The sequence below is a fragment of the Mytilus edulis genome, chromosome 14, assembly GCF_963676685.1.
Source record: "Mytilus edulis chromosome 14, xbMytEdul2.2, whole genome shotgun sequence".
Taxonomy (NCBI): domain Eukaryota; kingdom Metazoa; phylum Mollusca; class Bivalvia; order Mytilida; family Mytilidae; genus Mytilus; species Mytilus edulis.
The window spans coordinates 34,336,927-34,481,105 of NC_092357.1; the positions used below are offsets into that span (position 1 = coordinate 34,336,927).

The following is a 144,179-nucleotide window of genomic DNA, read 5'->3' on the forward strand; positions in this document are numbered from 1 at the left end:
ACTGAAGCAGATTGACCCAAATCCTCTGCTGGAACAAAGATATAAAATTAACAAGTAAAATGCTGTAAGTAAAATGCAAGAGTTAAATTGTTAAGACATCTGTTTCGGTTCGGGAATATTTTTTCGTTGGTTTTTTGTTTTGTTTAATAATATATATTTTTTTTTAAATAGATAATGTCAATATTAATATTTGAATGTATTTTTTTTTGTGTTGACATGATACCAGTAAAGAGCATCGGTTGTCATGTGGTCTAAAGATATCATCGTGTACATATACATTGAATTAAAACTGCACACATGGCATGTTCCAATTCTAGAATTCAGTCGTTGTATGTAAGTTTCTGTGAAAGTGTTTTTGAGAAGAAAAATTGATAACTAAAATAAAGAATAGCCCGTTATATTGAAAATTTAAGAAGATTTGTAAGTGTCTCGCCTACTTTATAATTCTCATAAATGTTTTAAAAACTTTGACTGCAGACTGTATGTTATTTTTACTGGAAGCAAAACTAAGTCAATATATTAGTAATATACAAACAAAAAGGTAATTTCTTTTACAATATCTCTTTCAGATACTAGCTTTTGATCATAAACAAGGTTCTGTCTTTTTGGTAGAAATTTATGATATTTTAAATCCGTGATATAATTACCTATATTTCTGTTATCAATCTTCATCTGGTAAAGGTTATTGTCATGCGAAGATGACGCTATGTGGTTTCCCAATTCACGTCCTTGTCGTCTTGCATTTGGATTCTGAAATTCAGCTGACTGGTACAAACGGTTCTCTATTGACTCTCCTATAAGTTAGACATCATAGCTGTTTATACATTGTAACTTTAATGTTTAATTGATACTCATTTCAAATCTTCTTTTTTTATACAGAATGTATACTTCTTCGTTTATTGATTTAAACGCTATGCTTCCTTTTTATTTCACATAACATTTATCATGCCAAAACAAAGCATTATGACAAAAGAGATGATTTCAGCTTTCCAATTGTAAACTTTAAATACATAGATGGCAACATTGCAGCAGCGCATACATACAGTGTGTATGTCTCCCAATTGATACAATATTATCGGGCCTGTATTTCCTATGATTTCCTTGATAGAGGCTTGCTACTCACAAGGAAGCCATCAAACAAAGAGTTTCTAATGGTGAAGTTGAAATCATTCCTTTGTAAATTTTAACGAACGCCATCACGAATTGGTTGACCTTTTGGAAAACTATCCGTTTCGCAGATAATGTGATACACAGAATTAGACTATTAACCGGGTTTGTAATAACAAATAACATGGGCAACACGACGGGTGCCACATTTGGAGCAGGATCTACTTAACCTTACGGAGCACATGCGATCATCCCCAGTGTTTGGCCGTGTTCGTATTGCTTATATAAATGCCACAACGGCTTTGTACCCTGTTACAGATATATATCCAAAGGACAACTCGAATTGGTAGTGTTTAAAACCCGTTCATATAATTATTGATATGGTTTTGGAACTGGTTTGATTAGAGCACCTGTAATTTGTCATAGAAAAACGCAATTATTATGTACTAATTTATAATCCGGGTATTTTCGATCAGAATATGCAAAACAAACTATGGACATATCCTCTCTTTATCAAATCATTGAATTAGCTATATATGTTTTAACAATATGAATATCGCTTGTTATAGATATCTATTTAGAATGAAATCATAGCATGATTTTCAATTCAGCAAGTAAAGTTTTAGTATTCGTAAGCAATCGTCAACTGTTACAGTAGGTACAAATATACAAGATAATTCGGTTTACGTTTTTGACTGAGAGAGTACCAAATTTATAAAACAATCTCAACTCTAATTTTAATTGACTAGATTTGCTAGTTTAATATCAATGGTCGGTGGTTCTCACCAAATAGTCCGGCTTCCTCAACCAATAAATCTGATCATCGTGAAATAATACATAACGAAAATAGTGCTGAAAGTGGCTACAGGTGGAAATCTCAAGAAAAAAAGTAACAGAATATTACAAAAGTGTACAGTTTTAAACGTATTCATTATTTTATAATATTGTTTCAATTGTATAAATCAGTACCTTGAGTATCCGATGCAAATTCATCTTCAGTGCCACTGAAATAACAATTAAAATCAACTACTAGTATATCATAGTTTTTCATGACAGAAACATAATGTTTATATTGAGATTCATTTTTTGTTAAAAAAAATATGTAGACATTTATTTTACAGAAGACTTTCGATACAACAACTGTGACGTTATGTTAATGAACTGACATGAACATTTTGAAACCCTTGAAGTGAACCTTTAATGCATAGCAAGAATACGCACCAGGGCTTTTTTTTTTTAGGTCGATACATTTTCTCATGTTTTGTTTCACGATTATTCATATATTCTTGATAATATAAGTGATTAATGAGATTCAAATATTGGTTAACAACTGTAGCCTCTTAATAGCAGGAGACGTGAATCATGTCGAAACACCTGCTTTCACCTCTTTTGAAGATCATACATTATGCAACAGACGCCATGTTTAATATAAACGAAACGTATAAAACCTATCGTTTTCCTAAAAAAAAAAATTCTGAACCAGCATGATTTTGTTCAATTTCTAGATATACAAAATGATCTGAAGTGATATAAAAATGAATTATCGCAAAACAAATTGCTCTCCGGACACAACATACCTTGAATTTGTTCCAAATGATCCTTTTGCTGTAAAAAGAATAACCAAATGAAATTGCATTTAACAGATGAGAAGGGAGAATTCCCAAAAGATTGTTTATTCTATTATTATGTTTCCTTAATTCAAAATCACATGAAAATTAGTATTTCGCATTGGAAGATCATATCACAGACAAGAACGTCAATTATATTTTATGGAGACAAATGAACATAATGTGACGTGCAGTTTTGTTGAATCAGGTTGTAGACGATCAAAATTCATTAAACGGAGAAAAACTAACTGAGTTTGGTTTTTTTTAGTATGGAAGGGAAGACAGTTGGTTGAAAATGTATTTACGAAACAGACGTCATGTAAAAGAATATCATTATGTGTTCTTTAAATGTAAATTACATAATCTTATCTGATGGTGTTCACAAGTGAAATATATATTCTTACCGGCATATCTTCTTATGACCACAAAGATATAAAGGATGCTATTTAAGCAATGAAGTTATAAACAAACCAAACTCCTCTGGTTTATTATTTAAAAAAGCTTAAAACTATCCACAATTGATATAATGCAATAAAACAAAGGAATAATTAACGTTATAAGATATTGTGTTTCATTCGTGTTTGAAAGATCTCTTTTAGTTTCATACTGTTTTAATTTATATATGAACCGTTTTTAGTATTTATCGAGTGATACTGTCGCCTGTAACAGATAATGATAATGATATATTCGTAATATAGCACATCACAATTCAATAGGAGCACTTAATTATTTCAAACTTCATCAATATTTTTGCAGATAACAAATGAACAGCCGACAAAAACACGTGTTTGAAGTAAGAAATATTGAACATGTGGAAATAAACTAAAACTAAACCTGAGCATATGTTCCTGTCCAAAACATGTGGAATATAAATTAAAAATAAACATGAGCATATGTTCCTGTCCAAAACTCGCGGTTGCGTATCTGCCTTCAACGTAATGGCTGTCGAGATAGAAATTAAAGAGAATTGAAGCTATTTGCATGTATCAGTTTCTACTTGGTTTGTTGTTATTTCATTTAGACTCATTTCCGATTCCATCTATAAGGATACATTCTTATTAATGAAACAATTTTATCAATGGAAATGTAGTAATTTTTTTCCTGGCATTAAATATGCCTTTTGTGTCATAAAGTTTAAGTATTTGCAACTTTGAAGCCATGCCATTTAATGTATTGGCATACATTGTTTATTCATTCATCATTCATGTTTTACTATAGTGTGTATCTGTCATAAATGCTCATTAATGTTGTGAATCACATATGATAAGTTGATAAACTATTTATCAATAAACGGTAAGAATTTCATAACCAAGTCTTAATTTGGCATATAAGTTAATCCGAACTAAACTATTTATAAGGTGTTCTAAGAATTTACACGATCTACATTCAAACATATAAATGTCTAAAAATCATTGGATTTTAGTATCATTGGTTTATAATACAATATTTTGAAAAATTAACATACACATTGAATATAACGATGTCCGTTGCAAAAACATATTATATCTACCTTTATGTTTAAAATGCAAAACAATTCCAATAGAAATACCCAAAACAACTGTGATACCAACTGAAAGTGCTATGATATATCGGTTTAAAGTCGTTTTCTCTGGTGGTATATCTGATCGAATAAAACAGATAATAATTGTAAGTAATATATGAAAGACAGCAAGTATCTTTGGTGAGGTTTTTTTCTTTAAACTAGATATACACTGATTATAAGTAAAAGGAACAATAGCTGCCAAATGAATTATTACCTGATTGATTTAATCTCGTAATTTATTCAAAATGTACCAAATATTTATCAGAGTTATAAATTTGTTACCAAAAACTTTTCGAGAATTTTATAAAACTCTATATTATTTATATTAAAAAACATTATAGTGTATGAGTTCATATCTTATATTGAGTAAGTGAATGAATGATAATGTTACATGTGTATGTATAAGATTGAATTTGTGGCACCGAATCAGTCAACAAAAATATTCTTCCTGATTTGATCATTTTTTAATTCATCCATGTTGACAGTCTTATCCTTTACATAACAGAACAGACAGAGCATATGCTTAAACCATCTCCAATAAAGATAAAAATTGAAGATTGTTTGTATACGGACCCAAATAACGCCGAATTGTTGTCATGAATGGCAATCTATTAACAGCTATGTTTTTGTCTCATTTTAAGGAAATTGATTCAAACTTGCGCTTCTCATGTAAATAGCTATTTTTCCCAATTTTCCGCTCTTATAAATGGTTGAAACATCAAAAGTCACATGTGTACTATCTATGTTGTCTTATTGTAGATTATCTCATTTTGATAAATAATGGTCCGTTTGAAATACTCAACAAAACGAAGGCCGATTAAAAGAAACGAAACATCAGCATCTGCATATAATATTCAAAAAGCAGTTTGATATTTCAAGTTAATTTTATATTGACGTAATTTCGGTCCGTCTTGATTTGTCTCGCTTTACCAGGTTTTGTATGTCTTGATATTTTAACCTCGATCATTTTATACTTCTAAATATTTTGGCATCAAACATCACTAAAAAACATTGATTGTTTAAAAACGCATACGGTGAATCGAAAGTATACAAAATTTGACGAACTTACTTAGAGTCCTGAATGCCATATATTTCATTTTTTGACTTTCTCCTATCTTATTTCTAGAAAATAAGCGAATGTAATATGCAGTATTTGGAGACAGCTCGTCTATAGTGTAGTTCATTTCCTTCTTATTAGTATCATGTACAGGTCCAATAACTCTTGGTTTAAATCTCAAGTCTATCGTATACTCTAGAAAAAAATCTTGATCATAACCTCCATTGAAACTGGAGCACCATAGCACAGTAATTGTCTGTATTTTTGCTATAACTGATATATTCGTTGGCGGTTCAGGTCGATCTGATTGAATAAAACAGGTTGCATATAAGAGGTCTATTAACATGATTAACGTCATTAACTGAAATACACTTAATCTAGTCTTCATCAAAATTGATTTTAAAAATGTATTGCAAGATATTCAGATAAAAATCCATTACAGTTTTGCGATATAAATAATCCAATCTCATGCATACATCGATTTAGAAGAAAGCCATATAATATGAGCAGATGCTTTACATAGTAGTTTTAACACGTAGTTTAAACATTCTATTAAAAATCAAGATATGAAATTTTAACTGCAGGTTGTTTTCCCTAGTAATAATATGAGTAAAATATAAATGTATTCATTAAAGATGTGCATACACGTGTTTTCTATTATGTAAACAATCACACGTGAGTGTGAATCCGCGTAGTGGTCATCTATTTGGTGTTTATATTAGATAAACAGGTTTGTGTTTTAAATATATGATATTTCGGATTTGTCGCATTGCTAAAATATATTGAGTATGGTATTTGATATTTATCCTGCTTTAGAATAATTTCTCACAATTTGATTGGTTGATATTGTCCTAATAAATTTCAGTACAATTTTTAATCACGTCAATTGGAATTATCTCCCTTTTTTATTACGTCAATTGGAATTATCTCCCTTATACCATTAACCTAATAAAAATAATAAAATTGTAGTTGCTTTATAGTCCTAATATTTTTAATTTTTCAAAGTTTCAGATTAAATATCTATAATATATTTGGTTGATATTGTCCTAAAATTGAATTTGAATATAATAATACGTAATATAACAAAATCGGGATAAACTCGTTACACAGTGTTCAATTGTCCTAATACGGAATTTATCGGGTCAATTTAATTCATATCGGGTTTGGCTTCGCCTCACCCGATATGAATTTAATTGACCCGATAAATTCTCGTATTATGACAATTACACACTGTGTAACTAATAGTAAACAGCACGGGATTTTTAAAACGCGACTAGTTTTCTTGTTAATGTAAGTTGAGATATATTGTCATTCGACGCTCGTATTCCGAAATGTAATGTAATGAAAAGCATGTGTGATTACTACACCATCTCTATTTAACTTACATGCAGATTGTACTTGTACATCAAAGTAGTTACATCCTATATTATTGCATGCTTCCACAGTGTAGTGTCTAAAATCATTTTCTGACATCAAAGGTAGCGGAAACGTATATTGGTGTCCCCGAACTGTTATGTTCATCCCATGAAATGTAGCATAGGTTAATACTTTCTTCATTTCGGCTTTAATCTTAAGAGTTGTATCGTTCATTTTAATTAAAACTTGGCGATTATATAGATTATCATAAACGGTAATCTTTAATCTTAATTTCGTTCCATATTGTCCATTTTGTACTGGCTCGTTATTTGCAACAAATACTGGTGGTGCTGTAAAAAAAACTTACAGATTAAAAGACATGCATTCATCCATATAAACTGCAGTAATTTCAATTTAAAGGGACAACAGCTGTCAAATTCATGTTCACCGACCTGATACAAATTCTCTTATCCAATTGATAGTATACTAAAACGTACATCAACATTATAAGAAGTATAACATAAATGATTAACAATGCATTGACTCGATATTACATATCAAAATTGTCTGATACTTTTTCTAGACGGTATCTGATTATCGACCGAGATGAATTCAAAGACTTCCGACGGTCATATAGCCCGATATGAAAATAGATATAAATAACGATAGCGTACAAGTGCAAGTTCATTTTTCTAGGTCTGTTTGATATTAAACGGTAAAAAAACATCGTTTTTACATGTATATGTCTCAACTTGTACGATTCGCTCGTGTATGTAACAATGTTTTAGATTTTAACGAGAGAAATTTATGTATTACTGAAAAATTATTACACCAGGGTTTTCGATATCACAAACTAGTCAAAACATTTACTAAATTTTATCATCGGTATAAAGACATCATTCGTAAATATAGCTCTACATGCAGACTTCTAATACGTTCAGGTATTTCACATCCAATTTTTTATGAAAATATTCTGTATAAAGCACAAAGGTGTCAGTATTCACCTCAGAAACTTACAAAACCTTTGAATAGACTTATTAAGAAGGGATATAGAATCATATTCAAAACAGTGTAGCTGTGGCCATTGATTGACGACCTTAATTTATCCCATTGACTGGGGCAGATTAGGTGAACGTTTGTCTGTAACGACCGCTGCTCACTATGTACTTGTTAAAGAACTTAAACTGTGGGGTCACAAAAGGTTCTCAACACCTAAATAAAGTAATTAGAAAAACTAATCAGGAATAACACGATGTTTTGATTTGTATCAATAATATAAATCAAAACATAAAGTTACTAGCGGAAATTTTTTTCGAATTATTTTATTATAAAGGCGTTAAGAACCTTTGGTGACCCACAGCTTAAATTCTATAATAAGTAAGTAGTGAGCAGTGGTCGTTACAGAAAAACGTTCACATAATCTGCCCCAGTCAATGGGATAATTTAAGGTTGTCAATCAATGGCCACAGCTACACTGTTTTGAATATGATTCTAATTACGATACTGTTGTCAAGGCATTAAAGATAGCATATTTTGGCGTTAATATTGAGTCACTGATAAGGTTTTTGCATCGGAACTAAACACATTTATTCTAAAAACAGTTGTTGGCATGACACGGGTTATGTTCTTCTCATATATGTTATGAAGGTATGATACTAAACCCCTAACGGGAAGGATTGTGCCTAATGTTCATATGATGAAATCATAATCTTTCAGTCAGTTTAATTAAAGTCTGGAGCTGGCATGTCAGTTAACTGCTAGTAGTCTGTTGTTATTTATGTATTATTGTCATTTTGTTTAATTTCTTTGGTTACATCTTCTGACATCAGACTCGGACTTCTCTTGAACTAAATTTTAATGTGCGTATTGTTATGCGTTTACTTTTCTACATTGGTTAGAGGTATAGGTGGAGGGTTGAAATCTCACAAACATGTTTAACCCCGCCGCATTTTTGCGCCTGTCCCAAGTCAGGAGCCTCTGGCCTTTGTTAGTCTTGTATTATTTTAATTTTAGTTTCTTGTGTACAATTTGGAAATTAGTATGGCGTTCATTATCACTGGACTAGTATATATTTGTTTAGGGGCCAGCTGAAGGACGCCTCCGGGTGCGGGAATTTCTCGCTACATTGAAGACCTGTTGGTTACCCTCTGCTGTTGTTTTTTATTTGGTCGGGTTGTTGTCTCTTTGACACATTCCCCATTTCCATTCTCAATTTTATAAGAATGATTTTTCTGTAGATAAAATAGGTCATCCAAATTGTAAAACCTTGTTTCACTTTCAATGTCGACATTCGTCATCTTTTTTATAGATGAATATAATATTACCCCATAAAAGATTTGATTAGAAAATATGGCTCTGTCTCTACTTTTAAATCCGAGACAGAATATCTTAATTTTTACGCTGATTCTGTTTAATAGCCGGTCAATGTAGATACAATCGATGTACGTTAATTGATCGAATACATTTGTCATTAGAGGTTTCTCAACGTCTTACGAACGAACGAAAATTAACCCAACTTGACGTAACTTACCGTAACGAGAAAAGAGGGAGCACTCATTTATTCTATAATTTTGGACTTTTGGAAATGATCTTCCATAAAAAAAATTATATACATTTTGGAATTTGTAAGACCATTTTGAATAGTAGACATATTATATTGATTTGATATTTATAATATATGATATACAATTTACGGTTTAATAAAAAAAAAGTTGAAAATCTAATTGATCAATAAATTATGGCGTAGAATATAAAATATTTAGACCCAGGACAGCAATCGTTCAAAAGATGTTGATAAACATGACAATATCATTCCGATTTGTTTAGTACATATATGAAAAAGGGTAAAAATAGAACTTTGGAATGGAAGAGGTTAGGAATCTTGTTGAATTTTATCGATGATCAGATCAATGAAAAATGTCTTTCGCAAACATGAGGTAAAACTAATTTAGGAGTAAACGCCTCTAATTTTCAATTTAGAAAAAAACTTCCTCGGATCAGAGGTAAATTCGTTGCCCCATCTCTAAAATCTAAATGATCACTTCTTGACCTTAACTTATTATAACTGATTTATAATCTAGCTAAACCGATAAACAAGAAGATAACTAATGGGAAACATTGAAATAAATATTTGAAAAAAAAAAGAAAAAAAAAGTTAACACTTTCAAAAGATGATCTGTAATGAATTTAGACATTTTTTTGGTTTGTTTTGTTTTCATCGCAGTATTTATTTCCTTTGTTTGTAAATATATATGATTACTACTTTTTTGTGGAGTTTTAATGGAATGCTGTACATGCTTTCTTTGGTTTTTACTTTGTCATTTTTTTTACTTTGGAAATGGAATTTAATGAAAGTGCACTTTTAAAAACTATCAGTTTTGTTGGTGCTGTAGCACTCATACTTTCAACAAGAATACACAAAACTATATAACTTTACGATTGATCGAGTGCACTTTTAGATTTCTGAACCTTAATCCCCAAAAAACATTAACAGTAAGTCGGACCAATTGAGCTAGCGCACATTGAGACTGTCCTGTTGGGTGTTTTATTCTAGGAGATAGAAATTAACCTATTTCACCCTCCTTTTATTCGTTCCATATTTATAAAGGATGTGTGGATACAGTGGCGGATTATTCTTTTCGTTTCAGTAGTATCCTTCGTGTCATGTTCGCAATCTATCTGAAATAAACTAAAATAAACTTAGTACTATGTCGGGTTGTTTTCTTTTTGTCTTTTAAAATGTTTTGTAAAAATTATCTTTCATATTAGTACAAATTTCAGAAATAATTAGTACCCTAAATATATGTTTGAACACAGTACATTGTGTATTATGTTTCTAAGCTCTTACCATAGGACATAATGACACGTTGACCCTTCTGCTTAGTCTTTCCTTTAAGATTAGAGATACCATTAGATACAGCGCAAATGTAAATTCCATCGTTTTCATTTTCTTTACCCTTCTGTGATTTATCGATAACCAATTTACCTTTCGGTGTGCCACGGATACGACGAATGTGTTCCTTGAATTCTGACAATTGTTCCCAATCATAAAATGTATAATTATCTGGTTTTCCGTCAGCACAGCAATGAAGCGTTATGCTTTGCTTTGAAATGGTTGAAGTTACTATGACATCTGGTGGATCTTTAATATGAGAAAAAAATTTAGCGATCAACTAATAGAAGGTTATTTTTGTAAGAATTCTTTTGCACATAGTTTTAGAATAACCTTTCCGGGAAAACTAACGTCGCTATATAAACTCCGGCTGTTTTCAATTGGTTGGTATTAAGTAAACTCATCAAAGATACCAGGACTAAATTAGTATACACGCCAGACGCGCGTTTCGTCTACAAAAGACTCATCAGTGACTCTCGAATCCAAAAAAGTTGAAAAAAGCCAAATAAAGTACGAAGTTGACAAGCATTAAGATCCAAATGAGATTAAATGGTTTTTCAGTGTTTGATGTTTCTATGTGCATATGACTTTTTGTTCGAGAGTATTCCAATCTCTTTATTATGAACAAGGTAACGTGTTTAACGCCGCCACATGCTATATGTAGTTGCCTGTCAGTTCAGTGATTGTCGTTTGTTGCTGTTTAAATATATTTTTTGTTATATTTTGTACAACATTCTTTTCATAGAAAATGTGTCGCCAGAGACTAAGAAAATGTGCATGATAGATGGTTAATAAAAATGTCCAATAGTCAGGTAAGAGTAAATTATCTATTCACCAGCTAGCAACGTTATTTACAGGAATAACACGACTGCTGCAACACGTGGAGCATAATCAGTTCACTCTTCTGGGGCATTGCAAATCACAAGGGTTTTTTGTGGGGTTTGTGTTGGTCAGTCTTTTGTTTTTATGATGTGTCTTTTGGTTATTTTTCGGAGTTTTTTGTCAAGGCTACTGTCACTTTTTCTTTAACTTAAACTATCCTTTGGAAATTGTAAATGACTACTTACATAAAACATTGATGGATAGTGAGGAATTTGATTTAGCAATGATATTCTCCGCCACACACGTATAATTTCCAGAAGTGTTCCTGTATACTGTATATATCGGAAAGCAGAAATCTTTATTCATTCCATCAAAATTTGGTGTATTGTTTTGTCTCCAAGAATAAATTTCCTGATAGTTTTTATACCATGATATGTAATATACGGCAGGATTACTATTCGAATTGCAACAAAGTTCTATCGATTGACCTTCTATAATTAATCTATCTGTCTGTTGTGTAGTTGTCAAGTAAGGTCTATCTATAATGTGTATACAATAATTGATACTTAAATTTGTCTCTTAAAACATTGGTTTTTTTTCGTAAATGCAACATTATGAACGAGTCAGTATTTATACATTCAGTCAAATGTGTGGGATAATTTATGAAAGTTCTTCAATCTCGATGTCTCGAAAAGTCTTGTTTTTGTTATAAGTATTTCTATTTGTAACCATTTGATGAGTTAAGCCTTGTTCAACTGCTTTTTATAGTTCGTTCTTATGTTGTATAGCTGACTATGCGATATGGGCTTTGCTCATTGTTGAAGACTGTACTATGACCTATTACTATAATTATAATATTAATAATATCGTTGTATGGCATTGAAAAATGAAGAATAAAATGTTCGAGTACTATAAACCTTTTCGTCAAATGTCTACTGCAAAATTAAAGAAGCTAAACACACATGACAGTTTTCCCAAATACGGTATACTATTTTTTGTACTTACATTGTATAAATAAGTATGTTGTTTGGGACAATGGAGATGTCAACAAATCGCTATCGGCGTAACATGTGATATTTTGCATATGCTCGAATCTAGTAGGGGTAAGTTGATACAGCAGATTTCCATTGCCTCCGCTTGCCACAGTCATACCGTTTCTCTTCCAAATTAAAGTTGCTGCTGGTATACCATTTTTAACAGTGCATGTTAAGTTCATTTGAACTCCCTCTCTCCCATATGTTATTTTTCTCTCAGCAGCATTCATTATTTTTAAATCAGTCGGTGGTCCTGTGTAATATCAATATTCAATACAATTGTTGAATAGTGGTTACCCTTCTATCGATAAGTGTCATGCCAGCTAATGACTTACATATCCCCGTCATTCCAGAAACAATATTGTCAGGTCAACGTTTTATGGACGCACGTTGTTCTTAAATTTGATTTTAATACCAATCGGAAAACTAACAGTTTTATCTATTCCGTCACATAAAACAAACCTGGATGCGGTATTCAGTACGTAAGTAAAATGAACATTATTTATCTAAACGCACGCAAGAACACCGTTATTGTTTTAGAAGAAACCATAATTTAAAAAGTTTCATTTATCATTTATCAATACCTTAAAAAGCACCCTCATCTATTAAATATTTAACAGGTCAACCTTTAGAAGTGGCAAATAAGCAGCCTGGGGAATTTCATTCAAAGTTTGAACGATCATGAAAATTAATTAAAAAAATTACAGTTGTCTATCCTCTCTGTCTGAATGATTATATCAGGAGAATTATTAATATTTTAAGAACAGATTTTTTTAACATTTTGGATACTAATACTGTTCGTACAAACCGTTCTTATGGGCGTAGAATTAATCGAAATCAGAGAGATTTTCGATTGTACCAACAATACAAATATTTCGAACCTAATTACTATTTCAAAAAACAACGGCAGAAATGAATAAAATGAAGAAAAAAATTATATATATATTTAGTTATTTCAGTATAACCCCAGAAACTCAACACCATAATTTATGAAAAAGAAAAGTTTTCTTTCTTTATTTTTAAATTTCACTTTTTAGACGTTGGTGGTCCTTTTGGTGTTCTTATATCACAACTCGTTCGCTATACTCGTGTCTGTAGTAGCATTTTGCATTTTAATGAGCGTTATCTCTGAGGGTATCAACAGCCCATTAGTCAGCACTTTGGTGTTGACATGAATATCAATTCAATATGGTCATTATTTAAAAATTTCCTGTTTACAAAATTTTGAATTTTTCGAAATACTAAGGATTTTTTATCCCACACACATAGATAACCTTAGCCGTATTTGGTATGACTTTTTTTATTTAGGGTCCTCAATGCTCTTCAAATTTGTTTTTGTTTGGCTTTTTAACTATTATAATCTGAGCGTCACTGATGAGTCTTGTCTAGACGAAACGTGCGTCTAGCGTATTAAATTATAAGCCTGGTACCTTTGACAACTTTTATTAAGTCAGGAAATTCGGAACCTGCAATTACTTGAAACCTTTACTAATTAATTTAATAGATAGATACAAAGATTTGGTCTACATGTTTGGCTGTACCTGCAGAAAACTTATTTCAAACGGAACAGCACATTCAAAATTTTACGGTGATGTTGTAAACCGACCCCAGAAAGGAAAATAGGATCCGGGTAAACTTATCAATCCTTTAAATGTTACCTATTCAACACTAAAGTTAATTTCTTTGAAACTTGTTTTTATTAGTATAAATATTGATTTTGTTACAGTAAATTAAAACCATACTAATTATTGCACATATGTACTTTCCTGGTACTACACAGATCTGTCGATACCTATAGTTTAGCATAGCGCCAGGTCATGGTTTTCTCTTACTATTAATGACGTTTTTAAACTAAGTTGGATGAGTACCGATTGTTATTTTAGTCTTAGATACATGATTTTTTTTTCATGAGTTGATATTGGCTTACAACATGAACCAGATTTCAGTAACTATAATTTCTCTCAGCTCTGTACTTGATTTGTTTTTGTTATGCTTTTTTGTACATACTAGTACCCGTCCACGTCGACCTTGTGTTTATTGTTAGATGTATTCCTATTTGTATCCATCTGATGAGTTGAGCCTTTTCCATACAATCTAAGATTCTTCCATCTTGCAATTTTATTAAAACATTTGACTTTTTTACCGTTAACACAAGTATTCCCATTCCAACTTAAAGATAAATTTAAAGATTTGTTTCTGCTTTCTGTCGTTTCATGAAAAAGAATGGCCAGCATGGGAAACAATTTTTTTTTAACAAACAATCGGCATTCCTATTGGGCACAATTAAGTGTGTTCCTCCTGCCGACTTGTTTCTTAGTTCATATAAATCTTAATTCTTACTGGAGGTTCTTAGGAAGAAAAGAAAAGAAACAAGCATTTACCTTTAACTTCACTTTACTCTATAAAAGGTTGGTAGATATGATGAACGCATTAAACTCATCAAACTTAAAATCAAGGATATAACAGATACAGTTAAATCTGCCTCATATCTTGGCTTGCGTCTAGGAGTTGATAAAAGAGACATCAACTTCCAAATTGTGAACTTTCAATTTCTATGTAGCAAAATTCCAACAGCGCCTGCATATTTAGTATATATCTTACAACAAAGGAAAGCACATGAAATCATAAAAAGCGATACCAGGTACGTTGGCGTATCCTGATATAAAATTGAGAATAGAAATGGGGAATGTGTCAAAGAGACAACAACCTGACCATAGAATAGACAAAGCAGAAGGTCACCAATAGGTCTGCAATGCAGCAAGAAACTCCCGCACCCGGAGTCGTCCATCCGCTGGCCCCTAAACAATTATATATACTAGTTCAGTGATAATGGACGCATGCATTACCCGCCATTTTAATCCAAACTTAGTCAAAATGTTGCAATTGGGAATACGACACAATCAGTAAAATTACAAGCAAGATACATATACAGGTGTCTAAAGAACTAGTTCAGCAAGATCACGAAGGAAGCAAATTCAGACACCACCACATCATATCTGTCACACCCCTGTTAACGAAGTCCGTGTAGTGTGAATATACACGAGCGTAACGTATAAACTGCTTTTTGTAAACGATATACGTATTGTAGAAGTGAGAAGTTGTACATTGCAAAATTGAAATCATCGTGTTTGTCATAGATACATTTCGTAAGTTCTTTTTAAAATAGAATGAGCCAAAGTGATATTTCAAGACCAGTATTCTGAAAATAATCATATCTGCCAACTTTCAACTCCCTAGGACAAAGGTTACATTTAATGATACATGTGTTCTTTTGGTTTTTATGTTCTCAAACGGCTCATATATGTCGTTCCCAAACTTTCTGTTTACCTGATGAAACTCATTTATGAATCACGCATTGTTTACGCTAAAACAGTTTCAAATTATTATCTTCCACTTACTTTTACTATATATGTTGTATTTTCGAATATGTAAGTTACTCTCGAGGAAATAACTGCACTCGTAAAAGCCATCATTGGCTTTCGAAAAGTTGTCTATCTTCAGATGACACATTCCTACAGTGACATTACCATAAACATCGATATTAGTTATATTTAAATTAGGATTGATTTGTAGACCATGTGAGTACACCATTTGTTCAGTTTCATTTGACATCGTTTCTGACACACCTGGTCCACTCCATGAACTTTCATTTGCATAAAAACATGTGCAATTTAAGACAACTGTATCACCGTTGTCAACATAGAGTGTAGTTTTCTCTACATCGCACTTAGTTCCTGTTAATAAATATTTTAAACAGATTAGAGGTTAAAGCAATCTTGTGTAGAAACAGGAAGCCTTTCATCAAAATTTGAAGTTTGATCATACGACTCGCTGTTACTTGTTGAGTTAACACTATGTTTGCACTCTTTTAATATTATTACCAAATCAAATAGTTTATTACAATTAAGAAAGACTTATAAGAGGAAGACAAAACAAATATTAAAGCAAATCAATTTTTTATAGAAACAGTATTTTTTTGGCATAAAAACCTGTCTCACTTACAGAACTTCAGACTGCTGAAAGGTATATTTTTACGAAAATAAAATACAAGATACGTACATACGTACAGCAAAAACATTCATTCACCATGCACAACTTTAATACTGGTTTTAATAATGAAATCAGTACAACTATACATGATTGGATACCTATATCCTTTCTTTTCTATCGATTTTGCCTCAGTCTAACTTTTATGTATCTTATGTATGTATTTCTGTGTATATGCACCATGTAATATATCATTTATTACGTGTTTTCATTGTAATTTTGAGATAATTGTCATCTTAATTGCATTTATTAACCACAAACAAAACGCAACTTGAAATATTTCACGTGTCTTAGGATACGTCAAAACCGCCGTTAGCCCTGGTATGCAGACAACTGGGGTTGATACATCTATAGGATAACGTTTTCGAGATATATGTTGCAAATTCCGTTATAAAGGAGTTCAATACTAAAAAAGGATCTAAATGATTCATTTGAGGTGCTTCTCTCGTTTTTTAAGAAAATAAATCTAACATTAACAGGCGAGCTTTGAGCTTGCACATGGTCTTCACTAATTGAGTTGCATTACTTAGTTTCCAAGATAAGCATAAGCTCACATTAACAGTTTACCTTTATAATCCACTAACCCTAGAAATTCAGTGTATGAGATGATATTTATGTTACCATGTACATATTGTTATAAATGTATAGGCAAAAACATTATTTTTCCATCAGACACCATTAGCAGCACCAACTATTTCAATAACTCAAAGATACAACAATGTATACAATACCTAAAATCTGAAAGACGAGCAGTGTCTGAATCTTTAAAATAAATGTATCCATATCTGAAAAAGATAACCAAGTATGATTAACTTCACGTTTTTTAATACATAGGAATAAGTATTACCTTTAATAATACTTGCCCATCATTTGCGTCTGTTTTTTATGGATATATGTCACATTTACATTACTCTGAACGTTCTCTCCAATAACTTGAATTCAAAACATTTATTTAAATCAGTTTTTTTCGTATTGTTTTAAAGATCACTATCAAGTATTTGTATTAAAAATTTGAAGCTACTAATTTGAGCTGATGACTAAATAGAATTTGAATGGTTGCACTATGTTATCGTTTATGTTTTACGGTAGAACTTCCAAGTCTTTGAAAAAAGTGCCAAACGGAACATTTACCTGGACAGCCTGTTCTTTCCAAAGAATAAATCTGTGTAAATATTATAGAGCTGCATTAAATTTTCCTTATATATTTCCTCATATAAATGTGTGTGATAATATATTTAGATTTCATTGATGAAATTTATGTGAACATATATAGGAAATAATACTCGAATACATCAATCACTTATTGTTTTGTTTACAAAGAGTAGGAAATGATTAGTTAAAAATAGTTCTGACGTCAAATGTCTACATATGAACATGATTATAAACTGAGAAAATGTAAAGTCAAAGAGGATCATTTGATTTGAGTGAGTTCAAAGCTTTGGCTTTTATTCTTGGTGAATGGTATGATCGAGTTAAACCACCGAAAAACAAATAAAACATTGGTAATAATGTGTTTGCAGCGCCTACAATACTTAATCTGAAATAACTTTTGTTGGTTGAGGGCGTGTCCGGTGTACAAAACCTTAGGCCTGGTACTTGAGATGAGTTAATTTGCAACCACTGGGTCAATACCACTACTGGCAATTTACTGAAATCCCTTTCTTCTATTGGTCATTTGAAATTTGCAAAATGGTCGACAGCGTTTTCTTAATAAGTTGTTTTTGTATGTGAAACTATGTAGTGGTATACACAGCTAAAATTGGAGTTTATTAATATTAATAAAAAATCATTATTTGCTCAGAACTACACTCAGTCTGATACAAATAACAAATCGAAGTAGACATAAGGGAAATAGTATAATTTGGCAACATATTTGTGAACTTTATAATTTGTTAATAGTTGGTGTTAAAATGGAAACTTCGTGTCAGTGTGGACATATGCATGTGCGAACAATCCAGATTAAAAGCATTAGTATGCTAGGATTTTAATTGCTTCCATAAACAAACAAAAACAGACAGGCGAAAGTTACTGAAAAGTGACAATTAAAGTCAAACATGATACCATGGCAAAAAAACAAAAATCTGGGGGGGATTTCATTTACTTCAAAAGAGTAATTTAGCATATCCTGCTCCACATGTGGCACTCCTTGTGATCTCCATATTAATAAATATCCGAGATAATTTTAATTCGGTAAGTGGTGTTAGAGAACAAGAGGCATAATTTTGTCATGATCGTTGGAACTTATCCTTCGTCATTTGTGGAACTAATATTTTAAAACTCGTGTTGGTTCCGTAAAATTTCATAAGGGACGATCTTATCTTTACTTTTGGAACCCTCTTTCAAGTTCAGTATCATAGGAAATTCAAGCTATTGAATATGGTGTCAAATGGGAGATATGTACTCTATAGTATACTCGCTGCTAAAATGTTGTTAAATCAAAATGGAAATCTCAAAAGTGGTAAGCTGGAATCATCTTGATTGTTTTAAAGTTATGTTCTCAACTGACTATTATTGGCAATTAAAATATGAAACTTAAGGTGTGAGTCAGCTATTATAGTGTGTCTTTTTATGTTGTAATATCATATTACTGTATCATGATAAGGAGGAGGTTGACGTCTGTTAAAACGTTAAATTTGATTGAACCTGTCCCAAGTCAAAACAATAACACTTAAAACCAAAAGACATTTACATCAATAGTTATAAATAAGAAATACGAAACCACACGAACTCCACTAAAAACTGGGAGTGAAACCGGGTGCTCCGGAAGGGTAAGCATTTCATGCACCGTATACGGCTCCCGTTGTGTAATTTCTTTGTTCAGTTAGTAAATGATGGAAGGTTTTTATAACTGAGGAAGAATACCAGATATGATTTCTAACACACTTTTGTCATAATGGCCAATCAGCTCATGATGGCGACCGTAAAATTTCTTGAGTGATGACCTTAATTTAATTGATTCATAGCCCCGTCTTAGCAACTTTTGAGAAAGCCGTTCAAAAACATCAACGTACTTTGAGCTAGCTCTAGAGTAACGTATCAATTGAGACAAATATACTCCATATGCTAGTGTCGCTTGGATGTTGCTACACAGAAACGGAAAGTTGACTACAGGAAAATTAAAATCATCGCGTTTTTCATAAATTTTGGTATTTAACTTACCATCAGTAGTCATTTCGAGAAAAGGGTCTAAATATGAAGCAGATTCATCTGTGTCGGTAATATTTTGAATTTCAAGTTCACTTGGATATATTAAATGTAAGTGATCACTGAATCTATTATTAATAAGAGACATCATCAATATACCGAAAGGTGAAATTAAAAGACTGGGCTATTTTCTTTTCTCCTTTCTGTACAAGCCCTTGGATAAATTCTGCTTCATAGGAATATAAAAACAAATCTGCAAGTAGAGGAGTGCAATTGGTAGCCATTGGGATTCCAATAGTCTGTTGGAAGTCCAAACCTCAAAATTCTACAAATATGTTGTCAATTAAAAAGTCCAGCATGAACGTAATATCATCTTCTGTGTATTTTTTGCTTGACTCTTTATGTTTATTCACATCGTAAGCTGAATTCCTGCCATAAACTAGATATTCAAAACGTCTAGCTCCCTTTTTGTTGAAACAACAACATAAGCTGACGAGTTCTTTCAGTCGAGCCTTATGTTTGGTATGTGAAATAGTGGTATAAAGAGTTGAAAAATCAAAGGTTTTAATGTTGGTACAATGTTTTAATGATTGAGATTATAAATTCACCAAAAACTCTTTTGAATTTTTCAGTATCCACATCTGATTAACACCACTTCTTGAATATGCCGTTTCGGCATACTTCTGAAGTCCTTCTTTAGCTGCAGTGAGTATGGAAGCAAGAACTTTAGAAAGGGGTTTAGTGGAACACTTTGAAGAACCTGCACTATACCTTTCCTTATAAGGATAGAAATCCAATGTAAGGATGAAAGATCCTGGTCCTCATTCTTTTGATTAATACCAAACAAGATTAGAACCGATTTGTGGTTTACCAGGATCTCCTGCCTCATAATCGTACTTAGTTTATATGTAGGATTTCCAAGTGTGTTATTTATCCCGAGTTCCTGAATCAGGCAGTCAATGTAGTGTTTCTTGCAAACAAAAACAATATTGTTTAGTCTTTGTTAGCTGGAACGACAACATATTTGTCATGGAGGCAAGACAACTCCTCTATGAGCTGAGGGTCTTTAAAGATGGAAGGAGCTTTGGTGCTCAAGAACCTGGGCTTTGTTGATGTTGTTCATGTTAAGTGTTTTTCGTTTATCGATTTTTAGATATAGATAAGATCGTTGGTTTTCCTGTTTGAATTGATTACACTAGTCATTTTTTTTTACCCTTTATAGCTTGCTGTGCGTTGTGAGCCAAGGCGCAGTGTTAAAGTCCGTATTGTGACCTATAATGAATTACTTCTCACAAATTGTGACTTGAATGGAAAGTTGTTTCATTGGCTCTCATATCATATCTTCTTATATATATTAACTGTATCTACTTTCAATTGTAAAAGATTGAATTTGGCCTTGTTTTCAACTTGGAAGAATACCTTTTATGTCGAAGTACTTGGCCGACATTTTCTTTTAGATGGTTTTTTATAATACTAGTTTTGTTTAAACCTTTAAAATATACAACATGTATGATATGATCTGAAAAATGTCAGATCTACAAATGTCTAAGAAATGTGTGTTTCATAAGAATCCGTACGTATGATAGGCCGAAAACAATGGCCAAGCATTCCAAAATTATAAGACTGGATTTTCTAATAAAATGCAAAGTACATGACAGCAAATGTTTCCATTTGGGAACGTCACAACAATGTAGACGAAATCAAACGTAAATAGTTTTGTTACATGGTTATAGCATAAATATATAATAAACCGAAAAGAATATCTCTTATTGTTATTTAATAGGGTTGTACAAGTATTCATCGTGTGCACGTTTTTTTGTATGAGGTTCATGTTCATGTGCATGCTTCCGCGCTTCATACAACTGTTACGATTTAGAAGAAGAAAAAATATTAGATCTGATAATGTGTCACTATAAGTTAATCTGAACTTTTGTCGACACCTCAAAGTTCATAGATTCATTATGCAAAGCTCGTATATCGTGTTCCTTGTTCGGCTTTGGTTCTACTTTAGGAACTGTTTGGTTTTTATCTGCTCTTAAACATTTCTAATTAACTGTTTATGGATTTTCAAATATTTTGGCCTCGAACATCACTACTTCTGCCTGTATTTATCTTTTATGCAATACTATGTAACAAGATTCTAGGGAGATAATCAAAACCCATTTCAAATTAAAAGAGTAATAAAAAAAACTCCAAGATTAAGACGGTACAAATTAGCAACAAAACCACAAAAGTCCACATATATCCACACATATGATTAAAGATTGATCAATACTTATCCCGCCAAAAACAGAGGTGAACTTTGATAAATCGAAATGGTAAGTAGTTCCTACTACACAAATGGCACCAATTTTATTGTTCATTGCAAATAAAAGGCTGAAAGTCGCATTTGGTGATTTCATACATGTTGAAAACACTGACAGTGGATGGGATTACGGTTTCGACGGTCGTCAAGTTATTTTTTGCTTATTCATTAAATAGTTTTTATTCGTTATGTATTCCTTATTCGATACTTTTTCGATTTTTTTTTTTATAACTTTTTGTAAAAATATCTGCTTTGATCACTATTTTCGTAATTTTAACGATTGTTTTAGAACAACTAACCAACTTGACGACCCTGATATTCAAACAGAATTCAAACTCTGGTTTAAGTAGCTTTAGTGTAAATAACAATCACAGGCAAGCATATCTTACAAACTTGGAATTGTTTTCATCGTTCGGCAAATATAGAAAGTTCACACATAAAAATTGAAATCATGTCTTTTGTAGTAATGTCACAAGTTAGGTTTTCAACATACCTTCACTTTTACAAATTTTTGATTTAGAATGTCTGTACTACGTCAGGCATATGACATTTGTTTTCCATTCCATCCTGTCCGTTAGTCGATAAAGTCGTATGTATGGAAATTCTACTTTTAAATTTACCTTAAAAGATCCACACCTGCGGTCTAAGGCAGAAAATTGAAGAAAACTTTATCAAGGCGTGAGAATAAAGAACAAAATGCCTGCTGTTAATAAAAGAGAGACGAAAGATACAAAAGGGACAGTCAAACTCATAAATCGAAAATAAAACTGACAACGCCATGGCTAAAAATGAAAAGACAAACAGACAAACAATAGTACTTATGACACAACATAGAAAACTAAAGAATAAACAAGACGAATCCCACCAAAAGCTAGGGTTGATCTCAGGTGCTCCGGAAGGGTAAGCAGATCCTGCTCCACATGTGACACCCGTCGTGTTGCGTATGTGTTAACAAATCCGGTAAATTGTCTAATTCGGTAGGTCACATTCATGAAAGGGAAGGAGAATATAGTTACGACGTAAGGAACATATCCGATATCAATTGTGAAACGTTTATTCCATAACGGTCAACCAACTCGTGATGGCGTCCGTAAAATTTACGAAGGGATGATTTCAACTTCACCATCTGGAACTCTTGGTTTAATAGCTTCCTTGTGAGCAGCAACTCTCTATCAAGAAAATCATGGAAATGCAAGCACGGGAATATCGTATCAATTGGGAGATATATACCCCGTGTGCAGGTGCTGCTGGAATGTTGCTACTTAGAAATGGAAAGTTCACCATTGAAAAGTCGAAATCATCTCTTTTGTCGTAAAGTTTTGTTTTCAACCGACCCTCATTGTAAATTTCTAGATGTTAGTCAAGATATGAGGCCGACTTAACTGTATCTATAGTAATAAGATACGTCACTTGTTTGGGAGGGTTTAGACTTCCCAATCACCTCAAAAAAACTTCTACGGCCTTCAACAAAGAGACAAATCAATACCGTATAGTCGACTATAAAAGGTCCTGATATGAAAAATATGAACCGATTCAAATGAGAAAACTAACGGCCTAAATTATAAGAAAACAATTAACAAAAAAAATATGACAGGCATGAACTAACAACAACAACTGAAAACAGGTTCCTGGCTTGGGACAGGCACATGAAGTATGTCTTTCCGGAGACTCAGACTTCCTCCACCAATTAAAACTGACCGCCACAAAATAGCAAAATATAGTGTTGATGGTGGCGTTAAACACCAATCAACCAATCAATCAATAAATGTCTTTGTCGGGCAGTGTGTGTCCTTTGTACAAAGTTATGATTTATCCTCTACAAAATTACTGCTTTTCAAAATGATTGACTTATAACAATTTTCTTTTTTACATAATGATGGCCTTCTGTGATGCCTCCAGTCTCATCACTATTCTTTAGATAGACCTAATATTTTCTAATCTAAGAGTTTTTCATGTTTCAGTGTTAAAAACAGTGCATAGCATTGGAAAGAGATGGCAATTGCCTCTTATTCTAGACTTTCATTTATATTTCTTCAGGAGACAAATGATCTTGTACTAACTAAGTCTTTAAAGAGGGTTTTTTTCATTATTAAGTCTATTGGCAATAGGCAAAAAGTACGAGCAATGTGAATCATAAAGTCAATGTTACTTGTATGAAATTAAGGAGATGTGTTATGACTGATAGAGGGACAGCTGTCAACCAGAGTTCTAACTGATATAAGTAACTTAAAGTTATCGTAGATTTATTAACTTTAAATATCGATATAAAATTCAGAAAGGAAATAGGGAATGTGTCAAAGCGACAACAATCCGACCATAGAGCAGACATATGTCTTTTTAGAATGAAACATTTTGCTGCGTTCTTTGCATTAGTAATTGAAGTTTTTCTCAATGGATGTACCTATTTAGCAGATGGACGAACAACCACGCGCTTGTCGATCACCTGCCTGTAAAATCAATTACTTTTTTCCCTAATGAGAAAATAGGAAAGAGAAAATGGGATAAGTACTATTTTTAAATGAATTTATTTACGTTGATGGAGGAGATACACACAAGGTACGCACTAGTTAAATCATGCACAGAAGTATTAAATACAATGGGAGAATCATCATCTGACTATGACAAAGAAGATGAAGGACAGCAATGGAAGAACTCTGTGTAATTTTCATTAAGCGTATTACGATTTTGTATCACGAATGTAAAGACCATATACCTTCTTTTTATGATGTTACATTGTTTACATCCCTTTCTGTTCTTTTTACGAAGAAATCCATTAAATACTGGCGTTTTTTATAAAGTTACCATCGTCTAAACGAGACCGATTCCCGTCCTCGGTCTAACAATTTGTAAAGACACCAAAATGTCAGTACCGATTGAATGTGTTGACATTTGCCGAGAAGTATACCAAACTCTCGTTTAGTACAAAGGCCTGTATCTTATAGAGAGACCCTCGTGACTCTTCCGGTTGCTTTTTTAACCAAACCATCCGTGCAACAAGCACATTTTTGAATTACAATCATGTGCTAAACCCAAGGAAAGAACCTCGTGATTTTTGTTGTTGTTATTTGGAGAATGTTATTGATGTTAGGGCTTTGGTATGGTCTGTTCTTTTTTTCAACACTTTAGACGCTGGAAGATTTAGCGCTTGAAATCCTAAACATGTCTGTTGTTGAAGATTTCTCTTGTCTTTTCGATTGTTTTTTGTGTCGTTTTAGTTGTATCATTGGCGATATACCCGCCCATATTTAATTTTCATTTGATATTGAGGATAATAACTTTAGTTGTTATCACTCGTTAAAGATTCATGAGAAGGTTGGAGATACGAATTATTATCCAGAATTTTTTTTGTCTTATTTTTAGTTTGTGTAATCAGTTACTCATCCATTTTCTTTTTATGGCAACCACCTAATCTTTAATATTATAGAGATGATTGTTGGAAAATTTATAGGTAGAAAGGAGGGGCAGAGGAATATTACTCCGAATAATTAATACGATATTCTGTTATTCATAATTGCGATTATTATCTGAAAAAGGTACTTCGTATATAGAAAATTGCTAAAACTGAAGAGCTTTAAAGAAATGATGAAATTGCATCACGCATATTTTATTCTCTGATCGTTCTGTTTTTATATGGTCCATCGTCTTTTCTTGTAATAATCAAGCTGACATCGGTATGATTACATTTAACAATTGTGGTGGCTTTTTTTGCGTTTCTGTCCGAATTTGTGATCAACCAAAAAGTGTTCTTGACAGTTTAAAGCTAGGTGCAATTCAGATCTTTTCTTGTGATAAAAGATTTACTATGAAATGCAGCTTAATGTTTATCACTTTTTCAAATACAACTGAACATTCTGTATATTATTAGTGACAAACCCAAGTGTTAATATCAACATTTGTTTCATCGCAAGATAAGGTAAATTTATTTAATTGTTGATTTTTCTACAATTTGTTATTCCGGATTCGATTACACTTGGAAAATCTTTTGAATAATTACGCACATTACAATCGCGTGTAGTCTTTCCTTGATGTTGACTTCCATGCAATCAAAATACATTTAGTATGTAATGGTTTTATTCTACTGAATTTTTATGTTTGGTACTCTTTTTTCTTTTCGTGTACTATAAGCGAAATTGCTACCATGTTTGGTGTATGTAATTATTGTAAGGTCTGTCTGACATATTTAATCTGACATCAGCCTCATCTTCATGGCTATTGATTAATCTGATGTTTCCATGGTTTTGTCTGTTTATCAGATAATATAAGTAATGCTAATTCTATTTGGTGTTCGAAATAATGCATGGTGTACCTGTTGTCTGGCTTGATTTATCAGACCTTTACATTCATTTAATGGTTCATTAGTTTTAAGTTCCAGTTTCGTAATTAGAACCTTTTTTCTCAGATAAAATAAAGGAACTATATCAAATGTGTTTTATGATTGTAATGTGTGCATGTCTACATCACAGAGTTCGTATGTAAACTTTACCTCATTTTTTCATCGATCATCGGTAATGGTAAGTTTATGTGATACTTGCCATAAAACCGTTATTTTAGACTTTCAACATGAATCGGATCATGATATATTATAACCAGGCGAGGCATTTGAGCACGAGTACGTACTCATATCTGACCACTATTGTATATGAAATCGCGTCAATATAAGTAACGTTTAAGTCCATGCATTTACACATGTTTTCTTGTATATGACAAGCCATGGAACTTTTTTTTTCATCATTTGGAATGAAAGAACTTAGATTTCTAGATCTTATCTGCTGTGGAAAAATTATTGTATTTTGGTATAAATATGACCCGACAGTACTGTATGGATGAATTTCAATATCAGCAAGATCAATCGACTAGTAGGGATTTTCATATCCGTCCCCATTCAGCAGTGATGTTGACAGACTTTGTACGGCGTTGTCTAAAGATTCATTATGTTCCAAAGACGTCGAATGAGGGTAGGTTTCTTCAAAAGCTGGTCCATCAACACTTGTTTCCGCTATTTGTACACTGTTTGGCAAAGCTTGAATACTTGCACGGTTATCATTAATGATTACAATAACATCGTATTGCCCTTCAAGTGGAATATCTGGTACCATTCTTGAAAGTCTTTTACGTTTCAGCAAGCAATAACTTCCAGCCATAATTGCAATACTTCTGAGACTTATTGTTGAAATCTAAAATAAAACAATGATAAAAAAAACTTAATTTGGTCCATCCTTGAAAATATCTTATCGTTCAAAATACAAAAAATGAACATTATGATTTAAGCAATGAAAAAACATTCATATTGTCTGAATCATTTATCATGTATCATTCAAATATTATGCAACTGATTTTCTTCATATGTTTTAGCTTTTTAAAAAGGGCATAAGCTTTTAAAATCCGAAATGATGTATATCATCATATTTGATTTAAAACAGGAAGTAAGTAGTAGGGAGGTAAATAGTACATTCCTAGGTAAAATTATAATATAGGGTTATTGCATAAATATTGGGGAATATTGATCCGAGTAGAATTTTATATTGCACGAGCTTGCGAGTGGCAATATATGTTCTACGAGGGACAATATTCCCCAATATTCATGCAATATCCCTTTTATTGTATAGCAATATAATATTTGAAAGTAAAAATTGGTTTAAACTAAGATTTTGTCGTTGATGACGTCATGAATTTGGAAGATTTATTGCACTAGTGCAATACTGGAATTTATTTCACGCTAACTTTTGGTTACTTTCTGTATGAAATATCATATTGCTATACAATAATATACATTATCATACACACACAAAAATCAAATAACATTTTTACCTAACCAAGGATTGCTCGATATTTGCAAAACCAAAGTTTTGTTGTACTGCAGATTTCTTTAAAGCTGCATTTTACACTTTCTCATTTTTTTAAGTATTAAGTATAAAGCGGGTGCAACATTTGCAATAAAGAGGAAGTTTTTATTGCGAAACCTAAAATACAAATACAATTAATATTAAACGTAACATGTTTTGCTTTATCTGAATTTCTCATTTAATAAAATTAACGGTATCAATTTTCTTGCACCAGATGCGCATTTCGACATTACATGTCTCTTCAGTGATGCTCGTGGCCAAAATATTTGAAATCCAAAGCTTATATAAAAGATGAAGAGCTATAATCCAAAAGGTCCAAAAAGTATAGCCAAATCCGTGAAAGGAATCAGAGCTTTGCATGAGGGAGATACATTCCTTAATTTATAATAATTTCTATCATTTTGTAACAGCAAATTTTAATAACACAAAAAAAATCCGTATTTTCATGCCAGTACCGAAGTACTGGCTACTGGGCTGGTGATACCCTCGGGGACTAATAGTCCACCAGCAGAGGCATCGACCCAGTGATAGTAATAAAATTAACGGTATCAATTTTCTTGCACCAGATGCGCATTTCTAACGTTGATTTCTATCAAATATATCATTATAGAGAAAATAGTATATTAGTATACTAACCTCATGTCCTAAAAGCAACGGTATTTGTCGAGAAAATAAACAGATGGAATATGCAGTATTATGGAGACAAATTATCTATTCTGCAGTTCATTATTTCCTCTATGGTGTCTTAAACAGGTCCTAATTGTGTAAATGTTAACCTCAATTCCTCTCGCAATTCTATAAAAATCTCTTGTTCTGATCCCTTATCAAATACGGGATTTGTCTAGGTGTTTTTATTGAAAACAAAGTTGATGGACCTATTTTAATGCAAAGAGAAGCTCGTTGCAAAACTATTAAAGTTCTTCAAATGAAATGCAAGTATCTTCTAAAAGCAACTTCGATTTAAATAATGAACTGCTAACTGAGGTTGTTTTAATGGAGAGGGGGACTGGCAAACGTGTCATAAGACATTGTGACGTGAAGATATTTGCACTTTGACGTAAAAATTAAGAACCTTAGAATTTAGCATCAAGTACGAAGCGTTAACCATTCAAGAAAAAAAATCATTTTTGATGAAAAGAGAACTAAATTGCTTCAATGACTCTTTAACACAACTTATAACACGACAAACAAACACAGAAAACAACAAAATTGTTCTATCTAAGGCCCGTAGCCAGGAATTTCCAGGGGCTAGATACAACTTTAACAATTCAAACAGAACGTCGACTATAAACTAAAAGACTTCAATTCCAATTGAATACTATTTGATACATGCAACACAGTTGTCTCTTTGTGTCTATGTATGCGTTAACTTTCTAATCAGTGAACAACACACAACTTAGGGTTATTTGTTAAAAAGCCTCTATTCGATACAATTTTTTTTCAAATTCATAAACAGATTGAAGGTTTATACTTCAAATTATATGACTGGTAAGAGGGAGTAAAACCAATCATATTGATTCTTATTGTGTCGGAAGGATTGTTTCTCCTCTGCTTGGCAAACATCTAACCATATTGAATAAGTGTCATATACATGTACGTTTGTTGGCATTTTAGATATATTCTAAATATATGTTTTGTGAAAATTGTAAACATTTAAAGTGACAATTTCAACCTGTTAACTTTTTTTGAGTAGTTGTTGGGTCAATAGTGTTAGAGACATCGTCGTAATAAAAGCACGTCTAAATTTTTGAAATTTTCCAGGCCAACGACATTCGACAAGCTCGTTACATGAATATTGCGGGATTAAAACATTTTTTTTGTCGATGAAATTGGCAACTAGGTATAGTTTTTTTTCTTTTTGGTATATTCTTTTCCCATTCATGTTAATAGTTCTTTCCATTGATGTTTCAAAATCCAACACTACTGGCAAGTTTTTTGTTTATATCTCGGCGTTACTTAAGTAATGAGGATTCATTTATTTTCGTGGGTTCGAATTTTCGTAGTTCGAGAAAAACTTGCATATTCGTGGATATCAAGTTTCGTGGTTTTGGCAAAGTCTTCACACATTTTTTTAGAAAATTTGCAATTCGTTGTGTAGTTAAATTCGTGATTCCTCTATACCCATTAATCCACGAAAATTGGTATCCAAGGAATATTCATGAATCCACAGTATATCCTCTTCTCACTATAGTTCATTGTATCATTTTCTTATAGTTGAATAAATAACGTATTATTCCTTTATTTTCTTACACATTGTTATAAGCTACTTTCTAAATTTCCAGAGCGGTTATAATCTAACACTTTATATACATAAAATTGAGAATGGAAATGGGGAATGTGTCATACAGACCACAACCCGACCAAACAGCGACAAACAGCTGTATTTATTTTGTTTATTCTGATGTTGCTTTGTAAGAATGTCAGACTCATTATAACAGGTTACAATTTGACATGCGTCTTTTTTATGATTACTACCAACTTTTTTTTATTCAAATGTTATATATTTTTTTTACCTCTCTGATAGTATTGACGAAGCTGGTAAAGGCTCAGTTTTAGGATGTTGGCTACTTGTTTTCAAAATAACAAGCTTTTTTAAAGACTACTATAAATCAAAAGTATATAAATAATGGAACCAAAAAAACAGTAAAATATGAAGGGTCCGTTTGCATGATTTAAATAATTCTCTCTAGACTTTTCATACATTTACCATTGACACCTGTTTCCTTTCAAAAAAATATGAAAAAAATTTTATAGCATTTTTTCAAATATTGCTTTTTAAACTTTGTGTTAAAAAAATTATGACAAGAAATTAGGGGGTAAGCGGGAAATTTTGTTATTGCCATTACATGGATAAAACCAAATGATTCCAAATATCTGGCCAAAAGTCAAAAACAAAAGGGGCGAACATCCTTAAGTGTTCAAAATCGTATTCTGTATAATCAAAATAAACAAAACTGTCTAATTAAAACTATTTTGGTGTGGATTTATGTTTTACAATGCAACTTCAAATCATTATACGAATTACATGTAGAATAAGAACTTCAATTTACATTTTTTTTATTCATACCGTTTGACTTCTTTAACTTTATCTTTGGAAGAACTTGTATAATTTGTTTGATGAAACGAGGGTACAAGAATCAGTCTCTACATATCACGATATTCTTCTTTCATATTCTGATTTAAGTCTATGAGAATAGCTCTTTGCAACTGAATATTTGAAAAATGTTTTTGTTTTCCTTTTTTATCCATGATACAAAAACTATATTAATACACGTGTATGCTTTACTTGCACTAGAATGAATTGTATTCTAAGTTACAAACTCCTTTGAGATCTTACCATGAGATTTTATCAAAGTTTGACCTTCTCGGTTAAAATTTCCTTCTAGATTAGATACACCATTAGATACCTCACACACGTAAATACCATCGACTTCATTTGTTTTCCTGCTCTGATGTGTTTGTATGATAAGTTGACCTTCTGGTGTTCCATGAATATAACGAATGTGTTCATTGAATTCTGATATGTGTTGCCAATCATAAAAAATGTAATTTTCTGGATTACCGTTTGGAATGCAATGAAGTATTATGCTTTGTTCTGAAATTGTGCCTGTTACTTTAACATCTGGTGGATCTGTAAAATGTCTAACAGGTGTCAGTCACGAATGAATAAACAAGCAATTCTGAACATATGTTGAAAATGTAACAAGTCAGGAATATAACGGTAATACTTTCAGCAACACGACTGGTGCCATATGTGGAGCAGTATCTGCTTACCATTATGGAGTACCTGTGATCACCCCCAGTTTTCGGTGGGGTTCGTTTAGTTTAGTCTTTTGTTTTCTACGTTGTGTCTTGTGTACTAATATTTGCCTGTTAATCTTTTTCTGTATGAGCCATGACATTGTCAGTTTATTTCAGATCTATGAGTTTAAATGTCTCTCGAAAATCTTTTGAGGTCATTTCTCAAATCTTGTCTTTTACCAGAAAATATCGTCAATTTAACAAAGCTTGATGACATCATTTACCAGATCGAATGCACGCCTGTATTCCTGATCTATTTAAGTATCAAGAACTTTCAGAATCGTCTTTCTGCAGGACTGTTTAGAAATAATTTATTTTCCGTAAGTACATACTCTTAATTTCCGAACCATTTAAGGGAGGGTGGTCAACTTATTAGATTTTAATTTTCCAAATTTGTATACAGTATACGATCACACTTTTTCCTCCGCTCGCTCAACATGCGTTGGATGTGACGATGCCTACATTTTAGTCACGTGGTGGTTGAAATCAAATGATAGATTTAACTAGCTACCGTATCCCCGAAATGGCCTATTCGGAAGTTCCGTTGATTAATAAAATGTAACGTCTGATTTTGATAATCTTTTTGGATTTTCGCTTTTTTTAATTTACCTTAGAGATGGTATTTTTGTTATTTGTTTTTGCTAAAGCTTTTTTATTGTACGTGTTTTAAAAAATTATTCCGATGACCTTTTGTCTTTTTGACAGACTCTTATCTCTTATGTTTTTAGATTAATATTTTCTTATGATCAAACCTATAAATAAGCTCATTTATATAAGTTGTGCTTCTACAAAACATAGAAAAATGTTGGTTTTTTTTCATTCAGTGTTGAATAAATAATGATAACTTATATGAATTACTCACATAAAACATTGATGACTGTTACGGAGTTCGATTTTGCAATTGTATTCTTTGCAAAACACGCGTAATTTCCAGTACTGTTTCTATATGCTGGATTAATCGCAAGGCATATTTCTGTATTGAGTCCTTTAAATTTAGATGAAGGATTGTGGTTCCAAGAATGTACTTCAAAATGGTTCTGATACCATACCATGTTATGTACTGGTGGATTACTAGTTGAAAAGCAGCACAGTTTCACAGATTCACCTTCAATTATTGGTTTGTTTTTGCTTCGAATTATTTTCAACTGAGGTCTATCTGTTGTAACCAAAAAATAATAGTAAACTGTTAGTATTCAAGGCTGAATAAATCAGAATAAACGTAATTTTTTCTTCATGCTATATTTTGGTTAAAAGATGGAAAATTTAACGATGTAATGACTAAGTATCAAACTAATTCAATATTTCATTATTTTCATAGGAATATAATCGAATGTGTTGAACAGCTGCAGAAGCCCATTACACTGAAAATAATTGCGAGATGAGAAATTAAAAACACGTATACAAGATATTCATTTTCCTGTTTAATACTGATTTCACAATGCCTCCATTTATAAATTTTAAAAGATCTGTTTTTGAAAACTACTGTATTATGATGATGTTACCCCCCTCATAACACGGCTGTTAACTATATTCTTCAGTAGTTTAACAAAAACATACATTTCCGTTATATAACATCAGGTTTTTAACTATAGAATGGCTATAAAATTTCAAAAATAAAATAAACAATTATCAGCTTAGTATATTTCTAGGATTTTGATTGGTTTAAGCACGTCGTTAAAAAAACATAGCCCATGCGTTTTGCTAATCCATATACCCGGACGTTGCTACCCATTATACCGGAAACCTTCGCGCGCGTTTTCTAATTAGTTCCATATTTGATCCTAGTGAAATATCGGTTTCAGTAGATTATCCATGATGTCTGTACTTAAACATTTAATCAACTAACGGTTGTATCCTTTATGTCGATCATTCGTACGTATTTCAGTAAATGCATCACTTGACTGCCACATTGTCAATGAATGGGACTATTGGCCTAGCTATGCAAATGACTAACGTTGACGTCACAGCGTCTACGATGTTACTCTCACTAAATTGAGCGCCAAATTCGACCTTTTACGGTTCTCCGTCTCTGGATTTAAAAAGGTATGATATTTGACTACATGTAGGGTACCCAACGTAATACCCTACACCTCGTTAAAAATATGTCAAATTTCCAAGTTTCATTAAAAGATTTTATTTAAAATGAAGAAAACAAACACTGCTTTCACGTTTGACTAAGTGGTCGAATTTCTCTTACTAGAGGCTCTAAAGAGCCTGTGTCGCTCACCTTGGTCTATGTGCATATTAAACAAAGGACACAGATGGATTCATAATTGTGCTTTTGTGATGGTGATGTGTTTGTAGATCTTAATTTCCTGAACATTCTTGCGACTTACAATTTTCTCTTTTTATAACAAACTTGGCCCTTTAGTTACAGAGGAAATTATTTGTAAAAATTTACCAAAATTTACCAAATTAATAAAAATTGTTAAAAATTGACTATAAAGGACAATTAATCCTTAAGGGGTCAAATGACCATTTTCATTTTGGTCAGTTGACTTATCTGTAAATCTCACTTTGCTGAACATTATTGCTGTTTAAAGTTTATCTCTATACAAATAGTATTCAAGATAATAATAAAAAACGGCAAATTTCTTTAAAAGGGGGGCATCAACCGAACAACCAGTTGTCCAATTCATCTGCAAATTTCAGGCCCGATAGATATTGACTTGATAAACAATTTAACCCCCTGTCAGATTTGCTCTAAATGCTTTGGTTTCAGAGTTATAAACCAAAATCTACATTTTACCCCTATATTATATTTTTAGCCATGGCGGCCATCTTGGTTGGCTGGCCGAGTCAACGCACACATTTTTAAACTAAACTCTAATAATAATTGTGGACAAGTTTGGTTAAATTCGCCTTAGTAGTTTAAGAGAAGATTTTTGTAAAAGATTACAATAATTTACGAAAAAAATAACCAAAAACAACAAAATTTCCTTAAAATTACCTATTCAGGGGCAGCAACCCAACAACGGGTTCTCCGATTCATCTGGAAATTACGGGGCAGATAGATCTTCACCTGATAAATAATTTTACCCCCATGTCGGATTTGCTCTAAATGCTTTGGTTTCAGAGATATAAGCCAAAATCTACATTTTACCCCTATGTTCTATTTTTAGCCATGGCGGCCATCTTGGTTGGTTGGCCGGGTTACCGGACACATTTTTTAAACTAGATACCCCAATGATGATTGTGGCAAGTTTGGTTTAATTTGGTCCAGTAGTTTCAGAGGAGAAGATTTTTGTAAAAGTGAACGACGACGACGAACGACGACGAACGACGGCGACGAACGACGAACGACGACGACAGACGACGGACGACGACGACGGACGACTACGGACGCAAAGTGATGAAAAAACTTACTTGGACTAAGACCATGGATAAATTCGTTATCTACGTTCATATCAGTCGATATGGATATTTTAATACCCTGCAGTACCCTGTACACTCTTTGGCTTCGCCTCAGATTTTACTTGGTTACTTCAGGGTGTTAAAATTTTCATATTTACTGATATGAACGTTAATGACTTATAATAGCTACTTCATAAGGAATCCGTCATTTTGAGTTGCAGACAACAGTGTCCCTGAACCAACGTTTATATAATGTATTAATATCTTAATGTAATTTTACACAGTTTGTCTCGAGCATACCTGGGGAAATTTAATTATGTCATGCATCGTAGCAAAAGAGACGAAAGCAAACACATATGCATTTACATCTCCTTCTTACGGCATATTATGAACATTGCAAATTTGCATCTGCATATGGTCTAAACATCAATTCTTACTACTGTTGTGTATATAATAAACATCATATCTTTTCACTTCTAAATTACATTTGTAGCGGTTCTTACTGACTTACATAGTATATCTAACAATATTGTCTGAGACAATGGAGATGTCAACAAATCGCTATTGATGTAACATGTGATGTTTTGCATATGATCGAATCTAGTTGGAGTAAATTGATACAGCAGAGTGTCACTACTTCCATTTAAAACAGTCAGACCTTCTTTACTCCAAATCAATGTTGCTGCTGGTATACCATTTTTTACAGTACATTTTAAGTTTAACAGAACTCCCTCTTTTCCATATATTATATTATTCTCTGATATGTCCACTATTTTCAAATTTGTCGGTGGTCCTTAATGATAAAATGATTATGCAATTAAATGAAGTTGGAAATTCTTCGGACAATCCTGTTTAAAATTGAAATGCATTTTAATTGGTAGTATATGCACATAGAAACTATAAATTGTTTTTATGTTATAGCTGTTTGTTCTTTTTACGTTTAGTTTTTGATTAATTTTGATTATTTTTTTTTTTGGCATTTTGTTGTCTGTTATTCAATTTCTTATTCTCTTTCTGTATCTACGTTTTACAAATGCATATCCTTCAAAACAGATCAAAGAAAGTAATACTCTTATAATGATAGTTACATATGTTTAATATTGTGAGACATTACTCATCGAAACAAATACCTATAAGTGTGTTTACTTAATGACGAAACGTTTTCATGATGCATATTTCGTATCATTTTCAATTCTTATAGGTAAATAATGAAGACAATCTGGAAAGCGTTACGCGAAAAGCATAGCTTCGGCACAACATATGTCTTACATTTGAAACGCCCTAGGACAACGTTGACGTTGTTAATGACACTAAAGTTACAACGTTCGGTTTCGAAAGTACATGTAGAAAGTTGTCACAGAAACACGCATTTGCCGAATTAAAGTCAGTAGTGTTTAAATTCTTACATTCAACTTACTCCTACTAAATACGTTGTATCTTTGAATATGTAAATTACCAGAACGGATATAACTGCATTCGTAAATACCATCGTTGGCTGTCGAATAATTTTCTATCTTCAAGTGACACTTTCCAATAGTGTAATTGCCATATATAACTATATTTGTTACATTAAAGTAAGGATTGATTGTCACCCCAGCCGAGTAGGCAGTTAGTACTGTGTCATTTCCGTCTGGACCTTTCCATGAACTTTCGCCTTCACTAAAACATGTACAATTCAGAACAAATGTGTCCCCATTGTCAACGAAAAGTGTAGTGTTCTCCGTGGAAGTGTTAAAACATTTTATTCCTGTCAAAGATATATTAAACATATTATATAATGGCAGAAAAATGACAGATTGATTGTGCATATACAGGATGCAGACCATTAGAACATGAACTTATTAAAAAAAGATACGATGTATCAGTGTCTAAGCTCACTATCGCCAATTTTTGTGGTCTTGACATTTTAAGTAACAGTAGGTTCGTCGGAGCAGAGTTTTGATAAGGATGGGAAGTGATGCATGCAGAGCAGGAGACGCTTGTGTTTTCGATACTCGCGGTTTCGCTATTTTTGCAGTTCTTGCTCTTCTAATGCAATTGACGAGTTTAAACATCTGTTAACTACTGTCTTCTTATCTTTTAAGTTTGTGAAAGCAACTCTTGTTTTGCCATATGTTCGTAAAATTGTAGACAAGTAAAAAATGAAAATGAAGCTTAGACTGTAACACACAATATACATAGTACAAAAGGTCGATCCATTTTGAATAAATTATAAAGACCATATAAGAATTGTATAGTTTATGTGATATCAGCTATAACCCCAAGTTTATTCCACTCGTTTCTACATACAAAAATGCGTGTAACAAGTCAAGAATATGATCAACACACATATTTGTTTATTTACAGTGTAATAAATGAAACTTTCAAACAACGATAAAACTTTAAAATATGCAGGCAAATTTACGCACATTCACAACATACACAGCGAGAGTAAAGCATTAGCGAAAAAGACGATATCGGAGAGCTTCCAAATTCACTTTCCTTAAATGTTGAATGCCAAAGTTACAACGATATTAATCTAATGATGGAAAAAATCTTCCTTATTACAGCATTCCCAGCATAGTAGTCAGCGCTTCTGTGTTGACATGAATTATCAGTAATATGGTCATGATTATAAATTATCTGTTGACAAAACTTTGAATTCGGGAGTGTTTTTCTGCCTCAGGAATAGATTAACTTAGTTGCATTTGCAAAACTTTTAAGATTTGTTAGTCCTCAATGCTCCTCAACTTCGTTCTTTATTTGGCCTTTTAACTTTTTGAATTCGAACGTCACTGATGAGTCTTGTATAAACGAAACGCGCGTCTGGCTCTAATACAAAATTTCAATCATGGTATCTATGTAGCTGCGGAACCGTAACTCTTATGGTCCTTTTTAGCTCACCTGGCCCAAAGGGCCAAGTGAGCTTTTCCCATCACTTTGCGTCCGTCGTCCGTCGTCCGTCGTCGTCCTGCGTCCGTCGTCGTTAACTTTTACAAAAATCTTCTCCTCTGAAACTACTGGGCCAAATTAATCCAAACTTGGCCACAATCATCATTGGGGTATGTAGTTTAAAAAATGTGTGGCTTGACCCGGCCAACCAACCAAGATGGCCGCCATGGCTAAAAATAGACCATAGGGGTAAAATGCAGTTTTTGGCTTATAACTCAAAAACCAAAGCATTTAGAGCAAATCTGACATGGGGTACAATTGTTTATCAGGTCAAGATCTATCTGCCCTGAAATTTTCAGATGAATCGGACAACCCCTTGTTGGGTTGCTGCCCCTGAATTGGTAATTTTAAGGAAATTTTGCTGTTTTTGGTTATTATCTTGAATACTATTAAAGATAGAGATAAACTGTAAACTGCAATAATGTTCAGCAAAGTAAGATTTACATATAAGTCAACATGACCGAAATGGTCAGTTGACCCCTATATGAGTTATTGCCCTTTATAGTCAATTTTTAACCATTTTTCGTAAATCTTAGTAATCTTTTACAAAAATCTTCTCCTCTGAAACTACTGGGCCAAATTAATCCAAACTTGGCCACAGTCATCTTTGGGGTATCTAGTTTAAAAATTGTGTGGCGTGACCCGGCCAACCAACCAAGATGGCCGCCATGGCTAAAAATAGAACATAGGGGTTAAATGCAGTTTTTGGCTTATAACTCAAAAACCAAAGCATTTAGAGCAAATCTGACATGTAGTAAAATTGTTTATCAGGTCAAGATCTATCTGCCCTGAAATTGTCAGATGAATGGGACAACCCGTTGTTGGGTTGCCGCCCCTGAATTGGTAATTTTAAGGAAATTTTGCTGTTTTTGGTTATTACCTTGAATATTATTATAGATAGAGATAAACTGTAAACTGCAATAATGTTCAGCATAGTAAGATTTACAAATAAGTCAACATGACCGAAATGGTCAGTTGACCCATTTAGGAGTTATTGCCCTTTATATTCAATTTTAAACAATTTTCATAAAACTTCTAAATTTTTACTAACATTTTCCACTGAAACTTCTGGGCCAAGTTCAATATAGATAGAAATAATTGTTAGCTGCAAGAATGTTCAGTAAAGTAAGATGTACATACACATCACCATCACCAAAACACAATTTTGTCATGAATCCATCTGTGTCCATTGTTTAATATTCACATAGACCAAGGTGAGCGACACAGGCTCTTAAGAGCCTCTAGTTTATTTTTTTTTTGATTTTGCGGACTCCGCAAATAGTCAAAAAATAACAAAAGGACCTAAAGAGCTACGATACCGCAGCTAGGTATCTATGATGAGTTTAGTCACAACATCAACTCGTTCGCAAAGTACGAATAAAAACAATTCTATGAATAAATACCTAAAGTCTGAATCATGAGTAGTAGTTGAAACTTCAAAATAAATGTTTGCATCTAGAATAGAAACAAATTGTGATTAAATCAATGTTGATATATAACGTTATATATATAATATACATATACAAAATGACTGAATAATACACGGGTAGTTACCTCGTCATATCGAGAAGCGTTTAGTATATAGTGATTTTGTCATAGTTTGGTTAAGATGAACATGGTTGTGTTAAGTGTTATTGATGAAAAACAAAGCCAAAATATAAACATTCGAATAGTTTATTAAAGGTGGAACGAATGACAACAAATTCAAGCTGGTCAGTATCTTTGTTTGTAGCTTATATGTTAGTACATCAAAATTTGTATCATATAGTTATGAATTTGACACAGAATATAATGCTTGCGTATGTCAAAATTTAAAAGTTGTGATTCGTTTCTAATGCATAAATAAAAGTGGTTTGCATCCTGTCTGCTACATCACATTTTTGTTATGATATAAAACTGCCGTCAATTTCCCCGAAAAAACACAGCCCCAACTGCACCAATGTGAGATTACAGAAAATACAGTGGCATGGTTTGGTTCTTTCGTGTCATGGTTTATTTTATGTTGAATATGGTTCAGTTTTGTGATTCTTACCATGTATGAAGGAAGAGTAACGATCAAAATAAACTGGTTCAAATAAAAAAAAGCAGATATATAATAGTTTAGAAGAAAAAAAAAATAGAACAAACATTACCTTTTGACTAGCTGATACGTTTTGCAACTTTAAGTACGCGTCTTTACAAATTTTACAAGTGATGCCGCTTGTAAAACTGAAATCACTAAATATTTAGATAAAACAAAATGGAAAAGGACATTACCTGGTCAATCTTTTTTCCAAAGCATAAATATTTTAGTAAAGTAGACATGACTGATCATACAAAAGTCTTCCTTGTGTTTTTCCTCATATATACATATTAATGTATTTTGTATTGAATGATAAATAGGAAATATGACTAAATGAAATCATGCACTTCAAAAATTTTTTTTTATGAAAAAATGATTTCTTGTAAATAATTTTATAAAGTCAGGGTTCATTTTATTGACAGGATTCTAGTTAAGACCTTGACATAGCTGATAATTTGAAGCTAAAATAAGAAAATATCTAGAGGACTTAACAGTGAACTGATTTCAAAAGCATTGATGAACGTTAGAGGCAAAGTGTAATAATAGGAGGTTGAATCTCTATCATATACGGAACGTCAGTTTGAACTATAGTTAATGATGTACTTAAAAAAATCGAGAATTTTTAATTGATACTATAAACATGAGAAATCAGAGGAACAAATTATAAAGAAACAAAATAAGATAAAATATTGATAGGTTATGGAACTCCTATCGAGATATTAAATTTTTGTATAATAAGGAAAAGGCTGACTCTGGCTTTCATTTAATTTGCATTGGTATTGTTTGAGTCAAAAATCAAAAGAAATGAAATCTAGTATCTGAAGAGAAAAGTAGTGTTTTGGGGCGTAATATTTTACCCTATATCGTGTGGGGAAAAAACAACGAGTCCGAAGATTATTAAAAAAAAATCCTAAAGCTGACCTTACGACAAGTAAAACGATTAAGAGCATGTGAAGCATGTATGACCAACTGCAATCCAGTTACATTTGGAATCAGTTCTAACTTCTCACTATACAAATGTCTAAATAATTTGTTACAATACTTGATGACCTGTTCAATTCATTTATTAGTGTAGAACTGTAGAACTGTTTTGACCAGTTTTAAGGTATTAAACTGTCCAAAATAGTTTTTTTTTTTAATGAAAGCCTGCCTAAATCTGTTCATGGGTTATTAATCTATCAGAATGTTTTCTTGCATGAGTACATTTTTTTTAAAATATACCAGTCGCATTATTAGTTAAGCGTTTGTTCTACATAAAACTCCATGGTTGTTCTACAGTCCTTTTGTTTATTCGTGGTGACTTTTTGCTTACGCAGGGCGAACATTTTAATATACGTTCTCTTCTCTACAGATTTAAAAAAAAAAGAAAAGAAAAAAAAAAGATCATTCAAGATATTCTGCAAAAAATAAATCATAATCACATGAGACCCCTTTTAATAAAATTATCTAAATGTAAGGTACCCAGGGACAACTTTGGAACGCTGATAATAATCAAAATCAAATTTTGTCTCTATTTTATGGTCCATGATACTGTGTTCTAAATTCTGAAATAGTTTGTCGATATAGCTATTTCAATTATCATCCGGAAACCAACGCAACCACACTTATGAGATATCTATGAAGAATACTTCTTGGATGGTAAATATAAATTAATATCACCAAATTTGAAGTTGATCATTATTTTATAGTCCCAACGACATAGTTTTAAAACTTAGAAAGATTTTGCCAAGCATACTCAAATATAGTAATCCAGAATTCAAACTTGTGACTGACGAACCAACTCGGAAAGACAAAGATGTTCATCTGGCACTATCCCCTCGGGCAGTAACTATTATTCAACAACTACAAGTCATGCAACAGACTCAGTATTGGAAAAAGTGAACACTGAAAGACACTGAAGTTGTCTCATTAAACATATAGATTGCTGCACATGCTATTATGAGCACTTATATAATACACTCGATCATCAGCTGATTATTGCATTGCATGTAGTACCATGTCAAAATGTTGGTAGCCCTTAACATTTTGTAACATACATATTGTAAGACTTTTAATGTGAATGCATAAATCAAATATAAGTTGAAAAACATTATTATATTAATCTAGGTAATATGTCACAATAAGTATAATCCGGATTTAAACAAAAATTTAAGTCAATATTAAAGTTCATATAGTATATTCTAATGTTATTTATAACAACGTAATTTTTTCTCATTGTTTTTATTGTAGAATGCACTTACAAATCAATTAGAAGCGGAACTAATTTCAAATTCAGTTAAGTGTTTCGATAGTTAAGTGTCAGGCGTGATATAGAGTTTGTGTGACCTACATCAAGTTTATCTGGTATGCAGAAATATGTAGCATGATACTAGCATGACTAGGGAGACATTCAAAAACTATTACAAATCTAAAGAATGACAGAAAACACTAAGGCTATATCTTGACAAAACACGCAACAAAAAACAAGTCAACAAATATTACACACAAGATTAAATATAGATCGACAGTAATCCCTCAAAAACAGAGGGGAACTTTGATACATCAAAAGGGTAGCGAGACAGTTCCGGCTTCACTATTGACACCTTCTGTATTGCTCATTGCTAACAAAAGCCTGATGATAATTAGTCGGTGATGTCATAAACACTGAAAGGGGATGGAATTAATTGAGGTTTGGTTACTTATTTCTTATTCGTTACTTATTCCTTATTTCTTAGTCGTTAATTATTCCTTAATCGGCTTTATTCGCAATTTAATTCTTCTGTTAGTTTTTTTATTGCTTTTTATAAGACATGTTGGTCATTCTTTTCACAAATTTTTCGATTTTTTTAAGGATAATTAAGTAACCTACTTGACGACCCTGCTATTCAAACAAGCCTTTGATTTTACATTCCATGCAGACCCTTGTTTAAGTAGCTTTGATGTAAATAACAATCATAGAAAAGCAAGCTCTGAAATATCTTATTATTCAACTAGGAATTGTTTTCATCGATATGCGGATGCTAAATCATATATGGAAAGTTCACAGAGGGAAAATGTTATGTTGTAATGTCGCAAGTTTAATTCTCAACATACTTTCACTGTGGTTATTCAAGTCTTTGTATCGGTTCCACTGAACCAAACGGTCTGTCCCTTTTCAAAAACCTGGATCCGCATCTTCCACCACGCTTATTAAATAACTAGTATATCAATAATGATATAGACATGCATTGAAATCTTTTTGAACTATACAAAATTAACATACAATTAATTATAAGTTGGAGGTTCAGGCCCGTAGCCAGGATTTTCCAAAGGGGGGTTCGTTTGACTCACAAACTCGACTTTAACAGTCACAATTCGAACAGAACATCGACTTTAACAGTGCTTATTAGTTTTCAAGGGGGGGTTCGTCCGAACCCCTCGAACCCCCCCTGGCTACGGGTATGAGGTTATAACTCATTCAGTTACTATATATAAGCTATATATATTATCACCTTGTTTAAGTCGACATTTTCCAAGCTATCTTTCGAAAAATGCCTGTGTCTGTACCAAGTCAGGAATACGACACTTGTTTTCCATTTCTTATATTAAGAGTCCTAGCTCTGCTGCACTGTCTGCGTTGGTTGATTTATAGTGTAAGGCTTGAATTTTACAATGATTTTATATTGACTTCCCCCATTTTGATTTAATCTTGAAAGCCAACTCATTTTTTGTTGAAACTTCCTTAATAATGTATTTTATGTGCAAGTTAAATCATTGTTAATATACTGATGCATAAATAACGGCTAAAAAAATCGTCGTTTCAAATTTCTTAATTATGGTATAACACTGACCCTCTTCGGCCACAAACTCTGGACCCATGCACCCTATAGCTCGATCCAGACTTTAAAAAAAATCACTCTATTCGGTCGTCTGTGAGTTTTTTTTCTTCTTAGTATATTGACTTAATTTTTTTATATAGATGTTCATCATGCGACTTGCCTTTTTGTAAAGTGTCTCATCCTGCTTTTTTTTTTTAACTAAAATCTCCTGTCCTAGCCAGGCCCACCCCTAAAAATCAAATGGCTGTTAGGCAGCAACCATTTGATTTGGGAGGGGGGCTATGGATTTTTTTGTAGAAAAAAGTTTGTTTCCAGTTTTTAGAGATAAAAATAATTTGTTTTTTTTTACCCTCAGCTGCCACTATGTATATGTAATGCTAAAATTGAAAGAAAATCTTGTTTTAGACTTGTCGCTAAAAAAATGGTTGTCCGAAATAAAATTGCAACAGCCCTTCGTGTCTTTTTCACAAAAAGTTTAAATTTTTTTTTTTAACAATGACTATTAAAGAGTCCCTAAGAGAGCTAGCTACCTTTTGATTTTTAGGGGAAGAGCTAGGATGAAATTATTTATTTAGAGGGAAAAAGACAGGACAGGAGTTTTGAGTAAAAAAAAGGCAGGACAGAGATTACAATTAAAAAAATTCAAGACGAAATGTTTTACCCCCCCCTCCTCCATAAAATTCCTTATAAAATGATAATTTACAAAATTGCCGCCATTTAAAATCATCCAATCAGAATTGCCGTCTTATCGACTAGTTTGGTTTCTATGCACAACAATATGGCGGTTCGACATGTGCCACGGAGTGTAAAAGATTAACTCATTCACCCGTGAAAGAATAACATTATACTCCACCCTGAGGTGTTCATGGGTGACAATATTGTGACGGACACACAGGTAATCCAATTAATCTCAGTAATCACATAGATTATTTAATTATTATTAAGTTATCGAGCACTTTCACCAGTTTGTGGATTATTATTTTTTTACATTTCGGAAGATGACGAAGTCAGTAATAGTAGCAATAATCTGAACATTTTGATAGTTACTACTGTAGCTATTTTTATATTAATTTGAATAATTGTAACACAACAAATGCGTATTAAAGTCCATTGAATTTTTTTAACATATATATTGCATTTGGACATTTTGTCATTTAATTTTAAATCCTTTGAAAATAAAATAAATTATTAAGTTAATATTTGTGTTAAAAATATTGAGATCTGGTATAATTACACAAATGTACCACTTAAGTTAGTACATGCAAAGCATATCCACCCACCACCAATAACTATCTACATTGTCATTGTACATGTAACTACAATGTACATGTACATGTATGTACACTGTACGGTACAGATTACAGGATATATTTCATGTATTTACAACTAGAGTTTGAACATATATCTCAAACATGTCAAAATGTATGTTTAAGAATATTTTAAAGTATATAATGACAAATGAGTGACCTTTAATTGGCTGAGTCCTTTTATTTTATTGTGCACATACAGGGTTTAAGCTAGGATTTTGAGGGCTTTATTCACTATTGCACACTATTATATTCAACCTTTTTTTATGTAACAGCAAGGGACCAAGGATTTACAATGCAGGGGCGGATCCAGCCATTTTAAAAAGGGGTGGTTCCCAACCCAGGACAATGGGGGGGGGGGGGGGGGGGGGGGGGGGGTTCCAACTATATGTCCCCATTCAAATGCATTGATCGTCAAAAAAAAGGGGGGGTTCCAACCCCCGGAACCCTCCCCCTGGATCCGCCACTGCAATGTATATAACTACTATAGCTACTAGCTTCCTCTTTGACTTAATCTTTGTCAGATTTTAAAGGACTTTAAATTAGGCATGATTGGCAGTTATTGTATGATTTGACTGTGATGGCCCTTATTATGAAAGATCCTGACATGAGATCTGGAAATTAAGTTTACAATTTCTCTTCAGTTTGTTCCATTGGACATTCCTGATCAACAAAAGTTGGATTCCAAATTTATTAAACAAGGAATCACAGCAGAAATTAACTTGCAACGATTATCTCACTACATGATCATTATTCTTATAAAATGTCTAAATCGATATTTGCCACATACATGTGTATAGCAGAGTATGAATTAGGAGTGAAACATCAGTTCTTGCAGGTTTAAAAATAACTATTTCTAAATTAACTGTATGTTTTGCTTAGTATTTATAACATTGAATTAGAAATTGTACACACATTGTTCCTGATTTCAGAGAGACTCTCTCATTCTAATTTGTTCTTCAGGAGACATAGTGTATTTGTGAGTTCAGTTAGTGACTTAGTCTTTCATGACTTAGTCATGTTTAATGGATGTGTAAGTCATGTACAAAATAATGCAAGTAAGATTGATTTTGATCAGTAATGCTGCTCAGGTTTTATTTGTTTATTTTCCTAATTTAGAGTAATGGGGTTGATATTAACACTTGAATTAAAAACATGTAAAGATTCATCTGTACATGTAAGTGTAATAATTATTGTTTTTTTCTGACCGATAAATTAAAATCTTGCTGTTTCTGTATGAAATTTAATTAATAATGATGTTTAGTGACGTTGGTGTTTTTCATTTTTAATATTTCTAAAAGTGTGAGTAGAAACTGATTAATTTTTACAAGCTTTAACAAAACTTTTCGCAAGCTTTCTTTATTTATAATAAACATGATGAAGTTGACAACTAGCTAGTGTTGGATAATCGGTTGAAATTACCAACCGATTATCTATTACAATCGGTTGACAGCAACCAACCGACTATCGGTTATAATCGCATCATAATTTCTTGCCCTTTTTTAAATGAAATCATGCATTTAGTCTTATTGTACATGTCTAATGTGTATATTCCATATCATTGCAGAGTTTATATATTCATATTTGATCTTTTGTTTCCTTTTCATATTCTGGTGTATTACAATGTAAATTATAATCCTGGTACCTTTGATAACTATTTATTTAGCAGTTAAAACAATGAATTAATATAAGAATCAAGATTCATATTGAACATATTTTATCTCATAATTACAACATAAATTACCAACAGTGACACTAACATTTCTAAATTTTAATGGTGTACTATATGTAACTCACAATACAATTTCAATAACATAGCTGTATAAACATTTGAATGCTTTTTAATTTTAAGAAAAGATGTATAAAGTTTTTAACTTTAAGAAATTTAAGATTAACAGAAAAATATAAAACAATGCATTTGCATTATAAAATATACAGTAAACAAAGAGTAGTCTGTTGTTATTTATGTATTATTGTCATTTTGTTTATTTTCTTTGGTTACATCTTCTGACATCAGACTCGGATTTCTCTTGAACTGAATTTTAATGTGCGTATTGTTATGCGTTTACTTTACTACATTGGTTAGAGGTATAGGGGGAGGGTTGAGATCTCACAAACATGTTTAACCCCGCCGCTTTTTTGCGCCTGTCCCAAGTCAGGAGCCTCTGGCCTTTGTTAGTCTTGTATTATTTTAATTTTAGTTTCTTGTGTACAATTTGGATATTAGTATGGCGTTCATTATCACTGGACTAGTATATACATGTATTTGTTTAGGGGCCAGCTGAAGGACGCCTCCGGGTGCGGGAATTTCTCGCTACATTGAAGACCTGTTGGTGACCCTCTGCTGTTGTTTTTTATTTGGGCGAGTTGTTGTCTCTTTGACACATTCCCCATTTCCATTCTCAATTTTATTGGTATTAAGCCAATGTCTGTTAATTCGTGTAGAATGGCAATGCTTTTTTTCACTTTTGTGATCATTCACATTAACAATTGTGTCATTCGTGCGTCTGAACTTATAATTGCAAGAATGCGGAATTATTACATAGTTGGACCGTATCCGATTTGTGATTAGTATATCTTTCAATATGGCGGACAAATTTCGAAAAATTTACAAAAATTAAACGATGTTTGGCAAGCAATTTGGAAAGGAATATGACGTTTTCGATGCTTCAATTGGATAAAACATTAATAAAAGGCAATTTGCAACACGTTCTAATGAAGCAATGAAATTATATTGTCTAAAATCAGAATGATGTTATGTACGCTCTCAAGTAACAAGTACCGGTACTGAAAGAAAGTATTTCATACAAAGTTATTAATTTTAAACAACATTCCATCAATCTGCAAATATTTATAGTCAATGCATTTGTAACGTTAACGTTTATAAAAAAAGAAATAGGTTATGTCTTTAATTATAGGATGTTTGACATTGTTATTGTCATCGATCCTGATATATTTTGTTATTATTTGTTTGACTGCGCATATAAAATGCAAACCTCAAACGGACCGGAAGTTGATTAGCTAAAAGTACGGAAACTTTAACGACAATCGATTAAACAAAATCCCAATCGATTATCGACATCGCCAGGCCCAACCAACTGATTTCCGACTTATTCCGATCATCGGAACAATACTACAACTAGCACATGTAGCACATAGATTTTAAGTTTTGTAATTGTTTTTGAAATGCTTAACATCTAACAAGTAGTTGAATTAAGTGAAGGTACAATGTAGAGGTCAACTTTGAATGTACATTGTATTGTCTTAATTTTTAATTATTTCTTCTGGTTGTTACATGTACATGTAGGGGTTAGGAACTGAGTTTGTCCCCTTTATCAAACCCGAATTTTTTAGACTAATTTTTTTTTATTGTCTCTTTGAAGCATACCATACATATATAAAAGTTACTATTAATATGTTGTATGGAAAATAGGGACAGTAATTATAAGAGTAGGGTGAACCTAAGAGTTAAGTGTGACATCATTTTAGGTTATGTGGATTATTCAAAACATTAGATTTTTATCCTTTATTTCAATAGATTAAGATTTGACTATGAGCTTTGAAGTTAATTTAAAAATATACATGAATAAGAAATTACAAATTTTGGATGTTTCTAAATTAAATATAAAAAAGAAAAAAGTGTTCCAATTCTGCCACGTGCATCCAAATTGGACATTTTGTAATTTGAAAAGAGGAAGATTTTTTTTGTATTAATTTTTTTTTTAAGAAAATATCATGAATATATAGCTTTTATCAATTTAATTGAAAACAAGTTTTATATACATATATATATATATTATAACAAATTCTTCAACTAATTTTCTTAAGTTCGGATTAGTTAAAAAGTTAACTGTTGATGGTTGTTACTCATGTTATTTGCTGGTAGACAAGGATATGATTATTGCTTTCTGTCTATTTTTTATTTATCAACTACCTATCTTTTATCAGTGTTCTATTTTTAGGTGATCTTGTTAAAGTCTGTTTCATATAAATCATGTGCAAATTATAGGTAAAGTAAAATTTCAGAAGTTTTATCAGTTATTTATGAAAAGTTTGTTAATTACTATCAGTAATTGGTCAATGTTTGCACATTTGTAGCAATATACATTTTATATATATATAAAACAGATTGAGATAGCTCTGAATAATAACCATTTGTGAAAAGGTATATATTTGCTGCTGAGGTAGTATGATGCCTCCTTCACTTCCTGTGGAAAGTTATGGAGATGGTAGAACTTTTCTGTGCATGTTGTTCATGTAGAACCTACATTTACAGAACTGTTGATGAAATGGTTTGATTGTTATAATGCAATATTTGTACAAGTGAAGCAAAATTGTCATTCTTTGCCATCCTTTCTGTAAACAATGATAGAGAGCATTCTAAATAACAAAATCTTAAAAAAATATCTTTTTTTTTACTTAAAAAATCATATATTTGATATTTGAGGGCATTTTTCTAAAGAATAATGAGAAATTGAAAGAGTTATGAAGTTGCTGTTTCTTAAAACAGTTATGAAGATACTGATAAACAGAGACAGCAAACCCTGTTCGAAATTTCTGCACCTTTATACAAATCTTGATGCTACAATACATAATAAGCTTATTACATTTAAACTGAAATTACAGGCAAAATGTATAAGCTTAACTGTGTCAGTATTGAAGTACTTGTCAGATGATACCCTTGGGGACTATGATGTATTACCTCTGATATTCAACATTCTTAGGCCAAAACAGATAGTATTTGTCACCATGGTCACAGTGTGGTTCCAGTTACATGTATATGGACCATAATTTGCTATTGGGCTCCGTTTCCTATAACTATAGAAAAGTGATAAAATTTGAATTACTGTAAGAAAAGTTGTAACTACATCTAAAGATGCCATTATTTTTATTAACATACAAATGTATGCTACTCTTCCCTAGAAAAAAAATTGAAATATACGAATTTCAAAGATTCTAGAACCGTATTTTTGTGTCGTTTCTCGCGTTACTTTTTGCTTCCGAAGAGCATAACGCTGACTGATTTATAGATAATCGTCACCGGCAAATTCGTAACTTTTGCTTTCAAATAACAAAGAACATCGACCAATAAGAATAGTGAGAAGAAAATGCCGAGAACTATAAGTATTTATGTAGCAGATGTAAGAACAGTGGCGTGATTTTTGTGTCCGATTTCGTAACGCAAATTTTAGATGATGTAATCTGCTTTGTTGTAATAGAATTCTTAAAAACAATATGCAAATATGAACTCTCGCGAGATGTTCAAACAGGTAAATCAGAGATGATTTACATTCTTGTTTTGATCTTCGTAATAATTAAGTAAGAAAATGACGTTATCGTTATGCGTTACATTTCACACGAAACAATTTTAGTCCAGTTATTTATTAAAATTGTTTTTGTCCTTAAGTTCTAATCATTTCCGGTCATACGTGAAACATGTGACTAACATGTGATCACGCCCTTACAGCCGGACATACGATATACTAGTTCTAAACATTGTTTTTGTTTCCAACGGGATGTTAGCAAACATAATCTGTAGACTTGTTTCGACTTGTATAAAAAAGGAAAATACAATTTTCAAAGAGATTGCGCCGGGGGTCTATTATTATTCCTATGTGCATAATGTTACATACGATCTTGTGTGAAAATAAATGCCCAATGACTTGACAAAATCGATTTCAAATTTGACCGACGTTTAAACACACTACGTTTCCTAATAACGATGTAAAGGGTCCTTGGAAAATTCAATCGAAATTACGTCTCTTATCATGGTGCCGATGTTCGTTGGATTGATTTTGCTTCAGCAGTAAATATTACTGGATATTTTAGGTGAATAAAGATAATTAAATGAAAAATGCATGTTAATATACCGTTACACTAGGAATGTACAAAGTTGGTAACTTTGTCACAATTTTTAATTATTTTTTTTTATTCATGTTCTGCAAACACTTTTCAGAAACGCAATAAACTTGTCAAAGGAAAAGTAAACTTTTACCAGGCATGACTTGAAAGGAAGTACTTTATTGATTTTAGCCCACTAAAGTAGGTTAAAATGTGGAAACCATGTAGATGGTGTACAGGTCACAAATATCACATGGTGCCTATTTTAAAGATTTTAATTGCAAGTTAAAAGTTTTTTTCTTTACTGGATTTAAAGAATTTTACATTGCCAATGATTTGGAATAAATTTTGTATAACTGGAATTTCAAAACCAAATATAAATATATTTTTTTGGCCAAAACATCAAGATACAACAATTATGGTATCCTGTATCAATGAAGAAAATATGGAAAATTCTGAATAAATTGTACTAATTGTTTTCAAAACAAGCACATATTTAGGAGTTTTATAATACTGTTACATTTAAGATGGATTTTAAGAAAAAGTATACTGTTCAGATTATTTTAAGCAGATTTTGCAATAAAATAAAACTAAAAAAATGCTTTCGGTTTCGTATGGTTTCCTGTAAAAAAACCTTTAATATAACATTGAAAATAGATTTTAAATATTAACATGAAGCAAGTAACACTAGTAATGGTGTTTATTTATGCCTTTTGAATTATATTGTGCAAAATAAAGAAAATAAAGATTGGTTTCCTGTTTGGTTTCCTGTCACGTAAACTGTGAATCAAAATGTATTAATTTTTTCTCGAAAAACTCAATTGTTCCATTCATACTATTCTAATACCAACACAACCCACAAAATAAAAGTTAAAATTTTAGAACTTATAAAAAAGGATACAAAAAGAAACCAAAGGCCGAATACCAAATTATGGTCCATATATATCTTAAAAAAAAAGTTAAGGTAGATATATTACACGTATATTGGACTGGAGCAACATTCTGACTACATGTATGTGCGTAATGAAAAATGACAAAAAAAATCTTTATGATAGGCTATTAGTATTATTAAGATTAAAAAGTAGAGTACATGTACATTGTAGGTAGGGTAATTGGAACCACACATAGATTTTTATTTTGCCTTAAATTTTATAATTACCCCCTATATCCCAAATTCCACTTACTTTTGAAATAGAATGAAATTGAAAAGAATTATTTCTTGAATTTATTTATTGTTAAATCTCAAAATAATTCAAACACATGGGGTATTCCTTATTATTTATAAAATTAATTTTATAGACATGTATGGAGCATGTAATCGTAGGACTTATACTCAAAGGTTGAGTTGGAATCTTAAAACATATAATTATTGGACCTGCTTAATTAAACTTTTTCTTTTGGGCTGTAACTTATGTTAAAGCTGTATAAATATTGACCCAGTTCATTAATGAATGGTCGTGTTTGTTTATGAACGACATGAACAAAGGCACAATGTTTAAATATTGACTGTATATTTGATAAACATATCTCTTTCTACTTGACTTCATAAAAACATTTATTGGAAAAATTTAAATGAACTTGACTAATATTTAGTTTCTTAAGAGATATGGGAATAACATCAATAAAAGTTGTTATGGGTTTTTTAGGTCATTTTTGTTCTTTTGTTTATATGTACAATGTATGTAGTTAGATAATTTTATAACCAAATAAAGACACACTCTTGCAAGTTTTGTTTGACGTTGTTAGATATTTAAAATATGCTTGAGTAAAAGTGATACAAAGAAAGTTGTAGAATGAATTAAAGATGTGTCTAAGGATTAAGGTTTTGAAAAAAATGCAATAGATGCATCATGTCTTTTCTTGATTTTGAAGGTTAGATTTCTAAAGAATTTTATATATAAATCAAGGTGTGGAGTAGTTGTACATTAATAAATGAGACAAAAACTTGACATGAAAATACTATATTGTCGTTAATTGAAATAATCCAAATCTTCCATGCGTTAGATTCACTTGCAACCTCAGTCTTGATCATTGTTGATAGGGTGCAGTGATACAGTAGTTCAACTAATTAGACCACTTATTTCAAAACATTGGGAAGAGCTACAAACATGACAAAAAGGTATACATTGTATGATGAAAAGGGGTCTACGAATAACCAGTCAACATTGCCTGAGGGGCAGTTGGAACCTTATTCATGATCTTCATTCTTTGTATAAATTATTTTTGTGAGAAACTTTTTTATTAGAAAGCAGAGTAGAATGTTTTTAATTATTTTATATCTATATTGAATATAATTAGATTCCCTTGTTTTTATAGGTTACAGGAAATGAGATGACATCAGTGATGGGGGCAGAGGGCCCCGGGGTGACACAGGTAAATATAAAAAAATAAAAGATGTTTGGGACTTTTTTGGCTTCAACCACAGAAGAATAGCTTTTTGGTGTGAAAACACATGCCAGTAAACTAACAAGCAAGATACATGTAAAATAATCTTTCCCCATGTTCACCAATGAAACTAAACTTAAATGTAAGTTTTGATAAACAATCCAAGAGCATAAAGAGTTAATAAATACATGTATGTAGACATTTGGTTAATCTTCTTTGAATGTCCAAAAGCAAAATTTTCATTAGAAATATGAAAGCAATTCAAAGTTTTGGTAACATTGTTTGAATGATAACAAAAAACTGTTACATGTTAAGATATAATATTTAATGAAAAGTTTGAAAATCTTCCAACTTTGAATTTCTGAGGCTCTTAGGACAGTACTGGTCCTTACAATGTTACACAATTCTATACATACATATTTATAAACTTAGATATATTCATGTACAACTTATTCATGCTCTTTTAGTCATGTTAGGTCTTAAGTTTAAGGTGGGTTTTATAAATTAAAAGACACCAAGATTATTATCTTAATTTTAAATCTTGAATTTGACAAAACCTCGCTGACAATGATCTGATGAGGGAAGATATAGAGATATTAAATACGGACAATACACATACACCTTATTATAATTGGCAATCTTTAGACGTACTTTGACACCTATATCGCATGACAATCGGTAATTCCTGTTTTGTGTAAATGCAAAAAATTGTCAATATTTGGTTACGTAATGGCCGTCTTGGCCAACCTTCAGTTGTTAGTGCCTTATTGGCGTGTGCCATTGTCTTTTAAATACATAAAATTTTAAACATAAATATATACCATGTATATTAATTTTGTTACAGTGTATGTAATTTATTTGACACTAATAATATATGTTTAATATGATGAAATCAATATATTACAATGTAGCAAGAATCTATTCAATATTTTCCTTTGAACTTGTAACTTATTAATTATTCACTACAGTCATGGAGCAAATATTATCAAAGAAATTTCCTGTACTAAAATTATTTCCTTGTCTGGCTGTAAAATATTGACTTTTTTATGCAAGAAAAAGAAAAAAAGTTAGCCATAAATATTGTCATGATTGTAGAGATAACACATACACAATGGTATGGGTATGTTTTAGAAAATTGTTATTTATTTCTTTATTCAGCTTGTGTTATAAAATTTATGCCAGTTCCAAATTGAAAATATGACACTGTGCAACAATATGCATGTTCATTGCAGCCTTTTTTCGCACTGTCACTTCTTTATACAATCATCATCCAATCAATATGAATAAGAATAATAAAGACACTTTCATTCTATTGAAATTTAGTCTGATATCAAATATTACAACATTATCAACAGCTGATCAAAAAAAGGGGGGGGGGGGGGGTAAGGCACTTCATTAAACATTTAATGAGAGGCGATTACCATATATCTGGAACAGCCAAGTAAACTGTTTTAATTTTCGTTTCTAGATGGAGAATGGTGGGATGGACAATGTTGCAGAGATTGCAGAGCAGGAGTTGGAAGGAGTCACACAGATGCATGTCGCTGCCGTCAATGGAGACAAAGCCTTACTTGCCAAACAAATAGTCTGTAGGTGCTTTAGTTTGTAAAATAAATAAAAGAAGATAGGGGTATATTTCAATGAGACCAATGCCTTAAAATGTCAAAACCTCAGTATAATTTTTACTGTTCGTAGGTAGATGTATAACTCTTTATTACCCTGTGAAGAAACATCAATACATAGATTTAACAGTCGTACACTTTAAAAAACAAGCCATCCACACCAAAGTCCCTGTTTGAAATAAAACAATTACAACCAAAGATTAGGATCCTCCTGTCTTGTAAAATTTACTTGAAATGTGACAGATCTCAAGTTATGTTTGAAATAATCAACATTGCAGGGCTCACGCTACCAGGCGACTTGGGCGAAGAAGTCGCCTTCCCGACCGTCACTTCGCTTTCCCCGACCTCCAAAAGCGAAATCAAGTCGCCCTGTTCTTGACGATACTCGCTTTCAGTCGCTTTCGTCATCGGACATTTTCAATTTTTACCAAGTTGATGAAACATCAATTTTTTATTGATAATTAAAGAAATTCAAACATAAACGATTCATTATCTTTAGAAAAGAGGTTGAAGCATTGTCTTCGCAGTGTGTAGCAGGTTATTTGATAAAAATACAACTTTTTATCACTTCATGCATTTTCGAAAGTTCCGGTGCTTGTTACTCGGAAACGTACATCAGCCTAAATTTCGGCGGCAAAATAAGTTTGTTACTTCATTTAAACGTGATAAAAGTTGCCTCCAGTAAATTTTTAATCCATTTATTGCATTAAAAACGTCATGTTCCTTTTCAAATAACTTGTCAAACATCGTTTATTTTTGTAAATTTTCTTGCATTCGTCCGCCATTGACCGATTTCTAAACTACGGATCTGTACCGGACCAGCTATGACCGAAATCCGTACTTTTACAATAATTACTACGGACGCACGGACGGAATAGCTGACAGAAGAATATTGATCCCAAAGGGAAAAATTACGCATTCCACACGCATTAAGAGACTTTTGGTTACATCTAATTGGTTGGTGTATATAATTCCCTATATTTTTTATGGATTGTTTCAAACTATTGATTAAAGTTGCTTAACTCTGAGACTATTATACTAATTTCAATACATTATGGCCCAGCTTAATAACTTTTATATTTTTTTTATGAGAAACACTGAATTTCATACACAAGATAATTTTTAATTAAATTGTAATAATGATATATTATAATTTCTTTACATTTTTTGAAATAATTTTTTTTTTTAGTGCTAGATATTTAGTTGGAATAAGTTTCTCACAAGAACCTTAATAAAACTTAAACAACTTTTAATTTCAAATGTTACTTAATTGTATTTTTTTTACTCAGATATGAATTGAACAATATAAAAAGAACATTATTTACATATGGCCCTTTATACTATTGTAAAATCCAAACATTGTAGCGCACCGCGCGAATGAGCACTTCTCTTTCAAATCTCACCACTTCTCCCTATCAGTTTCAAAAAGAGAAGTCACTTCTCCCTATAATTCTGAAGTAGTGTGAGCCCTGCATTGAAAGGAATAAAACTTTTCTTAAGCGACAACAGAAAAATATTATTCTTGAAATCAGCACTGTAATTATACCCCTGCTTTAAAAAAGGGGGGGGGGGGGTATACTGTTTTACCTCTGTCTGTCCTTCCGTCAGTCAGTCAGTCCGTCCGTCCCATGAATATTTTTCGTCGCATTTTTCTCAGGAACTACAATACAAGGATTTCTGAAATTTGGTTTCAGGATTTATCTAAGTCAGCTATCCTGTGTGATGCGTTTTCAGATTAATCACTTGACAACTTCCTGTTTACCGAACACTTGTATGATTTTACACATGATAGCCAAGTTGAAAATTTTCATCACATTTTTCTCAGGAACTATAATACAAGGATTTCTGAAATTTGGTTTCAGGATTTATATAAGTCAGCTATACCGTGTGATGTGTTTTCAGATTCATCACTTGACAACTTCCTGTTTACCGAACACTTGCATATTTTTACACTATTAATATTATCCACTTGCGGCGGGGGTATCATCAGTGAGCAGTAGCTTGCAGTTTCACTTGTTATAAACATTTTAAAACTATTAACTTATTCAACTGTTCCCTATGTCTATCCAGTGACTAATTGTTGTTTTGTGTTTTCATGGTTTTCAGAAACCTTCCTGCCATTTGATTTAGCACAGATACTTCCAAACAGAATCAGCCATCAACAGAAATTTCTTGCATGCTTTAATATTTAAATGTTGAGAATGATATTTTTACTATTTCCTTTGTTTATTCCATTTTAGCAAGTACTCAGGAATTAGATATTCCAAAACTGAATCTGCCATCAACAGCAATTCTTGCATATTTTGTTTAATAAAAGTATTTTATAAGGATAATACTATTTCCTTTGTTTATTCCATTTTAGCAAGTACTCAGGAATTAGATACAGGTGATCAGTTTGGGCGGACTCCTCTCATGTTCTGTGTGTTGGCTGATAGACTGGATTGTGCCGAGCTGTTATTACGAGCAGGGACCCAGGTTAATAGATCTGACAAAGGAGGTAGAACAGCATTACATTGGGCAGCTCATAAAGTAAGTAAAGAATAGAATGTGTTTGGCTGCTTCATTAGATAATATAGGTAAAATATATATAGGTGAGGTGAAGACAGGAATATATAAAGGTATCAAAAAACTTTTTTTTTAGAAGTGGAGATAATTCCCTTATTATATGTGATCTATCTGCCTAACTTGTGATAATCTAATTTATTTAAATCTTTTTTTGAATTCTTCCTTGTTATTGTTGTAATATTATAAAACTTCCAAAAATTGTTGTACTTTTTTACTTTGATAATCTATGCCTTATATCCCAAGTTTTAAAATTTCATGAAAGATGTTTATATAATTTACGATTTTACAAATAGAATATAATATAGAACATTAAAAAAGCAAAGGATATTAGTAGTCAAGATACAATCTTCTTAAATGGGCATGTTTCTATGTACTATTTCAAGCTCTCAATTACTCCCTAGAAATCCAAAAAATGTTGTAAACAAGATCACTGTACTTTAACTTATAAAGGTTCCAAGGGTTTATCCATTAACATAATTTAATTGCTATATGTTTGCAAATTCATTCTGTTAATGCAAAATCATTAATTGGTTGATTTTTCTTGCTTATTTTAATGTTCACTGGCAAATGTTTCATGTATTCTAAATGATAACAACTTATATATAGTCTATAAAAGAAACAATTGAAAGGGCACATGTTGTCATTTTACTGCAGTCAGCTAATAAGAGTGTATGTATACCAACTTATTTTTGTGTTTACACCAATTTTGTGGCAATATCTTTTCTAACTTTTTTGTTGAATTTTTATAAGATCTAGAAAAGATTCAAGTTTGACATTATTACAAAGATCTATATATTAAAACAATATTTTACATATTTTGTGTTTTATTACAGGGAAATAATCGGTTGCTGAAGTTATTGTTATCTAAAGGGGCTGACATCAAACAGAAAGATAATGAAGGTCAAACAGTTCTCCATTTGTGTACTCGACATAAATCTACAAAATGTATGAATTTATTACTCCGGCAACTGTCTCCAGGGGAAATTGACGATCAGGACAAGAAAAAGGTATAACATCAAAATAGTAGGGTAGATTTAATTTGATTTTTTCTTCTGATTATTATAAAACAAGGTCATTCTAAGGAATAGAGAATGAAAATGAGGAATGTATCAAAGAAACAACAACCAGACCAAAGAGTAAAAAATAAAGGAAGGCCACCGATGTGTCTTCAACACAGCAAGACAATTCTGCAACCGGAGGCAGACTTCAACTTGCTCTAAACAAAAAATGTGTACTAGTTCAGTGAAAATGGATGTCATAATAAGCTCCTAAACATATAAATAAACTAAAATTGAAAAAAAAACTGACAAGACTAACAAAGGCCAGAGGTTCCTGACTTTGGACAGGTGCAAATAAAGTCATCATAAATATAGATACCAGGATTAAATTTTGTATTTACGCCAGATGCACGTTTTGTCTACAAAAGACTCATCAGTGATGCTTGAACCAAAAACAGTTAAAAAGGCCAAATAAAGTACAAAGTTAAAGAGCATTGAGGAACATGTCATTAGATGTCTTCAAATCTGCATCTGTTTATTGATTTTAGGGAAATTGATCTGAAAAGTTGTTTCAATAGCCTTTCCTTTTTTTTTTTGACTTTCAGAGAACAGCTTTACACTGGGCAGCATCTTATGGCAATGTGGAACATGTTAAACTATTAATCAAGCAGGTAAGTGGGAGGAGATTTAATAGTAACATGTCAAAATTGTAGTAAGTGCTTGACTTGAGACTGGTAAACAACATCATAAACATTTAGTCATTATAAATGTAATGGTTGAATTGTTGCAAAAAAGAAATAATTGTAAAATAAAGTTTGTTGTATTTCATTGTTTTTGATGATGATGCTGATATAAAGAAATAAAAAAAAACATAAATTGAGAAATAAAATGGAGAACATGTAAAAGAGATAACAACCCAACCAAAGAGCCAAAGGCCACAATGGGTCTTCAACACAGGGAAAAAAATCCAGCTCCCCGAAGCAGGCTGCAGCTGGCCCCTAAACAAAAATGTGTGCTAGTGGTAGTTCAGTAAAAATCGAATTCACACTAAACTCTGAAATAGATAAACGAACTAAAATTTAAAAAAAGTACAAGACTAACAATGGCTAGAGGCTCCAGACTTGGGATATGTGCAAAAATGCAACGGGGTTATATTATAATGCATGTTTTGTGAGATCTCAATCCTCCTCATATGGCTAAGGGCTATTCCAGAAAAAAATGTAGGGGGGGGGTGGAAGGCAGTTTTTGTCAGCACCCATCACCCAGACAATTGTAATTGAGAATTATAGTGCATTATAGTGTGAAAAGTTGCTCTGATACCCATCACCCATGTATTATTAATACAATGTGCCTTAATGTAGAACAAACAAATATGTAGCATGAATGGTGGGATGAAGTACAAGAAAGAAAGGATAAGTAAACATGCATTTTGATTAAATAAATAAAAATAAGGAGATCTTTATAGTAAGATTACCAATGAGAAAAACAATCCAACAATATCTTAATTATATAACATACACGGAATAAATCCTTTATATGCCACTATACAGCCTTCACTAATGAGCAAAACCCATACTATATGTAGTCAGCTTTAAAATGCATTTTTATGACAAAATGTTAAAAAAATAAAACGAAAAAACCAGCAGTATAATTTATGATACATGTACAACAATAAAAGAAAACAAAATATCAGCTAACAAAAAACAGGCTCTTTACTTGGGACAGGCAAATGAAGAATTATTTCAGGTTGGACATACATATTTGTAAGCACTCAAAGTACCAATCAAAGAGTGATTAAAAACAATTCTTGTAAAACCAAAAAATTCTTAGATTAGTGATAAGGACTTTTGTGGATGAATTTAATCAAATTTTGTCCACAGAGTTATTTTATTCTTAGCTCAATATTGTTACAATCATGACAATGGACAAGCTAAAGTAAGCTTGACTTAGAAATTCATTTCTGTTTATGTATTTCAGGATTCTAATATAGGTATACCAGATATTGAAGGTAAAACTCCTTTACATTGGGCAGCAAGTTGTATGGACCCAGATGCACCTAGTTGTGTTAGACTTATTTTGGTAAGTGTTTGGAAAGATAAGCATAACCTTTTACGCTTATCAACCATTTTATGAGTGAAAGGCAGATTTGTAATCCCCATAAATTTTCAACAATATTTGCTCTGCCAGACACATAAGACATCTTTTTTTTTTTTATTAATACAACACTCTTTAATGTCACATCTTATCTAATGCATATATAGTAAAAATAATTCAATGTAACATTTATGTTACAAATTCAAAAAATAAATGTTTTTGCTATTTCATGAAGAAAATTTTATGGCTTTTGATAAAAAATATCCTTTACTACTGCATATGGTTTTCATTAAAAGTGCACTTATTTCTGTTTGTAGACCCATTGGTGGCCTTCAGCTGTTGTCTGCTTTATGGTCGGGTTGTTGTCTCTTTAACACATTCCACATTTCCATTCTGAATCTTACCTGTTTTGAACTTCAGGTTTATACAACACCACACATTTTGATACCTTATAAAATATAAATGTGTTCCTGAAATGTTCATATTTTATAATATTAACAGCTCCTCTACCTATTAAAAATGGCCCATAAGGAACTGTCAAATCATCCGCACCTTTTGCTTGGGTTCATGGTTCTAAATCTTTTGTTTTCTATGAATGTTTGATTATTTAGAAGAAAAAAAAATATTTTCTTCCCATCATATGAAGTAGAAATAGAAAACATCTTGCGTGTAGCTATAATTGTAGATGCTTTCCCAACATTCATTTACAGTTTTGCTTTATTTTTAGGAAACCACCCCAACCGTTATAAACTGGCCAGATTATGAAGGGAGAACAGCCTTACATCTAGCAGTGGCTGATGGGAATGAATCTATTGTAAAAGTGCTAGTAAGTCTGTAGAAAGCATTGTTTGATGGTTATTGTGCTATTTAAAAGATCTGACCCATTTGATTCCCATCTTTTCTAAATGTTTCAAAAATTGTTTTTAAAAGAATATTCACTGTTTTCAGAACATATTGGAAATTCAGAAATTTCAATCATCTCAAATTATTTAGTTACATGTATTGCACAAAAGAAAAGATGTGTATATTTCGAACAGATTTAGAATTTCATGATATTGAGTGGTCAACACAAATCATAAAAGATTCATTATTGTTCATGGAAAATCAATTTCCTTGGATTTCCTGGGTAAAAGTGAACCATATATTAACATGTTCATCAAACTTCAAATTTTCTGAAAGCTTTCATGCAAAACCACAATAATTCAAATATTTACAAACATACAATATTTCCATTTACAATAATTATACCCATGAAAATAAATGAACCCACAGTACCTTGCTAAATTCCATAGTGTATTAACTTATAAGATGTTTTAATTCCTTATATCCTCATCAGTACAAAATGACACTAGCATTTGAATTTTTCTTTGATATAATTAAAATGTAAAGTATTCCCATATAAAAATAATAACCCAGTGAAAGAGATCAAATTGCATAGTAGAAAATAAAATTATAATGATTTGAAACTATATTTCAGATATCTGTTGTAAATAGTAATATATCAGCTTTAGATAACATGTTTAGAACACCTCTACATTGGGCTGCAGTTTTAGGTAAGCATAAGATTGATTTCATGTTTTAGTGATTGGGTTGATACTCTCTGGTGTTCTCTTTACATAGCTAACAGTCTAAGGGACATAACTGCAATGAAAATTGACCAAAAACTGTCAAATGATAAGAATAAAGAATTTTGTGGAAACCCATGTTTTCATACATTTTGTTTATAAAGTGATTGAGTAAGCATTTGTATTAGCTGTTGTCTTAATGACAAAGGGAAATAACTTCAATAAAAAATGGCAAAAAAATTCACAAATGACAAAAAAAAAAAGAATTTAATTAAAAGTATGATATGTTTTAAATGAACTGATCTGTGATATTTCAGTTGCATTAATTATTTAAAAGATTGATTAATTTACGACAAAAAATTAGATCGTATGGAAATTTTATCTTTTCTTTGTAATTTTTTGGCTGATTAATTTTACTACAATATTTTCAAACAGCAAAAACTGAAATCTAATTACTTTAAATTCAGAAATTATTGCGTACTTTTATAATTGCTATATTGTCATTTTAAACTAAAATGCATTTTAATTTTTGAGGTATGGAGAAAAATCCTGTTTCATTAATATAAAAAAAATTCAAAATGCCAGTTTTAAATATTGCGATTATAATTTTTCAATTTACAGTATAGCAAATATAAATATAAATTTTTTGACAGGTGTTGAAAACAAAAATCTAAACTCATTTAGAATTTGAAAAATTGAGGTTGCATAGAAATATTACAAAAACTATGTTTTGATTCCAAATCTGGTTTTCTTTTAATTTGATATTGTTCAATCAAGCATTGTTAGGTCTGTCAGATGAAGATTTCCTTACACAATATTATAAGGTCCTTGACATAGAAATTTATATATTTTGGAATTTTGTATCTATATTACAGGTCACTCAGGAATTGTTTCCCTCCTATTAGATAATGGTGGAGATTACGCTTCAGCAGATGCAAATGGTGCCACGCCTCTTCACTATGCCGCTCAAAATAATCATTCTGTAAGTTATGTATTATTAGCAGCAGTGATATTATTGATATCATTATTGATTCAACATTACTTCATTTGTTACTCAAAATTATCTTCCATGCACAGTAATGTAAAAATAAAGAGTTCTGGGGGACAAAAACAAAAGACAGAAGTTCAGAAGAGCAATGAAAATTGGACACAAGTCCAAGAAGTACAACACAATGGCAGAAAGAAAGTATAGGCTGTTGACAAAATTTGACCAAATGAAAAAAATGGAAGAAAAAAACATAACTGAAATATATTTTACAGTAAAAATAAAAATTAAACTAAAAGTGCTGAATTTAGTTGTCCAGGACAAATAAGCATCTCCTCTTCATTTATTGTGTTAAGGAGGCTCGAGGGTATAAAAATTTCAGAAAAAAATCAACATTTGTTTTTCATTACAAATTTTATTTATTTCCTTTTTTAGTTGTTACTTTATCATATGGTACAAAAATCATTCAAAAAAATCAATTCGTGTTGGCCCCAGATGACTTTCAAAATGTATACATCATTGAAAAAGTTCCAAATTATCTCCCTTTGGTGGAAAAATGCCATTTTTTGCTCTAAAATTGAAATATCTTTTTCAACTCATCGGTGACCTATCTTTTTTAATATTATTTCCATATAAGCTGTACTTAAGGGCATACGATACAGTTACAGGGGAGGTAATGACGTTGTTAACGTAAATTGTTATTTTCGCGACGTCAAACTATGACTTATCGGGAAAAGATGCAGTTTTCGACTGATTTTTATCATTCAAACTGATTTATCTTGAAAACGAGTTCATGGACCCCTCTTTTTTAAAACAGCAATTTGTTTCATTTTGCAAGGAGATTATGTGACCCAAATTCTATAAAACTGTAAATAGCGTATTTTTTTTAATTTTGATAAACATGCAGCAAAAAATGACGTTTTTTCCTCATTCATGAACATTTGATAAATATAGAGTTATTTCGGAATAAAAATTGCATAATTTTTAATGATACTTATAAAATACAGAAATTACCGATTATTTAACAAAAAACAATTTGTGTTTATCTTTTAAAACAAAAAAGTTATGTCTTTCTTTCGTAAAAGAAAATACAGACACAAATCTGAATTTTGAGCAAATATACAAAATTTCGACCTCATTTTACTCAAAAAGTAGCACATGAAGGTATATTTTTTATTACATATTTGATTTAATCAGGTAAAAAATAGCCTATATGCATATTTTCAGCAACTTGTAAATACAGGTTCAAAACTGTATCGTATGCCCTTAAACTAAATTATTGTAAAATTTTAGCGATTTCTGTAATAAATTTCTTTTTTTTATTTCGATATTACCTTTATTTCTACTATTACTTCAACAGAAAAAAAACACCTTTACAAAAATGTATGCTTCTTTCGAAGGCAGATTGTGAGCGCAAATGAACGGTGACCCCACTTTTTTATTTTATTTTTCTATTAACTATAAGATAAAGTTCATTTGTAGAAAAATATAGAGAAATCCTATATAAATAATTTAGACCCGCGAACCCCCTTAAGTCCCAGAATAGAAATTCAGTTTTATTTTTTTAATTCATTTATTGATGGAACTTTATTAGGATACAGTAGCCGTGTTCCTGACCTATAAGATAGTTGTAGATGAACCTGATGTGGAAGGGAGGTCAGCATTTATGTGGGCGGGTGGTAAAGGTGCTGATGATGTCGTCACAGTTTTCTTACGGTCTGATGTAGATATTCAACAAGTTGATAAAAATGGTGGCACAGGTAGGTATTATGACTTACTTTTATTAACAATTTGTCAATGATTGTCTATTATGAAATAAGTATGATAGAATTTATGTGTAGGTTTGTAATTAAAGGAGGTTATTTTGGCAGTCTTATTTCTTGTTTTTGATTGGCTAGATGTTTGACTAGAATATAAGATGAAACATACACATGAGAATATTTCTTGTAGAAAGACCAGGAATAAAATGTCTGACAATTTTAAGAACCTATAGAGTAGTATTTTAGATGTTTAATATTATTAGAATGATACATTTCAAAAACAAACTATTGGGAAATTTTCATTTTTGTCTAGCCTTGGACTTTAGCAAGACATAGCGATCCTACATTCCGTCGTTGGCGGCGGCCACAAATATTCATTCTGTGGTTAAAGTTTTTGAAATTTTGATAACATTTTTAAACTATACTGGGTTTGTACCAAACTTCTACAGAAGCTTGTTTATGATCATAGTATCCAGAAGTAAATTTGGTAAAAAACTAATCCATTTTTTCCGTATTTTACTTTTAAATGAACTTAGATTTTCTGCAAGGAAACAACACATTCACTCTGTGGTTGAATTTTATAAAATTTAGATAACTTTCTAATACTATTTTGGATTTATACCAAACTTGGACAGAAACTTGTTTATGATCAAAAGCTAGTATCTAGAAGGGCATTTTGTTCAAATTTTGTACCTGTGTATCTAAATTTTACTTATAAATGGACTTTTCTTCCAGTTATCATTACATACAGTCTGCAGTTAAGGTTTTTATGCCCCATTTATGGGCATTATGTTTTCTGGTCTGTCCGTCCGTCTGTTTGTCCGTTCGTCCTACTTCAGGTTAAAGTTTTTGGTCGAGGTAGTTTTTGAAGAAGTTGAAGTCCAATCAACTTGAAACTTAGTACACATGTTCCCTATGATATGATCTTTCTAATTTTAATGCCAAATTAGAGATTTCCCCCCCATTTTCACAGTCCACTGAACATAGAAAATGATAGTGCAGATGGGGCATCAGTGTACCTGGGACACATTCTTGTTTAAACATTTATTAGATTTATAAACTATCCTGTATTTTTACCAAACTTAGACGTAACCTTCTTACAATCAAAAGATAGTATCAAGAGGACTATTTTTATTGATTTTTTTTCCTCATTTTTGTTGAGCCTGCGATTAACAGCAAAAGTAGGCGAGACACTGGGTTCCGCGGAAACCTTACAAATTTTTAAGTGTACACAAAAATATAATTATATCAATGCATCTGTTAAAAATCTATTGGTTATGATGTTGTTACCAATCAGAAGCAATCCTTTCATGAACTTTTAAAAATATTAACCAGAATGTATTAGATTTTGATTTCTTTTCTTTTCAGCATTACATGCTGCAGCACTTTCTGGTCATGCTTCAACAGTCAAGATATTACTAGACCATGGTGCACTGATTGATGCTCCAGACCTTCTCAAGCACACCCCATTATTCAGGGCCTGTGAAATGGGCCACACAGATGTGGTTCAGACTCTTATAGATTATGGTGCTCGAGTCGATGTATTGGATCATGATGGCAGGTCTTCTTTACACTGGTGAGTTTAATAAAGTATATTGTACGCAGAACTTGTGTGTTAAATAGATCAAAACAACAAACTTTGTTCCAATTAATGTTAGCTCTAGCTGCCAGTAGTTTTTTAAGGTTGAATTTCCTGTGCCAGAGAATGTGACAGCTCATCATCTGTGAGGTCACTTCCCAACAATGAGGTCTTTTGATTTATGATGTCACACCCTAATGACAATTTCAATTGGAAGATATTGACAAAAATATTACACTCTTTTATCCTCAGTTTTTTATTGATGAGGAGAAGTTTACATAAATTAAAACAGTGACTTATGTGTCACTCCTGTAGCAAGAGGGTTAAACAGCTGTTTATGAGGGACATTAAAATTTGCCAAAAAAAAAAAAAGATCGATTTGTGTATCCATTTATGTCATTTACACGGATTGCATTTATTTTCAGATAACAGTTTGAGAAGGAAAAATTGAGTGTCCAACATGATTTGTTTGTTATCATAGTAGAACTTCTCAAAGAAAGTGCAAAACACACTCTTACACTTTATTTGAACACTTGAACTTTTATTTGTAGTTATTATGAAGAAAAAATGTTGATTTTGAGATTTGTTTTAAATTTTAGGGCAGCTTTAGGAGGACATGCATACATTTGTCAAACTTTAATCAAATATGGTGTGGATCCAAACTTCAGAGATCATAATGGGTAAGATTTTATTAATATTGAACCACTCAATAAAGAAGTGTGTTTTGTAATTTTGTTTTAGTTCATCAATCTTTATTAAACCCTAACCTGGGACAGTGGTGTAACAGAACAACATAAGCAAAAAATATAAAAATCAGTTGAAAAACTCATCCGATTGATACACATAGAAATACATCTAATAAAAACACAGAGTGGATGTGGCTTGGTCCGGTACAAAAAGACAGTACTGATCTGAGAGTACTTGAAGTTTCTGACAGCTAGTTCAAAGCCAATAACAACTAAAAAAAATCATGCTTCTAATAGGTATAGGAAGATTTGGTATGAGTGCCAAAGAGGCAACTCTCTAGACCACTCAGTTCACATCCCTCATTCAATGGATTTAATGTTATGACGTCATAAACAGTCAGGGAAAACATGACCTAGTGCAGTGCCAAGATACAGGTATAGACAGAACTAAAAGTCTGTTTTTTCACAGAGTTTGCCACATATTTGATTCTCAACATTTTATGTAATTTGGCATTTTTATCTCGTTATATAGACATGATAGATATTTTTGTGTATTTCAGACGAACACCTCTACAATGTGCAGCCTATGGTGGCTATGTTAACTGTATGTCTGTTTTAATGGAACATAAAGCTGATCCCAATGATCAAGACAATGAGGTACTTTTTGAGTGGAACTTGTTTCTATTATAAAGATTTTTATCCTTCCTTTTCAATGATTTGCAGAAAGTTGTGTTCTTTACATGTGACGTCATCAGACATGGTTGCCTTTTTTCATGACGTCACGATGGGAAAATTCAAAAGAAACAAAGAAAATTTGACATCATAATTAATTTTCTACCAATCATTTGCCAAGAACAGTTATTTCAATAGTGAGGAGAAATATTTTTCTCACACCAATCAAATAATGTGAAAATAGAACAATTTTTTAGAGAAACTTTATTTTTATATAGGCATATCTTCTCACAAAAAATCTTAGGGTTAAATTTGATCACATGATATACTGAAATGTTCATGACTTAATAGTATTTTTTCTCATAAGATTTTTATGTAAAAGTAGTTGTTTGTTTGATTTGGATTTCATAGGAATTTTACTATCAAACAATTACGTTTTCAATTACAAACAATATTTTATGTTGTTGATCTAACTTTATGTTTATAGCAAGTTGCTAATATTTATCTATTTGAGGGGGATTTCTGTATTGTATGATGACTAATTGATTAATTTTGTAAATAAAATAAGTTTTATAAAGCTAAGTTTTTGATAGTTTTCAATATTAAAAATTAATATAGCTGTTATTAAATGACATACAAAGAGGGATAACTCTAAGAAATTGTAAATTTGCTACTGGTTTATAAAAATGTTATGTATGTTTCAGGGAATGACAGCCCTACACTGGTCCTGTAGTAAAGGTCATCTAGATGCTGTTAAACTTCTGATGGAGTATAGAGCATTTCCTAACCACATGGAGTTTACTGAAGATAGGTAAACCAAACATCCATTATTTATTATGCCCCATTTATGGGCATTATGTTTTCTGGTCTGTGTGTCCATTTGTCCATCTCGATTAGGTTAAAGTTTTCGGTCAAGGAAGTTTTTGATGAAGTTGATGTCCAATCACCTTGAAACTTAGTACACATGTTCCCTATGATATGATCGTTATAATTTTAATGCCAAATTAGAGTTTTGACCCAAATTTCACGGTCCACTTAACATAGCAAATGAAAGTGTGATGGGGGCATCCATGTACTATGGACACATTCTTGTTATTGTTTGTTTCACCTCCTGCAATTTGCTGCTAGAGAATAATAAACACAGAACAAGATGATTGAATTATAGATATCTATTACAAAACTTTATAAAAGTAAAACTAAAACCAACAAAGTCTGTAAGTATCACATCTTTGTTGTATAAAATAGAGAAGAAAAAAACACCATTTTAGTTAATATTAAATTTGTTCTGTATGGTAAGGGTACATATTTGTCTTTGAGAAAATAAGCATAATGAAATAGTCTTTTAGAAGATTTTTTTTTAATTTTCAGGGGCTTCATTATTTTATTTTATCTTTATGAAATGGCATAAATGGTTATATTTGACAATAATTGATAACCACGACCAACATGTGTAGAACTTATCCTGCAATCTACCTTATGTTATACCTCGGCTTTAAGAAATTGGGGTATACTGTTTTACCTCTGTCTGTCTTTCAGTCCATCCCATGAATATTTTTCATCTCATCTTTCTCACGAACTACATTACAAGGATTTCTGAAATTTGGTTTCAGGGTTTATAATAAGTCAGCTATATTTTGTGATGCGTTTTCAGATTCATCATTCAACAACTTCCCCTTCACCGAACACTAACATGACTTTACCCATGAGAAGCCAAGTTGAAAATTTTCGTCACATTTTTCTCAGGAACTACAATACAAAGATTTCTGAAATTTGGTTTCCAGGTTTATACATAGTCAGCTAAACTGTGTGATGCGTTTTAAATTTCATCACTCAACTACTTCCTGTTAACGGAAATCTGTGAAGAATAGCTCACAGTTTCACTTGTTTACTTTTCAAAAACAGGTTGACAGATAACATGAAAAAATAATAGTTTAGTAGGTATCTTGCTTATGTAGGGAGGGAAGTGTTATCTTCAAAGTGCTGTTTACATAACAGTTCATTTTTTGGTCCCCTTTTCAGTCTATGTTTTATTCAGTCTATTATTCATATTGATTTCATTAAAACACAAAAAATTCTATGATTTGGATGATAAAAATCTATACGTTTTAGTTTTACGTTAAATTGTAGGACAAACACATCATTCATACAGTGTAGGAAAATATAAAACTTTTTGTACTTGCATCGATACAAGAGAAAAGCTTGTAGAATCTTGCTTTTTCAATCTTTCTAAATCTGGTCAAATAAATCTTATATTTTTTTTACCCTTTATGAAAATTGTACATTTGTTAGAAAATCTACTCCATTGTGACATGTGTGATAACAAACGTTTTCAGAATTATGATTTTTAAAAATTTTAATGAATTAAATTTTCTTCCTCACAGGTACACTCCACTGGATTATGCTTTGATGGGGGAGCACCATGATGTGGCACAGTATATGATTGAACAGGGGGCACTGTCAATTACGGGTATTCAAGATATTGCAGCTCTGAAAATTCAGGTATTACTTTGTCATTTTCATTGATTATACAACCTTTAAAGAAAACAGTGGCCATAAACTAGTGATATATTTACAATGTAAAGAAAAATGTTTCAGGGGTATTATTCATTACTGAATAAGTTAAAGTCATCTCCCCTTGTTTGCAGAACTATGTGCATAAATTGGTAGTGTTAAAGTATAATTCATTATGAACAAAGGAGCTGTTGATTTTAATTTCTTTGAACAGTAAATACAATGCAGATTCACATAATATTGATAGAAAATAAAATTAAAAGTGTCAACTTTTTTTGCCCTTCATTGAAAATAGATAAGTTCAAGTCATCTCCCCTTGTTTGCAGAACCATCAAGAGGTTTTTTGAAGTATGAACTTGAATTAGATATAATCTATGAGGAGCTTTTGATTTTATATCTATAAATAGTAAATGATTCAGATAATAATGGTAGAAAGTGAAATAAAAAAACCTGGATAAGTTAAGATTATCTTCCCTTGTTTGCAGAACTATTTAAAAAAAATTGAAGTGATAAGTATAATTAATTATAATCTATCAGGATCTGCTGATCTAATTTCTTTAAATAAATCCCAATAATATATAGAAAGTAAAATCAAGATATTGACATCGTGTGTATTCCATTTAAACTAGATAAATCATCTACCCTTGTTTGCAGAACAATTAAACAAAAATTTGAAGTGTAACGTTTAATGAATTTTAATCTGTTAAGAGCTGTTGAATTTAAGTTCTTGGATCACTTAAAGGTGTTCCTTACTTTTAAGGTGTTCCAATTATATTGTTAAAAAGTAAAATAAAAATATTGATGTTTTTTTGTCTACCATTAAAACTAGAAAAGTTGGAGTCATATCCCCTTGTTTGCAGAACCATTAAAGGGAAACTTCGCAAAAAAATCAAAAATTGATATTATGTCCATTCTGTATAAAAATGCTCAAATTTATAGATATTAAAGTTTTATTCCGCTAAATAAGAGATCACCATCGATTTTAAATTTTGAGTATCAGTTCTTTGCTCTCCGCCATCTTGTCACCTTCTCCGATGAAAAATCCCGATATGTCTATAAACCACAAAGGAACAAAACTACAGTAAACGATGTAGTCGTAATTGCGTGTCGATATCTTGTCAATCGTACGGTTGTTTTATCTGACTGACTAACTTGATACGGAAAATGGTCTTATATTTTTAAATAACCATATAGTCTGTTTTTTAAACTGATAATATTGTAATTAGTTAAAAAGTCAAAGTTCAAATCATAAATAAGTGTTCCGTGGAAATTGTTTTCGAAAATCTAATTCGTTCATAATTCTTTCAAGTAATAAACTTTATTTAAATAAATTCGGATCTTCCCTCATCTGATCACCAGCATGGCTAAAGGTATTACTCCCAAAGGTATTGGAAGGGGTGTAAGGTGACACGTCCAGGTATTCAATCGATTTCCTGTCCGGCTGGCTTGCAAGTTCATGCATCGTTTCACTTCTGTAGGTATTGATCAGTGTACACGACCGTTACTTATAACTTTCCATTTTGAACTATCTGGTGCATGTATTATATACATGTTTGTCTTGCGTGTCCAAAAGTGATATTTATACTAGTCATTACTGAACTCATACGCTTGTTTATAAATAACATTTCTGGTGTAAAGAATATTATCTATAAAAAAAAATTAATACAAAAAAAAAATTGAAGAAATACAAATCTATTTACATATTTTTCCAAGGGTTAATTTGGGAAAATGTAATATATACTCATTGTCAATAGTTTAGGACAGATTGGAACATACCAGAATTATTGATTTTAAAAAATGTGCGCACTTGTCGACGATTCGTGTATACATACGCCTGGGTAGAAAGTTACGGAACTATAGTCAGTAGCGCAATTTAAAATATGTATACATGTATACATTGAACATAAGAAAGAAACATACATTTTGTGTAAATTGTGGTAAAAGTTTTGTAAATTATTATAGACTAGTCCACGTATGCCAACAGTATGTAATCAACGAATTCGATAGACTATTGTATACCAAAAGAAGAAGAAGAAAAAAAAGAAACAATTTGATTTAAATACAGGTCAATTTATAACTTGCTTTGGTTCATCGAAGTTAAGAACATAGTAAACTCACAGATTTATATATCAATTAGATTGTTCTCGAATAAAGGACGAAATTTGTCATCATCACAATTGTTCCAACATTCATGTAAAATATATGCAACTGGACGTACACTAATAATCCCCAAGGGATGTGAATATTTTCTAGGAAAACTATTGAGTATCAATTTCGGGATTTATTTTCTTTCTTGATATTCAATGACAGCAATTTAAAGACTAAACTGCTTGTCGGATATTTGTCCGCTTTAGGGGTATTCTTGCAAGTTGAACAGACTTATAATAACATTCAAAAATAGGGAATGATAACATTAAATTCGTTGTCTTTTAATTTTAAACATCGTTGGTCAAATAGTTATTTAAGTATATATATACGTTGGGAGACGACGATTATTATAGTAGTCTCAGATTTTAATAAGGACGTTCCCGATTATGAATAAATTTGGTTGACGTTTTTCACACTTGAAAAGAATATCTATTCGTAATTTTTCGATTCCATTCAAATACAAAAGTATTTTTTCTTTATTCGTACATATTATATTCCGCTTCGGTAGAGTTATCTTCAGATAGTTTCATATATTAATTAATACATGGCTTTCAAAAGTCTAAATGTAAGTGTTCTCGTACATTTTTTCGCCCAATAAAGACAAATAAAAATGATTTAGTAAAGCTATTTCTTATTTCTAAGTCCCCCTTTTTTATGAGACATAAATCAAGGACAAGACTTGTATATCATTTCATTCTGACATATGAATTAAGTTTCCCGTCTTTAACCGAAAATTGTGTATTTCTTAGTAAATTAACTTATTTGAATTCAAATAAATAATAGCACCAAATATAATTAAATAATTCCACGGCGACCAATTTTTATTTGTCATCAACTTGAATATGTATTTGTAATGTGTGTATTAAATGCTCCCACTGATCCGAATAGACAGTCACACCTGGCAAGGTGTGCCCTAGAGGCGTGGTTAAATACCGAAGTGCAAATAACAATTTACCTTTCAACAAGCCATCTATGAGTATTGCCACAGAACCGTGAATACACACATCGTATAAACCTAGTCATAGCAGAGATAGTAAAAGGTCAATAATCATGAGTACACCAACATATTGTCTTTACAGTTTATTGTACTTTAATTTGTTCACCTTATCAGTCCGAAAATGCATTTATTAAAAATAAATTTATAACTTTTTGTGTTGTCTACAAACATAATTCGAATATATACGTTTAACATAGATAATTTATCTCACGAATGAGTACAATTGAACGTCTGTGCGTTTTATCTTCTTATTATCGGATGGTTATTAGATAAAGCATAAGTCATCGGCGCGCTTACGATTACGTTAAAATATGATTAAAAACCAAGACTTTTAATGATTGTATTTTAAATCCCGGCATGCAAAAATCAGGAGAAAACGTCACGACCTACAGGAAGTAGTTGATATTTTTTCATTAATTATTGAATTTCTCCTTTATTACTGCACATATAGCGATAAAACTTTGTGAATATATATATTATGTCATAATGAACATATTTAAACCATAAGTAAAAAATCGTGAATTTTCCCTTTAAACAAAAATTTGAAGTGTAGAATTTAATAAATTTTAATCTGATAAGAGCTTTTGAATTTAAGTTGTTTGATCACTTAAAGGTGTTCAGATTGTTCAGATTATATTGTTAAAAGTTCTGTAAAAATATTGATGTCGTTTTTGTCTCCCATTGAAACTTAATAAATTAGAGTCACCTCCCCTTATTTGCAGAACCATTATTGAAAAACAATGTTTAATGTATCAAGTATAATCAGGAGTTGTGGATGTAATCACTTTGAAAAGTATATGGATTCTGGTAGTATTGATGGAAAGTAAAATAAAAATCTATTTATGTTTTTTGTCTTCTATTGAAACAAGATAAAGTCAATTACAGAATCAATGTTGGACTAAAGTGATTCTTATCAGTCAAGGCTTTTCTTCTATATTCTTTTGTCATGTTTTTTTTATACTTAGAAAATCTTTCTACTTTAAAAGAAAGCAGGTTTGAGAATACTCTTATATCTTCTATAATGATAACACTGATATAACCTTATCAACTATGAAATACACTAGGTTTGTGATAAAAAGGGGAAAAAACAAATTTAGTAGACCATAATTACAATAATGAAAAGGCAATGATTTTTGATTTTTTTGTCAATTGGTCTCTTATGATGATTTTATTGTCGAAATATTGAACTATTGATGCAATAAAAAAGTCTCTGAGGAAATATGTGATAAAAATCTCAAGTGTCCTTGTATTAAAATTTTGTATTTAAATGATCCAGAGATTTTCCTTCTTCAATATGAAAATATACTTATGATAAAGAGGACATGACTTTATTTATAGTGATGAGGTGTATTTAATGGTTAATTTAGTTTTTATAGTGCTGCTAAATCTGATTTTATCATATATTTTTTATTGTGAATCTTTGGGGATTACTGCCAAATAGTGAATCAATCTTTTTATATAGTCTGGACCTTGATCGGTTGTAAAATCAAGTACCAATAAAAAAATGAAAAAATGAAAGATTTGTTGATCAGTTTTACTAAAGTAGTAGAAAGGTAATTTATGATGGTTCAGTTTTTTTATAGCAATTATTTCAAAACATGGATATTGTTTTTTTATTTAATTTTTTTTTTTTTTGAAGTTACAGTGTTGAAAAAATAATTTTTGGTTAATATTATGCTTTCATCTAGGAAGTTCTATATAAAATCATAAAATTAGTATTTAAAAAATTGATATTGGAATTAAATGTGAACTTTGATTTATCCTTATCGTTGTAGGATTACATAGCTTAAGACTGTTTATATTCTCTGGTTGCTATTTATTTGTGTGTCTTTGACGGTAATATTCTAAATTGAACTTGGAATAAATGTCACCAATAATTGTTTATATACTGTGTTTTTCTAGTCTGCATTCCGAGGATTCAGAGTCAGGAAAACTTTCACAGAAAGAAAACGATTGCTGATGAAGCATGAACAGCTGAAGAAAGAAGCTGCAAGGTGATTATTTTCTTTTTTTTTTGCATTTTTACGCCTGTCCCAAGTCAGGATCCTCTGGCCTTTATTAGTCTTATATGATTTTTGATTTTAGTTTCTTGTGTATAATTCAGAGTTTAATATGACATTCATTATCACTGAGCAAGTATTTTGATATTAAAAGATGACATTCACATTCATGCATTTTCCAATACATTTCCAATGTCAGAATGCTTAATGTTATCATATCACAAAAAGAGTGAATCAGTTAAGGAAGTTATCTACACAGATTGACCTCTGACAGGTCAAACAACATAACACATTCATAATTAGGAATTTAAAATTGGTCTATTATAAATGATTGAAAAATTTAAATCAGAAAGATTCACTGACGGCAGGTGTTAACATTTCTGGACAAGTGAAACTTTGGTGAATTGTTTATATTTAACGACATTATCTACCTTTGAGAATGTTGGGTTATTATAAATTTTAGATTTAACTTTGGTGATTGATTTATATCTATCTAAATATAACCTCCCTTTAGTTTTGAATAGATTTCTAAAATTACATTGAGTAGTTTTGGTACATAATTCTTTTCAAAAATCAACGGGTGTATCATGCATTCTAACCACAGCTCTTTATTTTCATATGCCACATTTTAAGTTTCAAATGATGAATTGGCCATTTATAGAATCTTATGCATTCTGGGTTATATTTTCTAAAGCAAACACCAAAATGTTGTGATTGGTTTAAAACTTACTAAACAATGGAAATTCAAACAATGACGTAATGTTATTTTCACTTTGGTGTACGAACAATGAGATTACCCATAGTCCTTTAGATTCTGAAAAGGTGAATTGAATCCTGACATCCAGAAAAGTAAACCTGTGAGAAGTAATTTTTTTTCTGAAAATGTTTTTTTAGTACTTTAATCCCTTTATTTATTTGCAGAAAAAGAGCAGTGGAAGAAACAAGAAAGAAAGAAGACACAAAGCATAAAGAAGAAGTTGAAGAAAGGCAAAGGCCAGCCTATGTTGATAAAACTCTAGTCACTGTAACTCATGAGCCAAAGACTGAGCAAGTCTTCGCCATGAGTTACATTTCCGCCAAAAAGTAGGTTTGTTTGTTAGAACTAAACATGAGCCAATGTTGGAACAATTCTTACAAGCACCATGTGTTGCATAGGGTGCTGGAACAAGTCTTAGACATGAGTTATTATGATATCTGTCATATTTTTAGTTTGTTTATTAAACATGTAAAAAAACAAGTCACTGTTACTCATTAGCTATGAGTTACATTTCTGCCAAAAAGTCAGTTTTTTTTATTAAAAATAGTCACTGTTATTCATTAGCTAAAGTCTGAGCAAGTCTTTCTTAGCCATGAGTTAACTATTTGCCAAAAAATAAGTTTATTTATTAAAACAGGTTAGTTTCTTTTACTCACTAGCCAATAGTCACAAGCAAATCTGATATGAGCCAAAGTCTGAACAAGTCTTAGTCATAAGTTATAGATCTAGAGCTGACAACTAATATATTTGATGATAAAGTCTTTTGTTGAATTATTCCTACTGTTGTCAAATCCAAAACTTTATCATAAGGAAGTCAGAAAAAAAAAATCTAGACAATATATAAATTTTTTGAGATTGTGTAGGTCGGGACAGTTTGTTTTGATAAATTATTCAAATAGCTGAATCCTACCATAAACAAGCTTGTCGTTCTAGATTTAGCAGACATATGATTTATCCTGGAATGTACTACTAGTATACTTCACACTAGTTTACAGTTTTAAATTGAAACTTGGTATAACATTCTATTTTGTTGGTTAAATTTTTGGCTTTGTTATGTACTCTTCATGAATGACTTATTTGACAAATAATTTACTTGAAGGTATGAGAATTAGTTACAGTCTGTATGTATGGTAAGAATTGTTAAAAGTTGTGCATGAAAAGCCGCATGTCAGTTAGTTTGGTTAGGTTTGGACTTCCTTTTGCATGGATTTTCCCACCAGGTGTTTGTTACCTAAATTTCTCTAATTCCTGAATCATACAAATGATACAAACTGGTTTAGTTTAAATTTTTCGAAAAACTAAGGATTTTTTTATCCCAGGCATAGATTTCCTTAGCCTTATTTGGCACAACTTTTTGGAATTTTGGATCCACAATGCTCTTCAACTTTGTACTTGTTTGGCTATATAAATATTTTGATATGAACGTCACTGATGAGTCTTATGTAGACGAAACGTGCGTCTGGCGTACTAAATTATAATCCTGGTACCTTTGATAACTATTTGATTAGTTTGATAGATATCAAGCACTAACACTTGGTAGAAATAATGTATAATGATATCCATGTTTAAATGAGCAAATTGTTATTTGGATGGAGAGTTGTCTCATTTGCACTCACACCACGTCTTCCTATATCTATAGAGCATAACATAAGAGAACCTCCCCTAATTCTTCAAGCATATACACATGTTTTGATTAGCTTGTTAGATATTGATGAAATTGTGGTGTTAGCTTTCATGTCAAATCTCTCCATAGAGTATGTTCTGACTTTTTCAATTATATGTTTTCAATTTAATTATTTTAGAAATTGATTCTATTTCTTTACCGCTGTCATTAGTTATGCTCTTTTTTTTCTATTTATCCACAATCAATACGTAACTTTTGAAATTAGAACTCTCTTGAATGGATACTATTCATCATTACCAGTTATTGGAGTAGAATTTATCAGTAAAAATATGGAATTTGTGTCGACAGGAATAATTCACTGTTTAAAAAATTCCTGGTTCAAATCACTCTTTTAAAACTCATATTTCAAACATCTTGTCTTAGCTGTATGTATTTCCATTATAACTTGCTGTTTTGAGTTGCAGAAGGCATTTTTGATGGGTGGTGGTTATTTAAGAAAGATTGCTTGAACATTTAAATGAAATATCCAATTTAAAATGTATGCATGGTGGTGTCAAATAAAAATTTCCTTCCGATCCCACCCACCCTCCTACATTTATTTTTGGAAAGCCCTTAGGTTCACAGTGAAAGAAAATTATTTTGCCAGTAACACGAATAAGAAAGCGATTATGACAATAAACATGTACCAGATATGAGATCTTCACTAAGGCATGAGTAATATATAATACTTTACACTTTACAGATCTATCTATACATTTAAATGCCATTTGTCAATATTAAATTTTCAATTGTTAGAATTTTATTATAATTTAATTCACTTTAATTGGTTTTGAATTTTACAAAAACAATTACATAAAATCAATTTGTACTGAATAAATATACAAATTGTTCAATAATGGACTAATATGGATGTGTTTATTTATGTAAATACAAAGTTTAATTCTTATGAAGTAGAAAATTCTAAAAATTGATAGAATAGGTCCCTTTCTTTTTATTTCTGTGATTATTCTCATATCTGTCCATAAATTTTTTAGATTCCTGGGTCTTGGATGTTTAAAACTTTTGTTTGTCTTGTGCAGTTGCTGAAGTGTTGATAATGAGGTATTAAATTTACTGAGATCTTTAAAGTGTTGTTTAAAAGCTTTTAATCTTAATGCTGTCCCTGTACATGTCAGACTTTGATAAGATTCCAAACAATATTAAAGTACTACATGACCAAATCTGATTTTTTGCTTAACCTTGTGGACCTGAAATACTGATAAGATTTGCATGAAGTTTTTTTTTAATTTGGGGGAGGGGTTTTCTAGGGAAAGATTAGTGTTTGTTGTAAAATTGATAAAATTTTAAGAGTCTTTGCTGTGTGACTTGACTGGTTAAAGATTTTTATGCCCCGCCTACAATAGTAGAGGGGCATTATGTTTTCTTGTCTGTGTGTCCGTCCGCCTGTTCTTCGGTCTGTTCGTCCGTCCCTCCCGCTTCAGGTTAAAGTTTTTGGTCAAGGTAGTTTTTGATGAAGCTAATAATATGGAATGTGTGTCTGAAACTTAGTACACTTGTTGCTTATGATATGAAATTTCTAATTTTAAAGCCAAATTAGACTTTTGACCCCAAATTCACGGCCCAATGAACATAGAAAATGAAAGTTTGAGTTTCAGGTTAAAGTTTTTGGTCAAGAAAGTTTTTGATGAAGTCCAATCAACTTGAAACTTAGTACACACGTTCCCTATGGTATAACCTTTCTAATTTTATTGCCAAATTAGATTTTTTACCCAATTTCACGGTCCATTGAACATGGAAAATGATAGTGGGTCACACCACATCTTCTTTTTATATATATATGTACAGATATGAACATGTGTCCAAATTCAATTATACTGTTGTTTTACATCAATTTAAAGAGTAAGAAGATGTTGTATGATTGCCAGACAACTTTCAACCAGAGATCCAATGCAATTGAAGGTTAGTAACAATGAATGATTGTATGGCCTTTAACAATGAGCAAAAAACATATGTATGGCATAGGAATTCTCTTTTAAACTACATTTATGTCTCCTTTGAGTCTGCTAAAATCAGGATGCACCTTTTATGTATGGGAAAAGAACAAATATTCATGAGATCCACTTCAATTGAACTTGGCGGATATAGTTGTCTCATTGACTGACATCTCCTTTTTTTTTTTATATGTATGTGTACTTAATTATTTTTTAAAGTAAAGTGCCACTTGAAACAACAAAATCGAGAAACTAATCCGGGGTTATATAAAATGATTTTAAATCACAAATCTTTCACAGTTTTCTTCTTAATACAAACAATAGAAGAATTAAAACTTAAAATCGCTTTAAACCCCTCCAGTGCCGTGTTCATATCCGTTGGTAAGGGGAAAATAATATTGAAAATCTTTAAAACGTTTAATTCATTAAGTGATAGTGGTATGTTATTATTGGGAATAATGCATTGTTCTGATATAGATTGAAATTTTCATTGATGGAAAAATATCTTGGAGCCATTGTTTAATAATTTTTTAGAGATTAAATGAAATGGATGTTCTATGAATGATAAGTTTTAAATTTCCTTAAAGGAATGTTCCGTAGATATTAGTTTTACGTTTTTTTAAGCGGTTAATTTTTCGTGATAATTGGATACTCTGTACTGTGGTTGCTGTTTATTTTATTAACTTAGTATACATTTGTATTCATCTTATATACTGATGCACAGGAAGTGATTTGTTTAAAAAAAAAGTTCCTGAAACTTATTTATATGTGATTAGAGGTTAAAAAAACTAGGAATGCTTAATTCCACAGACAGCAGCTAATTGGAATTTGTGTTGTAGAGGGTTTGAGGAATTGGGAGTATACCACTTACAGTCAGTGGCAGTCATCTTTAAGGAAATTCATAGAGTTTCATTTTATTTGAAAAAAAGGAGGAAAATAGATTGCAGAATTTGTATTGCTTATTGTTGACTTTGCTAGGGCTGACTCTAGTTTATAAAATGATTGATATGAGCGTCTTTTTATTTTGAATTGTTATGCTGCATTATAAGCAAAGTTTCAAGTTTTTCTGAAACACATTAGATCGTTTTGAAATTGAATCATGGGAGAATTATTCAGAAGGGGGAGTGATCGATTCAGGATTGCAACAGGGAAAATACAAACAATTAATGCACTTTCAATGCCATCAAAGACTACATTTCCATCAATTAAAGGAGTACCGTCTCCTGAATATCCATCAACTTCAGCTAAATGGAGAAAAAGTTTGGGAAAAGTTAATGCTGTGGAGAAATTCTCTCAAAAACAAGAATACAGGTAATGGAATTCTGTTTAAGACCTACTGGCTTTATGTGACATTACTATTTATTTATTCATTTTCAAGGGTAACAATTTTGGTCGATTTATTGAATCAAGGAAAACTTGCATTTTCATGGATATTTGGCGTATTTATAATATAAATGGTATATCTGTGTCTGTCCACTTCAATATGTCAGACAATAACTCATTAAAGCTTTAACCAATTTACATGAAACTTGGTGAAATGTTTAAATCTATTGTGTATTGATGTGAGGTCCCTCTTTGGTTTTTTCATAAATTGAAATTTCCAAGTTAATGGGGTTATATTGTTCTTCAAAAAACAGGGCTGCCTCCATCTAAGTTTTCTTGGTATCAGAAATGTTGACCACATTTTATAACCAGTGTTAGAACTTCTGGATTTTTTCATTTACCAAGAAAAAAACTTACTTTATTTATTCTTTTAGTTTTGCTTACATTCATATCTGACAGGTTTTAGTTTTTATATAGAGATTAATACATGGCCTTTTCCATATCAGCCTGGGTATCATCCCGAGACCCCCATATCAGCCCGAGACGGAGTTAACAAACTTTTTATTCTCGGTCATGTTTTACATTCTGTTGCTTGTTTTTAAAATAGAATACTTAATTGTTCTTTTCCCATACCTGTATTTATCGGGAATGACGTGGGAGAAATTGATACCGACCAAAAAAGTCCATTTATAATCATAAATTGAAGATTTTACTAAATTATACCTTGATTTTCATCTCATTTATCTCTTTTATGACGGGCATGATCCATAGGAAAACATATTATAATCCTTCTTCTTGAATGTGAACTCTTTGCTATCTATAGGATTAGAATAAGTCACTCAGGTACATGATACGTGTTACTTCTAAAATATAATCTCTTGCAGCATTCACTCACTTTTCTGTCTTTTAATGGCTGTACAACCTGACGTTCAGTGGTTGTCTTTTGTTGATGTGATTCATAAGTGTTTCTCGTTTCTTGTTTTATATATAGATTAGATCGTTGTTTTTCCAGTTTGAGTGCATATGGTTTTTCACTAGTAATTTTTTAGGCCCTTTTTAGCCTGCTGTATGGTGTGGAGCCAAAGCTCCGTGTTGAAGACTGTACTTTGACTATAATGGTTTTTCTTTTACATTTTGTGACTTGGATGGATGGTAATGTCTCGTTATACCACATCTTCTTATATCTATGAAAAGGGCATATTTGGCATAAAAATTGCAATCTGTTATGAAGTTTTAAACATTGATTCAGCTTTTGTTACGGAAGATCAGAGACCATTAGAAATATGTTTGTTAGAGATACAAGTATAAATTCATATTGAAATTGCTGTGGCAAAAGTTGAGTTCACAGTTTGGAGATATGGCAATTATAACCCATTTATGAAATATTTGAATTTCAGTGGCATGCATCCATATCTACACTTTTAAATATTAAAACTTTGATATAAATAAACCAGTATTGTTTTTAAACCACTTACTAATAATATCTTTAATAATTTATAAATTTTGCATGAATTTGAAATTAGGCATGCATATTCCATGCAGATTCATCTACAAAGCTTGCATGAACTTGGTGATTATACCCTTTTAGTTATATCACAATTCTTTATTAAGATTATACTTTAAAGACGAAAGGTTTTAAATTTTGTTCTTTTCAACAGAGCTTAATTTCTTGATCTGGTGTATTATTGTAGTTAAAATTTTCCTGGCACTTTCATAACATATTGTACTAGTAAATGACCATTGCTCAAGATAATCATTAAAAAGTATGCTGTGGATAGATAAGACCAACTCTTTGAAAACAATGGGCACTATTTCTTATTCTAATTTCCATCACAGGAAACTTTATTTGGTCATGGATTAATCAGATTCATAGGCTTTTCTAAAAAAAAAATGCCCTATTGGGAGTAAATAGTTTAAATAAAAGTTTGCACTATTGTACAGTGAATGACTTATAAGTAGTGAAATCTGTCTAATCATAATCTATTTGGGACTAAAGTGTTTGTACCTATTAGGTTTTATCTGATCAAGTTACTATTAAGAATCTATTACATATATTCCTAACTCAAGACTTTAGTCAGTGTAGACTTTTTTTTATGCCCCACCTACGATAGTAGAGGGGCATTATGTTCTCTGGTCTGTGCGTCCGTTCGTTCGTCCGTCCATCCGTCTGTCCCGCTTCAGGTTTAAGTTTTTGGTCAAGGTAGTTTTTGATGAAGCTGAAGTCCAATCAACTTGAAACTTAGTACACATGTTCCATATGATATGATCTTTCTAATTTTAATGCCTAATTATATTTTTTACCCATTTTCACGGTCCATTGAACTTGGAAAATGAAATTGCGAGTGGGGCATCCGTGTACTTTGGACACATTCTTGTTATATTTACACAGGGGTCTGTTTTGACATATATCTCGATATCATATAAAAACTAAGTCACAGGTAGCTTAGTATTAGCAAAATTCAAATGAATTTTGATAATATTAGCTCTGTCCTTGACTCTTTGTCCAGATATACATGTAATATATGCCACTGGACATAAACTATACACCAATCCATCATCAGTGTATTATAAGTTTTGTTATGTATTGCAATTTGGGAAAATAAACAAATATCTGTGTTTCCTCTAATATACTGGAAAGTTATACCCCGTTCACACTATGTCCTTTTAAACAAGGGTCAACCCGAATTAATTAATCTGGGTTAAATTTAGGTAGTGGGAACGCCTTAACCCCAGGGCAAACCCGGATTAAATCTACCCCTCGTCTGAGGTGGAGTTAATGTGGAGTGAACCCGGATTAACTTCCTCACTTCTAAATGTGAATGAAAAGTGAAGTTAATGTGAGGTTGTTGCTATAGTGACGTTTGCTTAAATACGCCTTCAATGTGACGTACGGTAACTATTTCGTGACGTCATATATCGAATGACCTCATATTTTGACAGACATCCAGTAACCGTATTTACTAGGTCACAAATTATATAAACCATATTATATGAGCGACAGCAAGAGCGATATGCACATACATGTATAAATCTTTGTTAAAAAAACCTACATGTTGACAAATGATGGTGAAACCTATATCATCTCTATCGCTTAATTGGGCGAAAATGGGTTCAATTTGGTAAATGTGATGTTATTCGAAAAACACAGAAAGTGATTGATGGATTTTGATGGTGATAGAACTTCCCAAAGCGGCCAGGAGTGCATCGAAATTTTTTTTAGATTTTAGAATAATGTTTCTGTGATGAAAAAATATATGTAAATATGTATAGTGGACAGATGCAGGTTAAAATTTTGGCGCTAACATTTCTATTTTTGTTGAGAGGGAAAATTTCAAACCGGGTTAATTTTTATGACATAAACTTATCTTTTGTTAAAATACATTGTAATCCTCAGTCTTGAATATGAACTACATGCTATCTATAGGATTTAGATTCTATAGTCAGTTGGGAACATAATACAAGCTTTTCTGATATGAATTTTGAAAGTTTAGTTAATGATGTTTTTCAAACTAGCAGATTTTCCAGTTTACCCAATATCTCTGTGATTTACACCTTGAAGATTTCTTATGCAACTTATTTTTCATCTCATAAGATTTTGTTCGAAGTTATAGATTAATTTAATTTAGTTATTTTGGTATATTTCATTGAATTTTCTGTTGTTTTAGGTCATTTAAAAAGGGTATTTTTGGCACCAAAACTGCTATGTTCCATTAATTTAAGTTGCATAACATACAATTTTGTTTGAACTTTATAAAACAAAGTTTTGTGAAGAGACAATCAATACTTGTTTATGAAATATTGTTAAATTGAATATCAGTAGCATACATTCATAGTACATGTAATAGTTGTACCTATTTTTATATAAAAAAAAAAACTGTAATATTAAACCAGTATTGTTTTTAAACCTATTTCTTTTGAATAAATACCTTTCTTAATTCATATATTTTGCATGAATTTGAAATTGGGCATGCAAAATTTGCAAATTCATCTTCAAAGCATACTAAAAGCTTGCATGTACTTGGTGATTCTTCCCTTTTAGTTGTATCACAATTCCTTATGAAGATTATAGTTCAAAGAAGATTAAAGGTCGAGTTATATATTGTTCTTTTTAAAGGTACTTAATTTCTTGGGTGTTTAGTTTTGGTAAACTTTCGTAACATATTGTACTAGTAAATGACCATTGCTCAAGATTTCATAAAAAAATGTAGATGGACCTACTCTGCAATGCTCTTTGAAAAAAGTGGGCACTAAATCTTATTTTAATTTCCATCATAGAAAACTTTATTTGGTCAAATAACACACCTAGTGTTTAATATATTTAGAGCCTTTCTAAAAAAACAAACTTTACCCTATGGGTAGTAATTAGTGTAATTAAAGGTATGCACTTCTTATACAGTGAATGACTTATTAGTAGTGAAATCTGTGTAATCATAATCTATTTGGGACTAAAGTGTTTGTACCTATTAGGTTTTATCTGATCAAGTTACTATTAAGAATCTATTACATAAGTTTTCCTATCTCAAGACTTTTAAAAGTGCAGACTGTTTTTCCATTTACACTTTCATTTTGACATATATCTCAGTATTATATAAAAGATTGTGGCTTATTATCAATCTGTAAATAAGAATAAAACATTGTTTCAAATTAATCTATTTAACATTAACTATGTTCTTGTCCTGACATGCATGTAATATTTGCTACTGTACATGACCTATACACCAAAGCATCATCAGTGTATAATAAGTTTTTTAATGTATTGCAATTTGGGTAAATAAACAAATACCTGTGTTTCTGCTAACCTACTCAGGCTACTGGAAAGTTGTAGTCTGTACATGCTGTAGGTAGATATAAAGTTAGATAGAAAACATAGGTATTTTTTTTGGCCTTAAGAATACAAAAGTTCTTAGGAGGTATGTAATATTGAGTTCCGTTGTACCGTACCTATCAGTTGATACTAGTACTTCATACTCAAGTGTCAGTTTCAACAAGTACATATTGTAATGGATAGAATGAAATAAGAAATTGTCAATTAATAAAAAATCTCAGTTTACGACAAATTAATGTGAGAGCTCGTAACCTGTGTAATTAACCGAAAAATGAAACTTTCTCAATTGAATTTTTCTATGAAGACAATTTAGTCATATATATGTAAACATCTCATGAGTACGAGTTTTTAATCAGTGTTTAATTATACCAACAGGGTTTTATGGAGAACTTTAAAAATCCATTGAAAAACAGATAATAGAACTAGCACTTAATATGAACAAATTGGATATAGTCTTTTTATTTCTTATTTGTTATGTGTTATATTTAATTTTCTGCTTTTCTGGTTCGATATAAGAAGTTTGATGGTTCACAAATAACAGGGACAATAAAACACTTTGTTTGGGATATAGAACTCTGAAGCCTAGGCTAACAAATTGAGGGTGTAATTTTAAATGGAAATAAATATATATTATGTTCAAATTTCACGCTTGGGGACAAATAAATAAATTTTGTAAACAGAGAGTTTTTTGTTTAAATTTTTAAACTGAATCATGCAATTTTAATTTTATTAGTCTTTACGCAGGAGAGTTTGCATGATTTATCAGATTTTTCAACAAAGTTGCGATTGTTTTTTTCTTATCATATATTCAGTGTTTTAGTACGTTGTTACGTCTTTCTTTTACCTGACAACGAACTAAAATTTAGCCATTTCAATAGTTAGAAGTGGACTTAGCCTTATCAAATTCATCTATATTTCAAGTTTATATGTTGATTGTGGATTTAAAAATATTTAAGAAAATTTTAATTGGATTTACATTATATTTAAACTATGGATTTGTTTTCAAATATCTATTAAACTCTTGATCTGTTGATCTCCGTAGGAATACTTACGTAGTATTTAAATTAATTAACAGACATATAAATATTTTTGGAAGAAAACTATATTTAGCATATTTTTGGAAACCTTTCTGAATTGAATGTGATTAACAGATTTTAACAGTTGAGCAGATTATAGTGAACAGGAGCAATATATTTAGTGACATTCAGTAAATGTGTAAAATTGTGAAAATAATTTTGTTCATATAAGTGTAGTTATTGGCAAAAATTGGATTTGATTTGCATTCCAGGAAGTGAAGATTATCGTGAGATTCTATGAGAAATGTGAAAACATAAAAACACAAGTTAACAAAGTTAAACTTTTCATATGAAGCTGTGATTTCATACTGCATTCAGTGGGTTACACTTTGGAGTATATTTATAGATAATTTATTAAAAAATAAAAAATGCCTCACTTTTTCCAAACTTTGTCCACATCAATCAATGGTTTATTACAATCCTCTAAACAAGCTCGTATTACTTACAGGAAAAGAGAAAAGGAGGTGTCCGAGCAAGAAAAATTGTTACGGTCACATGAAGGGGTCAAAAATGCCAAATCAATAGAAAGACAACGACAAAAGAACTTCCGTCTCAAACAGAAAGCTGCATTTAGAATACAGAAAGCATGGAAAAAGTAAGTAGAGAAGTTTGTAAATTTAAATTTCGAACATTGTAATGAAATTGAGAATGGAAATGGGGAATGTGTCAAAGAGACCCTCAAACCAACCAAAGAGAAGCCTTTCCAAATTAAAGGTACAATATCAACACAGACAAATTTTCAAAGTTGGAGATTATAGAACAATTATTGCAAATGATGAAAAGTTTTTATCAATTTATATCTTTTGTTATATTTGGAATATGTTGTCCGAATGCCTAATGAGATAACTGTCCACCAGAGACCAAATCACATATTGTCACTGTACAAAGTCCATACTGAATAGCAATCTATATAAATGACCTTCGCATGACAAATGTAAAACAATCCAAAAGAGAGAACCAACAGCCTGACTTATGTATGCAAAACAACAAACAAAACACAAACATGAAATACAGAAATAAAGGACAACCACTAAATACCAGGCTCCTAATCAGGACAGGCACATCAGGAGTGTGAATGCATAAATATATATAAATGTGAAAAAATGTATGTGTTGTAATTATATGACCAAAAAAATGGAATTTTGATTATAGTCTTTCAAAATTATACTGACAAAGCATTATTATCAGAACTTGTCTCTTATAATAAAAAAACTACAGGTTTATTTTAAGAAAGAATATCAAGAGTAATACTGGAAATTCAAGGACGAAGGCGTCCTGCCTCTAAGTAGCCTGTGGTGATACCTGGGGTTACACCTATACAAATACCTGAATATATGTGAAATATTTGCCACTGGATGTTTAGCAAAAATACATTAAACTTGACCATGACCTACTGATTAACTTCAATGTTCTTCATTAACATGATAAATCCTGTTTTCCTGATACCATACTAAGAAGGTCAACTTTCCGGGATCTAACCTTGACCTCATGTTCATGCTTCAACGTCATTGTTTAGATTTGTGATTATGCCTGATCCTTTGATGCTCTGGAAAATCTACACGTCAACTTATTTGGTGTATTGAATTAGTTTAAAACATGCATGTCCATAGCCTTATTTTTAATGATCTTAATCAGGTTAAGTTTATGTGATATTTGTAGCCCATCATGATTAGTTACTAGGCGATACATTCCAGCTTGTGCACTTATGTTATTAGATTCTATGAACAGTATAGAATAATATTTGAACAGATTCTATATTTTCTGCATTCAAGTGGTTGTTCCCACTTATTGTCCTTATATTTTGATATCAGTATTTACTTACTGGTAATCCAAAATTAAATATCAAATTTAACTTGAACAAACCTTAATATATTAATTTGAACATGTTGAAATAGTCAGCCTTTTAAAATCTCAAGAATTGTTGAATTAATTTCTTAACAGGGAACTTGCTTCATGGAAAAAGAAATGTATAATTCTTCTATGCTCTAACTATGATAGCTAGTGGAAGGGCATTATGTTTACCGGTCTGTCGTCTGTTAAACTGTTTCTTGGTCTGTTCCTTACCAGGTTAATGTTTTGGTGTAAGGAAGTGTGTAAAAACATCAACATTAAACCTAGTAGTACATACATATGTTCATAATGAAGAAAAACCAAGTTGACTTTATTGTACATAATGAAAAAAAAATCCAGCTTACTATATTGGAGTAAAGCATTAAATATTTGTGTCAATGTTTTCTCCTATTTGATTTTAACCATGTTAACTGAATTAGCTTTTGGGTTTTCCTTTAAGCAAACTATGGATTTTTCCATTTCTAAATATAAGAAATGAAATTGAGCATGGAAATGGGGAATTTGCCAAAGAGACAACAACCCGACCATAGAACAGAAAACAGCAGAAAGTTTCCCACTGTATTTCAATGAACTTATATGATAACAAAAAAATAATACATGAACAGCTCCTCACCTGTGTTGAAGTGGGTGTTCCCACATGTCCTTATATCATTATATTAGTATTTACTAATTGGTAACCCAAAATTTAATATCCTATTAAAGGTGAACAAATTGTAATATATAATTTTGAAAAAGACAGCCTTCTCATAGAACTAATCACATCAAAAATGTTTTTAGCTGGAGATCAGCTTCTTAAGTTTTTTGAAAGAAAAAACAAGTGTTAAAATGTTGATTTGAAAAATTGACTGAAAATGAGCACTTTTCAGTATAGGTGGGTTCTATTGTGTAACTTGTTTAGATGGTAAAGACTTTTTATACGACCGCAAAAATTGTAAATTTTGGTCGTTTATTGGCATCACGTTGGCGTCGTCGTCTTCGCTGTCCGAAGACATTTGGTTTTCGCACTATAACTTTAGTATAAGTAAATAGAAATCTATGAAATTTAAACACAAGGTTCATGAACATAAAAGGAAGGTTGGGATTGATTTTGGGAGTTTTGGTCCCAACAGTTTAGGAATTAGGGGCCAAAAGGGCCCAAAAAAACCATTTTCTTGGTTTTCGCACAATTACTTTAGTATAGGTAAACAGACATCTATGAAATTTTAACATAGGATTTATGACCACAAAAGGAAGGTTGGGATTGATTTTGGGAGTTTTGGTTCCAACAGTTTAGGAAAAAGGGGCCAAAAAAGGTCCAAAATAAGCATTTTTCTTGGTTTTTGCACAATAACTTTAGTATAAGTGAATTGAAATCTATGAAATTTTAACACAAGGTTTATGACCACAAAAGGAAGGTTGGGATTGATTTTGGGAGTTTTGGTCCCAACAGTTTAGGAATTAAACCAAAAGGGTCCAGAATTAAACTTTGTTTGATTTCATCAAAAAATTAATTATTGGGGTTCTTTGTTATTCAAAATCTAACTGTGTATTAAGATTTTTAATGTTGTGCCCATACTTGCCCCAACTGTTCAGAGTTCAACCTCTTGGGTCGTATAAAGCTGCACCCTGCGGAGCATCTGGTTATTTATTATTTTGCCAAATTTTTTAATAGATTTATAGATGTGTTTTTTAGCTCACCTGGCCCGAAGGGCCAAGTGAGCTTTTCTCATCACTTGGCATCCGGCATCCGTCGTCCGGCGTCCAGCGTCGTTAACTTTTACAAAAATCTTCTCCTCTGAAACTACTTGGCCAAATTTAACCAAACTTGGCCATAATCATCATTGGGGTATCTAGTTTAAAAAATGTGTCCGGTGACCCAGCCAACCAACCAAGATGGCCGCCATGGCTAAAAATAGAACATAGGGGTAAAATGCAGTTTTTGGCTTATAACTCAAAAACCAAAGCATTTAGAGCAAATCTGACATGGAGTGATATTGTTCATCAGGTCAAGATCTATCTGCCCTGAAATTTTCAGATGAATCGGACATTCCGTTGTTGGGTTGCTGCCCCTGAAATTGTAATTTTAAGGAAATTTTGCTGTTTTGGGTTATTATCTTGAATATTATTATAGATAGAGATGCACTTTAAACAGCAATAATGTTCAGCAAAGTAAGATGTACAAATAAGTCAACTTGACCAAAATGGTCAGTTGACCACTTTAGGAGTTATTGCCCTTTATAGTCAATTTTTAACCATTTTTCGTAAATCTTAGTAATCTTTTAGAAAAATCTTCTCCTCTGAAGCTACTGGGCCAAATTTAACCAAACTTAGCCATAATCATCATTGGGGTATTTATTTAAAAAATGTGTCCGGTAACTCAACCAACAAACCAAGATGGCCACCATGGCTAAAAATAGAACATGGGGTAAAATGCAGTTTTTGGCTTATAACTCAAAAACCAAAGCATTAAGAGCAAATCTGACAGGAAGTAAAATTGTTGATCAGGTCACGATCTATCTGCCCTGGAATTTTCAGATGAATCGGATAATCGGTTGTTAGGTTGCTGCCCCTGAATTGGTAATTTTGAGGAAATTTTGCTGTTTTTTTGTTATTATCTTGAATATTATTATAGATAGAGATAAACTGTAAACAGCAATAATGTACAGCAAAGTAAGAACTAAAAATAAGTCAGTATGACCAAAATAATCAATTGACCCCCTAAGGAGTTATTGCCCTTCATAGTCAATTTTTAACAATTTTCTTAAAATTTGAAGTTTTTCAATAACATTTTCCACAGAAAGTACTGTTATAGATAGAGATAATTGTAAACAGCAACAATGTTTAGTAAAGTAAGATCTACAAACACATCACCATCACCAAAACACAATTTTGTCATGAATCCATTTGTGTCCATTGTTTAATATTCACATAGACCAAGGTGAGCGACACAGGCTCTTTAGAGCCTCTAGTTTGAATACACATGAAATTTCATTTCCAATTTCAAATATTAGATCTTGATTTAACCATATTTTATTACATGTCAGATATAAACTATAGGCTTGGAAAATTTAATATCTTGTTCAATAAAACAATATTTAAATGCCATATAATGGTAACATTTATAATATGCATATTATAAATGTTATATATTAACCAACAATTGAACTTTTAATTCAGTGTTTGGCTTAAAACTTTTACATTAAAACTTTTACATTAAATGAACAGTTACAATCCCAATTTGAAACCAAATACTGGTATATTTGTTTACTTAAGACAGCTTACTTAAATATTGCCAAAAATGTTTGGCATGCAATGTACTACAAGGTTAAAGGTTTTAAAAGTACTTAAGATTTTAAAGGAGAATATCATAATTAGGTCAAGGATACTTTTTCGCCCTCCTGATTTTGACAAAACCAAAAATTTAATGATTTGATTAAATAATATCCTGCTAATGTTCCTAGAATGTTTGAGGCTGTGTAAAATATTTTGCTTTAATTTGAAATATATTGTACACGGTAAGGGTTTCCAACGTGTTGCTTATAATGCAAAACAGCAAAAAATGCCAAAATGTCCTCATTTTAAGATCTTGTCATTGATACTCAGATAATATTTTTTTTGCTACAAATCATCATATGTTTTTGGTTAAAGACTCAGTTCATATCAAAATTTCACTAGAAGTTGTAAAATTTTTTGTACAAAAAGCCATTTTAGATCAAATATGTCACTTGCCACATGTTTATGACATAATAATGACATCACAAGTTACATATAACTGTAAACAAAATTGTGTTACAGTTTGTTTGTTGTATAGAAGAAGGGGTTTGATAGCCAATGAAAGAACTCTCAATCCAAGTCACAATTTATAAAAAAGCAATCCATTATAGGTCAATGTGGGTCTTCAACAGAGAGCATTTGCTCACTGAACTACAGGCTATAAAGATCCCTAAATATTACTAGTGTAAAACTATTCAAACAGAAACCCAATCAGCAATGGTCTAATCCATATAAAAAATGAAAAGACAAAAAATACTTATAAACCACATCAGCAAACAACAACTGGTTCCTGATTTAGGACAGGTTCAAACAAATGCAGCTGGGATAAATGCTTTAACAGTGCCAACCATCACCCTAATCTGACATAATAGTGTAACATCACAACATAGGAGCCACACTATAAAATGTCAATTGAAATGGCTCAACTTAAAGACAAATACAATCTAATTAATATATAAAGTTGACAGGTAGAGTTTTGTTTAAGTTTGCTTGTTAGTATAGGAGTCATTTGTAAAAATTGAGAATCATCTTGGCTTAATAAATCAAATGAGCTCTTTTTTTTTCATTAAAAAGAATTCTTTTGCCTGTTACCTTTAAATTTTCAAGTTTTATTCTTTGTGTGCTAAGGGAGATAGTTCAAAAACTAAATCAATACCTGGCTCTAGTTAGATTTTCTCAATGATAAAATATTTATTATTATGATGGTATAATCTTTTTGAAACACACTTTATCTTGACCACTGACATATCTGATTGTAAGGGTAAGAAAGTGCAAACTATAAACTATTGTCTTAATTGTGTACATGTAAGAGGAAGGATTTACTTAATAACTTGTCCAATCCCATTGTTTAAATGTTGTTTGATATTTGGACAATAAAATATTTTGAATTAGATACACATGATAAAAATCCATGAGCTTGATCAATCATTTAATGTTTTTATATAACCATATAAAAGGACCAGACATTAAAATAAGGTGATGTTGTATGAATGGCAATGACACAACTGTCCCCCAAAGTTCAAATGAAATGAATGCTAACAATTATAGGCAGCTGTAAAGCCTTCAGCAATAAGAAAAACCCAGGCAGTACAGTTGCCTATGAAAATCCAAGCAAGATCCTAAAAATATGAAACAATGTTTCCTTTGATAACCTGTACTAAATTGATTTTCTTATGTGCCTTCACTGTTGATTATTTTAGTTTTCTATTTTTTTTATTATTTGACATTGTCATAATATGTACTAAGGGAGATAATTCAATAACACTTAGATTGAATTTTGTTAAGATAGGTGATCATTAATTATGTGTCTCTATTGTGTAAATATTAACATTTGTTTTCCCAAGTCTTTCTTCTATGAATTAGTTTGTTGCAATTTAAAGAATGTTTACTACTCTCCTCCAAAATTAGAAAGGTTTTTTTTTAAAGACTTGTTATACATTGATATATATAAGAATTTGATTATATTTTCTAATGTGACTTTTAAACTTTATGTAATAAAATTATAAAAAGAAAAGTAGGGGTAAGTGAACATCATTTTTAACGACACTACACAAAAAAAATTCAGGAGATTCAAAATTTCTGTCAAAAATTCAAAAACAGGAGGAGCAAACAACCTTAGGATTGATGAAACATAGTACTTCAGGAGTTCAGAGGATGTTTTGTGGTTTTGCCAAAGGTTGCATTTATATTTAAGAATTGAATGCTTCTTTTTGTAACTTCATTGGGGTGTAAAAGCGTTGACTGAAGTACAAGTGCAGGAGCGCTTCATACTAAAAATGTGCGCACGGTCAACGCTTTTACAACCCTATGAAGTTACAAAAAGAAGCATTCAATACTTATAATTACATTTTTTTTTAGCAATGATCATGAAAACACGAATTTTATTATTGTTTTATTTAATTCACCTGTGCACTTTATTGTGAGACCACGTGTTATCATGAATGAAAAGTTTTATTGAGCAATGCAATTGCTTACGAAATAACATGTGATGTGCAGTCAATAGCCAATCAGAATAAAGTATCATAATGAAACATACATCTAATGTAATTATTGTTATGTAAAAGTTATATAGTCTGAAGATCATGTTTGTCTCACTTGACGGAGTAAAAAAGAGAGACACAAGTATGCTGTTTCTGGCAGCGTCATCAAAGTATAAGTATGATCTAAGGTCTAGTTTATGGCGAACCACAAGTGGTAGGTCAGTTATATTTAGTATATATGTAGTTGCATTAGCATTAGCACATTTCATTCCCATGGATATTATTTGTCCCTGCCCCCCTCAGTCATGGTCTATTTACTTTGAAACTTTTGCTTAGTTATAAACATGATCTAGTTTGTGGTTAGGTCAGTTTATGGGGAATCAACTTCAATCTTAGTACACATGTTCCCTATGATATGATCTTTCAAATTTTAATGCCAAATTATTTTTTTTACCCAATTTCATGGTCCATTGAACATGGAAAATGATAGTGGGAGTCGCGCATTAATGTACCATGGACACATTCTTGTTATGTCATGCATATGTCATATATTTTGTCTTTTCACAATTATTCACATTTTGCAATGATTTCATCTTTGTCTCTGTGATTCTCCTTTTGATATTGGTCCCTTCTCTAGATCTTTTAAATGAATTGTCAAATATTGAACTACAAAGTTTTATGGTCTACATATATATATGTATTGTAGAAAGATTAATGTTCATGATGTAAAGACCAAAAAAAAAAACTTATACGAAAATCAAAACAAATAGTTAGTCACTATGACAACACCTCAAGGTTAACATGGTTAAGCTGTATAGAAACTTGTTCTTTAATATCAAATGGGCCATTCTTTTCAGTTTAAACTTTGATGAAATAAGCACATTGTATTTTTTGCCTGATTAAATCAAAATCTATACAAACACATATTTTAACAAAATACCTAGAACACTAGTTTCTAGTGTTTTCCTTTCATTAGTAATATTATAACGGATTATAATAAAGAATTATTTATTATTTGAACAAAATGTACTTCAGAGATAAATATCTTTTTAATCTCAGGGTCTTGTCTGAAATTGACAATTTAAATCTTATATATATTGGAAGTTTTGATTTAAACCAGGTGTATATAACATAGAGAAATCCTTCATTCTAAAGAATAGTGAAAGTTTTATATAAATTCTGTACAAATCGGTTGAAATTTGGATCAACTCAATGTTATATAACATGGCTGTGAATCGATACTGACACCTTTATCTGGGAAACATATATTATACTTTTTAAGTAAGTGTCTTTATATATTTATTCCAGTTCTGAAAATTCTTTTGAGATTTAGCTGCGTTTATCATGCATAATTTGTCTCTGTTGTCCTTTGAACAAAACGATTAAAGCAAATGTATAGGGGCAAACCAGGTTTTTACTTGTAAAATCTTATAAGTTTTATATATATGTATATTCTGAAATTTTTTTGTGATAAGTTATCCCTATTGGTCTTTGGACCAAATTATCAAAGCAAACAATAAACATGTTTAACCAACCAACCAATCAATCAATCAATCAATCAGTGCATGTTTCCGTCTCATGTGTTTACTATGGAGTCCAAGATCTCATTTGTTTCTTTTTCGCTTGTTTCAAAAACCCTATCCAACGTGTTTAACCAACCAACCAACGTGTTTAATCAACCAACCAACCAATCAATCAATCAATCAATCAATATGTATGACAGTTTATTTATTACAGTATATTTAAAACAATATGGAAAGAAAAAACTCTCAATTATTCAAGATTTTGAATTTTAATATTTTTCTTACATCTCTTCTCAAAAAAAAAATCCACATGTACTCTGAAACTACAAGTCCAATCAACCCCAAAACTTGCAGTCAGCAGGGCATACATGTACTAAAGGTTCATAAAACAACGTGGTGCAGATATCTGTCAAGACTTTTCCTAGAGAAAAAAAATGGCAATGCCGTAAAAATTGCGTGCTAGGTCCGTAAATCTCAGTGACATCTTACAATAAAATGTCTGCTCCTAGATTGAAATACTAATCTGTGTTACAAACAGGTGCTGAAAAATGTACATTATCAGAAAATAATCCTTAAATGTGTATTCAAGTTACACTGGGTCAATTAAATCCAAAACATGCACTGCTGGTGAACTGTGATCAAAATGTCAATTTCCTACAATGACAAAAGAAATTACATTGTGTACATTCTGTCTCTATACATGTTGTCTGTTCAACTTCCCAACCTAAAGAGAAATAAAAAGACTAAGTTTTCGTTATTATAAACCCAAGTCACGTGATGTCTCCTCAATCTGGCGCGCGCTGGACCTGAAATAAAATAAAAACTTTCCAAACTAAACATGAAACTTCTCCGGTAACAATGATATAGACCCCATACAGAAACAAACAAACAAACACCACCCCCCACCCCCTCCCATTCAATCAATTTCAAAGGGGGAAAGACCGCCTCCAATTGCTTTTTAAAAGCAATTGATTTATATTTATTATTATTATTCTTCCGCCAAACTTTGACAAATTTATACGCGTTAACCGTAAGACGTGTCGCTTTCATGTTCACACTTTGTATCGGTGTCATGAATACCTATCTGGAACTCACCCTGTGAGTCGAAATATTTTGTCTGTTCGGAGTAATCCCTCCGAAACCAAAAAACCTTGTTATCGTTCAAACACCGTAACCGTAAGAGGTAGAAAAAAAGCGAAGGGTGAAATTTGTTCAGGACCAGACCCTGGTTCTTCGTTACATTTGGATCAAAAGGATTCAACGACTCATGGTAGGGTTATGCCCCTATGAAAATTAACCGGTGTCGGTTGACCACCAAAACTCAGAAACCGTAAGTCGTAGACACCTAGGATCTTCACCATTCATCATCAATTCATGTATCTTTGAAAAATACCTCAAGGTCAAATTTGTATCTTGACCTTTGACCTAACACCTTGTTATGGGATAATCTCAGAAGCCATTATACTTACAGAAGTTTTGAATAGTGGAAAATGTTTGGGTCATTAATGCGCAACTTTGTTACATTTTGACCAAAGAGATTTGACCTTTCTGTAAGGGGCATAACCCCTGATTTAGGTTTCTGAAAAGACAAAATCAGCTTTTACTACATAACCAAAGGTCCTAGACCCATGGGGTCTTCAGCAATGACATTGGGGACTAATGACCTTGACAAAGGTCAAAGGTCAAGGTCATGTCCCAGATAGCGAATTATGTGTTTTTTGACCCAAACACTGTTTTCCTTGTGATCACAACTCCTTCCCAACCGTTAAAGATTACGACAAATTTATTTTATAAAATTGCTCGTTATATCCTTCGCATGATTTATCCAATTTCGACCGAAGCAATATGAACGCTCCATATGAGAGTTATTTCCCTTTTTGTATTTGAAATTTTGAAATGTATTTTAAACTGGAACACCATAAGTGATAGAGACCTAGGATCTTTTGATTTGAGGTCCTTGGTCCAAAAAAATGAAAATTAGGTCAAGGTCAAAGGTCAAGGTCGTATTTTAGATTTTTATTTGTTTTTGATTTCCCTATAACTTTGGAATGGTTATAGATACCGAAAATTTAAGTAGTGAAAAATGCTTGGTACTTCAAGGGGCAACTTTGTTACGTTATGACTGTATTGGTTTTACCATTATGTAAGGGACACAACCCCCATTTATGGTTTATAAAAAGCCATTATTAGGCAAAACTCTTAAACAAAAGGTCCTTGACCCATAGGGTCTTTTGCAATGACAGTGTGGAGCAATGACCTTGACGAAGGTCGAAAGGTCAAAGGTCAAGGTCATGTACTAAGAGGCAAATTATGTGATTTTGGCACTATTTAAAGAGTTTTATGTGTTTGAATTCCAACCAACCAACCAACCAACCAACCAACCAACCAACCAATCAATCAATCAGTGCAGGCATGCATGTGTCCGTCTCAATATTTTGCTTCAATTTTTGTTTCAATATTTGTTTCAATATTTGTTTCAATATATGTTTCAATATTTGTTTCAATATTTGTTTCAATATTTGTTGATTTATGAAAAATTTGTATTTTAGAGGATCTTTGATTTTGTGATTTGACGAAATCTTCATAAAAGTTGTAAAAAATTTGTACTTCATTGAAAGTTTAAATTCCTAGTTAATCTGTACCTATGAAATCCTTGAAAACTGAATCCACAGTAGTGCTACTTTAAATATTTAGACTAATAGATCAGATCAATTGATGCCTTTGTATATTTAATGGACAATAATTAGTTACTGAACATTGGATAAACACTTGACGTTTTAACTGTCCCACACAGGAGATGGTATAACGAAAAATTCATAACTTCATTGTCTATTTATGTTTGAGATTCATAAAAATTTTCAGAGATGTATAGAGGGAGTGTTTAGATTTACTTTAAATTTTTAATTCTTACATCAGTACGCAGATAAATATTTTAGTTTTGTTTCTGTGAGCATAAATCCAACACTTGCAGTAGTATCAAGGACTAGGGTAAGGAGAAATTAAGTTATAAATATAAGTAATGTAAATCAAGAAAGATGACACTATTTATACTTTAAAAATACATAATTGAATTAAATGTGATTATAATTAGCCTTCATTGTGATATATAATCCAAAGTGATTTATAAGTCTACGATTTGACAAGAATTTTAATTGAATGTTGATCTGAATAAAAAGAAGCTTAGGTTTAAAGTCAATTTTGATTGAAATACAAAGTATAAATTATGATGGTGTAGTGTTTTAAAGTACTGAGTTATTTGGACTGTAAAATAATGGAGGAAATGTCTGAGTCTGACATGTGAGTATTTAAATGTTATATGGGAACAATTGCTATATCTCTTCTACAACAAAAGTTGGCACAACTTCCTTTTTAAACCAACTCACCCCTTTCTTTCATGTGAGTCTATAGCTACCAAGGGGAGTTCAAGAAGAAATTGTTTCCTCCTTTTATTCAGAATTCAAGCAATTTTCCATTATCATTATAATATGCAATTATCTTAATACCTTTCCCAATTTTCACTGAGATTAACCCCTCTGTCCCCAATCATGCCTGTACTTATGATTGCAACCACCATTCTTTCATAGTCCATATGAACCTCCAAATGTTTTATAGCCCCATCGTAGCATTTTACCCTTGTCTGTACCTCTTAAAGTTGGTTTCCACCAAATGCTTATTACAACAAAACACAGATCTAGTTTGAACTTTGGTGGCGTCACTTTAACCAATTTAGAGTTCTGCCCCTTTACAAATGGCAAAATTACTGATTTTTTGTTTGTTTCTGTTTTTCTAACTTTATTTGCCTCAATCATACAAAAGAGTCATAAATATTTTGTAATTACCTTAAAAGAATTAAATTCCACTTTCATTCAAACTGCCTGTATGATAGATTTAAGGCTCAGACATTTTAAAATATTTAAATCATTCCCTTCAAACTTTTTGTTTTTCATCATGTTACCGAAATCTATGTAAAACTATAACAGTGCTTTAACAAAATCTCTTTAAAACTTGTGTTATAGATAACATTTATTTATAGTCCCATTAGTAAATTTGAATTGTGCTGTAGAAACAACATCTACCTAAGAGTAGGATACAGTTAAAAATTGATATATATGCATATTAAATCAAAAGCTATTGATCAAGCAATGGAACAAGTCAAAAACATCTGCTGTATTCCTGGCTTGGTACAGCATACAGGATCTCCTACAAAATTCTGGACTGTTCAGGTGACTTTAAATAATCCTTGTACTTGTTCTTGTACTAAAAATTTTAGAAACAATTTTAACAATGTATATTTTTATGCCCCACCTATTATAGTAGAGTGGCATTATGTTTTTTTGGTGTGTTCATCCGTTGTTTCGTCCATCCCTCTATCTGTCCTGCTTCACATGCTTCAGGTTAAAGTTTTTGGTCAAGGTAATTTTTTATGAAGTTGAAGTCCAATCAACTTGAAACTTAGCATACATGATATGATCTTTCTAATAATAATTCCAAATTAGCTTTTTTATTCCAATTGCACGGTCCACTAAACATAGAACATGTAGAAAATAATAGTATGAATGGGGCGTCTGTGTACTATGGACACATTCTTGTTTATGCATAAATTTGTAATATTTGTTTTTCACATTTTCCCCAGCTAAAAGGTAAACAGTGGGAATTTCTCGCTACATTGAAGACCTGTTGGTGACCTTCTGCTGTTGTTTTTTTCTATGGTCGGGTTGTTGTCTCTTTGGCACATTCCCCATTTCCATTCTCAATTTTATTGCACATTTAAGCATTTTCAGATGACACCTACCTCTGTTAAATTTAACTATAAAAATGATACAAATCTATAAAGTTTACTTTTATATATTTCCAGATACAAGATGAGACAGTTTGGTATACTGACTGTAGCCAAGCAGTCCATACATCAGCTACAGACACAGACTGGGGCTGAAGAATTCCAGAAACAAATAGCTGCCCTTACTATACAGCTAGCATGGAGGAAATATTACAGGTAATTGTTAGAGAGAGACACAGATTGCGCTTTTCCGAGAAACAAGTGTGCCATGGTTGTGGCATTGAGAAGTCCACAAATTACACAATATATTCAAAATGACCAATATAGCTGCCTCTTATAGGAATCAGTGAGCTTAAAGAAATTATTGAAGATAGTAAAAGAGTTGGGAAAGATACCAGAGGGACATTCAATCTCATTGCCAAACAAATGTGCACAAAACACAACATAGAAAACTTAAAACTGTCAAACAGGAACCCCATCAAAAATTGGGGGTGATCTCAGGTGCTCGAAAGGGTCAGCAGATCTTGCTTCACATAATGATTGACACCTGTCATGTTGCTCATGTTAAAACAAACCTGGTAAATTTTATTATTTAAGGCTTGCCCAGCTCTTTAAATAACTGAAATTTAACTGTCGAGAGTGGAGAAATATCGTAATACACCAGTTATAGTGTAGGAATCTGTTTCTCTTATGATTTTTATCCTTCTTTTTCAAAGATTTTCAGAAACTTTTGTTCTTTATATGCAACATCATCAGGCATTGTCGCCTTTTTTCATGACGTCACAATAGGAAAATTCAGAAGAAAACAAAACATTTAGAAGTCATAATGTAATTTCAACTAATCATTTGCCTAAACAAATTTTTCACTAGTGAGGAGAAATATTTTTCTCACACCGGTCAGAAAATGTGAAAATAGCACAAAAATTAGAGAAACTGGTGTTTCAGGTTGATTCTCATATGAAAAAAACTTTCTTGGGCATGGCTTGTTTAGACACAAGATGATTTTGACCTTGACATTTGACATTATGATTTAGACACTTATCCAGTGTTTCACAATTTGTTGACCTGTAGATGTCTTTTGTGTTTTGCTGTTATGTTTGATTACTGTATCTTCTCTTATGCTTACTTGGTATACTAAAGACTTTTAGTTTTAGCTCAATATCTGATTTGTCCCTTGTACAAATCATCATCTTGATCTTATTCTGATTTTGTCATTTTGTTTGGTTTGGTTGCTGTCTCATCGATTTTTACCTCAAATTCAACTTATTTAAAAGTAAATGCTATTAAAATGATCCACCTTAAAAATCAATTGTTCATCCTTTAGGAGTGTCATGTTTCTTTCTTTCATTGATTTAAAAGCTTTTAAATGTATTAATTACAACCAGTATATTATCGGATTACGATATTCTTTAAAGACCATAATCAAATAAGAGCTTCAATTGTGAAAATCAATATTTAAAAATCAGAGCTTTCATTATGTTAAAGTCCTTATAATTTCATTGTTTCGGAACCCGTAATTTTTTTGTCATAATCCTATAGAAAGTTAAAATCACCTGTTAGTAACTATGGGGTATTACGAGTCGTTATATTAAATTTCTTTTGTGTCTTGTTTTTGTTGGCAGAAGACAGTTTGTTTTTCTTAATAGTTTCCATCATTAGGAATGGGAAATAATCTTAAGCTTCAGGTTAGAACAGTGTTTGCATTTGAAGTGTTTTACATATATATATATTCAACAAACTTTTTTTTTCTTTCTCTTTTCTTGTCTTTCTGTAATATCATATCCATGTAGATGGTAAAAAGTAAAGGTCATTGAAATTATAAAATGTTGAACTGTAGATCTTATTATAGTGAATGTTCCCATGTTAAGATTTATACTAGATCATGTACATTTTTCATGGAATTATATTTGTCATTGAAGAAAGTTATGATATGCATTGTTTGAAAACAACTCTTTCCTTTCTTGAATTTTGAATAAATAAGCACCTTGAATACAAAACACCTCTTTTTTCTGGGTAGAGAACATTTCAACTTTTATTTATGTTTTATTATTTTTCTTCTTTTCTAACAGAGATACATAGATATATTAAGATGTGGTATGAGAGCCAATGAGACACATAGATATATTAAGATGTGGTATGAGTGCCGATGAGACAACTCTCCCTCCAAGTCATAATTTGTAAAAGTAAATCATTATAGGTCAAAGTACATTCTTCAAAACGGAGTCTTGGCTCACAACGAACAAGCAAGCTATAAAGGGCCACAATAATGGCAGGCCCGTAGCCAGGAATTTCCAAGGGGGGGGCTATTTGGACTCATGAACTCGACTTTAACAGTCACAATTTGAACAGAACGTTGACTTTAACAGTGCTTATTTGGTTTCAAGGGGGGGGGGGGGTTCGTCTGAATCCTCCGAACCCCCCCTGGCTAAGGGTATGAATGGCATGTGTAAAACTATTCATACATGTCTGATTTTAGTGTTCAGTATTATTCCCAGATTCTAAAATGCATAATTTTTTGTCAGAGAATCCCTTATAGAGTGAGATGATTTCAGCATTGTACTACTATAAAGATAACTAGATAACAAATTATTAAGAGCAATTATATTTCTCAGAAATTCTTGTATCAAGCAAAATGAATAGGCTGCATCAGATATTGTTCTTCAATTGGAAGTGTGGAGACAGACCAATAAAGTAAAGACAATATTTGCAATATTATGGTTATTTAGAATGAAGATCGTTGCACCTGTGTCTCAATTACATCTAGCTATCTCTATTTTTGTCAAAAGTCTACATACTAAGACATGATAGATCACTACATGGGATTCCCATAATGCAATGTTGTAAGCAGAAGTTGATTTGATTATGGTACACTTCCATTACTGAAGATGGCTGTAATTGTTTTTATTAATCCAAACAAACAATGGCTAGACATAAAGAAAATAAAGGAAGCAACTAGAAATATGAACATTTGTCAGACATCTGCAATGTGAGAAATTCTATCAAAGCGACAACCTTATTAGTGACAATGAATATTCAATAAAAAGCAGAAAGTCTTAGGCTTTGATGAGGCCAAAAATAAAATTAAGATAATTTATGTTGCCTTCATTACTGATTATACCCTTAAAAACTTTATGCCACAAATCAGTTCAACCTTTTTTTTTTAAATTTATTTTCCTGCTCGTACATCGTTTTCTTGTCCATGTTGTCTGAAACATGTAACTAATGTTCTTGGCCAAACAAAAAATAAAATCACCTCATACTTACCAATTAATCCTACAAAGCATGGGTAGGCAACTTCAAAAAAGGAATTTATAAAATGTGTGGCCTGTAGGAAACTTTGGGTTGTAATGGGGGTAATACTATTGTCACCCTTATTAGGGGGGTCACTGTTGCTGAATGGTCAAACAATCAGAAGACTGTGAACACTGAGGTTGTGAGTTTGAATCTAACATGTGGCAGGTGCACTTGACTCCAATCTTTATTGACTAAGAGTGTCTGTTTTCCTAATCCTTCTGTAGGTAGATGGTTTTCCCTATGCAGTCTGGCTTCCATCACCAATAAAAACTGACTGCCATAAAATTGCAATAAATACCAAGCAATCAATCATCCTCCTTAGGTGAATTTGTACTGTGTACAAGAAACCCTTAAAATTATCACCTAGGCATGTCTGTAATTTGGATCCATCGGAACCATTCCTTAATACTGATTAATTATCAATAGCAAATTTATTATTTTTCATCAATTTTTTTATAGATGACATATAGCGCAATAGTGTTGACAGTTGCTAATATCAATCCAGCAATTATGCTCATTAGACGAATTTGTGATGATGTCCATAATTTGGATCAATCAAAAACATTCCTCAATACTCATTACTGATTAATAGCAAATAGCAAATTTATTATTTTTCATCCTTTTTTTTTTTTAATAAATGACAAAAAGTTCATAACTATAAATGAGGAAACATAAAATTACTTTAATGGACTATTTTTGTCAGATGTATCACATTTTTTATTGATTTATACATTTAATTTGAAGCAATTTGTAATATAAGATTGATTTTTACCTAATGATCTGAAAAATTAACGAGTGTTTTCTTTGTCCTTAATTGGTTATATTAATCTGGTTTTAAATTATTCATCATGTTCATAATGACATATGTTTGTTTAAGAAAAAAAAGCTGTCATAAGGGTTGATAACTACTTGTTTGATTTTATGGTAATGATTTTGCCCGATTTTTAATAATCCTTTTTTTCATCAAATTCATCCAGAATTTAGTGCAAATCCGTGGATTTAAATTATTTCATGTTCCAGATTGTAAGTTGCTTTGACAGATGATTTAACTGGATGTATTTTGACAGTTGATGCCAATTATTTAAGACAGTAATAAGATCTAGGGATAATAAATTCATAATTGTATAAAATATACACCTGATTTCAGTATCTCTTATAGTTTTATTACACTACTGTCATGACTGTGCATTAGAAGTTGTAGGGGCATTGGCATTTAGAAAATAACCTGTTTGCAATTCATTTTTATGCTGCCATTGCTAGGTGAAGGGGCATGAAGAGTTATACTTGTCGTCTGTTGGTCCTTAAATTGGTCCCATGGATGCATTCACGATTTATATATTTTAGAGTTTCTCAGATACTTGTATGATTAAGAATTTTAAGATTGTTTTTTTTCTTATTTCAGACGTAAACTTCTAAGGTCATTGACACCAAACAGAAGACAGCTCCATCTGTGGGATCCAGAGGTGATCGCCATGAAACAAAAAGCTCTAGTCAAACAAATTTATGGTCAGTAATCTCCCTTTACATCCTCTCCTTTGTATTATTTAAGTACAAAAAAAATTTACAGAAATTTTTTGGAAGCTGAGATGATCGCCATTCCAAAACAGGAAGTTAATTTTAGGGTTCTATCCCTTTTCGTTAAAAAGAACAATTCCAAAACTTGGACTGCGTAATATTGGTTTTGTTAGTATTAAAACATGATTAAACACAGATTATTCAAATCAAACATTGGGCAGAGGTTCCGATTTGTCATACTCATAGAACTATGTGCCAAGAATTATGGTTTATTTTAGAATTTTTAGAAAAAAATCATATACATTCAAAAACAAAAACAACATATATTTTTTCAAATCATACAAAGGGAAGCAACTCTTGAATGAACTGGAAACAAAGATTTATATAATTCATTATAACTACAAATTAGAAGGATTATCAATTTTTGTCATTTTACAAACATTTCTGCCACATTTTCTGTGTTTAATAGTTTGGAATTGATATTATAATGTTTTTTGTAGGTGAAGCACCACCAGTACCTTTTTGGCACCCGGCTCCTAAAAAACCTGCAAGACCTTACTGGTCGAAATGGGTACCTTCAGCAGCAGGTAGGTTGCAAATTTTGCCCAACAAGAATATTTCCCTGTGTAATTGTACAAAGATCTGCAATACATAAAAATGTAACACAGCACAAATTTAACTGACCTTTTTAAGTTCCTGCGAACCAAGCAAACCTGATACATTTTATTTGGAAGCTTGTGTAAACTGCTTGAGTATATTACTGTATTTCCAATAAATCTTATAAATCTAATGTACTTATTTGATTTCATAATCTCAAATCTTTTTTAATATTAACTCTCATTATTGTTTCCTAGAAAACATAAGTTTGACTGAACTTTATCTGATACTACTGCTTCAGTTTAGGTTAAGATGATCACATAACAAATAAATAATTTAGATCATGCTGTGCCTCCATCATGTTGATAAAGTAATTAATATTTTTTATTTGTCTACCACAATCAATAATTTATCTTTAAATTGCATTTGTTAGCTGATAATTTTTTTCCCATGTTTCTCATATTATATAAGTCTTCAAATTTGTTAATGTTATATATATATATGAAAAACAGAAGATACGGTGAACATGTTTTTGTGAGCATAATATTTAATGTAGTACAATGGGGGTCTTTTACCATCTTCATCTTGGATTGTCAAAAAACAGAAAACATTCATTCCAGTTTTTAAATGAAATTATCTTAACCATGTTAACAAAGTTTGTAAATTTTTCACAATTTTTGGCCTCAAAACAAGGATCTGACCTCTAACTTTTGTTTAAATTTTGGCCTAAAAACAAGGATCTGACCTCTAACTTTTGTTTAAATTTTGAAAATATCTAGATGTTTAATGATGTTTTGTACTTTTCAGCCTTGTCATATAATTTTGCTGTTGATCGTTACCACCCACTTGTATCAAAGAAAGGATTTCTTCCTTCTCCATTTATTGACCCTCAGGGATATCCTAAAAACTTTGATTGGAATCCATTAGAAGATGAAGATTTAGCAAGTAAGTACACTGTTATCTCCCCTTTTTATTGTTTTTATATTTGTTTACATTCCTCCCCTTAAAAAGTAGAGTGCTTGTTAAATAATTCCCACTATTTTCTGTTTTCTCCCATGATCCTTTTCTGATGCATATTAAACTGCTTTCACTTTAGTTTTTATCCTTCAGCACTTTAATCAATACTTTTGGAAAATTGAGCTAAAGCTTAGAAAGGGTATGACTATATAAGACATATAAAAGTCATTACTTTTCTCCTGAGATTTCAAAAAGTATTAAAAAAAAATTATGTGTCTTCATATGTTGAAAAGGATAAGTTAAAAGGAATAAAATTATGTCATTTTATTAAGAAATGAGATTTGTGATGTAATTTTGATGAAATTATTATTATTATTTTTACATAAAAAAGATGCTTTATAGCATTATCCCTTAAGAAATTTAACTGACATCAACATCTTTGTACAGAGTTTTTAGAGTTTATAGCTACATGTTTCATGTGTTTGTTTATAGGCTGTTGTTTATGAATATCAAAATATTAATGATATAATCTCATAAGAAGGAAAAGCTTGAAGACAAAATTCAAAAAAAAGTTTCCGATATCGCCAAGACTAATGCTTTGCTTATGTAGGAAAGATGCTATTGATAAATTTATAGTAGTTTTCATTCAGATTCAATCAAGGTGCCAAAAAATTGCTTCTATAATACATTTCTTTTTTTAGGGGGTCGGAAAAAAATTCTTACTTACAGATGTACATAAAAATTGATGTCCTATTTTTTGTTAGAAGAGACAAAAACTTAAATCTTTCCCAACAGGTCAATTATTTTATAAGAAAAGCTTAGAATAAGTTTATATTTTCACATCATGTTCAGGTATTAACTGAAATATTAAATGGTAGAATTTTGATTTAATATGAGTAAAAATTTCTCTCTGCTTATTTCATTTTTGAAAATTTAATTAGCATGAGAATCTTCAAATAAATTTTGGTTGTTGTTAACTTAAAACTTATTTATCATCTAATGCAAATCTTAAATTTAAAGGCATTTATATTAAGTGAAAAAAAGAAAAGGCTGATTTTGATTATGAACTTTTGTAGTATTATCGATTGATGAGGAAAGTAGTACTAGTCTATTTATAAATAGTCGTATAAATAGTCGTAGCACAAGTCGTTGCAGTAGTTCGCTAAGCTACCGAAGAAGCAGTAGTCGATGTAGTAGTAGCTTTAGCAACCATAGACCTAGGAGGTATTAAAATAAAGCTGCTGTGACCTACTTTTGTTTTTGAAGTGTTTTAAAGTAATTTAGGAGATTGAGTTTTGATTAAAAAATTTGAATAGTGACTGTTGTTATCTAATTTTATTTTTCAAAGGTGGTTTTGACTGTTATTTTACCTAACTAGAGTTTGCTTACTAAGACAATGTTTCAAAAAGTTTGATATTTGTTAAGTTTGGTCAACTCATTAATATTTGTAGTTGTTCAGATACGATAATTGCTGCTTCATAACATTTTATGGTCAGCTGTAATAATGGCATTGTATTTGCTGTTGATTGAAACTAACCATTTTTTGCTGCTCTGCCTATACAATATTTAAAGATATTAAAATCAGATGTGATATAATTGCCAATGAAATCGCCTATTTCAGTAGAATAATCAATAAATAAACAAAACTAGCAAAATATGTTAACCAATAGGCAATGGGACAATTATCAACCAGATACCATTTAACACCAAACAGAATAAAGTATAGTTCTAATCCATATAAACCTATTTACACTTTTAGTATTAAGCTGTATCTTGCCTCTGAATGACCTTAGATCGACTCCGAATCACCTTTTGACGTCAAGCAACTATCACTTTTAAATTGTGACTTAAATATTTTAAATTATGATGTCAAAGTTTACGGGAACCTGTGTGATTTTACGTAATGGCGGACAAATTTGCATACAAATGTAAATACGTCTATTGTTTTCTTAAAAAACAATATTTTATTGCTTTTAAGCAGAAATTGTACTAATGAGTATATCACAGAAAACTGGCATTAATATGGTATATTTCATATAATTTTTGTGTAGAGTAAAAAGACAAATCTTCAACTACACTATGAATAACAACTGTTACACCTTATGAAAAACCAATTATATATATAAAAAACAACAACACCATGCCTATATTTGACATTATTTCTTAGGCAAATAGGATGCATGTTTTCTCAGAGAAATAATGTTTTATTCCAAATCCAAATAGACTAAAGCCTTAGAGCCTTTAGTTCTCTGCCATTTATTGATCTATTTATACATGTTATAGTTTGCCTCCAAGCATGTTGTACTATATTCTTTATGATCAGTAAGAAATTATCAATAAATAGATGAAACTTATCAAATGTTATGCAAAATTAAACATTCACTGATTCAACTAATTGCCTTATATCAGTCTATCAACTTTTGATGCGAACATGATAAAATTTGCAATACTGTGACTTTGATACCAAACTTCCAAGGAAAATTCAAATGGCAAAATCAAAAGCCTAATTAACACATCTAATAAGTTGTAAACAACTGTGTCAGTCATGTTCCTGACTTGGTACAGACATTTCCTTATCATGCTCATATATAAAATGATGGATAAAACCTGGTTTTATAGTTTAGTCAAACCTCTCACTTGTATGACAGTCACACTGAATTCCATGATATTAACATTATGATTCACCCTTATTACAAAAATCTGACGGTCTTTTCATTTATCTGCCTCTGGTGTAAATAGTTTTACTTTATTGAACAGTATTAATTAATTTGCTTAGATCCTAGCAAATAAAACTGTTTTCTGTCCAAATCTTATTAGCATCCTTTAATTATCATTGCTATGGGGGTATGCCAATTACTTCAGTAGTTTGTTAAGTGGGTATCAGCTGGATAATTTGAAATAGACATATTAATTGCTACAAAATTATGTTTTGCCTTAAACATTAACAATATATAAAGTTTAATGAACTCCAGGCAAATATATAAATGGGAAATAGAAAATCCAAGTAAAATTATAAGATCTCCTTGTTTTGTGCTTCATAAACATAGAAATTGGGATAAGTTATGTGAACACCTGCAGTATAACTTTTATTCAGGAATAACAAATCAAATTACTGTAAATTCAGATCTTTTTTAACACAATTTTGAATGCCACTGTGAGGGTATATCTCAATAATAAGAACCCACATTCTCATATCTGGTACATATATCTTAATGTGGTACACAACACCTCGACTAAAATTAATTTGGCTTGTTTAATTTTCCTAAAACTTTTGACAAAATATATATCTTTAACCCTTTGAAAAAATATAAAAATTTAAACAAAAATGAACCAATCACTTTATCAGAAAAAATTGATTGGATATATAGCAGTCTGACAAACACTCATTTTGATCATTGAGAAGCTTAATTTTAGCATTTTTGCACCTGTCCCAAGTCAGGAGCCTCTGGCCAGTGTTAGTCTCGTATTATTTTTATGCCCCACCTACAATAGTAGAGGGGCATTATGTTTTCTGGTCTGTGCCTCCGTTCGTTCGTCCCGCTTCAGGTTAAAGTTTTTGGTCGAGGTAGTTTTTGATGAAGTTGAAGTCCAATCAATTTGAAACTTAGTACACATGTTCCCTATGATATGATCTTTCTAATTTTAATGTCAAATCAAAGTATTGACCCCAATTTCATGGTCCACTGAACAAAGAAGAAGATAGTGTGAAGCTTAGGTTAAACTTTTTGGTCAAGGTAGTTTTTGATGAAGTTGAAGTCCAATCAACTTGAAACTTAGTACACATGTTAACTATGATATGATCTTTCTAATTTTAATGCCAAATTAAAGTATTGACCCCAATTTCACTGTCCAGTGAACATGTAAAATGATAGTGCGAGTGGGGCATCTGTGTACTATGGACACATTCTTGTTAATTTTAGTTTCTTGTATACAATTTGGAGTTTAGTATGGCGTTCATAATCACTGAAGTAGTATATATATTTGTTTAGGGGCCAGCTGAAGGACGCCTCTGGGTGCGTGAATTACTCACTGCATTGAAGACCTGTTGGTGACCTTCTGCTGTTGACTGTTCTATGGTCGAGTTGTTGTCTCTTTGACGCATTCCCCATTTCCATTTCCATTCTCAATTTTAATATTTCCTTAACAATACAACATGATTTAAACATTTAGCTGATTTTACAGAGTTATCTCCCTGTAGTGTCAGGTACCACCTTAATACAGATTTTCCTGAAATCTCAATGAGCGATCTCACATGATTTGTCCATTCTTCAAATATCTCAATAATTAATGCGTGCAATGATTTCTGAATTTACAGCTCATTCATTATAACATCAATTAATAATAGTACATTTAATTCATATCATATGGCTTTTTCAATATCGCATCCGTATTAACCCCAGACCCCAATATAATCCCAAGAGCTCTGCTCGAGGGATTATATTGGTTGAGGGTTGATATGGTGTGTAATATTGAAAAAGCAATATCATATACACTTTATTATATACATATACCTCAAGTAGATGTTTTTTTTAAGTAACATGACGTCATACAGATAAGGAGGTTTGAATTGACGTCATATAGATTATAGGTTTGACATAATGTCATACAGATTAGGGATTTGATATTTATAAGCCTTTGCAACAGTGACTGCATTCGATGACGTGACGTCATACAGATTAAAGGTGTGATAAAGCTTTTGCAACCGTGCTGATATCGATATCATCACGGGTGGCTGATACAGCACGCTTGCAATTGACGGTATTACACATACAATTTATCTGTATTTACTACTAAGTATATAATAAATATATTTATTCTGCAAATTAATAAGTAAATTCTATCTAGACTTAAATATCTGATGTTATAAAGGAGAAACATTCCACACTAAATAAGAAAAATTTATTCAGACATATAAATATAAAAAAGAAGATGTGGTATGATTGTCAATAAGACAACTCTCGACAAAAGACCAATATCACAGAAATTAACAACTATAGGTCCCCATACAGCCTTCAATGTTGAGTCCTCTTGAAAATAAAAAATCAATACAAGGAAACAGACAAATTTTTGCCCTCTTGAAACACAATTTAATACTTAATCAAAGTTACTAAATATTTATATTAATAAGTATCAGGTGGCTTAAAAAAAGCAATTTTCCCTGTTAATGAGAAAAATTTATTCAGAGACCTAACTTCCTCTTCAAATTGAAAAAAAAATTCAAAAAACAAGACAACATATATATATATACATTCTTGAAACAATTTTTCATTGAATCTAAAAAAAAAATTTATATGATTTTGTCCTTTTTTTCAGACAACTTAAGAAGTGTGCGAGTACCTAATACTACCCAGTCTAGATCACGACAGTATTCTTACAACATATCACGAGGTGGCAACGGATATAGGTCATCCTCATTTGTCTGATCATGTGATTACAAGTCATGTGACTTTACCAGATTATATTGACAGTAAATTTGTCACATGATCATTGATAACTGTGATAGCAACCAAGACATTTAGTTGATATAGTGATGTCAACTGTCATCTAAAAAGGAGCCAAAATGTTAAAGATTGGACAGAATTGGAATTCCTGTACTTCTTTGGATTTGTAGCATTCATATACAAGACATTTAACAAGATACTTCAGAGTAAAACTTTTATATCTCGCCATACCTGGCCTTGAAGGCATAAAACTTTGCTCAGTGCTATGAGCACAAAAATCATGCTCGAAACATGAAATCCAGCAATTTGATTGGTTTATTTTAGAGTCTGAGTACAAAAATCATGCTTGAAAGTTTTATTACCCAGATGGTTCATTGAATTAAGTCAATTTCATTTTGAAAAAAATGGAAATGTTTGTTTTTCAGAATCTTAAACATATAGAAATATTGGTATAAAGAATTTGAAATTTTGTAATCTTGCTTTAAGCATCCCACACATTTGATTTAAAGGAATAAGGTCATGGCAGGCAAAATAACTTGTTGAAAACCAAAAATATTGTGTGTAAGATGAAAATTATTAACATTTTACATATAATACAGCATCAGCAAGTTATATTTTTATTATCACACTTCATGGGCAGTACTAGTGCTGCGAGTGACTCAGATACATATTTGAAACTGTGTTTCATATACATTTTTATTTATGTATATTTATAGATAGATGCAAAGTGGAAGTTTTATATTCAAGTGCTTATAATAATCAATTTGTGCACTTTCATTGATGATTTTAAGTCATTTAAATTGTAAAGGAATCCTTTTTGACTGGTCATCATGGTTATTGCATTTTAAACTAGACAAAGATGATGTTTTCAGTTTGTTTAATGTTAAAATAATTATAGAATGTTAATCATGTTAACTATGTATAAAGTTTTGCCAATGGATAGAATTTTTTGAATTGTTTTACCAGGCATGGAAAATATATTCCAAAAAACTTTCTAATATTTTTGCTGTTAGTTGCAAACATCACTCTCATACTTCTACTAGGCTATATTATCAAGTACTTTGAGACTTTTCTTTGTCCAAGTCTATCCACGAAGGCCTGTTTTGTTTGGATACTGAAGGATGGAAGGGGGTAAGTGAAATAGCGATCTGACATCTCCTTTAAAAGGGACATATGACCTTTATGAATACTAAAACCAAATACTTCAAACACGACCTTGTGACCTAATAAGTGTGGTAGTACCCTGGGGCCCTTATTATGTTCTGCTATTGAGTGCTACTAGTTGATTTGATTGCGGTTTTAGTAAATATGCTACAGGTATTAAATTATTGTTTTTGTTATTATTTAAATTGATAATGAAATTAAAGATAGTATATAAGTATAGAAAATATTCCATGTTCTTTTATAGCTGTCTATAGAGATATTCTACACCCATGTCTTAAAGTTAAATGCAGCTTTGTCTTTATATTATGTATTTGAAGTTATATGTTCATAAACCTCTTAAAAAATACTGTGATTTTTGCCATATAGATATGTTTGTAAAACCTCTGAAATTTTTTTATCATCTTAAATCACTGATGCTATTTACTGATGATATATATTTGTTGTCAAAACAGGTTGTTTCTCAACTATGCAGAATATGTTAATTTTAATGCTAAAGTACTCAAATGTAAGAAATAAGATATTTTTGTTGATGCTGTTCCAGTAAGCCAGTACAGTGTATCCGAATAATTTGTTTTTTCAGACTCCCCACCATATCATTCAAATTTTAAGGGTTTTATTTTCATAACATTGTTAATTTTAAATTTGAGTTTATCACAATATCCAGAGATATATATGCAAAACTAGCAAATTTCTCTTTCATCTCTAATATTTTGTATTGAATTTATATTGGATACATTTAGGTATGATAAGTGAAAAAATATAAATTATTAATATAGAAAAATAAAGGAAAAATATACCTGTCCATACCAAAATGAAGTTAAAGAGGTCTTTGAAAGAGATTTTTATGTGAATCACCTACAATTATTTTATATGAGCATTTTGTGATATGTAATTTTAGTCTTTCAAGATAATGTAAATACAGATGACCAATTTTACAATATGTCAATTTTGACATTAAAATATGCAAGAATGATGTTATTTATTGTTCTTATATTTAAGGTGAAACACATTTATCACCATGAGCTAGAAAGCCTAGGTGGTTGACTGCTCTTAAAGGTAGGGTACTCAGGAGAAGAAAAACCCTGGTTTCTAAAACCAATACGCACTGCCAACCATGATATACTGAGAGTTGTGCAACAACAGTACACTGATTATTATGAGCTGGTATATAGAAGATTTTAACAAGCTAGTCACTTGTCTAATTTATTCATAAACTTTGTCTTTCTATAGTGTAAACAAAATAAGAACAGGGAGGTGCAGGATATATATAGAGTATATATATATAGGAAGATGTGGTGTGAGTGCCAATGAGACAACTCTCCATTCAAATAACAATTTAAAAAAAGTAAATCATTATAAGTCAATGTACAGCCTTCAACACGGAGCCTTTGCTCACACCCAACAACAAGCTATAAAGGGCCCCAAAATTACTAGTGTAAGACCATTCAAATGGGAAAACCAACAGTCTAATCTATATAAAAAAAACGAGAAACATGTGACTAGTTTGATAAAATCTTCTGTGTGAAGAAAAAAAAAATATCAAGCATTAAAAAAAATTCAGAAAGGGGAAATCCATAAAAACTAACAAAATCATACACTGTCAATCAAGGGAACATAGTCAAAGTCATGACCAAAATCATACACTATCAATCAAGGGAACATAGACAAAGTCATGACCAAAAGCTGAATGTACACTGTCAGTCAAGGGAACATAGACAAAGTCATGACCAAAAACTGAATGTACACTATCAATCAAGGGAACATAGTCAAAGTCATGACCAATAGCTGAATGTACACTGTCAATCAAGGGAACATAGTCAAAGTCATGACCAAAAGCTGAATGTACACTGTCAATCAAGGGAACATAGTCAAAGACATGACCAAAAGCTGAATGTACACTGTCAATCAAGGGAACATAGTCAAAGTCATGACCAAAAGCTGAATGTACACTGTCAATCAAGGGAACATAGTCAAAGTCATGACCAAAAGCTGAATGTACACTGTCAATCAAGGGAACATAGTCAAAGTCATGACCAAAAGCTGAATGTACACTGTCAATCAAGGGAACATAGTCAAAGTCATGACCAAAAGCTGAATGTACACTGTCAATCAAGGGATCATAGTCAAAGTCATGACCAATAGCTGAATGTACACTGTCAATCAAGGGAACATAGTCAAAGTCATGACCAAAAGCTGAATGTACACTGTCAATCAAGGGAACATAGTCAAAGTCATGACCAAAAGCTGAATGTACACTATCAATCAAGGGAACGTAGTTAAAGTCATGACCAAAAGCTGAATGTACACTGTCAATCAAGGGAACATAGTCAAAGTCATGACCAAAAACTGAATGTACAATCTGACAAAATCATACACTATCAATCAAGGGAACATAGTCAAAGTCATGACCAAAAGCTGAATGTACACTATCAATCAAGGGAACGTAGTTAAAGTCATGACCAAAAGCTGAATGTACACTGTCAATCAAGGGAACATAGTCAAAGTCACATGACCAAAAGCTGAATGTACACTCTGACAAAATCATACACTATCAATCAAGGGAACCTAGTCAAAGTCAAATGACCAAAAGCTGAATGTACACCGTCAATCAAGGGAACATAGTCAAGGTCATGACCAAAAGCTGAATGTACACTCTGACAAAATCATACACTATCAATCAAGGGAACATAGTCAAAGTCAAATGACCAAAAGCTGAATGTACACTATCAATCAAGGGAACGTAGTTAAAGTCATGACCAAAAGCTGAATGTACACTGTCAATCAAGGGAACATAGTCAAAGTCATGACCAAAAGCTGAATGTACACTGTCAATCAAGGGAACATAGTCAAAGTCATGACCAAAAGCTGAATGTACACTCTGACAAAATCATACACTATCAATCAAGGGAACATAGTCAAAGTCAAATGACCAAAAGCTGAATGTACACTATCAATCAAGGGAACGTAGTTAAAGTCATGACCAAAAGCTGAATGTACACTATCAATCAAGGGAACGTAGTTAAAGTCATGACCAAAAGCTGAATGTACACTGTCAATCAAGGGAACGTAGTTAAAGTCATGACCAAAAGCTGAATGTACACTGTCAATCAAGGGAACATAGTCAAAGTCACATGACCAAAAGCTGAATGTACACTCTGACAAAATCATACACTATCAATCAAGGGAACCTAGTCAAAGTCAAATGACCAAAAGCTGAATGTACACTGTCAATCAAGGGAACATAGTCAAAGTCATGACCAAAAGCTGAATGTACACTCTGACAAAATCATACACTATCAATCAAGGGAACATAGTCAAAGTCACATGACCAAAAGCTGAATGTACACTCTGACAAAATCATACACTATCAATCAAGGGAACATAGTCAAAGTCAAATGACCAAAAGCTGAATGTACACTATCAATCAAGGGAACGTAGTTAAAGTCATGACCAAAAGCTGAATGTACACTATCAATCAAGGGAACGTAGTTAAAGTCATGACCAAAAGCTGAATGTACACTGTCAATCAAGGGAACATAGTCAAAGTCAAATGACCAAAAGCTGAATGTACACTCTGACAAAATCATACACTATCAATCAAGGGAACATAGTCAAAGTCAAATGACCAAAAGCTGAATGTACACTATCAATCAAGGGAACGTAGTTAAAGTCATGACCAAAAGCTGAATGTACACTGTCAATCAAGGGAACATAGTCAAAGTCATGACCAAAAGCTGAATGTACACTGTCAATCAAGGGAACATAGTCAAAGTCATGACCAAAAGCTGAATGTACACTCTGACAAAATCATACACTATCAATCAAGGGAACATAGTCAAAGTCAAATGACCAAAAGCTGAATGTACACTATCAATCAAGGGAACGTAGTTAAAGTCATGACCAAAAGCTGAATGTACACTATCAATCAAGGGAACGTAGTTAAAGTCATGACCAAAAGCTGAATGTACACTGTCAATCAAGGGAACGTAGTTAAAGTCATGACCAAAAGCTGAATGTACACTGTCAATCAAGGGAACATAGTCAAAGTCACATGACCAAAAGCTGAATGTACACTCTGACAAAATCATACACTATCAATCAAGGGAACCTAGTCAAAGTCAAATGACCAAAAGCTGAATGTACACTGTCAATCAAGGGAACATAGTCAAAGTCATGACCAAAAGCTGAATGTACACTCTGACAAAATCATACACTATCAATCAAGGGAACATAGTCAAAGTCACATGACCAAAAGCTGAATGTACACTCTGACAAAATCATACACTATCAATCAAGGGAACATAGTCAAAGTCAAATGACCAAAAGCTGAATGTACACTATCAATCAAGGGAACGTAGTTAAAGTCATGACCAAAAGCTGAATGTACACTGTCAATCAAGGGAACATAGTCAAAGTCATGACCAAAAGCTGAATGTACACTGTCAATCAAGGGAACATAGTCAAAGTCATGACCAAAAGCTGAATGTACACTGTCAATCAAGGGAACATAGTCAAAGTCATGACCAAAAGCTGAATGTACACTCTGACAAAATCATACACTATCAATCAAGGGAACATAGTCAAAGTCAAATGACCAAAAGCTGAATGTACACTATCAATCAAGGGAACGTAGTTAAAGTCATGACCAAAAGCTGAATGTACACTATCAATCAAGGGAACGTAGTTAAAGTCATGACCAAAAGCTGAATGTACACTGTCAATCAAGGGAACATAGTCAAAGTCAAATGACCAAAAGCTGAATGTACACTCTGACAAAATCATACACTATCAATCAAGGGAACATAGTCAAAGTCATGACCAAAAGAGTTAGTTAAAATCAACGGTACCAATTTTGTTGCACCAGATGCGCATTTCGACAATTCATGTCTCTTCAGTGATGCTCGTGGCCAAAATATTTGAAATCCAAAGCATATATAAAAGTTGAAGAGCTATTAATATACATGTCAAGTATAAACTTAAAAATCATAACCGTTCTCAAGATATAGTAGGTTCATGATCAGTACCATAAGACATGAGTCAACTGAGACCATTTTTTTTTACCTTGATCATTGACCTAGGAATTTGTTATTAAGACTCAGCCTCTAGTGTACTTAATAAAGTTGTCAAGTATTAATTTTGAAATCATAACCGTTCTTGAAATATACAGCAGACACGATCTGTAACATATGATATGGAGTTGTCAAATGAAACAAAAAATGTTGACCTTGAAGTTTGACCTAGGAAGTCGTACAGAGTATGAAACACCCTCTGGTGTTGGTAAATAAACAAGTCAAGTATAAAGAGTATCTAGAGATAGAGGGGACATCATTTGATAAGGACAGTCAAGTATAAAGAGTATCTAGAGATAGAGCGGACATCATTTTATAAGGACAGACTGGCCATAATAGGGCGACCTGCCACTAGTCTTGCAAAAACTCCTCACTTTAAAAACAAGCATGGTAAGATAATACACATCCAACAAACATGACTATCTGTCTCTCTTGTATGTTTTTGTAGTATAAAACCTAAAGGCATGAATTTATAAACAAAATGATGAACATTTTTAAGTATTTGTTATAATATAAATATAATTTTGAATGCTAATGACATATAATAGGATGGTTGTGCTGTGTTTGGTTTTGTTACAAATGCACACATTATTTCCAGCTACACATCGTTCGGAGTCTTCAAAAAGGGTGGATACTTAATCTGAAACCAAGGACTTGTATACTATACTAATCTTTGCATAAACTAACTTATGTTCATCCATGAACAGCAACGTATCCAAATTTGAAACCTGATCAGTTTGAATAGATTTTCTCTATAATAGCACTTTATATAGAAGAGCATATTATTTTTATTTATATTTTCGATAAACCATTCACAAATTTTAAAGTATTAATGTAATACGATCGTTAATTGATTGGGCTTTGCAATTTACAACCTTTCTAAGAATATCACGGTTATTCAAACTAAATACGAGACGTGAAAGCTAAAAGCAATTACTGCATTTATAGAAAGCTATTGTGGAGAACTATGCAACGCAATCTTTTCATCTTAGAAAACTTAATACTGTCAACGAAGAATAAATATTTTCATCCGTTGTATCGATTACAGAGGCTCTGTATGTATGGGATATTGACCAACTAATACATTGTTTTGTACTAGTATTGCAAATAAAGGCAAAAGTAGTATCCCGCTGCTCGATAGTCATTTATCGATTTAACTGAAACAGATCAGAGTCAAAAACCAAAACTGAGAGGATCACTACAACTATTAGTGAAAAAAGTAAACAAACAAAAATCAACAAAAAAAACGAACCACAACAGAAACAATATACTGCTACAAAAATAAACACCAACATACATAGAAACAGACTACTTGATAACAACTGCCATATTCCCGACTTTATAAACGATTGAAAATGGAAGAGGGAATATCTTGTAGTAATGTGATCTGACGATACAATCCTTGATCAATGCAGAAACCACTGTGTTTTATTCTGAATAAAACAATTGTTCTAGATTTTGTATTTTGCTCAAAGTAATATAACAAAATTGCAGAGCTCCAAGTAAAATTTAAACAGGAAAGACAACCATATCCAACAATAAATTCTTTTGTTTATTTTGATTGAAAATGGTGGTTCCGCAGTTAACTTTCAAGCACCAATTACATGTATATTTATATAAGTGTAGTGTAAATCTTCCAAAAAATAATAATATATACTTAGTATTAAAACTACCAATTTAACACGAATTCGGTACTGGCATAAATACCTGTGATACCTTGCCTGAGTTTGGCTAAAAAATATTTTACTTGAAATCCCTTTAACGTTTGTATTCATATATTTCGGCTATGATCATAACTGAAAAGTTTGTCCTAATGCGCATCTGGTGCTGTACAAATGCCATCGTAACTGTTATATTGGAGATAAAAAGTCTCCAAATTACTTCCTTTCCAGTTTGGTTTGAAATTGTTTTTTTTAAACTTCACTTCAATAAAGGTTTTATTTTTTAATTGTTTGAAGCATGCATAGCCATTTTTATCTATCAAGAAATATACTCTATTGGTTATCTGTCGTCAAATAATATTTGTATTCTAACAATAAAACCATGTTGCGATTTCAATTGCGAAAGACTACACTGCATATATCATGTATATTGAAGGAAACGATGATACAGTAGCTTCTTTTAATTCTATCTTAATTTGATTGTTCTCTTTGATTTATTTTACTTTTCTTTTTCATTTTTAAATTAAGTTAATTAGATTTGTTCATTTAATCAATGCCTGTCATTAACAACATGATGGCATTTTACAATTTTAATGGGTTCTTAACCTTGTTAACCTAAATTGATTGAGGGAAGTATCGCAGCACGAGTTAAATAATTATTCTCCAATTTTAATGAAAACAGGAGTTGTTAAATTATTGTACGAAAAACAAAATGTGCCAACCGCAAGAAACAACTCGTTAATTAAGATTAAAAAACCTACGAAAATACAAACAAACAACATACAAGCTTGTGTTGTGATGTTACACTATTATTTAAGGTTAGGGTGAAGGTTGGCGCCTTTTAAAACGTTAAAACTCGCTGCAATTGTTTGCACATGTCCTAAGTAATGGAACATACAGTTCAGTTGTTGTCGTTTATTTATGTGGTTCGTAATTGTTTCTCTTTTTTTAAATATATATAATAGATCATACCGTTGGTTTTCCTGTTTCAATGGTTTTACACTGGTAGTTTTGAGGGCTTTTTATAGCTAGCTGTTCGTTGTGAGCCAATGTTCCGTGTTGAATACCGTACTTTGGCCTACATTGGTTTACTTTTTACAAGTTGTGACTTAGACTTAGAGTAGTCTCATTGTTATGCATGTGGCATATTTTTTAGGAAATGCACTGATGGGCAAGGAAATACGTATATTTATACACGTTACCAGATAGCAATACATGATCTATTCTGCCTGGAAGTCCCAACGGAATAGTAAAATTCTTATCCCGTATGTTATATAATTTTTTTCACACTTTTAAGACTAGCTAATGACGAATGCTATAAATGGATTCTAAATCTTCACAATGGAGTGTTTAATGTAGAAACCACCAGGAAACTTTAATAAGACTGCAAGGCTTCTTGAAATAATCATATAAGTTTAACATGCTACAGACTATAGATCACTGTGGCGTGTAGGCCGTAGCTTTAATATACGATGTTATTTCATAATAATACACGCAATATACTAGATTTTTTTTACATATCTATAAGTTCATCTTAACTGAAAGAAAATGTTGAGTCGACTAGCCCAATGAGACAATGTCAAATACGAATTACAAAAAGAGTTCTATATATATACGGTCCTCAACTACAGCCCAAGTAAGCCCTATTAAATAATCGCCCCAATTTTAAGAGTTCTATAGTTCAGCATACACTCCTCAACTACAGCCAATTAAACCCTATTACTTAATCGCCCTAAGTTTTAAGAGTTCGATAGTTCATCATACGATCCTCAACGAAAACCAATTAAGCTTAATTGCCTAAAGTTTAGAACTATGTTCACTTGAAAGATTACAACAATACGAATACACGACAATGACGATGGAAGTTTTTAAGGTTTATGTAGACCCTTTGGCTAAAATAGCTGCATTTTCACCTCAAAAGTAACTCTGAGTACAGACAAACTTGAACATTTGGAAAAGATTTAAAGCATAGCATGCCCTAGATAAATAGAATCCAAATGATTTAGAAAATTCATAACTTAACTGGATTGTGCAGGGCTTGACTGGATATATACAGCCCTTGCAAGGGCGGAGACGAATACAAAGTCGAAAAGTAAGCTTATGAAGTTATTATGAAAAATGATTGCTTATAAGATACCTGCAGGTTTACTTCGAACCTTACTGTTACTTTGAAACGAAAAAGAAATGTTTGTTGTTTTGTGAAAATTATAAGATAACATAGTTTTGACTTCATATTTAGTTTTTTTGTTTATTGTATTACTTATTTTCATGTTTTTCCATTATAGATACCAGAATTGAAATTTTGTATTTGTGCCATACGTGCGTTTCGTGTATAAAAGAACTCATCAGTGACGCTCGAATAAAAACGTTAAAAGCCCAAATAAAGAACGAAGTTAAAAAGCATAGATGATCAAAACTACAGCTAATGTAATTTGTTGAAGTAGTAAAGCCTTAGTATTTAAAAAAAAAAGAAAGTCTTGTAAACATTAATTTATAATTATGACCATATCATTGATAATTCATGTCATCACAACAAATGATGACTACTGGGCTGGTGATACGCTCGGGGAATGAATAATCCACCAGAAGTTGCATCGACCCAGTGGTTTAATAAACACAACATAGATACCAGGATTGAAATGTTGTATTACACAAGACGCGTGTTACGTCTAAAATAAAGACTCACAAGGGACGCTCGAAGACAACAACATTAGAAAGCCCTAACAAAGTAGGAAGTTGGAGAGCATAGATGACCAAAAATTCATAAAAGTTGTGCCAAATACAGATAAGGTAATCTATTTCTGAGGTAGAAAAGTCTGCGTTTTAAAAAAAATCAAATTTTGTACTGACTACTGTAATGGCGAAACTCTGGGGACCTAAATTAAATACTACACCAGGAGTAGCATCGACCCAGTGGTTGTTAAAAAATTTTTATCATAGATACCATGCAGGATTGGAATTATGTATTTGCAACCGACGCGCGCTTTGTCTATAAAAGACTCAGCAGTAACGCTAAACCATCTACATCTGCCTCCTACAAAAAACCACAAACCTGGCCTTGGAGGTAAAATTTGCTACCTAATACAGCCAACGAGTAACGACGCGTTATGAAGCCAGATCAGTCAATAATTTGAATTAAGGAACATTTTATAAACTCCATTGTTATAAATTTTATAATCGATTTAAAGGAACAACAATCAAAAGTAGCATAAAGTCCCTTACATTTCGTCTGACCCCTTGACCAATGCAATACATGGAAACCACATATCTTAATCTGGTATTCTTGTAAGACAAAGACTGTGATTTTGAAATGAAGAACACCAATAAAAGGGTTTTTCATATGGTTTATGTGTGTGTATGTGTGTATTATTTTTTTATTATTTTGTTTGCTGTGCATCTACTGATTGTTTTGGTCATGGATGGATATCTCATATCTTTTTAATTTCTATTATAATAGCTCAATCTGAGTTAATTGTTGTTTATTTGTATCTGTTTCAACAGTATCTAAATCTATATTTTTATAATTTTGGTATTTAATATAATGAAAGCCGAGTGAAGATGTTTTTTTGCTACTACTCGATATTATTTGTAAATCAAGACAGTGATAATTGATGAAAAGCAATTATACTTTAGATTCCAAAGAAAGTAAATCTATATATATATATATATATATATATATATAAATGCAACAAGCTGTCACAGTGACACCACACACATAGCACGAAGAAATACCAAACAAATAAAGTTACCACACTTCGATGTCCTCTAAGTTACAATTGGATATCCTTTAGTGTTTTCCCTATAAATATGTACCATTTGGCTTTGAGCATTTGAACGCTGCGGAAGTACGTCCAATTAGCACTGAACATAACACAGGAATACGGCTGTAATTGTATGTTTTAAACTAAAGTAACGATTTACTGTTAGGATCGAATGTTTTTGTGTGCGATATGGCAGGAAAAGTCAAAGTAAAATAACTATATGAATGGCATTATATTTTAACTTCAGGAGATGATAACATATCGGTAGGTGTCTTATTCATTTTATTTATACATTATTGTATTTGTCATTTTTTGCTTATTGAATAGTGAATGTATTGTTTTTTTGGTTTAAAAGTTTGTCAGTCTTAATTTGCCATATACATCGTCATGGATTCTATTTATTTATAATTAATTACTTCCAAATCAAATATTTGCGGATGTGGGAATTCGTAAATTTGATCTTCGTCTGGGTAAAATAAAAGACCTTAAGATACTAGTATGTAATTGCTGCATCCCAGCAAGGCCCTAGGCATTTAGGAGTATAAAATGAAAACAGCAAAATTAACTTTGCCAGAGCGAGTTGAAACCTCAGTTTTTAAAAATTTCGAAATTTTTGTAACTGGACAATTTTAGAAATGTTTGTCATAAATTATATCATAACCGAGGTACTGATTACTGAAGTAATGATAACCTCAGAGCATTATAGTCCCACACAAGAGGTTTTGACCCAGTGCTGTATAAAAGAAAACAACACGTTATTAATTTAATGTAAGATTATATCTACTGCACTAAAATCAAAATAATGTATGAGGATATGCTTATATATTATGCTCCTGGGAATAGTTGCCTTATTACCCAGTCCAAACTCCATGCATTATGTATTTTTGTGCTTGTTTTTTTGTTGCTTAATTTTGTTTCTTGCCCTTAGGTTCGAACCATTTACCCATTATTATATGCTGTATAAACCACATCCAGATTCTCTTTTATAATATTAAACCAAGTCATTGTTAAACATTCTATTTTCTATTTTTTTTTTTAAATTTTTCACGGGGCAGGAGAGAGCTACCCATATTCAAATGTTGTATTTTCCCTTCAAAACCATAAAAAAACTTATTTCAAATGAGAAGGACATTTTAAGTTTGATATCGCATTCTGTTTGTTGACTATGGTGATTGGTCAAGATACTGGTACTGAGAGGTTAAGCGCTATAAAACCAGGTTCAATCTACCCTTTGCTACATTTGAAAATGCCTGTACCAATCTAGGAATATGACAGTTATTGTCCATTCGTTTGATGTCTTTTATTATTTGATTTTGCCATTTCATTAGGGACTTTCCGTTTTGAATTTTCCTCAGAGTTCAGTATTTTTGTGATTTTACTTTCTACTACAAACTATTGTAAATAATTTCACCTGTTTAGATTAGATTTAATTTATATATCATATTATAAGAGGGGCCCTCTTATAAGGATGAGAGTTCTTTTTGTGATGACTTCTTTCTCGAACTCATTAGATATTGTGCAACGGTTTAGATATTTTTTGATTAAAATCGAATCATTATAACGATATGTTATTATCATCTCAATATTTTCAACAAAATTACAACACGTTACGCAAACTCATGTATTTGATATTGTCTGTTTTACATTAAGCAGAGACTACGTTTTATAGGAATTAAGCTAGCACCTTTGTGACTATATTTTTCAACGGATTTTCGGGCTCGACATTTTGCTGATGAGTTGGTAAGTTATGACTTCACTCTAACAAATGATAATGTTTCATACTTTGCAATTTAGTTTCAACGTGTTCTCATTTTAAGACAAGTATTACACTTTTTATCTGTTTATTAAATGCTTTTTGGTTGCAACTGATTTTTGAAAATTATCAAATACGCTAAGACAATCTAATAAGCCAACGTTTGGTTGATTGATAAGTATTAAATGCCACTTTCATCACTGTTTGCTATTTCGTGCTGGTCAGTTTGAAATGGCGAAGGAAGCCACGTGCACTACGAACTGACGAAGTTCGATAGGAAAACTGACAATATATGGCAATAAAGGTTGGAGTTAAACGTCCCTGTGACGTGCTTGATCCGAACTTACAACCATTGTACTGACATGGTAGTGATTCAGAGGCTAGACTACCTTAAAAAAAATTAAAAATTGACAAAATAATGTAACGAACAAAAAAAAATCAAGAAAATCAATACACATTGCAAAGTGCTCTTTACAATTCAAATGACGAGAAAAAACATCATAGCTGTTGCTGAAGATATACATGAGAATCATAGAATAGAGATTTTAAAATTGGTTAAAAGTTTAAAAAAAATAATTAAAAAATCCAAAGCGGAAAAGTCCCTTATCAAAAGGTAAAATTAAAAGCTCCAACATATCAAATTAACGGGTAACAACTTTCACATTTCTGACTTGGTACATGAACTTTCTTATGTAGAAAATTCTAGCTACAACTCGCACTTGTATGACAGTAACATAAAAGTCCAAGTGCAGAATAAATGTTTAAACATAAAGAAAAGAAACAAATGGGCAAAAATAAAGAGGATAGAGAATAATTGGCAAAATAAATAAAGAATAGAAAAGTTATCAAGGCATTAAATATCAAAGAAATGAGGGATTCGTGCAGACCCTCATTTAGAATCTCGTTTTATTTTTTTATATTGAAATAATTACTAAAAGTACACGTTGTGAACGTCGTCATTTATTTTTGTTTTGTTGAATGGTGTTAATGACATTCTCGACAAATATGTTGATGTCATCAATAATTAACAACATATATGTCAAAGCAATGATAGACTGAATCTTGGACTTTGGTGTGGAAGCCAAACCGACAGGTACCAGCTATTAATCGTTTTTTGTTGTTTTTTTTAAATTTTTGAACGTTTTGGCCGAGCATCAATATATCACTGAAAAGAAATAGATTGTCGAATTGTATATCTTCTATCACTTTAATTGAAACCAATTGTGTTATTTTACAGCATTTGAACCCCAAAAATGTGAAATTGCTCTCATTTTTGTCAATTTAACGGAACTGTAAACAACTTTGATACACGTTGAGATTTAGGTAGCTATAGAATATGGTTTATCACGATACCGTATAAATTTTGATCTTCGGAGCATCACAATAACAGGGGAACATGACCATGCATCAAAGTTTATCTAGCATGTCTAGAGTATATTATAAACCTCTAATCATGATCAACTGGAACTGGTATTTCTAATGGGAAAATTGCCTGTCAAACTATTTAGAATACACACTCAAGCTAACTTGTATTTCGCGTGTAATTTCCCTAATCCTTACGCCTACTTAGAAGGTTTCAAAATGAGCAAAATTAAGACAAACAGCGACAATTTATCTAATGTAGTTCGAATTAAATTCTTGATTGTTGTGACATTTTTGCTGACATCGATCGATTAATCGATATAAAAACAATCACAGTCGTAGAAACGGCAGTAGTATCTAAGCTATAATTCATAATGACATATTCAAGCGACTTGGAAAAAGACAACTTTAAGTAGAATGTTGATTACACAGATATCAAGAGATTGAAAATTGACTTTTGATTTTATGGCTTTTTATAGACAAAATAAATCTAGGTTTGACCTTTGACCTTTGACCCGTTGATCATTAATATGTGATAAATTTGATATTGTTTTGGAATTTTTCCCTATTAAGTTAAGAATTTTTGAATTTTAGTCGTTATTTTCAGATTTTGAAATCTTTATACATTCCTCTTTAACTCAACAACCATAGAATAAAAGATAACTATTAACTATTAATCATTGCCGTGAGATCTACAATTTTTTTTCCATTGGCATATATAGATTGATTTGATGTTCGATAGTTTAATTCATACCTAAACACATCTTGCTTTAAAAGAATCGACACTCTGTCGATACATATAGTTTGGCTTTGTACAAAATCGAACATGTTCCTAAAAATAATAGTATCTTTACACTAAATTCTATAATTCTACAATTTATGCTAACGATGGGTTGTCAGTGAAAAGAAAGCGTGATTACAACTATGTGCACGGAGGAGAGGGATATGAATTCCAACTGTTGTCACTGTTTCCTGTCTGCCATTGTTTAAGTTTAAGCTCAAAATAAAGTTGTTTTCTCTTTTGCATGGTTGACCATTGTTGGTCAAAGTTAAAATGACTTTAAGTACTTACCATATTTACCCTTTGGTCTTTTGTTAACCTTTTGGTCTTTTCTATCGAATTCATCATGTTCATACCAGATGTCCTTAATTGGTTTATATTAAATTGCATGCCTTAAGGTACGTTATCCCTCTTCTTGACTTTTCAATAGTATCATCAAATATCATTTCTCAAGAGAAAAGATCAAGGATACAGATCTCTACATTGAAAGGGCATTTCCGTAACTTATTATTCAGTTACATCGCTGCCTAATTTCACGTTAGCAGGTGTTTTTCCAGCATCAGACTCTTATCAGCGTTAATGGCGTAAGTTAATTGTAAAATATATTGTTTATTAATATTTGAAAGCTTAATTCTGGTTGTAATTTCAATAAAAATGATCAGAATTCAAGTCAATTAACATGACAATTAAGTAAGTTATTAGTTAAATATTTTCTGTTGTAAAATTTTAATATCAAATTTGGCAAACACAGAAACTGTATCAATGACATTTCGAGACAGCAGTAGAGAGAGATGTGAAGGTCAATACAGTCAATGCATGTTAAATTTAAAGACTTAGTAAGATGATTTGTTATATCTCACAAAAGCGTTCCAAAAATATTTAACTCCAAGGTTCATCCAAACAGACAAATCAATAAAAACTAATAATATCGAACGCTGAACTTTATCAACCAACAGAAAACGAAAAGAAAACTGTCATATTTCTGACGTGGTACATGCGTGCACCTTGCAAAGAAAATGGTGGACAAAAAAATGGCCTTACACGCGCGTAACAGTTGTTTATAGTTCATTCATGTTAATAAATTTGGATCAGCAACCCAAAAGAGACACTAGAGTGATAGAAAAATTTGAATCCAGCATTTGAAAATGTAAAAATTGGCATGAATTCTGCTACATATGAGTATTAAAACAAGCCAGTCAGTCAGTTCGTAGTAGTATCCATACAAGTACCAACTATTTGTTAAGATATAAATCCATAAAACTCGACAAATATGTTAACGATTTAAAAGCTTAACTGGTACTGTTTACTGTGTTTTGTTTTATTGTTGTTTGATTCATTGCGTACACCATAAAGTAAGATTTATTGTGACTTAGAACAGGATAATTTGATCCAAGATTTCGATTGATGTAGACAACACATTCGTCTCAACTCTGCCAATTCCGTACCCTCAATGAGAGTAGCGGATTCTACCGAGGATTGCCGAATGGTAGACAACACCCTGTTATGAGAAGACATTGTCGAATGATGCCTGATACCGAATTGTACACGTACGAGCAACATAATGTTAGCCACTCAAGGGGCAGGATCTACTTAAGAACTGAAACATCTGAATTCACCCCCTTGATTTTGTACGGCTCATTATGCTCAAGTTTCAGTTTTCAGCCGCTAACCCCTACTTTTATTTTCATTGGGTTTTTTTTTTATAAAATATTGTTTACTAAACCAATTTTGAAATCTAATAAAATTCTGAATAAAATAAACGGTACCAATTTTCTTGCACCAGATGCGCATTTCGACAATACATGTCTCTTCAGTGATGCTCGTGGCCAAAATATTTGAAATCCAAAGCTTATATAAAAGATTAGAGCTATAATCCAAAAGGTCCAAAAAGTATAGCCAAATCCGTGAAAGGAATCAGAGCTTTGCATGAGGGAGATACATTCCTTAATTTATAACAATTTCTATCATTTTGTATCAGCTAATTTTAATAACACAAAAAAAACCGTATTTTCATGCCAGTACCGAAGTACTGGCTACTGGGGTGGTGATACCCTCGGGGACTAATAGTGAAGTGTTCTTTTCATAGTTTTTGAAAGAAGGTTTTGCCACTGTTTAATTAAAAAAAAATGCAGAGAAAAATATTTCCCTTCAAATTATCAATTGACTATATTTTAAAAACTAGGGCACTGACTTTTATTTCTTATTTTTTTGTTTTTTATGTTCCGTTATTTAACTATTATCAATTTTTTAGTCATTTAAAAGCTTCTTTTTTTCAAAAAAAGGATAATTATTTTGTCTTTTTTTTTTACACGTTTCACAGTTTCTCATCCAATCGTTTTTATAAATTACTAAACAGAATTATTTTTGGTATTCAGTTGTTGAAAAACAAGAATGAATTAGTTAGATGCTTACAAGCATGTCCTTACAAGATAGTTGGCACATTGAAAATCACACAATATCTCCTTATTTTTTATAACTAAAATTCTTTAATGTACATTTTATTTGAGTCTTATAAAGACGAAACACACATCTAGTGCACAAAATTATAATTTTATAATTTATGATCAGTTTATTCTAATGATTGAAAAAAAATGGCATATTTTATTGTACCATGTCCCCAGTCTCTGGTTGTTAATTCTTGTCACTGTGCCAAAAACAACAACAAAAAATCAATACAGGTTTCAAAATCACAAATAATTTTCTATTTCGTTGTATCAAGGAATGTCAAATGCGAAATGACATGTTCGTTAGGCAGATGTTTTTCTTCAACCATTCGGATTATTAAAAACATTCTTAGTGGCAATGACGTTAGTGAACTTTAAAATGTAGTTTGTCTTAACAAGTTTATTTGACAGTTTGATGTATTTTACAGTTAGAAAATTTATGAGGTTTTTTTTGAAAATGTCAACACTTGAATTAATGAGTTATTTGTTGAATACTTTTGTTCAGCGGGATTTATTAAAATGTAGAAACTTTCAAGGCTATATGATCATAATCCATTCACGCAATTAACACTAGATCAAAGCTCTGATTCCTTTCACGGATTTGGTTATACTTTTTGGACCTTTTGGAGTTAAGCTCTTCATCTTTTATACAAGCTTTGGATTTCAAATATTTTGGCCACGAGCATCACTGTAGAGACATGTAGTAACAATCTAAATGGTACACATTTTCCTGCACCAGATGCGCATTTCGACAATACATGTCTCTTCAGTGATGCTCGTGGCCAAAGTATTTGAAATCCAAAGCTTGTATAAAAGATGAAGAGCTTTACTCCAAAAGGTCCAAAAGGTATAGCCAAATCCGTGAAAGGAATCAGAGCTTTGATCTAGTGATAATTGCGTGAATGAATTTCAGACTGAACGCGTTTGATACTAAGTGTGTTTCTATTTATGATTATTACGTCGAAACCTCTGCTGGTTGACTTTTGATCTCTAAGGGTATCATCAGATCAGTAGTCAGTGATTCAGTACTGAAATCATAAATAATATACTTATAAAAAAATCATTGTAAATAAATTGAAAATTGTTTTAAAATAACGTGTCAAACTTCATCAGGCAAAGTTTACCGTAGATGAATTTGACTATTCTTTTAGGTCTCTTATGATCATATAGCCTTGAAAGTTTCTGCATTTTAATAAATCCCGGTCTTTCTATTGCTTGTGTTAAATCGTTCCTAATGAAAGTTAATCCTGAAAAATCCTTCTGACGGACGGAATTTTTTAAGTGTTTATTACATTTGATCCAATTTACGTTTGTGAAACTTATTATTTGAGATTGAAAAGAATTGTATTTATACATTTTTAAAAAAAATACTTTCTATCATAAAACTAAATGTATTTTTTTGAAAACTTAATGTAATAATATTGTCTTGACTTGTTTCTACTAACTATTTTAGATCTTGATTGCAAACCCAAAACACCACATGTTATTTTCTATATTTTGAACGCTACACAGACAAATTTCATTCACATCAATTTCACGTGAATTTAAATTCATGTGAATCTCACGTGAAATTTACGTGAATTTCACCTCAAACGAGCTATTACGTGAAACTCACGTGAAATCTCTTTATCTGAGTTTCACATAAATTTAATTTGAAATTTCACATAAAAATTACATGAATTTTGTTCACGTGAAATTCACATGAAATTTTGAAATAATGTAATTCAAACAACATCTAAATTTTCAAATTTAAGTAAAATCATGATAAATACCATTTTTTTTGGTTGAAAAGTTTATAAGAAATTCATGTGAAATTTTTCACATGAAAATCATGTGAATTTCAATTCACGTGAAATTCACATGAAAATTTCACATGAAATTCACATGAAAATTTCACGTGAGTTTCATGTATAAGCTCGTTTTTGGTGAAACTCATGTGAAATTTTACATGTGAATTGCATGTGAGATTCATGTAAAATTCACGTGAGCAAACTTTGCCTGTGTAGTTCATATATAACCAAGGTATTTTTCACTAAGTTACATTTATGGTATACACATTTTTAAATTTGAAGAATTCTTGCGTCGGTGATTTCATAATTATGATTCATGACTATGTGACAACAGTTTCGGTTCTAATACATTTTCGGATTTCAAATGTTTGGCTTTGAGCGTTCCTGATGAAGGTAAATCCAAAAAAGGGCTTCGGACGCAATAAATTATTTAACGTGTTGTTTTCAATTTTCTACACCATTCCGTAGCTGCTTTTTTTTTACAAAAAAACCAACATATGTACCTAGATTAAAATTGTGTACGCAAGACGCGCATTATTTACAAATTACTAAACAAAGATAATATGAGGTTCGATCATTGTCTAAGACTGTATGGTGACCATTTGTTTTTGTCATCCTTTAGTGTTTGATTAATATAGCCTATGATCTAATATATTTTGAATTAGATGTTGAACAACATAGTTCAACATTTCAACATCAGACAGTCAGGTATTTTCATGACAGTTAATTTTATTTTTATTTGGTAATGACACTTATCTAATGCTCTATTTAGGAAACAATAATTAGATCATAGTTGCTGCTTATAAACAATTTATCGAAAGAGATTTGATATATTATGTTAAATTTAAAAGTAACAAAATACACTTGTGTACAAAAACTAAAAGCATAAATAAAATTTATTGCTAACTTAAGTCTTCTTTAGATTATAATTTTTGGTATTCGGTTGTTTAAGGACACGAATAAAATAGTAAGTTGCTTTCAAGCATGTCTTTGACAGATAGTTTTCACATTGAAAATCACACAATATCAGCTTTTTTTTTTTTAAACAAATCTCTTTTCGATATATTTTATTTTAGTCCTTTAAAGACAAAACGCGTGACCGGCGCACATAATTTTAATTCTGGTATTTATTATGAGTTTATTCTAATGATTGAAAGAAAATGGTATATTTTATGACACCTTGTACCCATTCCCTGGTTTTTATTGCACGACAGTGTGCAACAAATTAAAAACAACAGCAAAAACAATACAAATTTCTAAATAAAAAATATTTTTCAAGAAATGTCAACGTAAAATTATATGTTCGTTAGGCAGATGTTTTTTTCTTCAACTAGTCTGTTAATTAAAAAAACATTCCTAGTGGCCATGACGTTAGCGCAAATCAAAATAAGTTTTTTGGACAGTTTGATATAACAAAACTTTACGACAACATAGTTCAACATTTCAACATCAGACAGTCAGGTATTTTCATTACAGTTATTTTGATTTTTATTTTATAATGAAACTTCTCTAATGCTTTATTTAGGAAACAATAATTAGATCTGAGTTGCTGCTTATAAACAGTTTGTTCGAAAGAGATTTGATGTAATCTATTGAATTTAATAGTAAAAAAATACACTTGTGTAAAAAAACTTAAAACACAAATACAATTTATTTCTAAATCAAGTCTTCTTTAGAATATACTGCATTGTATTCCTCCGCCTTTTCTACTAAATAATAGACAGAGGCACTCAGGGTTCATTAAAAACTTAAATGTCGAAAACAAATTATCGCATCAAATTATCAAATTATCAGATTTTAATGCATGTCAACTAATTTGTTAACAGACTGGAAATAATATAAGGCACACCGATTGTGGTTATTATAGAAGTCAAAGCCATATATTTGTTTTCACAGTTTTTATTAAGTCATCTTCTTTGAGTGAAGTACAGCTGTAAGTATAAATGATAGAAGCATGGACTAAAAAAGGTCTAATGGTAATTTTTCGTATTGAAAACATGAGAAGGTAGTTTTTTAAACGAAATGAAGTTTATGTGATAACGTGTGATTAAAAACACAAGATACCTTGGTTTTTGAATATATAATTATTTAAGGCATAACAAATTGATTCAGATCAATACATGTTATGTTCTACTTCATAATTCCAGGCATATGAAAAATGTATATGCGTTATTATTATTTAAGAGCAATTTTGTGGATTATTGACCAATAAACAACAAAATAAAATTGGTTTTGTAAGAATTATATATTAAGATATATTTTACTTTCAATAGATATAAGATGCGGTATGAGTTCCAATGAGACAACTCTCCATCCTTGTCAAAATTTGTAAAAGAAAACCATTATAGGTCAAATTACGGTCTTCAACACGGAGCCTTGTCTCATACCGAGCAGCAAGCTATAAAGGGCCCAAACTGACTAGTGTAGATTTTAAAACGGGAAACCAAAAGGAATAACCTGTATAAAAACGAGAAATGAGAAATATTTATGACCCTACAAACCACTGAACTTCAGGTTCCTGTCTGAGGACAGTGCAAACAAATGCAGCAGGTTTAGATGTCCAGTTTCATATATAATTTTGTTCCTTTGCAGACGTGAGTGATGACAAAAGATAAAGAATGCGAACTTCTCACCTTTAACTTTGAACCCACATTTCTACCACCTTCACCTTCCGATGAGAGGACTGATGTCTCATTACTTCCAGTTTCATCAACAGATGGTTGCACAAGTTATAATGGAGATGTGTTAAGTGTTCCTACTGGAAAAAATGACAAAAGGAAGCTATCTGAGTCTAGGAATGGACCGCCTAATTATCTGGGTTTAGCTCTATTTGTTACGTTGTGCAATTGTCCTTTTGGATCTCTTGCTATCCTGTTTGCCATATTGTCAAGACGGCAGTATGCCTCTGGAGAGATCGTAGACGCAAAGCAAAAAGGAACGATATCCAAATGGCTTTCAATTTTAGGAGTTGCTGCAACTCTTTTGTTGATAGCGTTCTTACTTGTGTATAAGTTTGTTATTTTGCCAAATGTTGTTGTTGATTTAAAAGCGCTTCAAGAGCAACTTAAAAATTAACAAGTGCTTGTTTCATATAAGAATTACAGGGATATATGTTGTCTCTCTGCTAAGGAGAAGCAAAACGTCTGTGTCATAATTGAAACATATCTGAAACTTCAGTATGTTTTATCATGTGTTGAATCTTCCAATTTGTTGTTCTTTTTTTCTCAATTTCTTGTTGCGTTTATTTTGAAAATGGAAAAACTATGGAAAATAGAATGTAAGCGATAAACAATGAGAAGATTCTCCATCTTGATTTGATGATCTAAATCTAATACAATAGTTGGAGAATGTATATATTAACAGTGTGAAGTATTGTCAAACAGCGCAAAAAATATATATATATACATATTAGATCCAGTCAGTTTTTGTTCATAAAGTTGAGCATCTGTATAACGGCAAGATCGACTAGAATAACACAGACTACAAAGTGTCTTTTGACATCCATGATAACTAGGATGATGTTCTATTACAATACTGTTTGTGGAGATTTGTTTTGTGAGTGCTATAATGAAAGTTCTGCACTGTCGGGAATTCAAAGGCATTCGAAGCATAAACAGTACCATCATAAAAATTATAACACTTATTTTCAAGTACTTTCTTTTTGATAGTTTATTTCTGAAATTTCAGCTGTCCCTTTACACCATTATTTTCAATTCTTCACTAGTAAGGAACTTATTTAGGATTTTAATTTATTTGATTCTCATGACAATTGCGGATGCATATAGAGAAACCTTTGTTGTTATTTAGGAATCCTTATTTGGACTATTTGTTTTCTCTTTTATAAAGGAAATATGGAATGTTATTAACAATTTGTCTACTTGTAAAGTTCCTTCCATAGCAAGACTTTTGATATGTCCTCTACTTAAATTATATCCTGGATTGAAATTGATGCTATAGTTTATCAGGTTTGATCATTTACCCATCAGTATTTATGAGAATGCCTGTACATGTATGTATCTATCCAAATACTGCTGAATATTAGGATTTTTTTTTATTGAAAGTATCAGAATCAAAATTATAAATTGCTGCACTGTACTATTTTCAGGTAAACACGAAGTGTCAATGTTTAGATATTATGTGGTAAATACTAATATAATAGCAGATGTTATTTCTGTTTTAATCCATTATTTTTTAAATTGGATTTTGATTTTTAGTGTTTTAACGCCACTTTTAAGCACCGCGTTTTGACTATTTCGTGGTGGTCAGTTTTTATTGGTGGAGGTAGCCGGAGTGCCCGGAAAAAAAACACCGACCTTCGATAGGAAAAGTGACAATCCGAGTCATTTAAGATTGCAGTCGATTGCACCCGCACGAGCAGGGTTCGAACTCACAACCTCAGTGTTGACTGGCTAGTGATGACAGTAGTAACTACTTAGATCACTTTGCCACCGAGGCTTCCCTCCCCCCTTTTTGAACTATATACATGTATATGTAACAAATTGTGGGATACATTTATGATATCAATAACTTTGTATTTGCTTAAACAGACTTTTGTATGAACTACGATAAAGTACAGTATATATTTTTTTTCATACAAGAAATATATTATATAATTATTTTAATTTTGATTGATCGTAATAAAAGTAACGTTGTTTTTATTGATATAATAAAACAGTTGGACTCATCTATCCGATGTCACATCATTTCTGTTAAATGGACGAAAGGACAAATATTTTCAGTTAAGGTTTTGGGAAAAGTAAATGGGCTAGGTCATAGGGTTTGCTACAATATGCATACAACTTTTGCTCGTCAACCCATGACTGAAAATAAAAAAAAAATAATGATTTATATCTTTTCATTTCTGAAATAATACTGAATCAATTCTATCGAAAAAGGTGAAAATTTGTATAGAATGCACACAAAACGGCGACATATGCTCTTATATGTGTTTTATAACTCATAAAAACTCCACTTTCTAATTCATAGATTTTGCTTTAAAACTTTATGTTGTTAAGACATACATTTTACTTATACAAAATGTTCATATGGTCACCAACTTCGTATAATGTCTAATGAGCAATCTGTTATCCAGGTGATAGTGACATGTCAAAATTGATGCGTTATGCGGTCTGTAACGCGACGACGTTACAAGTATTTCGATGTTTTATGGTAATGTTCACATAGAACACCACTTTGAATGATGTATACCGTAAAAACGAAGTTGGTGACCCTATCATTATTTTCCATCCTTAAAACGGAAATTGATGTATCAAAACATATACTAGAAAAACCTATGTATTAGAAAATTAGAATTTTGATGATTTTAAGACACATTTGAATAGGGTTTTCACTGAGTTTATCTGCTATATATAAATTAACCTATTTTTAGTGTTGAATCATTAATATTTCAGATAGTTAAGGACAAAAAATGCATTATGCTTTCAATTTTCTGTAATAGTTTAACTAGCCAAAGTTGTTTACAAAATTTTAGAAAAATCTGTGGCAAAAGTAACAAGAGGCTCAAAGGAGCCTGTGTCGATCACATGATATTCTTTTTTCAATTGATGCATGATATTAAGCAACTTTATGTTTACTTATACTTTTGCTCTAGTTTCAGAGATACAAGTCAAAAACGGCATTTCCCCCCCCCCTATGTTCTATTTTAGCTATGTCGGCCATTTTGGTTGGGAGGCAGGGTCACCAGACAAATTTAAAAAAACGAAATATCCTAGCCAATGCTTATTTGTGGCCAATGTTTTTTAATTTTGTTTAGTTGTTCCAAAAGAAGACTTTTGTAAAAGATTACAAAAAATTACAAAATTGTAAAATTTGATTTTAAAAAGCATTAACTCCTAATGAGGTCAATTGAGCATTTTTATCATGTTCACTTATTTGTAGATCTTACTTTTCTTAACATTATTGCTGTTTACAGTTTATCTCTATCTAGATTAATATTCAAAATAATAACCAAAAACAACAAGATGTCCTTAAAATTATTAATTCAGGGGCAGCAACCTCACAACATTTTATCTGATTCGTCTGAAAATATTCGGACAAATATATCTTAGCCTGATGAACATTTTTATGTATGTGAAGTTTGCTCTAAATGCCTTATTTTCAGAGATATAAGCCAAAAACTGCATTTTCCCCTTTTGTTCTATTTTTAGCTATGTCGGCCATATTGGTTGGCTGGTGGGTTCTTCGGACACATTTTTAAAACTAAATTTGTCGTATTAGTTTCAAAGGAGAAAGAATTTGTAAGATTACAAAAATTTACAAAAAAATATTAAAAATTTACTTTAAAGGACAATCACTCCTTAAGGGTTCAATTGACCATTTTGGTCATTTGACTTATTTGTAAATCTTACTTTGCTGATCACTATTGCTGTTGCAAATGTGATAACTCTCCACAAGAGACTAAATGACACAGAAACAACAACTATAGATCACCGTAACCCATTCACTGAAACTTGACCTAAACACAGAAATAGAATGTGGATACTTATTGAGATCAAAAAAGGTTTAGAATTTACTTTAAAGGACAATAACCATTTTGGTCATTTGACTTATTTGTAAATCTTACTTTGCTGAACAAGATTGCTGTCTGAAAATTTCAGAACAGATAGATCTTAACCTGATGAATAATTTATTCAAAATGCTTTGGTTTCAGAGATATTAGCCAAAATCTACAGTTTACACCTATGTTCTATTTTAGCTATGGTGGACATCTTGGTAGGTTGGCCAAGTTTGGTTACATTTTGCCCAGTAGTTTCAGAAAAGAAGAGTTTGGTAAAAAAAAAAGAGATTAAATGACACAGAATTAACAACTATAGATCGCTGTAACCCATTCACTGCAACTTGACCTAAACATAGAAATAGAATTTGGATACTTATTGAGATCCATTACAAATCATAAGACATATAAAAGCCGACACCGTGGCTAACAGTCAGCAACTATTAACAAAACTCTGCAAGGAAATCCTGGATTGGACAAATATTCTTGAACAAGCTGAAGAATATAATGTATCTGCTCCAGAAGGGCAACCCGTTGTGTTGCTGACGGTAAAAGGTCGATTGTCAGGACATATAAGGAGTAATGAATTTATTGATCAAAATAAAGAATATTATTTTTAATTGTTCTAAAGATAACTAATTTACGAATACAAACTTAAAGTTTTTGTTTCACTCTCTGTGTTTTGTGAACAACTATTTACGATAGATATCTTGGTTTCTGAACGGGCAAAGTCACTCGTTTTGTAGACTGATTTGTTTTAGTTTTTATGGGCGTAAATGAGTCATAACAGAAACCATACATCTATTGTAAAATGCATTAGGTGCGACATGAATTAACCATATTGTAATAATTTCGGTCGAAAACATTGTCATTGAATTAAAATGATTCGTGATAATCTGAAGATTGTAAAAAATATTTTTTACAGCTATCATGACGTACTGTTACACCGCTATCCAAAGTTAAAGGAGGGTTAAGCGCTCAGAATATATGTGTAAACCCACAATACGCTTCATGTACTATCCAATGCCAGGAGTCTGAAATTCAATGGTTGCCGTTGTTTGCTATCCTTAACATTTGTCCTAAATTATGTCGTTTTTTTCTCGTTATATTTGTTTCACATTGTCGTGATTCGTAATTTGTCATGTCGCAGCCTATTAATTGGATATAGGAAGATGTGGTGTGAGTGCCAATGACACAACTCTTCATCCAAATAACAATTGTAAAAAAGTAAACCATTATAGGTCAATGTACGGCCTTCAACACGGAGCCTTGGCTCACACCGAACAACAAGCTTTCAATGGCCCCAAAATTACTGGTGTAAAATCATTCAAACGGGGAAAACCAACGGTCTAATCTATATATATATATATATAAAAAAAAAAAAAAAAAATAAAGCTTTTTTTCGTTTAAGGTTTTTTATTGATTGTTTTGATGAAGGCCATACGGTATCTAAGGTATATAAAATCAACGTAATTTTACCATAGTATCGTCATTTGAAATCATATAAAAACTCTTTTGTCTTTATATTAAAAGCAAATAATAATTCAAAAACATGTGAGAAGTGAAGGAAACAGACTATATATTTCTTTTGAATCAATACTGAATGTATGGAGAAAGAAAAACATTTATCATTCAATCAAATCTTTAGCATGATGTCATGATAAAACCAAGAACATTTGCTGATAAATTGATTGCACTTCTATGTAAATAACAAAATTAACATGTCTGGCTATTACTTAGATAGACTGAATCCTTGTTCGCTAACTATATTCCGATAGTCTTTTTTTTTTCATACTATAGACTATTGAATCCGAAGTATAATATAAGTTACTCTGTAGTAGAACATCTGAGGTTCGGTAAAGTAAGAGCTATTAAAAGAAATACAATCTAACTTGCATTTTTGCGACTTCCCCAAGACAGGAGCCTATGGCCTTTGTTACTCTTGCATGGTTTTTTTTAATTTTAGTTTATTTATATGTTTAAGAGTTTAGTGTGAGGTCCATATTCACTGAACTTGTACAGATTTTTTAAGTGGCTAGCTGAACCTGCCTCCGTGTAGGATGTGAACTTTCGAAAAATTATAAGCTTTTAGGTCAAAGTATGCAGAGTTTATTGTAGATTGAAGCTATCCAGTTAAATAAAAGTGTGAGAGCTAATGATCCAAAACAATAGATCAGTATGTTTTCTAAAATTGTGATTAAGTTGAAAATAGCTTACTTGATTAAGAGGTTGGGGATAAGCCGGCAATTGGGGAACTAGTCCCCAAATGAGTAACAATCCCTCATTTTTGTAATAATACGTTACTGCTAAAAGACTAAATTTTCTTAACTTGGTCTTTTTTTCTTAAAATGGTACATAATCATAAGAAAATGCAGCAAATTTTCCTAAAGATGAATAGACCTACTTGGATTCACTGAGAAGTTAAAAGCTTATGAAAAATTGAAAAAAATTTACAATTTTTTAGGCATATAACTTGCTTCTTTCGAAGACGTTTTTCTATTTTCTATAAATGTGTGCCATTTCAAGTAAAAAAAAACCGTTGGATGAAAATTTTGTTTTAGTACTATCAAATGATTACTCAAATGAGGGATTGTTACTCATTTGGATAATAATTTATATTTGGCAGGTTGTCCTCAACTTGGTAAATATAACAATAATTCCATTAAAAGAAAGTTTGAAATCATGATTATTTTATTAACAAAGTATTTAGAGACCACACGTTAAAGTGAAACTTATTTTGAATTGATTGATGATTTGGAATCTTTACATCTCAAATTGTTCTATATTTGTACACTTGAACATCCGGCACGGGACGTTTGCGCTTTTTATTTTAGACACTTGCTCTTCAAATCATAGGACATTTGCGCTTTTGCAATATTTGATTTTTATGACTGTCCTCCCCTTTTATCTGGGCTAGGGCCCGGCAGGTTTGACCTTAAAGAGTTAAAATTATATTTTTCCTTATGATTAAAAGTTTAAAAAATCGTTTCATAGCACATTTCATAGCACATTGATATATGTTTTAAAGTTTATATACAGCTAAAAGTTAACAATATAAAGACATAAAAACCTGTGTAGTCATCACAAGTCAGTTTGGCTGGATAACTGAATCACAAGGAGTGAACAAATTTAGCTCTTGTTACCTATTCTGATTGGTATTTTGCCCACATTTCAAATACCTATCGTTTTACAGGTAAAAAAGCGCAAACGTCCTGTGCCCTGAACATCAATGTTTTATTCATGCAGTTGGTAACTTTTGGCATGTGTCAATTATTATTGTCAATGAAACGCTACTGATAATTTTGAATATTAACAGATAAATTGCAAAATATTTTCGAAACTAAAAGGTGCTAATTTCTTCATACACTCAAATACCAAAATAGCTTTCTAATATTTAATCCTTTCTCTATATTGATTCCGTTTAGATTAATGTAAAAAAAAGTAAAATCACAAAAAAAAAAAAACTAACATCCTAGCTATTGTGGAAGGTATAAATGGGAATGTTCTCTATATTGATTCCTTTTAGATTAATGTAAGGCAAAAAGTAAAATCACCAAAAAAAAACCTAACATCCAAGCTATTGTGGAAGGTATAAATGGGACTGTTCTCTATATTGATTCCGTTTAGATAAATGTTAGGCAAAAAGTTAATTCACAAAAAGAAAACAACATCATAGCTATTGTGGAAGGTATAAATGGGACTGTTCTCTATATTGATTACTTTTAGATTAATGTAAAAAAAAAAGTAAAATAAAACACAAAAAAAACAACATGATAGCTATTGTGGAAGGTATAAATCGGACTGTGTTCTATATTGATTTCTTTTAGATTAATGTAAGGCAAAAAGTAAAATCACAAAAAAAACCCCACCAACATCATACCTATTGTGGAAGGTATAAATGGGACTGTTCTCAATATTGATTCCTTTTATATTAATGTAAGGCAAAAAGTAAAATCACAAAAAACCAACATCATAGCTATTGTGGAAGGTATAAATGGGACTGTTCTCTATATTGATTCCGTTTAGATAAATGTTAGGCAAAAAGTAAAATCACAAAAAAAAACCATTATAGCTATTGTGGAAGGTATAAATGGGACTGTTCTCTATATTGATTCCTTTTATATTAATGTAAGGCAAAAAGTAAAATCACAAAAAACCAACATCATAGCTATTGTGGAAGGTATAAATGGGACTGTTCTCTATATTGATTCCGTTTAGATAAATGTTAGGCAAAAAGTAAAATCACAAAAAAAAACCATCATAGCTATTGTGGAAGGTATAAATGGGACTGTCCTCTATATTGATTCCTTTTAGATTAATGTAAAGCAAAAATAAAATCGCAAAAAAACCAAAAAAAAACAACAACATCATAGCTATTGTAGAAGGTATAAATGGGACTGTTCTCAATATTGATTCCTTTTATATTAATGTCAGGCAAAAAGTAAAATCACAAAAAACCAACATCATAGCTATTGTGGAAGGTATAAATGGGACTGTTCTCTATATTGATTCCGTTTAGATAAATGTTAGGCAAAAAGTAAAATCACAAAAAAAACCATCATAGCTATTGTGGAAGATATAAATGGGACTGTTCTCTATATTGATTCCGTTTAGATTAATGTAAGGCAAAAAGTAAAATCACAAAAAAAAAAAAAAAAAACAAAAAAAAAAAAACCAACATCATAGCTATTGTGGAAGGTATAAATGGGACTATTCTCTATATTGATTCCTTTTAGATTAATGTAACAAAAAAAGTAAATCATAAAAAAAAACCACGTCATAGCTTTTAGGAAAGGTATAAATGGGACTGTTCTCTATATTGATTTCTTTTAGATTAATGTAAAAAAAAAAGTGAAATCACAAAAAAACCCAACATCATAGCTTTTGTGGAAGGTATAAATGGGACTGTTTTCTATATTGATTACTTTTAGATTAATGTTAAAAAAAAAGTAAAATCACAAAAAAAAACCACGTCATAGCTTTTGTGGAAGGTATAAATGGGACTGTTCTCTATATTGATTCCTTTTAGATTAATGTAACAAAAAAAGTAAAATCACAAAAAAAAACCACGTCATAGCTTTTGTGGAAGGTATAAATGGGACTGTTCTCTATATTGATTCCTTTTAGATTAATGTAAAACAAAAAGTAAAATCACAAAAAAAAACCCAACATCATAGCTA

The 144,179-nt window shown here is 31.5% G+C and overlaps 1 protein-coding gene across 1 annotated transcript; it reads left to right on the forward strand.

Annotated features, from left to right (window-relative positions):
* The first annotated feature begins 44,456 nt into the window (after positions 1–44,456).
* Positions 44,457–114,837, forward strand: LOC139502980 (inversin-like). Its single transcript, XM_071292652.1, has 24 exons — positions 44,457–44,597; positions 53,167–53,223; positions 54,704–54,824; positions 57,220–57,386; positions 58,256–58,429; positions 59,026–59,091; positions 60,398–60,499; positions 61,242–61,340; positions 61,992–62,067; positions 62,955–63,061; positions 64,659–64,824; positions 66,193–66,400; positions 67,003–67,083; positions 67,650–67,746; positions 68,466–68,572; positions 70,143–70,260; positions 75,320–75,411; positions 76,339–76,500; positions 87,462–87,608; positions 100,975–101,112; positions 105,593–105,696; positions 106,206–106,292; positions 107,110–107,247; positions 112,573–114,837. Exons 1-24 carry the CDS (start codon positions 44,568–44,570, stop codon positions 112,680–112,682), a joined length of 2,754 nt encoding a protein of 917 aa, XP_071148753.1. The 5' UTR covers positions 44,457–44,567; the 3' UTR covers positions 112,683–114,837.
* Positions 114,838–144,179: the final 29,342 nt, after the last annotated feature.

Bases quoted from the DNA above. Each gene is read 5' to 3' on its own strand.
- LOC139502980 (XM_071292652.1), top strand. From the start codon at position 44,568: ATGGGTGACAATATTGTGACGGACACACAG. The intron at 54,825-57,219 runs GTAGGTGCTTTA...ATTCCATTTTAG, and splicing joins ACTTGCCAAACAAATAGTCT to CAAGTACTCAGGAATTAGAT. The intron at 76,501-87,461 runs GTAGGTTTGTTT...TATTACTTACAG, and splicing joins AGTTACATTTCCGCCAAAAA to GAAAAGAGAAAAGGAGGTGT.